This window comes from Phoenix dactylifera, chromosome 2, assembly GCF_051530095.1.
Source record: "Phoenix dactylifera cultivar Ajwa chromosome 2, Ajwa_hap1_PhDact_Kaust_v1.1, whole genome shotgun sequence".
In the NCBI taxonomy this organism is placed as follows: domain Eukaryota; kingdom Viridiplantae; phylum Streptophyta; class Magnoliopsida; order Arecales; family Arecaceae; genus Phoenix; species Phoenix dactylifera.
Window position 1 is genome coordinate 9,092,801 of NC_143191.1, and position 144,179 is coordinate 9,236,979.

At 38.0% G+C, this 144,179-nt stretch overlaps 7 protein-coding genes and 1 pseudogene across 16 annotated transcripts; 7 read left to right on the forward strand and 1 right to left on the reverse strand.

The window, feature by feature from the left end:
- Nucleotides 1-1,948: 1,948 nt before the first annotated feature.
- On the forward strand, nucleotides 1,949-10,449 carry LOC103710954 (sugar transporter ERD6-like 16). The gene is made up of 18 exons (XM_008796890.5): nucleotides 1,949-2,264; nucleotides 2,706-2,768; nucleotides 5,453-5,542; nucleotides 5,625-5,684; nucleotides 5,777-5,842; nucleotides 6,463-6,528; nucleotides 6,626-6,701; nucleotides 7,503-7,567; nucleotides 7,649-7,741; nucleotides 7,837-7,917; nucleotides 8,008-8,092; nucleotides 8,188-8,234; nucleotides 8,310-8,372; nucleotides 8,464-8,523; nucleotides 8,607-8,660; nucleotides 9,021-9,080; nucleotides 9,197-9,311; nucleotides 9,997-10,449. Exons 1-18 carry the CDS (start codon nucleotides 2,079-2,081, stop codon nucleotides 10,116-10,118), a joined length of 1,452 nt encoding a protein of 483 aa, XP_008795112.1. The 5' UTR covers nucleotides 1,949-2,078; the 3' UTR covers nucleotides 10,119-10,449.
- Nucleotides 10,450-11,497: 1,048 nt separating this feature from the next.
- LOC103710955 (sugar transporter ERD6-like 5) lies at nucleotides 11,498-43,436 on the forward strand. Of its 5 annotated transcripts, none has more exons than XM_088715245.1 (20): nucleotides 11,605-11,833; nucleotides 13,471-13,533; nucleotides 14,631-14,928; nucleotides 17,434-17,523; nucleotides 17,644-17,703; nucleotides 17,910-17,975; nucleotides 18,288-18,353; nucleotides 18,428-18,503; nucleotides 19,373-19,437; nucleotides 39,349-39,441; nucleotides 39,532-39,612; nucleotides 39,702-39,786; nucleotides 39,860-39,906; nucleotides 39,981-40,043; nucleotides 40,119-40,178; nucleotides 40,252-40,305; nucleotides 40,402-40,461; nucleotides 40,565-40,679; nucleotides 40,762-40,939; nucleotides 43,241-43,436. In XM_088715245.1, the coding sequence occupies exons 4-19, from the start codon at nucleotides 17,470-17,472 to the stop codon at nucleotides 40,893-40,895; spliced, it is 1,179 nt and encodes a 392-aa protein (XP_088571371.1). In that variant the 5' UTR covers nucleotides 11,605-11,833; nucleotides 13,471-13,533; nucleotides 14,631-14,928; nucleotides 17,434-17,469; the 3' UTR covers nucleotides 40,896-40,939; nucleotides 43,241-43,436. The 5 variants fall into 5 exon arrangements, 4 of the variants coding, with proteins under 4 accessions (XP_008795114.3, XP_088571369.1, XP_088571371.1 ...); XM_088715244.1 differs by having other exon boundaries at nucleotides 11,627-11,833; nucleotides 14,613-14,928; XM_008796892.5 differs by lacking the exon at nucleotides 14,631-14,928 and having other exon boundaries at nucleotides 11,498-11,833.
- A 1,919-nt stretch (nucleotides 43,437-45,355) lies between these two features.
- On the forward strand, nucleotides 45,356-46,095 carry LOC103710956 (uncharacterized). The gene has a single exon (XM_008796898.4). It carries the CDS (start codon nucleotides 45,506-45,508, stop codon nucleotides 45,941-45,943), a length of 438 nt encoding a protein of 145 aa, XP_008795120.2. The 5' UTR covers nucleotides 45,356-45,505; the 3' UTR covers nucleotides 45,944-46,095.
- Nucleotides 46,096-49,903: 3,808 nt separating this feature from the next.
- CYP721A1 (cytochrome P450, family 721, subfamily A, polypeptide 1) lies at nucleotides 49,904-62,044 on the forward strand. 2 transcript variants are annotated; one of them, XM_088715242.1, is made up of 5 exons: nucleotides 49,904-50,491; nucleotides 55,585-55,829; nucleotides 57,096-57,283; nucleotides 57,353-57,453; nucleotides 61,439-62,044. In XM_088715242.1, exons 1-5 carry the CDS (start codon nucleotides 50,000-50,002, stop codon nucleotides 61,853-61,855), a joined length of 1,443 nt encoding a protein of 480 aa, XP_088571368.1. In that variant the 5' UTR covers nucleotides 49,904-49,999; the 3' UTR covers nucleotides 61,856-62,044. The 2 variants fall into 2 exon arrangements, with proteins under 2 accessions (XP_088571368.1, XP_008795121.2); XM_008796899.5 differs by having other exon boundaries at nucleotides 49,906-50,491; nucleotides 57,096-57,453.
- Nucleotides 62,045-63,363: 1,319 nt separating this feature from the next.
- On the forward strand, nucleotides 63,364-64,276 carry LOC103710958 (protein DMP2 pseudogene; annotated as a pseudogene).
- A 3,755-nt stretch (nucleotides 64,277-68,031) lies between these two features.
- LOC103710960 (serine/threonine-protein phosphatase BSL1 homolog) lies at nucleotides 68,032-111,465 on the forward strand. 3 transcript variants are annotated; one of them, XM_039132547.2, is made up of 21 exons: nucleotides 68,032-68,411; nucleotides 68,512-68,572; nucleotides 68,719-68,797; nucleotides 68,932-69,011; nucleotides 69,113-69,207; nucleotides 75,280-75,379; nucleotides 76,546-76,615; nucleotides 82,847-82,948; nucleotides 83,244-83,325; nucleotides 83,424-83,594; nucleotides 90,505-90,673; nucleotides 90,779-91,007; nucleotides 91,091-91,258; nucleotides 91,676-91,914; nucleotides 99,968-100,052; nucleotides 100,152-100,250; nucleotides 100,316-100,515; nucleotides 100,601-100,676; nucleotides 110,215-110,350; nucleotides 110,438-110,577; nucleotides 110,959-111,465. In XM_039132547.2, exons 1-21 carry the CDS (start codon nucleotides 68,213-68,215, stop codon nucleotides 111,040-111,042), a joined length of 2,664 nt encoding a protein of 887 aa, XP_038988475.1. In that variant the 5' UTR covers nucleotides 68,032-68,212; the 3' UTR covers nucleotides 111,043-111,465. The 3 variants fall into 3 exon arrangements, 2 of the variants coding, with proteins under 2 accessions (XP_038988475.1, XP_038988470.1); XM_039132542.2 differs by having other exon boundaries at nucleotides 68,054-68,411; nucleotides 90,776-91,007; XR_015975056.1 differs by lacking the exon at nucleotides 110,215-110,350 and having other exon boundaries at nucleotides 68,054-68,411; nucleotides 90,776-91,007; nucleotides 110,959-111,273.
- A 3,510-nt stretch (nucleotides 111,466-114,975) lies between these two features.
- Nucleotides 114,976-119,723, reverse strand: LOC103710961 (uncharacterized). 2 transcript variants are annotated; one of them, XM_008796903.5, is made up of 8 exons: nucleotides 119,085-119,723; nucleotides 118,886-118,980; nucleotides 118,640-118,743; nucleotides 118,266-118,366; nucleotides 118,030-118,133; nucleotides 117,460-117,897; nucleotides 117,226-117,357; nucleotides 114,976-115,436 (listed from the first exon to the last, which is right to left on the reverse strand). In XM_008796903.5, exons 1-8 carry the CDS (start codon nucleotides 119,346-119,348, stop codon nucleotides 115,277-115,279), a joined length of 1,398 nt encoding a protein of 465 aa, XP_008795125.1. In that variant the 5' UTR covers nucleotides 119,349-119,723; the 3' UTR covers nucleotides 114,976-115,276. The 2 variants fall into 2 exon arrangements, with proteins under 2 accessions (XP_008795125.1, XP_026661988.1); XM_026806187.3 differs by having other exon boundaries at nucleotides 119,081-119,251.
- Nucleotides 119,724-126,316: 6,593 nt separating this feature from the next.
- Nucleotides 126,317-136,340, forward strand: LOC103710962 (putative GPI-anchored protein At5g19250). Of its 2 annotated transcripts, none has more exons than XM_008796906.4 (2): nucleotides 126,317-126,495; nucleotides 135,685-136,340. In XM_008796906.4, exons 1-2 carry the CDS (start codon nucleotides 126,426-126,428, stop codon nucleotides 136,191-136,193), a joined length of 579 nt encoding a protein of 192 aa, XP_008795128.1. In that variant the 5' UTR covers nucleotides 126,317-126,425; the 3' UTR covers nucleotides 136,194-136,340. The 2 variants fall into 2 exon arrangements, with proteins under 2 accessions (XP_008795128.1, XP_008795129.1); XM_008796907.6 differs by lacking the exon at nucleotides 126,317-126,495 and adding an exon at nucleotides 132,220-132,961.
- Nucleotides 136,341-144,179: the final 7,839 nt, after the last annotated feature.

Below are 144,179 nucleotides of genomic sequence, written 5' to 3' on the forward strand. Positions count from 1 at the left end.
TATCGCAAAACTCTCAACCTCTTGCAGAAGCACATTGACCGCAAATTAAATTTGTCGGTCTATTTGGTTAGAATGAAACCAACACCAAAAAAGTTTAGGAGAAATTTTCGGCAGTTCAAAGTGTGTTTAGCTCCATCATTTGTGTTGGTCGATGACTTGATCAGCTAGGATCCTCCTTTGAACTCTATACTTTTTTTTGCCTCTCTATGTTCTTGTTACCATTTTTTCTCTCTCTCTTTACTTTGATGTCTTTTATAAGCTTTTAGGCGAACCTAATCTCTACTTAAAAAAGGGAAAAAAAAATCTAGATGACAATTCAATCAAGGATTTGCGATTCAAATGTTTTGATATTTTGGTTCATATGCATTGGCAGAGATCTTAATTTAACTTGACTAATGCCTTCCAAAACAATCATCTATCTTGACCATGATGTATTCAGATATTTGTTTATCTTGATGATGACGGCGATATTGAAGTTTAAAAGCCTCAATGGCAGTCAGCAAAGACTGAAGGCAAAACCCAGAGCTCTTGGTTAAGTCCTTATTAGATTGGAGAGAGCAATCTAGGGGAAGTGGTTCCCTAGACAAGCATGCAACGACAAAGGCCAAGTCATTGGTGAATAGGATTGCCACCCAAGCCTACAACGGAGTCAGATTCCATGGTTTTGATTAGATGGAGACAAAAAAAAAGAAAAAAAGGAATGGCTTATAGAAGTCGAGAAACCTAGATGCTGCCTCTTTTGATTGTTCGATATTGTCCAAGTTGGATATTTTCTTTAAGGAGACGAAGCAAAGTTTTGCGTCTCACCAGTGTTGTTGTGGGCAAAATATAACATTGTTAAAAATCTACTGTAAGGATTCACTGCCCAGGATGTAGATAGGCCTATCAGGATACATTGGGTAGTTCAGTTGTTTTCTTTTTCTTTTTTTTTTCTTTTGTTTGTGTGGTTAACTAGCGGTTGGGCTTGAGGTGGTCTGGTGTACATCAACAAAAAATGGGGGTAAGGGGATAAAAGGAAAATGGAAAACAAAAGAAAGGCAAAGTTGGTAGATAGGCATGTTGAGGTCTTTATATGATGCAGGAATTTGAACTTTGGACTCTGTTATGCATCAAGAGTCTTATGCATGATGCATGAGTTTTGGTGAAATTGTCTCCTAATAATGAGAGCTTGAAAGTTTTTATAGAGATTTGCATTACTGGTACTTACCATCCCGAATTGGATCCTTGAATTGGATGCACTATATTGGACCAATATCTAACCAATGCCCGGTACAAATGGTGAACCAAGCATTGGTATGCCCAACGAATCTCCATACCATGCATACTAATACTATACCGATATGGTATCATTCTCGATTGGGTACGTATAGAGACTGTGCACCTTAAATTCTATAATAATTATCCCTTTTCAATAATTATACCGCTTTATGCCAATATATTTCTTTACGCCCGGGTATCGCTTTCCTTGAGAATGATGCGATAAAATGATAAAAGATGCATCATGAGAGCAACACAAGTAGGAATAAGTTTCAAAAACCTCTACAATGCAGTAATTGTCACTACATAGATGAGATAAGGCTTGCAAGTTGAGGTTAAAGTTGACTGCATAGCTCTATGAAGCTGACTCGCATATTAAGTTCCGTGATGCTAGAAACAACTCAAGATGGTTGTTTCCTTGAAGGTCAGAATCCAAGGCAATCACCTCTAATCCAATATCTAAATGTATCTCTTCCCACTGCTTCCAATCTCATTCAAGAGGCCTCCTTCCAATTTTTTATACCTCATGAGCTGACCCATCCACCTTGATATTTTTGGAGATGACCCCATTCTGATCCAAGGTTGCGTTGGCCTCGGGCCCATTGACAGCTACTGACCCACATGACCCCTCTTTGTCGTGAACCGCCCCATTCGCCCTATAAATGGAGCTAAGTTGAGAAATGGCTCTACCGAAGGGAACTGTTCCTTCTCTTTCATTACGTTGCTTGGATCCCATTCCATTTCCTTTCCCCTCTTCATCCTTCCCTCTCTTACTTCGGCCATTTAATCTCTCTCCATAGTTAGAGGAGAGAGAGGAAGATATGGCCATCATGGAAGATGTGGAGAGAGGGTTGAACGCCAAGCAAAATGAGGTCAGGGAGCCTCTCATCCAGCACAAGGAGGTGCCCAAATGCGAGGAGTCCTGCAATGAGAACCAAGGGTGCATAGGGGTGGTCTTGTTTAGCACCGCCGTGGCGGTTTGCGGTTCCTTCGAGTTCGGATCATGCGTAAGTCTCTTCTTTTTAGCCAAGAATTGATGATCTTGAGAAAGACTCCTCTAATTTTGGTGGCCAACCTATCGAAATGATGTTTCAAGTTGAGATTTTGGACCTAGATGAAACTTAATTTTTGGACTTTATTAGTTTTAATAATATTCTTTTGATGATAAGTTCTTTTGGGCTAGAACAAGACAGTTTTGTATAATGAGCTCAAAATACTACAATCATTGCTTGGGTTTCAACACACATGTTCACATTCTTGGGCACTCTGTTATAAAGATATTCAAGAATTTCCTGGAGTTGCCTAATAAAAAAATGAACACATGGCCATCTTTACAGGATCATAATGTGCCAAACCGACTCGTCTAATAGTCCAACAACTAGCTCAATCCCACTTTTTTTTTCCTTTAAATTTATTTTGTTTGTAATGTGAATGAGATTTCTATGCAGGTTGGCTATTCTGCACCAACTCAGTCAGGGATCATAAATGACATTGGCCTTACTCTATCTCAGGTTAATTTCTTATTTCTTTAATTTTCTAGGAAATAATTACTTCACTTGAGTCTATTAATGAGCTGCATCTTTCTATATAATTCCATGTACTACTCCATCCATGCTCAATAACCATTTCAATTCCACTTAGAAAAATAATGAGCCATTTTGGTGCTCATATGCAAATATATCCATAAGATACAAAAAACTTGATGTGAAAACAATTTATAGGATGGTCCAATAACTCAGGCTTTTGACGCATGATAAATCTTAAATGGGACCTAATATGTCGAAAGAGGAAGAATTAGGGAACTTTTATGTGGGACATGTCTCGCAAGGTGGGTCGAACTTTTTATTTTTTTTTTATTGCTGGTCTGCTAAGAGTGAGGAAGTTTTTGGTCGACCTAGCTTGATAGTGAATAAAAAATAATCCAATGTGTCAATAATTATGACTCCATTATTTCGCATAAGAGTTTGGAGGGGACGAGGGGTGCCCTAAAAATATCAAAACCATGCCAAGGCTCCATGTGCTTGATACTAATCGGACAATTTCCAGCTGAAGATCGTTTTTTTTTTGTCTTAGAAGATCATGCTCGCATGTTAGTACTTGCAGATATTTTGATAAGAGGATATGAACGGGAACGGCACAAGAATTATGCCTGCAATGTAGGAAAAGAAGACATCTCAACCACGATTTTGACAAAGCCATCGTTTTGTTATAGAATAGGGATTCCATTACAACTATTATTAATTGTTATGGTTATTATAAAATTTATAATTATCCAAACTCACATTAATTAAGATCATCATGGATTAAAATAATGATAGTTATTCATTATATTAATGAAATTTAGATGGGCCTACTAGTTTTTGTTTATGAGAGACAGCTTGCCACCACTTTCACTTAGAAAAATAAGTTAAAAAGAAAGATACTACCATTATAGCAACATATGTAACTGTCTAAATAAAAAAAATGACAACATCTTGCATTCAAATCACAATTGATTGAACAAAAAATTATTGTTAACTGTTGATTGAATGAGTAGTTACTCTTTCAAAGCTGATACAATGATCTAATTTCAAAACTATTTTTTAAAATTTCATTAGAAAGTATAAATTTTGAAAAAAACAGTTATTACTCTCATATTGTGTAATACTCATTACAATTAAATAATAAAACCAAATAAAATCTACTATTTAAATATAATGTGATAGAGCACTTTCAAAACCTTTGTGATATTAAGTATATTAAGGGCTATAAGGTCCTTGACATCATTGGGAATTTATAGGTGCTCTTGGGCTAGAGATTACAAGAGTCTGTGTCATGGGCCATGGTGGTGCACTGGTGGTACCACATGAAGCTCATGGTCCCCTCGCAGCCACAGCTGGTTCCAATTTCCAACCAAAATGGCACCTAGACAACACCAAAACCTAGGACCCACCATTTTTGGGTGTTTGTGCACCCTGGTGGAAACAGATCTATAGCAGCTGTAGCCTGTAAGGCATGAATTATTATTATCACTGCCCAAATGTCGGCTAGAACTCAATGATGAGGTATATAAATTGAAATTCCATAATTTTATTTGTATAAATCTAGTGGCACTATCGGGTCGGGTCCACATTTTAATAAATTCAAACCCAGACTGATTAGGGTTTCTTATTTAAATTTTGCTCCTTAGCCAGTCCGATAGAGGATGGGGTCATGTGATTGTATCCGGATTTGGGTAACAAAAATATATTGTATCCTCAAGTCGGGTCCGAGTATGTTAGGACGCGTATTGTACTTAGTGCGCATCAAATTCGGGCTGATGCGGATTGGATCAGATTTTCCATCGAATATTGAAAAATTATAATTTAAACAATTAATTACATTTAAACTGTCCATGCTTTGAGAAGGTTATCAATGAAGCATCTGATTAAGTGATCTGAAAATTAAATAATGAACAATAAATGCTCAATAGTTAGTTGTATAACGATCATTGACTAAAAATTGAAAAGATAAATTTAGTTTAAAGTCAAGTATGAATGTCTAAACGTATGTGATCGTTTTTATTCTTTCTACCTCCTTAAATTATAGAACAAAATTCTATATATCGAGTTTAGAAATTGAAGTGTATACAAATGAAATTATTATTACACAATTTATAAATAAATTGTGTAATTAATCGGGACCATGTCCGCTTGGGTCTAAAAATCTAAAGCTGGTCCAAAATTTTCAATGTAAATGATTTTGGAACCATACTCAGCCTATGCATTGAGGGGTTCCAGATCAGATATCACCTTTGCAGATTGAAATGACATGCTCTATATAATGGAGAAAAATTAAAAAGAAAAAGAACAAGAAAAAGAAGTTATACAAGCTGCATCAATTACTAAACAAGTTCCAAATCCCATATTATGCTTGATGTGCTGCACCAACCACCTAAAATCATACCAACTCACTTGTGCCACCTCAGATATCACAAACACCCACACACACACATACATGTGTGCACGCACGCGCGCGCACACACACACAGAGAGAGAGAGAGAGATTACTAAAAGAATTATATTGGCATCAGTAATTAACTTGGTGTTCTTCGATTGACTTTTAGCATGGTCGTTGCATTTAGCAAGATAAGCACAAAGAGTTCTAGGTCTGGTTAAAATTAATTAGCATCCACTACAACTTGACTTTCTAATTGTGGTTTCAATCTAAATTGCAGTACTCAGTTTTTGGTTCAATATTAACCATTGGTGCAATGATTGGTGCGATTACAAGTGGACGTATTGCTGATCTTATTGGTCGTAAAGGAGTAAGAACCATAATACTATGGTCTTGAATTGCAATAACACTTGTAATCTTCAGTTTTCACTTGGCTTATTTCATGGAAGCAGGCTATGAGAACATCAGCTCTTATCTGCATCATTGGATGGCTTGCCATTTACTTTGCAGAAGTTAGTTCCCTAAAGTATAATAGATTTCTTTTCGGTATCTTTATTTTGAAATTATTTCTAAACATGATGCGAATCTCTTCACCGTACAAAAGGATGCTCTCATGCTCTACTTCGGAAGATTTTCCTCCGGCTATGGAATTGGAGTTCTTTCTTATGTGGTATGTTCTGTTCTCTTGACTGGCAAAGTAAATCAAATAACTTCAAGAGTAACAATTAATAATTCAAAATATTTTTCCCTTGATCTCACTTATCAATAAAAGGTTCAAAATCTTTTATCAATAATTAATCTTATCTCTCTCAAAAAACAAACAAAATTAAGAGAAGGAAAGAAAGAAGAAGAATGATCCATTAGTCTTACTTGAGTAGCAGGGTTAAAACATTCAAAGCTTTCCAGAAAAAAATCATGCATTATCTATAACACAAGAAGTCAAATATGTTAGCAACAAAACTAGTAAAGTAACATGATGGCACTCACTTTAGATAGGGAAAAGGCTCAGAAAAGATAGATAAACTGACAACATATCCATAGTAATCAATAAGAAACAAGTTCCATTTATATCCATTACTGAAAGACTGATCCATTAATCTTACTTCAACTAGTAGAACAAGAAAAACTTAGGGATGTACAGAAAGTAATGCTTATAACTCTAAAACATTTGATATTAGGAACCTTATGTTCTTGTGAAACATGATGGCAGTTCTACTATAAGTAATGGAATTTGTTAGCACGGGCACATTAACATGCTTATACTCTGATGGTGAGGTTACTGTATGATAGGTACCTGTGTTCATAGCTGAAATAGCACCGAAGAATCTACGAGGTGGCCTTACAACCCTGAACCAGGTTCAAAAACTTTCTAGCACATACAGCGCATGCCCAATAAAATAGAAAGAAAGAGAATGTCTGTTGATCACTTACAGTTTACTTGCTAACTCTACAGCTATTGATCTGTAGTGGGGGTTCAGTTGCCTTCATCGTTGGTACATTTGTTACCTGGCGCACACTGGTGCTCATTGGTAATTTCTAGTTGTGTTTAATATGTGCATGATTTAAAAATTTAACCCAGAATTTTGGAACTGAAACCAAAATGTCCAGTTTCAACTGGAACCATTCCCAGAAACTGGTGTTGGTTTCATAGTTTCGACAAACAAATGTGTGGTGCCAAATTAAGTATATCTCTAATTCTGAACCCTTTTCTTTTTGATTCTTTAAATATCAAGAAGCACTTCCTTGGGATCAAACTTAGGTTATATGAGTTTTACTTGAGAAAGGAAAGTAAATTTATCAACATAAGCTTGGGTGTCCTGAAAGTCAAATCTCATGAGTATTTAGATTATTAAACAAAAAATAAATGATAATACTACATTAGCAACATAAATTTTAACAATTTATATTTTGAAAAGTAAATTTTAATTGTTTCAATGTGAAAACATTTAAAAGACACAATCTAAGATACTTTAAACAATAATCAGTATCTTCTCTAGAATTGTTTTAATTTGCTTTTCCAGTATGTCTTCTCTTAATAATTGGCACTCTTTTTGTTCTTTATAATTGCCAACTGAAACTAGAGTTGATACCAAAACAACTGCTGAATCTGGCAAAGCTTAAACTCATTTGGCTGGCCAAAATCAAACCCAAAGCTGTATTTCAGGATGCTTGATGTATTCATTTTTAATTGAGAAACAAACCATGGCTACATATGCTTCCAGACTATGGAATGCCAGAAAGTACAGCAACAAAAATGGAAAGAAAGACAGAGAGTGCTGTACCTCTGCCAAAATGATACTAAGGAGCTGATCAATGTTTGTTTCATGCAGGACTGATTCCATGCGTTGTTCTACTTGCTGGTCTCTTTTTTATTCCAGAATCCCCAAGATGGCTGGTAAGATAGTGTTTGTGACAATCAACAACTACCATCTGAAACATGGGAATATCTCACACTCCATGCACATAAAATTGTCAGGCAAAGGTGGGACGCCAGAAAGATTTTGAAGTTGCATTGCAAAGGCTTCGTGGAAAGGATGCTGATATTTCCCAAGAAGCTGCAGAGATTCAAGTTAGTTTCATACCCGAAAAATTACAGTCTAATAAAATAAAGCATTTAAAGTAGAATAAATGAAGGTTGATTATCAATTAATTTTTTGTTCACAGGAAAACATTGAAACTCTTCAAATCCTTCCCAAGGCTAGGTTTCAAGACCTATTTCAGAGTAAATATGTTCGATCTGTCATTGTAAGAAACCATTTTGATCTTTTGAGATTATGAAACATAGTAGCTATTTTTAGAGTCAGTCCTCTTGATCAAGTAAATTGGGATGTTCAGATTGGTGTTGGCCTAATGATGTTTCAACAACTTGGAGGGATCAATGGGATCGGATTTTATGCAAGTGAAACATTTGTATCTGCAGGTAGACAAAAAGATTTTTAAGTACTGTGGATGAGGTCACTAATCTTGATATTTCACCTCAAAGATATAGGCTTACTCTTCATGCTGCAATCACAGGATTTTCTTCGGGAACCCTTGGAACCATTTTGTTTGGCTCTATTCAGGTTTCAATTCTTTCAACTCCCTCAGGTTGCATAAATAATTCTTTGAAATGGTTACTAATAAACTTTTTACTACAGGTACCCATCACAATATTGGGTGCTATTTTAATGGATAGGAGTGGAAGAAAACCTCTTATCATGGTATGTGAAGTGGACTTTTTTTTTTTCCTTTTCCTTTTTATATTAAATATTATTGAAGGTAAAGCTTAGAATGAGCGCTTCTGCAATTCAGGTCTCTGCAACAGGGACGTTGATAGGCTGCTTTGTAACCGGGGTATCATTCTACTTGAAGGTGAGCATCAAGTAGTCAATGCTTTAATAAACTCCGTACATTTACATTCTTCTCAGTCTAATACTACAATACCTCTTAAACAGGGACAGGGAATGCATGCTGAATGGGTTCCAATACTAGCTCTTGCTGGCATTATTGTAAGAGTCAACATTATTAAGAAGCACTCTTTATTTCATATTTGAAATAAATGTTCATGCAATAAGCATAATTACAGTGATACCAAAAAAAAATGAGCATAATTACAGAACGATTATATGATATTTCAAGTTCATTGAAACCATGGTGTTTACTTAAAAATCCTTCTCATATTCAATCATGCTTATCAACTTTTCGAATATGCTTTAGAAAAGAACTGGGGACATTTTATTGTTTTTTGATGATGAAGACATCACAACCCATATACGTCCATTACATGAGCACTAGACATAAAAGTGATGAGACTACCTGTAACCTACCCAGTACTCTAAATCTTCCTCTTCTGTTACTTCCTAAAACAGGTTTATATTGGAGCATTCTCAATAGGAATGGGAGCTGTTCCTTGGGTTATTATGTCAGAGGTATGAAGATTGGAAAGATCAAAAGTTCTTTATTGATAAGATTGTTCTTTTAATTTTCCTTAAAAGTTCAGAAAAGAAACAAATTCAGTATTTTAGCAAAAATTCTTTGGGTGCAGATATTCCCCATCAATATTAAAGGAATTGGTGGAGGCTTAGTGACCCTAGTGAACTGGTTTGGTTCCTGGGCAATTTCTTACAGTTTCAACTTTCTCATGAGCTGGAGTTCTGCAGGTAGCAACTCAAGCATTTTAATATCTATAGTTTACAACTGGTTCTCGGATATATTTGACATCAGACCGTGAATTGCCATACCGCAATATGGTTCAAGAACCGTTAAACTATAAGGAAACAATGGACTTAGAAACATGGACATGCTGAATCTTGAAAGTTGTCAATCTCCTCAGAGCAGTTCTACTGTACAAAGATATTCTCACACAAAAAAGATATACAGCTGATGTGCAAGTCTCCTATTGATCCCTTCCAACTGGGACCATAGATGCTGTCAAATTGGAAAGGAATAAGATAGCTACATAGAACTGTGCCACTTCTTTGCATGAGATTTATGTGTTATTAAAGCATAAATCGCCTCCATATACAGAATATGCATTCGTGACCTTCTGTATCACAAGAAAAGAGAAAAGAAAAGAAATAGGACACCCGAAAAGATTTTATATCCTATCCACCAGTACTGAAAAATAAAAAGGCTCTACTACATCTTCTCATTGTCGCTTGGTTTTACTAGAGTTTCTTGAATAAATTTTTGGCATGTTTTTAAAAACAATCAAAATAAACGAAAAAGTAAATAAGATAAACTAAGATTCTAGTGAAACCACGGAAAAAATATATATATCAAAATAATTCATGTTTTTTTTGGTGTCAGCCAGATAGTTACATGCTTTTTCTCCTCCCCTTTCAGGTACCTTTTTCATCTTTTCTGCAGCCAGTGCAGCAACTATTCTTTTTGTGGCAAGGGTAGTACCAGAAACAAAAGGTCGAACATTGGAAGAAATTCAGGCATCATTAAATTCCTACAAATGAAGATTAACAAAAAATGAGTAACTGTTGTTGGCAAAGCAGTTAAGATAGTGTAGGGTCACATAGGATTTAATATTAGATGTTAAAGATGAAGGGGGAAATTCATACTCGTCATGTGTGAGTCGCCGATGTACCAAAAAAAAAAAAAAGATGAAGGGGAAAAAGCAATCAGTCATATCACTGTCTCCTCGAGATTTCATGATGTTTATCGTTTCATTCTACTTTTTCATTGTCACTATATCCTATAAACTCTTACGCAAGGGCACCCATATTTGTTTAAATGGAGAATCTTTGTAATTTGTTGAAGGGGCTTCAAAATTTGCAAATTGAGTCATTGGGATTCTAGTAGAACAAATAAGTTGACATTTTGATATTTCCAAAATGGATGGTGTAATTGCAAGGTGCCAAAATGGATGGTGTAATTGCAAGGCAGCATAGACACAAATTTCTAAAATCCAGAACATAATGCTGACGAGCTACAGAAAGTAGGCAGAAAACCTCTATTCGGGGTTAAGTTCAATAGTATTTTCATTTCCACTTCATAAAGGATAATCTATTTAAGAGTTATTTCTTTAAGAAAAAAATGTCTTACATACAAATTCTTCAATAAAGACCAAGATATATCATATCGTACCAAATCGGACGATATGGGGTGTACCGTACCTGTTCGGTACCAGTATGTGGAATGAAAAATATACCGACATTCGGTACGCCAAATCGGCTCCATATCGGACGTACCGACATAGTAATAGTGTGGCATCAATACGGGCCAGTACCAAGATGGCTACCTGGGTAAGTCATTTATTTACCTTCTATTGGAGAGCCTACGATAGTTTAGAACACTTAGAACTCCATCTCAGCTTATGCAGCGATCGGGATGCTTTTCATTACCCGAGAGCCTCCATCCTGAGCTTACTCAATATAAACTTCGACGGTAGTGTGAGTGCTGGTGGTAGCACAAGGTTAACAAAGCGGCAGATTGTATTGCATATTTTATAGTTATGCATTTGATAAAAAGGGTGGTGTAGACTAACAGTGCGGCTATGCTTTCTCTTCTTGCTGATTTTATTGAATGTATCCATACGAGAGCGGCACGGTTCGTTTGATTTATGACGGAAAAAAAAAAATCAACTTCCATCTGCCCCTCCAGAGAATATAAAAGGATTGCAAAATGGCGATTGACATAATTAGCCGGAGTAAACCAGGCGTTACCCTAACTTACCCTCTACAAGTCACCATCTAGAGGGAAATAGCATCACACACTTGTAGTAGGTGGGAACAAAATATATTATATTTCGAAAACCATTACATATTCAGGATGTAATAACTGCTACCCGTCCAAAAAGTCTCCATATATATTATATTTCGAAATTTATTAATCTGACTAGGAAGAGAAATAAAAACAAGATCGATCGCTGTTGGCAGAAAATGACAAATTACGGAGGAAAAAAAAAACAATGGTAGCAGAAGCGGACGACAACGAAAGGCCATGCTCCTCAGATCTCTATATTGCTTTTACCTTCTTGCTGGCGCCCTATTTTTCATTCCATTAGAACAGAGAAGGCGGTGCGAGAGTAGCTATGGCAGCAGCAGGAGAGGAGGAGATAGCGAGGCCTCTGATGGAAGAGAGGGAGCACCCTCCGTCCTTCTCGTCGTTGGTGGTGGTGGTGGCGAGCACCGCCGTCGCCGTTTCCGGTTCCTTCGAATTTGGCTGCTCGGTATGTAAAATTTTTACGTCGGCTTCACCTTCCTCCCTTCTTCCCGCTGTTTCATTTTCCCCTTTTCCTCCGTTTTCTGGTTCTCTTGGAAACAATTGCTCTTCGTCACGTGCGGTGCACGTGAGGAGAGATGTAATTTATCCTTCGTGGGTGGTGGATATTTCTTACCCAACCGATAGATGCAGTCTTGGTTGACTTTCTTTCGTTTGATGTTCTTGTTCTTGGTGCAAGAACGGAAACTGAGGGTGTATTTATCCAAAAATGAAATAAAGAGTTGGGCTTGCAGAGGCCATAGTTAGACAAAAGTGCAGTAAGATGGTTAGTAATTTGCTGAAATTGTATTGGAAAATGCCACGTGGCACGCAAGTAAGATGGTTTTTTCCACTTCCATGCGGCACCGGTTGAACTTCTATTGGTTTAATTTCACCGAGAGAAGAATAACGTGAGAGAAGAATAGATTTCTAGTGACTCAGATATGTGACTTGTTCAGAACTTGAGGATCTGGATAGAACAGTTTATTGTTAGCGGACTTGGGATGCTTGTCAGGTTGCAAACTATGTGGCTAAATAGTGAGTTCAGGTATCCATCTTTACGTATACAGTACAAAGCCCTGCCCTTTGTCATGTCATGAAAACACTTGAAATTTATGGAAACCAAATCTCACAGGTTGCAGCCTCACAAACACACTCAGGCTAGTGAGCCTGTAAGAGGATTCATGATAGAATATCTTTCATGGTAACCTATGGACTCATTCAGGGCATTTCACTCTTCCTCTTATCTGTTTGTGGCGATGCAAAGAAGTTAAAGGTAGGAGTCTAGTAGTTCGAGAATTAAAACTTCTACTGCCATACATTTTCTTCATTCGATCGAGTTTGATCTCGCATGCCAGTAAAACTTGACTGAATGCGTGCAATTATCTTTTGAACTAAAAGTGATAGTTAATCCAGTAGACTGAACAACTTCCATGATACATTTCCGGTGCCATATTTTTCTTCTTGTCAGAGCCAAAATGAGAGGATACTGTGCTGAAAAACTGCCTTTTTCCTCTTTCTCTGCCAATTACACACATGCAACCTTAACAAAGGTTTGCCTAACTTTTTCATTCTTAAGTTGCATCCACTTTCTGCCCTACTGGTAATTGAAGAGACAAGCATGGAGAGATGGGGAAGGTTAGCAAGTAGGAACCTCTTATGGCAGCTCAGGTTCCTGATCATCAGTCATCATGCTATGTAAATTCCAAAGGAAGATATAACTGTGAATCTCCATCTGATACAGATTTTTCCTTCTATAAAAAGAAAGATATAACGAAACATGCTTGCGCCTCTTATTTTTAATGTGACTTTAGACATTTGATGTTACTTCTAATGGGCATCCACTACGTGCTTATATAAATATGACATACATGCTTATATAAATATGACTTTTTGTAGGCTATGTTGACTACTTTTTTTGGATTTTTTGTTGAATACGTGCTTATATAAATATGACATACATGCTTATATAAATATGACATTTTGTAGGCTATGTTGACTACTTTTTTTGGATTTTTTGCTTGAAATTTTACATTTGAAAGTGGCATCTTATTTTTTTCTGTGTTATTACCATATCGCTGCCATTTTTTCATCTTTTCCTTTTAGGTGGGATATTCTTCACCAGCAGAATCTGGAATTATGCAAGACCTTAACCTTTCTTTACCCGAGGTTTGTTTCCAATCTGCATCTCTGCGTAGCATCTTAAAAATGTTAGTCAACCACAATACCAAAATCCAGATGTGGTGTAATTTCTAATATCGGTCATGCATTCCATAACAGAAAAAGTTCAACAAAAAATGTTACAATAGTTAACTAGTCACTCTGTTGTTCGTAGTTCATGGTAATGTTAAGTAAGATCCTAGATTTGCCCAACCTTCTCAATGGTAACATGAAAAAAAAGACTGATTAGAGTAGCCGAAACATTGTTGTAGCAATAACCCCCAATTGGACAGACTAGAGTCTCACTTGGAAAGAGAAGTCCGTCAGGTGGAAAGAGTCCTTCCCTCATGAGAGCAAATGCATCTTCTTTGAATGGGGAGGAAGGCAAGGAAGTGAGTTTCTCCATCCCTCCTGGTAGGCCAGGTGAAGTGACAATCTAATCGAAGTGATGCATCCAAGACCATACCCTCATTAAACATGGAGCCTCTATTATGGCAGCACTGCAGACCATGCCAGCTTTACCAGGATGACGAAGTTAGTGAAGCTTTGGTGGAGATAGGGTGGAAAGCCTGATTGACCTCTGGCTTGCTGGGAGTCATCCTTGGAGGACTTTATAAACACAAGATGTTAGTGGCTTTGCATGTGTCTAAAACAGCACAGGAGAAGCGTATAAAACCATTCTCATAATTCATTTTGTAACGGTCCAAAATCCAAATCTTTTCACCTGAAGCCGAAGCCTTGGGAAGAAAAAAGATTTGGATAATTAAATGTGGGACCCACATGTTTAATTGAACAGGTCCAAGAGGAAACGTATTCTACTCTTTGAGTAGAATAACGTGATATATTCACATGCTCAAATTCGTTAAGTAATGAATTGGATAATTGGCTTCAAAGTATCAAATTGGTAATAGATTATTGATGGAAAAATATGGATCCTACATTGGGAGAACATATTTCAGTAAATGGTTTATATAGTGGCAGAACAGTTTTTAAAACCGTCAACTGTCAACAGTTGTGTCTATTCAAGGAATTTATTAACTTCCTATAACTGCTATTTGGTTGTAATATATAATTATCCTTCACTCCAGAAATCTGTATGTCTCCAGAAATCTGCAGGATCTTTTTCTGAAGTTGCAAACAGCTTTCCAGATTTGCTCTCTCTCTCTCTCTGCATTTGTTTCTTTATTCCTTCCAGCCCATTCCCCTAATTGAGTACTAAGCATTGAGTTTCAAACATGGCTTGAAGATTGTAGTACTTCATATTCAAGAGGTTTCATACCGTTTTATCCTGGGAGACAAACGTCTATACAAACCTTAAGCACCGAGAGGGAGACGAATTTGTCTTAGGGAAATTGTGTTAAACACAAGACTCGGTTATCAAGTTCAATTGACATTCGAATCATTGTAAGTGGTTTTATACAAATTATGTTTGCATTGTTTTTATTTATCTCAGAATTTTAATATTGTAGTATTGATAAATTTACCCCATAACATTAAAATAGTAAGTGCATTGGTGGTAACAATTCCAACCACCTTTACCATGAATATGTCCGCTAATTGCATCAGAACTTATAAAGGGGACCAGCTGTTAAGGGATTATCACCAACCATGCACATGTGGATAGTTGTCTTGGAAGAAGCTTATGCAGATAAGCATGATAACACTTTTTAAAATACATATTTAATGTAAAAAGTGTTAAAATATTTGCAGAAGAAGAAAAAAATAAGAGAAAAGAGAGAGAAAAATAGTTTTATTATTCTGTTCTATCATATTCGGTACATCTCAGGGGTTATATATACTTGTGTACAAACTCCATACAAGAAAAATAATATAAGCTGATATAGGGTCACATTAACAATGAAAAATATTACCGATTGATACAAGTTGTTATGTGATCCCTAAAATCACTCTAACAAGATCATACTAATAAAAAATAATAATATAGGTTGATACAGAACATGCTAATAAATAAAATATTAGAGGCGATTCAGGTTGTTATGTGTAAAATTATGCTAACATCCCCCCTCAAACTCAAGATGGTACTATAGGTGCCAACTTGAGTTTGAAAACTGGATCACGAATGTACCAAAAACTAACATACTAGATGAAGAGCTGGAGTAGTAGCTCAGAAGCTGACAGGATAAACTAGAAGCTGATATAGAAGCTCAAAAACTGATATGATGGTAGATCAAAAGCTGACGCGACAACATAGAGCCTGATGTGGCAGAACACGAGCTATTATAGTAGCTCAGAAGCTGATGTAGCAGATAAGGAGTTGACATGATAACTCAAAAACCGATATGGCAGACTGATGTGTCTGACTGACGTGACAAACTAACATATCTATCGATGTGACTGATTGATTTTTCTGATGATATGGCAGCAAGGAGACACCCAAAAGATGACAGTTGCAGCAAGGATAGAGCTTGGAGAAAAGGCAAGCGAAGGTCGATGATTCTCGTAGATGGAAGTACCATGGAAGAGGAGCAATTGGCTTTGAACTGGATAGTGAAGGAGCCGAAGGCAACAAATAAAATCGGAGATGGAGAGAATAGAGCCGAGTGACGGTGAGGAGAGACGACCGAAAATTTGAAATTGAAAAAAAAAAGCGGCGAAGAGAAGCTGTAGATCCATAGAAAACAAAAAATCTTCGGATATTAATCTACCAAAAATAGAGGATATGCAGATCTACTAATTAGATCAACATTGATTTATTAGAAAATAGAGGATCTGAGGAGAAACAGAAGATCTGCGGATCCACCAAAAAATAGAGTTTTTTTTGGGTGTTGTTTTACCCAAGAATAGAGATCGATAGATTGGCAATGGGGTCTTCAAAACTTTTAGACATGGCGACGACGACTACAACAAAGGCAGAAGAGATAATGGCAGCAGGTTATGCGATCAGTGACTCTGATACCATGTTAAAATATTTTGCAGAAAAAGAGAAAATAAGAGAAAAAGAGAAAAATAATTTTATTTCTCTATTCCATCATATTTGGTACATCTCAGGAGTTATATATATATTTGTATACAGATTTTATACAAAGAATATAATATAGCCTGATATAGGATCACACTAACAATGAAAAATATTACTGACTGATACAAGTTGTTATGTGATCCCTAAAATTACTCTAACAAGATCATGCTAATAAAGAAAAATAATATAGGTTGATTCAGAATCACGCTAATAAAAAAAATATTATGGGCAATGCAGGTTGTTATGTGATCCCTAAAATTATGCTAACATGGTCTCTCAAACTCAAGATGGTACTATAGTTGCCAATAATTTCAACATATTCCTATATTGTCCTATATCGTATATAATTTTTCTTACAAGTTCTTTAAAAAATAGATAATTCATGTTTCTTTTTATTCATTCTACAATTAAAGAGTAATAGTTGTATTCAATATCAATTTTTCAAGCCTTTATATTATATATTTCATTTAATAATTTTTAATTTTTAATATATTTTTAAAACAAAAAATGGTTGGATCAGTGATCCAAATCCCTTGTCAAATTCGCCTATGTGCAAGTTTAATAAGTACGTCTTAGACAACACCTGGTTATGGTGCATCATTTGCGATCTTAATTGTTGATTTCATTTCCAATCTTTATGATTATGTCATTAATTTTTTTTTCATTAATGAATTCCACTCAAAATCTGATTTGTATCTGAATAATATCTGACTGATGTCTGTATTCAGATAGAGAAAATATGTTTTATGTGCTTTTCCCTAACTAACCTTTTATCCTAGCTCTCTACATCCCCTTTCATTTCGAAGTTCATGCTTTCTTGTCACATCTACCAACACTATATAATTTGCCAATGATGTGCACCAAGGTATGTCTCTTGGATAATAGCTGGTAAAATATGTATACTCATTATGTAACAATTTGTTGTGCAGTACTCTCTTTTTGGCTCGATACTGACAATTGGAGCAATGGTAGGTGCCATTTCGAGTGGGCGCATTGCAGATCTAATTGGCAGAAAATGTGTAAGTAACATAAGCAATTTAGTTTCTTTCTTTGGATCAACAGAAGAACAATATCTGAGAAAAATCTTAACATAAATGTTGACTGATAAGATCCTTTACTTGGTTGGTATTGCAATGCAGACAATGGCAGTATCAGATCTTTTCTGCATTGTGGGATGGCTTTCTATATTCTTGACAAAGGTTTTTGTTCCCACATTCCAGATTGGTCTTCTAGAGTTCTAACACTTAGATTAAAATGAATAAAAAGGAGCATGTAGAACTTCTGTCAAAATGAGCTACATATATGTATTATATGTTGAAAGAACTCTATTTGTTCTCAGATTATGGTTTTACCAATTATGTTCTCTAAATTAACCACTGAATATACATTCATTTCCATGCTGAAGGAATTGTGGTGGCTTGATCTTGGAAGACTTTCAATCGGATTTGGTATTGGTCTCCTTTCTTATGTGGTGAGCATGATAAGATTATGACCAAAAGCAGATAGAAATCTCCAATCACATATTGACATATATATGCCACAACAAAGGTTTCTTTTTTTAGCTATTCAGTGATGCAGCTACAAACTTTGGCTAAAAACTGTAGAATCTGTATTGTGTAACATTACGAACATGCACGAATAGAACAAAGAATTTAGTCATGAGATTAAAATATCACAAGCTGTAGAAAGTTGTGACATTTCGCTAACAAGTGCGACAGAATTATCTTTATACTTTATTTATTTGTGTTAAAAAAGGAATAATTCAAGTCAAATGGCTAAACAGGTTCCTGTGTACATAGCAGAGATAACACCAAAGAATCTCAGAGGAGGATTTGCATCTGTCAATCAGGTAAGAGCAAAAAAAAAAGCAGATTGTGTTCAGTGATATTACTTCTATACCAATGATTTCTACTTATCCCGTAGCTTATGATATGTTGTGGAGTATCCCTTGCATACTTGCTGGGAGCAGCTTTGACTTGGCGTTCTCTGGCAGTAATAGGTACAATATTTTTTTCTTTTTGCACTTAAAGATCTGTTTTTGGTTGTAGACATAGATATGTTACAATTCACAATATTATGCACATAATTTTTTCTACTCTTGCAGATGATTTGGTTGTACAACAAGGAATAGTATCCAACACAACAGTCCTTGAACCTTACCATTACAAATTTTGGCAGCATAAAAGTTTGTCAGATTCTTTGTAAGAAGAATAAAATGAACATGTTAAAATTCAGTGTTTTTGAGATGTCAGAATGAACTCTTAATAGAAAAATTGGAACCAGTTTTTGCATACAGCTAATCTACCAAACATAATAACCGGTGGTTCAGATACCTACAGACCTATGATTGACTTTATCACCATACAATTTTCAATCTTTATCTTGATATGGTCTTTGGATCACTAATATCAGCACAGAAGTGAGCAGATCTGTTTGAAGGAGCAACATGAATACGTATATATGTATGTATGCAATGGTCCCACCAAGGATATTGTTGTTTTCCTTTTTTCTTGGTAAACAACGGTAACATTTTATATTAAGAAAGCTATAACTTCAACTAAGGTTCGTTGTACTTGTCGGTATCGTACCGTACCATCCTGTATCGGTCAGTACCATACCATATTGGATGTTCCGCTATCGAACCAGTATGCAATCTCATACCGTACCAACACTTGATATGCCTTGTTGTCTCATACCATACCATGTACCGACATTATAATAGGATGGTACCAAGATGGGGTCCGGTACCGAGATGGCGAATCTTGCTCCAACATAATTTTAAAGCATAAAATTTTCAATTTTAAAGCCATTTCCTTGGTATTTCTACTGTATATGACAAAGGAGCATGCTTGATGTTTTCTTTTACAGGAATTATTCCATGTTTACTTCAACTACTGGGCCTTCTCTTCATTCCAGAATCCCCTAGATGGCTGGTTAGTCACTTAAATCCTTAAATCATCATCATAGATTCTAAGTTACGGTTTGTTATGTGCATGCGCCTATAGAGTACTTAATTGGTCATAATGTAAATTAAACATTACATTGATCATCATTTGGGAAACTTTCATGTCTTCATTGTAATTAGATACCTTTTAAACCAAGCATTTTCAAGAACTTATCTCTAGGATAAAAGAAGTCAAAACTTGCTTAGTTGTTGGCACACACCTGTTGGGAAGTAGCTTGGTTCTGTCCTTGCAAATTGTATGAAAGGGCAAAAAGTCCATTCTTTTGGGTTTGACCCCCTTTATGAGGAGAAGAGCCCATGTCATAGTAGGTTGTGTTCGGAATGGAAAAGCCCATAACAAAACCCATTCAAGGTCACCTCTCATATAAAAAGGAAAAGAGGAAGAAATTAGAGCTTAGAGGGATTGAGAGAAGAAAAGGTATTAGGGGAGATCTCTTCTGTTTCTGTTTGGGAAAGCCTCTTCCTACTTAGAAGAAACCTTTGCAAAAGAAACCTTAGAAGCCCTATAGCTTTAGTAGGAGAAGAAGGCAACAAGGAGGAGGCAGCATTGGGTTTGTGAAGCCTATCTGCAAATTCGTAGCCATTATTCTTAATGTCCCAAATCAGTGTTCTACAAAGTGTTTTGAGAGATCTGTGTTGTTGAGTTCATTCACTTCATTCTAATACTTTGTATATTCAAATCAATATTTGTCTAGTTAAAAATGCCTTCTGTACACCAAGAGTTGCTATCTCTTGATCCGTGTTAGGCTCTAGTTTGTCTTGGAGAGGTTGTGTTCCAAGGGATGTTGTTCTTTTGATGTTGTGATCCTTGGCTTGGTCAAGAATAGAAACAAATTTGTAATCCTATTACCTCTTGGAGATGGTGGATGTTAACCTGGACTCAGTCCCATGATATATCCTCGATGTGGTCTTCCATGTAAAATCTTGGCCTCTTGCTTCTTGGTGATTACTAATTATTTGTGTGCTTTATTTTGAATTTCCATTGTTCACACATGAAAAGGAAAGAAAGATATTTTTGTTGCTGTCACTCTAGGTCCATGTGCACTACTTTTAGAGTTGTGCATTGATACCCTCTTTAGTGTGCACTAAGTTCTTTCTTTGTAAGCACTGGCTTTGAACTTGGACAAAATTTTCTCAAACTTATTTGGCCTTCTTTTCTCAACCCAACAAGCTGGTATCGGAGCCTAGCACCGCTAGCAATTATGGACTCTTATTGGGATGTGAAAATCATGAAACAAGCTGTTGCTTTTGAAATTAATAAATTTGGCAGTAGTTTACTCTCATGTGAAATCGGGTTGGAATAACATGAGGTGGGCTATGACTGGAGGGGGGGGGGGGGGGTGCAAGAGATCAAGAGTCTAGAGACTTGATGTGATGGCTGCGGGCTAAGATGAGGGAGGGAAAGGCAAAGGTAGTGAAGGCAGAGGCATCAATGCATATTAGGCGAAGGCAGCTACCATGGCATAGGTTTCCAAAGGTGCCATGGTTGGCATGGTAGGTGCCACTGTCAGGGCTGTGCCCCAAAACTCGATGGAGGTCTGGTGGCCAGTTGTGCAGCTGCACACTGAATAGATCTTGGGTATATATACAGGGCCAAGAAACTTTAATACACCTTTCGGCTAGTCTTTTTTGGGCGAGGTCTTAGGTCGTTACAAACTCATATGGATTAGGGGACACTGCAACATGGACCCATTTAGATTAATCACAGGTTGATCGTAGTTTTTGCTATTGGATATGTATTACTTGTAATTAGAGTTGAATGGATATGGGCCCTAACCTAGCGAGAATGTCAGGACTTAAAACGGGAGGACTATGTAAGGATCTGTATGGGCATGTATTTAGTCGCACATCAGCTATACACTAAGTAGATATTGGATACTTCTATAGGGCTAAAGAACCCAAGTAATACATTCTTGTTAACCTTTTTGGGTGAGTTCCTAGGCATTTATAGCAATGGATGACATTGGGGTAAATTGAGGCCTTGAGAACTTTAAGGAAAGGGATGAGTTGAATTATGCATGATTCAATCTTGCAATGGGTAAGAATGTGATGGCATCTTTGATTAATTCTGAATAGATGTGGAAGCTGGGTGGTGTGTCATACATGGATGGTGTGTCATACATGGAGAAAGGGTACTCACAGGGAGCTTTTTTTCCATTGGCACTGGGGCTTTAAAAAGTGCACCTATAAGGGACAATTTAACTCTAGCTACAGAATGTTGGATCCCATTTAATTAAACCCCGATCTCGTTTAATTAGAACCCACATCTTGACAAGTGTCACTTGTAGATCCTGATAATCACAAGGGCATTGAGGTAATTTTACAGCAGTGAAGGATTATCTTAATGGGGGGTGACTCTTCACGGGTGTAGCCACCTGCAGCGTTTGGTCCCTGGAGAGGGCTATAAATAGCCTGTTAGACCCCTTCTCTAATACACGCATTAAGAGCTCTCTCCAGAATATCTCTCGCTAATCTCTGTCCAGATCAGAGTTATTTTCGGTTGATCACATGGATCAGATTGCACGCATCTCAGAGGTCAAGATGGATTTAGCGAGTCAAGGTATGATTTATGATTGATTAAGATTAATCATTCCATCAATGGTATCAGAGCGGGTGGATTCCAAAATAAATCATACTCGTTTGGTTTGTTGGTTGCAATGAATCAAGAGCCGATGTTATTTAAGCATATGAAAGATTTTTGTCTGGCCGATGTGGGACTAAACTCGTAACTGGGGATGAAAGGTTTTTGCCCATATTACTTAAAGCAGTGAATAACTTTCGTTTGGGCGATGTGGGACTAAAACCTTCATCTCTTTTCCTCCACTTCCACCTTTGTTTGAGAAAATGAGGAAGGGAGAGCCGCTGCCATGGCCACCGCTGCGGCGAATCTCGGTCACGGCCCTCTCCATCCTAACCGGTGGCCAACAGGGCCATCATCCAGCCACCGCGTCCCCGGCCGCCGCTGCGGCCCGCCCCCCGGCGAGCCAGCAGCGGCTGCGACCCGCCATGGCCACCGCGAGCAAAGAATTAAAAAAAAAAGGAAGGACAGCGGCGCTCCGGCTTCTGCCACCGTACCCTTCTCCAATGAGGTGGCCGGGGAAGCCACCGGTGGCTGCATGGGCTGGCTAGCGGTCGCGCCGCCGTGCAAAGGGGGGGTTCTTTCCGTGGGTTTTCAAGGAGAAAGGGGATGGGTCTTCATGTCGTCGTTTCCCCTCCTCCCATGTGGCCGGAGAGGCCAACGGCAAGGGGCACCGGCGTCGTTTGGGCGGTCGGAGGCGTGAGCAACCGGCGGCCGCTGGCGTCGTTTGGGAGAGGATGGGCTGTCGGATTTGGCCCTCCCTTTTTTCCCATCATGATTTGGGGAAGAACATGAAAAGAGATGGGTTTCGGGTTTCGGGCATGGAATCCAACCCAAAACTCGAATCCATTTGGCCTGAACTCTGCGTTTTGCTGTGAAACCCCTGACAATATGTTATTCGGAAAAAGGGGCTTCAGAAATTCATATATGGCCCCCAGATGAAAGTTAAATTATAGAAAGATCCTCTAAATATATTTATGTGGCCCGTACTCAAGTTTCATTACATTAATTTGTATACAGTCCCCAGAAGAAAGTTGAGTTACAGAAAGGTCCTAAAATATATTTATTTGATCCCTATACTTAGGATTTATGACAAAACAGTGCACCGATTATTACATATTGGTCCCTGTAATGAATTTATTACATAAATGATCAATTTAGATGCTTTTTTATGATGATATATGATTGTTTAAATTATTCATATCTTTCATGATAAAAGGTTGATATATGATTGAGACGAACCAAAACATCTTATGTAGGATAAGACATAAAAATGATTAAATTTTTTGCATATTTGTGGTGATGAGCCAAAGCATCTCATAAATTTTGGAATGCTTTAATTTAATCAATAAAGAGTCTTTTATCACCATCTCATAAAATTGAATACTTGCATCATGTATAATGAGCCGGCCCCAAGGGAAAGTCGTTATATAAAGTTAATGATGGGATGAAATAATGTTATTAGTATGATATTTATGATAAAATCTTGTTGCCCAAAGGCCTTGAATTCTTTATTAATATTGAACAATATCTAGTGAAATTTATTTATTGAATAACGGTGTCTAAGAAAAGTTTGTCAAAAAGGCATACGTGTCTAAGAAAGGCTGGTATTTAAGTAAGCCTGGAGCTGATCTGGCTGTTATTTTTTGAATTGTTTCAACCAGACATAGAAAGTTCATTAAATATCATACTTAATGCATTAGTTTTATCGTAAAGGGGTAAATCATGTAAAGTTAATTTTGATTTACTCACTAAATTGCTAATATGGGTCAGTAATTTAGATAAGGTTGTAGCGTAATTATAGCATGCATATTGATAGTAAGCATATGTTTTGCAGCTTTATTTCCAACAGTTTTTTCACAATCCACATCATGCATCCCAATACTTAATGGTTCAAATTTTTCGGAATGAAAAGAAAGACTGACATTTACTTTAGGGTGCATGGATATTGATCTGGCACTTCGTGAGGATATGCCACCTGTCCCCACGGAGGAAACTACGCTGGAGGAGAAAAAATTGTATGAGAGGTGGGAGGGGTCCATAATGGAGATAAGATTTTACTCATACAAAATCTTATCTCCAGAAAGATAAGGGGCTCAATTTCTTATTGCAAAACTGTAAAAGAATTCTTAACAACAGTAGAGGATCAATTTGTGAATTCAAAGAAAGCCCTTACCAGCACCTTAATTTCAATGATTGCTTTCTTAAAGAATAATGATAATTGTGGTATACGCGAGCACATTATGGAATTACGTAACATCGCTTCGTAATTAAAATCATTGAAAGTAGACATGTCAGAGGCTTTTCTTTCCTTAGTATGTTATTAATCAAATTTTGTTGATGTACCTCATAACACATGGTGGATTGACTCTGGTGCTACTATCCATATATGTAAAACTTTGCAGGGATTGTTGAACAAAAGAATTCCAACGGAAAGTGAATGGAGCATCATTTTGGGAAATAAGATGTGTTCACATGTGGAAGCTGTTGGAACGTTCAAATTGACCTTAAAGACTAGCCATAGTTTATACCTAGGAAATATCTTTTATGTGCCTGAATTTTCTAGAACTTGATATCTGTTTCCAAACTTGTTTCTTTTGGGTACACTATTTCCTTTGGACCATCATTTGTAAACCTTTGCTTGAATAATATTGTTGTTGGTAATTGCTCATTAGAGGATGGTTTATTCAAATTAGACCTTGATACATCCTTTGAGCTATCCCTTTTATCCCTGCAAAATAAAGAACATTATGGATTAAAGCGTAACATGATAAACGAAAATTTCTCTATGTTATGGCACCGAAGATTAGGTTATATCTCCATAAAAAAAATCAAGAGATTAGTAAATGATGAAATTCTACCAACTCTTGACTATGGTGATTTTGAAACTTGTTTAGACTGCATCAAGGAAAAGCAGACTAATAAGTTTAAGAAAGGTGCCATAAGAAGCACAAATTTATTGGATCTCATATATACAGATATATGTGGGCCCTTTTCGACCCCATGTTTTACTGGACATAAGTATTTTATCACATTTATTGATGATTACTCACGCTATGGGTTTCTCTACTTGTTGTATGACAAGGCTGAGGCATTAAATGCCTTTAAGCTTTTCAAAACAGAGGTAGAGTTACAACTTGATAAAAAGATTAAAGTTGTGAGATCAGATAGAGGTGGTGAAGACTATGGTAGGTATACTGAAACTGAACAACATTTAGGTCCATTTGCTCGATTTCTTCAAGAGCAAGGTATAGTTGTACAATACACTATGCCTGGTACTCCTGATCAAAATGGAGTTGCAGAAAGAAGAAACCGAACATTAATGGAGATGGTAAGAAGTATAATTAGTCACTCAACTCTTCCAATTTCTCTGTGGGGTGATGCCTTAAAAACTGCTGCGTATATTCTAAATAGGGTTCCTACTAAAGTTGTCCCAAAAACACCCTATGAAGTTTGGACTGGTAAGAAACCTAGTTTAAGACATCTATACATTTGGGGGTGTCAAGCTGAGGCAAGGGTGTACATCTCACAAGAGAAAAAGTTGGACTTTAGAATCCTTAGTTATTTTATTGGTTATCCAGAAAAGTTCAAGGAATACAGATTTTACTGTCCTAATCATACTTTGAGGATTGTGAAGACAAGAAATGCTAGATTTTTTGAAAATGGCCAAATTAGTGGGAGTATAAAACCTCAAGAAATTAATTTTGAGGAAAAGCAAACTCCGTATGATGTGCAAGATTCAAATTAGCAGCCAATGATTCCTCCACTTATCATTGATAATGATTTAAAGGAGGATGAGTCTACTATTAATGTTCCACTTGAATCTGTGCCAGTTATCATTGAGAATGTTGCTCCACCTATAGAACCAGTGGATCAAGAAGCAACTTTAAGAAGGTCATCAAGGGTAAGGAGATCTCCAATTCCACCATATTATATAGTATACCTTTAAGAATGCGATTATGACATTGGGAATATAGATGATCCAATAAATTTCTCATAAGCCATAAATTCAGCAAATTCCTCCAAATGACTAGATGCTATGAAAGATGAGATAGATTCTGTGGCTAAAAATAATGTTTGGAATCTAGTTGAACTACCTCCTGGGGCTACTGCAGTATGCTGCAAATGGGTTTTTAAAACTAAAAGAGACTCCAAGGGCAAGGTAGAGCGACATAAGGCTAAACTTGTTGCCGAAGGATTTACTCAAAAGGAGGACATTTATTATCATGAGGCCTTCTCTCCAGTTTCAATGAAGGACTTTTTAAGGATAATTATGGCTTTGGTAGCTCATTTTGCTTAGAGTTGCACCAAATGGATGTGAGAACTGCATTTCTTAATAAAAATTTAGAGGAAGAAGTTTACATGAAACAACCTGAAGGTTTTGTTTCAGAAGGACAGAGTCATAAGGTTTGCAAGCTAAATAAGTCTATATATGGACTCAAACAATCGTCCCGACAGTGGTATCTTAAGTTCAATAATGTCATTTCTACGTTTGGCTTTGTAGAAAATGTTGTTGATAGATGCATATATCTCAAGATCAGTGGGAGTCGATTTATTTTTCTAGTCCTATATGTAGATGATAGTTTGCTTGCTAGTAGTGATTTGGCATTGCTTAGGAAGACTAAGCAATTTCTCTCCAGTAATTTTGATATGAAGGATATGGATGAAGCCTCATATGTCATCGGCATTGAGGTTCATAGAGATAGATATAAGGAAAAAGTTTGTCTATCTCAAAAAGCCTACGTTAAGAAAATGTTGGAGAGATTTGGTATGAAAAATTTCAAACCAAGCCTAGTGCTTGTTACTAAAGGCGAAAAGTTGAGCAAATCACAATCTCCGAGAAATGAAATTGAAAGGGAGCATATGAAAGCATTTCCATATGCTTTACTAATTGGGACTTTAATGTATGCTCAAGTCTGTACCAGACCTGATATAGCATATGCTGTAGGATTACTGGGAAGATTTCAAGCTAATCCACGAATAGAACATTGGAGAACTGCAAAGAAAATATTAAGATATCTTCAAGGGACTCAAGATCTATGCTTACATACAACAAATCTGATTTTTTGGAGATAGTTGGATACTCAGACTTTGCGGGCTGTCCAGATAGTAGAAAGTCAACATCGGGTTATATCTTTCTACTAGCTGGTGGTGCAGTCTCGTGGAAGAGTTCGAAGCAAAAGATAGCAGCTGCTTCAACAATAGAGGCTAAGTTATTGGCATGCTATGATGCAGTTACACAGGCTATTTGGTTAAGAAACTTTATCACAGGCCTACAGGTTGACACTATTTCAAGGCCCATAAAGTTATTTTGTGATAATTCAGCAGCAGTTTCCTCAATAAAGAATGACAAGATATCCAATGGAAATAAGCACATGGAGGTGAAATATCTTGTTATAAAGAAAAAATGTAATGACCATAAAGTTTCAGTCCAATACTCAATGTTGTGCTTATGTTGGCAGATCCTTTGACCAAAGCAATAGCCCCAGGATTGCATAAGGAGCATGTTGGTCAAATGGGCCTTTCTGTATAAATTAATTGATGTATTAATGTGCACATTTCAGATGGTTGTAAATCACATTTGTTGTATTTTCTGCTTTAATGAATTCAGATGGTTTATGCATAATATGGTAGCGGAAATTATTGACCAAAGAATGGATTTCATGAGAAGTTCATTCATAAGAGTTTGGCTATACGGATTTAGTAATATAGTGATCATGGAAGGTTATACGCCAATCAAATAGGTGTTATTTCCGCCATGGTTCGTATTATTATTCTCAAAGTAGTCAAACATAAAGTTTGCCCAAATTGATATCAGAATAGAAAGAATACGCGTATAAAGATTATAAAATTCAAGTGCTAAGGATATTTCACTTGTCAATATGGTCCAAGTGGGAGAATGTTAGGATCCCGTCAAGTTATGGCCCACATTGATAAATGGCGTCAATATGGTCCAAGTGGGAGAATGTTGGATCCCGTTTAATTAGAACCCACATCTTGATAAGTGTCACTTGTAAATCCTGATAATCACAAGGGCATTGAGGTAATTTCATAGCAGTGAAGGGTTACCTTGATGGGGGTGACTCTTCACAGGTGTAACCACCTGCAACGTTTGGTCCATGGAGAAGGGTATAAATAGCCTGTTAGACCCCTTCTCTAATACACGCATTAAGAGCTCTCTCCAAAAGATTTCTCGCTAATCTCTGTCCAGATCAGAGTTATTTTCGGTTGATCGCGCGGATCAGATTGCACGCATCTCAGAGTTCAAGATGGATTTAGCGAGTCAAGGTATGATTTATGATTGATTAAGATTAATCATTCCATCACAGAATGCACTCATCTATAATTGAAGAAGTCCAATCGCATAGGCTTTTCTCATTAAACACTGAGATGCTGGGTTTTCTCCATTAACTGTTTTTATTACAATTTTTGCTACATTGGATTATGTCAACAAACTTTCAAGATTTATCTCCTTAGTTAGGCCCTTCTATAGCTCTGCTTTTTCTATCAGCCTCTTATTATGATTGAATCAATCATATGTAACATATATCTTGTTGAGCCTATAGGAAAGAAGAATATGTGGAAAGAAAAATATTGTGGAGAACTTTTTCTACCTATCGCAAGAGGTTGTCATCATATATAGTTGAGAATGTACAAGAGATTACAATTAGGATGATACAAAGATAGAAAGAAATAACAAATGGATTCCTAGGATCAATCCTAAATTTATGCTATTTGAAATTCAAAATTCAGAATTCAAAATTCGAAATTTCTAGAATCATGGATTCTTGATATGTGGCTTGATATAGGGTTGAGATGAAGATACTACCAATACCCCCCGCAAGCTAAGGTGGGTACTACTGAGAACTTGGAACGCAACTGTTGAAAGTGTCGAGAGGCAAGTCCTTTAGTGAATATATCTGCGAGTTGGTCATTGGAAGAGATGAATCGGACATGAAGCTGACGACAAGCCACTCGCTCTCGAACAAAATGAAAATCAATTTCAATATGCTTGGCACGAGCATAAAATATGGGATTGGTAGTAAGATATATGATAGAAAATTATCACACCAAAGTATAGAGGCTTGAGAGTGAGATACCTATTTTCTGTAGTAAAGATTGAATCCAAATTAATTCAGCAGTAACATTGGCAAGCCCTTTATATTTGGATTCAATACTTGAACGTGCCACAATATGTTGCTTTTTAACACTCCAAAATCTGAGATTACGACCAAAAAAATTTTGAAGCCACTTACAAAACGCCGGTCATTAGGATCACTGGCCTAATTGGCGTCGAAATAGGCATGAAGAGAAGAGGATGGGCCTTTGCTTAAATAAATACCATAGTCTATATTATACTTCAAGTAGTGAAGAATATGCTTGACTGCAAGCTAGTGTGTGGAAGTGGGCCTATTCATAAACCGACATACTTGGTTGACTGCAAAAGCAATGTCAGAACGTATAAGAGTAAGGTACTGAAGTGCACCCACTACACTCCGATATTGAGTCGGATCAGAAAGTGGCAAACTATCATAATGAGAAAGTTGAGACCCAGTAGATATAGGTGTTGAGACAGGCTTAGAACCATCCATGTTGGTTTTGAGAAGAAGATCAGAAATATATTTTGATTGGGTCCGATGAAGTCTAGAAGTAGTAGTCTTAGCCTCAATACCCAAAAGGTTTTGAAGAGGGCCTAGATCCTTCATGGTGAATTTAGTTTGTAAAGAAGCAAAGGGTCATCCAATGGAGCAATAAGAGTGCCAGTGAGAATTATATCAACATAAACCGGAAGAAGTGCCACATATTCTTTGGTGCACTTGATAAAAAGTGAGACATCAGCCTTAGACCCATGAAAGCTAAGAGCATGTAAGTAAGAGTTGAACCTTTAAAACCAAGCACGTGGTGCCTGTTTAAGACCATAAAGAGAACGTTGTAGCTTGGAAACATAAGTGAGATGGTCTGGGTCTGTGAAACTTGGAGGTTATTTTATATAAACATCTTCGGTGAGATGTCCGTGGAGGAACGCGTTTTTGACATCCAATTGTCAAATGGGCCAACCTTCGGAAACTGAAAGAGAAAGAATAGTGCAAATTGTGGTAGGCTTGATAACTGAGTTGAATGTCTCATCATAATCAACACACTCTTGTTGATTGAAGCTTTTAACAACCAGGCGGGCTTTATAGCACTCGATGGAGCCATTAGATCGCCTTTTAATTTTGAACACCCATTTGCAGGCAATAACATGTTGTGAAGCAAAGGGTGGAACTAAAAGCCAGATACTATTAGAGAGCAAGGCATTGTACTCATTTGCCATCGCTTCACACCATTGAGATCACATTGAGCTTGAATGAAGCAGGTGGGCTTGGCAAGGATAGTGGAGCCACAAATGCCAAGGAATATTTTGTACTAAAGCAACGTGGCTTAAGCGTGCCATCCTTGGAGTGTGTGACATACGATGCCCACCGATGTGAGAAGAAGTCACCGATTCAAGAGCAACATGTTCAGCAGTGGCTGTAGAACATTGGCCACATGTTGTGTTGAATTATTGTCATGTGTTTGTAAAGAACTTGGCTAAGTTTGAGGACTTGGGGCTAAAGATATGGGAGGATCAATGTGGGTTGATGTTAATGGATCATTGGGCTTGGGTTTAAGCCATGGTAAAGAAGAGGCATTAGGAGGGCTACTGGTTGACTTAGGAGAGTCACTAGAAGAGTTCTGTGCATAAGAAAACGCTGTCTCATCAAAGGTAACATCATGAGATATGAAAATACGCCCAAAAAAAGGATGATAGCACCGGTACCCATGAAAACCTGTAGGATAACCAAGAAAGATACATAGAAGAGAACGATATTCTAATTTTTTTTATTATAGGAACGAAGATAGGAAAAACATAAGGAGCTAAAAACACGAAGAAAATTATAATCAGGCTTTTTATTAAACAATTTTTCCTAAGGTGAAGTAAAATGGAGTGCACATGTGAGTAAATGATTAATGAGAAAATTAGCTGTGTTAAAGGCAATATCCCAAAATTTAGAAGAAAGATTAGATTGGGCAAGAAGAGCAAGGCCTACTTCTACAAATGGCGATGTTTGTGCTTGCAGCCCCATTTTGTTGGGAGGTGTGCGGACATGGAGAGGTGTGACTAATTCTATGATCATTCAATTCTTATTGAAATGGTTGCAACTGAAACTCATGGGCATAATTAGTTTGGAGAAATTTAATTTTACATTGTAAAATATTTTCAACATGCAATCGAAAAATACGGAAGACATGATAAATATCAGAATGATTTTTCAATGGATAATATCAGGAGAAACGACTATAATCATCTAAAAAAATGTATATAGTACCGATACCCAAAATGTGACGTAACAAGAGAAGGTGCCCAAATATCAGTATACACAAGTTCAAGAGGAGAAGATCTAGAATGAGAGTGTGAAAAAGGTAAAAAGTGACTCTTACTTAATTGACATACAGAGCAAATTGAAACTTTATTATTGTTATGAAAATTCAAATATGATTTATTAAGAATTCTAGAAACAAGGGTATAGAAGCATGGCTAAGATCTTGATGTCAAAGAAATTGAGAAACACTAGTTAAAGAAGCATATACAGTAGAAGCCTTCTTGGTGACACTCCCGATTAAAATATAGTAAACTCCATCCTTAAGCGTGCCCTTGATGGTTTGAGCGGAGGTGAGGTCCTTCACACAAAAATGGTCATGGTGCAACTCAAAATAACAGGAATTATCATGTGTAAATTGAAATATAGATAAATTTTTTTGGTGATTTGAGAGACATTTCTTAAGTTGGAAAGGATGAGTAGAAGTATGTAAAAGAGAGTGATCAATAATTTTTATAGCCAAACTTGAACCATCTCCTATGGTAACCTGGTCAGGACCATTGCAGTCAGAGCTAAGATGAAGATTAGACAAATCTGAAGTCATGTGATGAGATTATGAGAGGCACATGTGTCTGTGTACCATGTTAAATCATTCATGACAGCAATATTTGCTTGTAGAGAAGTAGCTTCTGCTTGATAGGATTGATTGAAGCGATGGTAGCACTTCGAGCCGTATGCCCATATTTGTTGCAGACTTGACAATGTACCTTATTTTGAATTCGGCCATTGGTAGTATTTGGAGGTCTTAAATCATGGCCCTTCTAGTGGTAAGATTCCTGTGGAAAAAAGATAGATACTTCATCATTAGAGAAATTATGCGTTGGTTGCTGGGGTCGTTGTGGTGGCACTTGTTGGCTGCCTTTTTGCACATAATCTGCAGTGGGTGGAATCCCACCCATAGCCAAATGAGTTTTGAAATTTTGCGGTCTCAGTTGGGTATCATGTTGGAGAAGAATGCTATGTAGTTCTTCAAAAGTAGTAACAATCCTTGTGGTAGGGAGTGTAGAGACTGTGTTCATACTCTGGACCAAAGCCAAGCAAGATTTGATGGCGTAAATCAGCAAGTGATACCAGTTTATTAATGGCAACCAAGTTGTCAGATGCCTCTTGCAGATAATCCTGGATAGAGAGTGAACCCTTGTTAAGAGCATGGAAATCCGTCATAAGAGCACTATAATATGCTTCACTCTGGATGACATAAAGCCGTTCAAGAGCAAGCCAAACATCTCGTGCATGTGGCAATCCAATGACATGAACCATGATCACATCGGATATGTGTTAGAGATCAACCCTACGCTTGCGGAATATATAGAATAGTAGGAGAAAGAAGAACACAGCAAAGAACAATAGCAAATGCACAAGACACTCAAGTTTATGTGGTTCAGAGTCCCTTGCTCCTACGTCCACAGCCGCACAGATCAATATTTCACTATATGATCAAAGGAAGTTACAGAGATTCAAGAGAAGAGAACAAACTCTTTTTCATAGCAAATAATCTCTCTCAAGACGAGCAACACGTCGTCTTCCTGATGCACACCAAGGATCTCCTTTTGAAATCTCTCGTTAATGAGTTCTAGGGTTTCTCTAGGTTGCCACACACTTCTCGTGTCCCTCAAGAAGTCTATATATATCTCCCAATCTCTTACTTTGATTAGGGCACCAAAAAACCTTGGCTTGGACCCGGTTCATAACTCAGCCTTACGTAAAAAACGTGCTCGAGTCGACTCCTGTAAATCTGCGAGTCGACTCGGCAACAGTCCACAGAAAATGCCTCTCTGTCTACCTGTGGGAGTCGACTCCTGGAGTTCTCGAGTCGACTCCAACACTGGGGAGTCGACTCCTATGGATCTAGAGTCGACTCCAAAAAACTGTGCCAAGTCTGCCTGCGTGCCAGAGTCGACTCCAAGTCTGCTGGAGTCAACTCCGGACCTTGCTGAAGGTTTTTTCTTTGCTGATTCAACTCTGAATCTTCTCGAACTCTTTCTGGATTGTCTTCCCTTGATCCTCCACCACCATAGTGCACATAGGGGTCTTGAAAAAAGGGAATGGATCAGGCTCCACAACCCAACAACTCTCCCACTTGGAGACTGATACATCCAGTCATGCATCTATCTGAAAAATAAACAAACTTCCATATCTTGATCAGTATTCTCTGTACGGCACCTCCATTCAACTATCTTTGGAGGCCAATTGAGGCCATGCATCGCCTCAATTTCTCTGTAGTGACTGTCTTAGTCAACATATCAGCTGAATTCTTTGCTCCTTGAATCTTCTCAAGTAACAAACTGCCATCTTCTAGCAACTTCCTGATGAAGTGATATCTCAGCTGTATATGCTTCGTTCTCGCATGAAACATTGGGTTCTTAGCTAAGTGAATAGCACTCTGACTGTCGCAGAATAGTACACTACAGTTCTGCTCTCTACCTAGCTCTTTCAGAAGGTTCTGCAGCCAAATCATCTCCTTGCTGGCTTCTGTAATGGCAACATATTCTGCCTCAGTTGTCGAAAGAGCAACGATCTTTTGCAGCTGTGAGAACCAGCTCACTGTTGTCCCGCCTATGGTATAAACATACCCTGTGGTGCTTCTTCTAGTGTCAGTATCACCTCCTAGGTCTGCATCCACAAAACCTTGTAGTGTTTGACTGCCTTTTCTATAACACAAGCCTACATTTCTGGTACCTTTCAAATATCTTAGGATCCACTTGACAGCCTCCCAATGTTGTCTACCCGGATTGGCCATGTATCTGCTCACAGCTCCTACTGCATGTGCAATGTCGGGTCTCGTGCATATCATAGCATACATCAAGCTGCCTACGGCCGAAGCATATGGTACCCTTGACATCTTCTTCAGCTCCTCATCATCCTTGGGTGATTGCTCTTTTGAAAGTTTGAAGTGGCTCGCCAAAGGTGTCTTCACAGGATCTGCATTTGTCATATTGAATCTATTCAACACCTTATCAATGTAGTTAGCTTGAGAAAGCTTCAGTGTTCCATCCACCTTATCCTTTTCAATCCTCAGCCCAAGCATCTGTTTTGCTGCACCCATGTCTTTCATTGTAAACTCCTTTGATAGCTCTTTCTTCCATCCTTCAATCTCTTGTAGGTTCGGTCCGGCTATCAACATGTCGTCAACATACAAGAGTAAGATGATAAAACTGCCATCAAGTATCTTGAGATAACAGCAATGATCTTCTTGACATCTTGCAAAACCATTGTTGATCATGAATCCGTCGAACCTTTTGTACCACAATCTCGGGGCTTGTTTTAAACCATACAAACTTTTCTTCAGCTTGCATATAATGTTTTCCTTGCCAGGAACTGCAAAGCCGATAGGTTGCTGCATGTAGATGTCTTCATCAATCTCTCCATGGAGAAATACAGTTGTAACATCCAACTGTTCCAAATACAGATTTTCTGCTGCGACAATACTCAGAATCACTCTGATTGTTGAATATTTGACTACCGGAGAGAAAATCTCAGTGTAGTCGATACCTTCCTTCTGTTGGAAGCCTTTCACAACTAATCTTGCTTTGTACCTCTTGCTGCCATCATTTTCCTCTTTAACATTGTAGACCCACTTGTTCTGTAAAGCCTTCTTACCTTCTGGTAGTGAACTAAGCTCCCAAGTTTGATTTCTATCCAAGGACTTCATCTCGTCCTTCATGGCTAACTCCCACTTCACCGAATCTTCGCTTTTCATGGCTTTTTCATAACACTCGGGTTCACCTCCATCTGTCAATAGCAGATAATGTAAAGAGGATGAATATCTATCCGGTTGTCTGGAGATTCTTGTAGATCTTCTCAGCTGCGGTATACTTGGTTGAGGTTGTGCCACAATAGTTTCTGAATTTTCAGGATTTTTCTGAACTCTTTTGGCAACGTCTTCTTCTGTAATCTCTTGCAACTCAACTTGCTGATTTTTTTTGCTTTGCTCCCCTGCACTCTCAAGATCTGAAGTATTCTTGCCCTTATAGAGAACTCGCTCATTGAATATTACATCCTTGCTTCTGATGACCTTCTTGTTCTGCGCATCCCAGAACTTGTAACCAAAATCATCTGACCATATCCAATGAAAAAATACTTTTTGGACTTTGCATCTAGCTTGTCTCTTTTCTCTGCATTGATGTGCACAAATGAGACACACCCAAAGACCCTCAAGTGTGACAAATTTACTACTTTTCCTGTCCACTCTTCTTCAGGCAATTTGCAATCTAGGGGAACCGACGGGCCTCTGTTTATCAGATACGCTGCGGTGTTGACTGCCTCAGCCCAAAACATCTTGGACAAACCAGCATGGATCCTCATACTATTGGCTCTCTCGTTCAGGGTTCTGTTCATTCGCTCAGCCACCCCATTTTGCTGCGGTGTGCTCGGTATTGTCTTCTCCATTCGGATTCCATTCACTGCGCAGAATTTCTTGAACTCACTACTGTCATACTCACCGCCATTGTCAGACCTTAGTCGTTTTATCTTTGCATCAGATTCATTCTCCACCAGACTTTTCCATTTCTTAAAGGTGACAAATACCTCTAATTTGTGCTTCATGAAATAAATCCAAACCTTTCTGGTAGAGTCATCGATGAACGTGACATAATAGTATGAGCCTCCAAGAGATGCAACCGGCGAAGGCCCCCACACGTCTGTGTGTACAAGCTCTAGCTTTTCTGTCTTCGGTGTTCTTCCACCATTTGAGAAACTGACCCTTTTCTGCTTCCCAAATATACAATCTTCATAGAGACCTACATCAATAGTTTTTAGATCTGCTAGCTTGTTCTTCTTCACCATCATCTTCATACCTTTCTCACTCATATGTCCGAGTCTGCGATGTCAAAGAGAACTATCTGCACCTGTCTCTGCTAATGCCACCGTATCCTTGGTGTCATTGGTCATGCAGAGTGTCCCCAACTTGTTCCCACATGCTATCACCATAGCTCCTTTGGTGATTTTCCATGAACCACCTACGAAGGTAGTAACATACCCTTCGCTGTCAAGCTGCCCAATAGAAATCAAGTTTCTCTTCAAGCCTGGAACATGCCTCACATTCTTCAATTTCCACACTGACTGATTCAACATCCTGATATGAACTTCACCTTTCCCCACAATATTTAAAGACTTATCATCAGCGAGATAAACCTTTCCGAAGTCTCCTGCAGTGTAATTCAGCATACACTCCTTCCATGAGGTAGAATGAAACGAAGCTCCAGAGTCTAGTATCCACGATTCCATAGGACTGTCCACGCTGAGAATCAAAGCATCGTTGGCTTCATCTGTGGTTGCATTCACGGACTCCTCGTTTTGCACCTTGCTTGGATTCTTCTTTCTGAGCCAACAATTCTTCCTCGTGTGGCCCTTCTTGCCACAATGCCAGCAGCCATCACCTTTCGATCTAGACTTGCTCCTCCTCTTAGACTTCGATCTGCCACGATTTTCACTGCGCTGCACAGTTCTTCCTCTGCCTTCAGATGTGTTCAGGACCGAACCAGAGTTCACACCAGACTCTCTCCTTCTGATATCTTCGCTGAGTATCAGATTTCGGACCTCCTCAAACTTTAGTTTGTTTGAGCCGCAGGAACTGGTTACAGCTGTCACCGTTGCACCCCAACTTTCTGGCAAGGAGGATAGAAGAATTAGAGCACGAACTTCATCCTCAAAACTGATTTCTACCGAGCTCAATTGGATTGAACTCATTGATGTGATCCGTAACTGAAAAACCTTCACTCATCTTCAGATTGAATAAACGGCGCATTAGGTACACCTTGTTGGAGGCCGAGGGTTTTTCGTACATATTCGACAGTGCTTTCAGCAAACCTGCTGATGTCTTCTCTTCCAAAACGTTGAACGCAACGTTTCTAGCCAACATCAAGCGAACAACTCCCAGAGCCTGACGATCCATTAAATCCCAGTCGGCATGTGACATGTCTTTCGGTTTCACACCTTCAAGAGGTAGATGAAGGTTCTTTTGATATAAATAATCTTCGATCTACATCTTCCAGAAACCAAAATCTTTGCCGTCAAATCTGTCAATCTTGACCTTGCCTTCTTCAGCCGCCATTGCTCCCACTTTTTCCTTTGAACCAGAAAGCTCTGATACCAGTTGTTAGAGATCAACCCTACGCTTGCGGAATATATAGAATAGTAGGAGAAAGAAGAACACAGCAAAGAACAATAGCAAATGCACAAGACACTCAAGTTTATGTGGTTTGGAGTCCCTTGCTCCTACGTCCACAGCCGCACAGATCAATATTTCACTATATGATCAAAGGAAGTTACAGAGATTCAAGAGAAGAGAACAAACTCTTTTTCACAGCAAATAATCTCTCTCAAGACGAGCAACACGTCATCTTCCTGATGCACACCAAGGATCTCCTTTTGAAATCTCTCGTTAATGAGTTCTAGGGTTTCTCTAGATTGCCAAACACTTCTTGTGTCCCTCAAGAAGTCTATATATACCTCCCAATCTCTTACTTTGATTAGGGCACCAAAAAACCTTGGCTTGGACCCGGTTCATAACTCAGCCTTACGTAAAAAACGTGCTCGAGTCGACTCCCGCAATTCTGCGAGTCGACTCGGCAACAGTCCACAGAAAATACCTCTCTGTCTACCTGTGGGAGTCGACTCCTGGAGTTCTCGAGTCGACTCCAGCACTGGGGAGTCGACTCCTATGGATCTGGAGTCGACTCCAAAAAACTGTGCCAAGTCTGCCTGCGTGCCCGAGTCGACTCCAAGTCTGCTGGAGTCGACTCCGGACCTTGCTGAAGGTTTTTTCTTTGTTGATTCAACTCTGAATCTTCTCGAACTCTTTCCGAATTGTCTTCCCTTGATCCTCCACCACCATAGTGCATATAGGGTCTTGAAAAAAGGAAATGGATCAGGCTCCACAACCCAACAATATGTTGTTGAGGAGCCATGCCAGAGCGATTTGATCATAGAGAAGCCATGACTCATAGGCCGGATTAGAGATTGGCTTCTCTATTCTTCCATCATCTGAAGTTATGACAATCATTGAAGGTGGAGGTATAGGCATCTACAAGATCCCATAGTCGGTTGGCTATTAAGAGAGTTTGAATACGTGCCTTCCAGGTAAAAAAAGTATCCCTGTTAAGTTGAACAGCAACTAAAAGCAGAGTGGTAGGTATCGACATGGAGTTGGAGGAGGATGCCATAGAGATAGCTAAGGTTGAAAACTCTGATACCATATAGAAAAGAAGAATATGTGAGAAAAAAAAATATTATGGAGAACTTTTTCTACCTACCTCATGAGATAGTCATCATGTATATTTATAGTTGAGAATGTACAAGCGATTATAACTAGGATGATACAAAGATAGAAAGAAATAACAAATGGATCCCAAGGATTAATCCTAAATTTATGCTATTCGAAATTCAAAATTCAGAATTCAGAATTCAAAATTCGAAATACAAAATTCAAAATTCCTATAATCATGATCCTTGATATAGGGCTGAGATGAAGATACTGCCAATATCTATAATGTGAATATTCTAGATTTTATAGATCAATGGACCTTGACTCCTTTTTTTAAAATGAATAAAGATATGTACCTTCAGTTTAGTGACACTAATATGCAAAACAATCAAACGATTTCAAAACATTGAACTTCCAACATTTGTTTCAAAGCATGTGATCAATATTCATTCACATATGCCAAAATGCTCCTGCATCCATCAACACATCTTCAAGAATCTCCGGTTAGACGGATAATTCAGTATAACATTTTGTCAGTGTTAATCCCATTAATAATCTGATTCAAAAACTAACCCCATTAGAAGGATTTCTGAATCAGCATGCTTGACCATATGTTAAAGAAAGGAGATTGATTCAAAGTGAATCTTTTGAATAAACATTAAATAAAGTTGAATCTAATTTTTATTCATCATGCAGGTTAAGGTTGGTCATCATAATAAGTTTGAAGCAGCACTACAGAGTCTCAGGGGGAAGTATACTGATATTTCTCAAGAAGCAGAGGAGATCAGAGTACTGAATGCTCATCCCCAGGAATAAATTGATTAATTATGAAGACAATAGTTTATATACGATATGACTGACCTCACATAATTTACACAGGAGTTCACAAAAAGCCTTCAATCCCTTCCACAGGCCAATATGCTGGACTTGTTTCAGAAGAAATACCTTTACTCTGTCACTGTAAGCATCCCTAAGCTTCAATATGCCAGTGATTACTTTTCAACTTCTTGTATCTAACCTCTCCAGAAATAATTTTGTTTGGGCACCAGGTTGGAGTTGGATTGATGGTATTTCAGCAGTTCGGGGGAGTTAATGCGATTTGCTTTTATGCCAGTGAAATATTTGTTTCTGCAGGTAGTGGCATATATATTTTCCCGAATTTTTCCAAACTATTCATGGAAATCTCAATTATTGTTCTTTATATCAGGTTTCTCATCAGGGAATACTGGAACTATAGCAATGGTCATTGTTCAGGTCATTGCTTTCAATGCATAATTGAATTTTGTTTCTTCAAAAAATACCAGTACAAAACGTATGCTGTCCTGCAGATTCCTATGACTACATTAGGCGTTCTCCTTTTGGATAAATCTGGAAGAAGACCAATTCTAATGGTATGAAAATTATAAGTTACGTTTTTTAAGTATTTAACAATTTAAGTTACTGTTGGTAACTGCTATTGATTCCAGGTTTCTGCAGCGGGAACGTGTGTTGGTTGTTTCCTTGTTGCAATGTCGTTCTTATTACAGGTAGATGGATATTATTCATGGACAGTTGTTACGAAGACCTTAACCAACTTATGCTAATTTCTTTGTGGTAAAGGAACATGAATGGCCGAAGGAGATAAATACTGCACTGGCTTTGACAGGCATACTGGTATTACTGTAGTAGGATTATCATTAGTTCATAAACTTTTTCAATCATGCACGCATCTAAAGTGCTGATCTTAGTTTGTATTATATCTGAGATCAGGTATTCGCGGGATCTTTCTCTTTGGGTATGGGGGGAATACCATGGGTTATAATGTCTGAGGTAAGTGATCATAATAAAAAAATGAAAAGATAACTGTATAAAGAAGTAACCCAAAAAAAACCCTCTAATTATGTGGTTAATAATCAAATGATTTTGGATTCAGATATTTCCGATCAATATGAAAGGCTCTGCAGGAAGCCTTGTGACCTTAGTTAATTGGCTTGGTTCCGGGATTGTCTCATACACTTTCAACTTTCTCATAACTTGGAGCTCAGCAGGTGATGACAGCCTATTACTTGCTAGCTAAATAACATCTTTTGGCTCCAAATTATTTTTGATAGGAAATTTTAACTTGTACAGGTACTTTCTTCATTTTTGCAAGCATTTGTGGCCTTACTGTTCTGTTTGTGGAAAGGCTAGTACCAGAGACTAAAGGGAGGACATTAGAAGAGATACAGGCCTCAATGAATTCCTTCTCATCAGATAAGATCTGACTTCAGCATTGTCCAAGACAAGAATAAAGCAAAATGAAACAAAGGTACAAAGAAAAAAACAGTTCAACTGTCCTGTAATATTTCATTATTTCTAGACAAATTCACCTTTCGCATGATACTTTTGTTGTGAAAAGAAATATAGCAAGGAACAGAAGCATATGCCCAATCAGCTGAGACATAAAGCTTAGTATCAGAATCTAACACACATAGCGAGTTCAAATAATGTAAATCTTGGCCTATATGGAAATGATAACTGGAAGAATGTTAGATTGAAGCTGGTTATGTAAAGGGCCAGAGAGAAATCAAAATGATTGTTGCCAAAAGAAGAGCACCATCTAGTATAAGCATAGCAAGAGCAATCAAACATAGATGGATCCTAAATTAGGCTGAGAATCATTATAAGGGGAGCACCGAGGAAGTCAGTTCCCCTTGACTAGTTGGTTTATATCTTTTTGCGTATCGGTTTGACTCATGAAACATATGCTGAAAGCCTTTAGTTCCCTATATTTTTTTCTTGTTTTCAAGTTGCAAACATTCTCTGAATTCCATTCCCTCTTTATCATTCTCCTCTATTAATTTAGGTCACTGGAAGCCTCTCCCACAGTTCAATTATATTGTTTTGTTAATTTCCTTAAGATCCAGACATGAAAAATTTCGTAATCTTATTTTTGGCATTTGACATTCAAAGATTTACAGTTTCATTTTTTAAAAAAAAATTGTATAAGAATATGTACTTGTATCTGAAAATGGACTGTTCAAGAAGGATTATAGGGTCCACCAAATAATTGGAATGACACCTGATGGTTATGGCAATAGTTATCTGCATCAGGATGAAGAGTATGGTAAACCCCATAATTTAGTTTCTCTACTTTAGATAGTTATATTCTCATATGGCTTGTGACATACAATAAGAGGCTTCAAGCTGTTTAGTGTCGTGGAAATGCTACTGCCTAACCTATATGTTTGGTTAAAGTGCATATATTTTCCAATTTCAAACTTTTATATGTTTGGTTAAACTTTGAATAGATATAGATCTAAAGAAAATGAGGAAAAAAGAAAGTATCTTCTGATCTTAGAATTTTAGACTCTAGGATTTGTCCTTTTGGTTTTATATTATAAGCTAGTCATTCTCAAGTTTAAACATCAATCAGATTCCTAAACCCATCCTAAGGTCCTTTTGAAAACTTATGGCTTCGATAGCATGTAATTCTCACATGCTTTCTAAAACCATGTTTTTCTCTGGAAACTTATGTTCAATATCAAATTCATAGCAATCTGAAGTCCTAAGGTTATAGTCATTTCAAAGTTTGTCTTCCGAAATTGACATTATATAGTACCAATCAAAGTTCTTGTAAATCTTATAGTAAATTGTGCAACCTTTTAAGAAATCTAGACCAAAGTCAGTTCTGTATTTACTTTTCACTTCTATTTGAGAATCATGAAATCATGTGAATACTGGACTTGCTATTCTAAAATAGAATTTCTTCTATTTTGAAATTCACACCAATGGAATCTTCTGAGCATCAATCTTGAAATGAAGTGGTTTATTTTGATTGGAGCATCTAGTACTCATTCTCTTTAGAATTTGTAAAGTTATGTTCCACCTAAGAACAATATTATGGTTCTAAATTATAAGTAGATCCCTACGTAGATGGTGTATGAGTGGCCTCACCCAATTTTCAATAAGGAGCCTCTGGTTGTGTGAATCATGGCCTCATATTGATTACCAATGACGATATAAGAAACCCCAGCCAGGTGGTATATGAGTGCCCTTACTTGATATTGATAAGGAACTTCTAGTTATTCAGTATAAGCGGATCTCGAGGAGAATCAGTGGTGTTGTTTGAATAAAGAAATAAAATAACAAGAGATTTTATTCAAATTATTGATAGGATTTATATTCTCAATGAGGATATGAGTGGACTTGAGAGGGAACCAGTGAAACTTATAAGAAAATATGAAATTATGTGAAACTCGGAATTTAATTACAATGTCTTTTGATTTCTTATCATATTATTCCTTAAGAGAATTTTGATTTCCATAATTTTCATTATTGAAGTATTTCAGCGGACCATCACCCAAACTTCTAGAAAATTGTTCAACATATGATCTAATGTAGAATTATCTAATAACTCTTCTTGAGAATCATGTGTTTTGGCCCTTTAAGCATAGTTGTGCTTATTAAAACTTCTGATTTCATTTTATTTCAATGAACCGACACTTGGAGTTTCAGTGGTAATTTGAATTACGTTATGGTTTAAGAGACGTGTTTCTCAGCAAAAACTTGAGTTTTTGAATATGGTAAAACTCTACTTACTGAATTTTGTTGCTTATTTTATCTACAGTGGGCCTTTTGAAGCAGACTTGTCGATGAGAAGCTGCCTTTTAGATTTTGACTGTTGAAGCAACAACAAAAACATAGTTTTTCATGTTATATTGATACAATTCGATGGCCATAACATGGCCAAATTTGGAACATAACATAGCCATGCTACCAAGGGGTGCAACCCACAATAACACGAAGCCAACATCTATAATCAATCCATAAATCCATCTTAAATACAATGTAAAAAAAGAGTCCAATTCCATCATCTATTGAGTAATAAAACAAATATTGATTCAGAACATCAAAAGTAAAATATAAATACTAGAATCTATAATTTTCAAAATCCAGAAAGTCATTAACTACAAACTCCTAATTAATTAAAGAACTAAAATTCTACTATAAAATCGCTATGCTTACTGATGCAAACTCCAAGCCTGGACCATCTTTCGCTTTGAGTAATCCTATTCATCTTAAAAAAAAAATAAAAAGAGGTATGAGCTGCACACTTCAGTAAATAAAACTTGTGCTATCTTACCGGATCAAGTATAAATTTGACAATGTATCATCTCAGAAAAATAATATTGGAGCCCAAACCACATGCTTTTAACCCATATTATTATTCTATAGGCATTCACTCCCAATGCCTGACTGGACTCGTAGAAACTCTAAACCCAGAGCAAAAATTTTGGTTTCTCACACTCTATTCCAATAACCAGTTCCTAAGCTTGAGAAATGTCTAGGTGAGACACCCTAGGAACCAACCTAATTGGTGCAGCACTGTTAACATGACCTAATAACACATGTATGGAGAAGCTAAATTAGTTGATCATTTCTTAGAACAAATGTGGACTCAATAACCACCTCCAAATTAAAGACTTATAGGTCAATGGATCCCGAATTAAGGCCTTGCTTCTACCAGGTGCGAGTGTATTTCTATAGTATCTGATTAAACACATGAAACCTCATTCAATATTGCATAGGTTAATTCACAAATCCAAGTCGAGCCCATCCACTCACACGAGTTCTTAGTTGATTCGAGGCACCAATTGATGGATCTTATTTGTGTCTAGTTGGAGATTCCAAGCCAACTCGAACCATGTTGAAGTTGAATACAAACCCAATGCAACCTATTGCAATCCTAGTTTGATCCAAGGTTAAAACAATGCTACATCACCACAATGTATAAACAACCTTGAAATCCTTTAGTTGCATTAGAATAAAGAAATAATTTTCAAGTTAACAATGCTAAACCAACTAAAAGTTTAAGGAAAATGCTTTGGGGTGCGCATATGCTAACTAAAATTCCAGGAAATTGCTTTAGGGTGTCCACTGTTTGCATCCAAAAAGTTCATTAAATACATAATTGCTAATTTGGCAACCAACTTCACAATTAACCAATTCCTATGTTTGTCAACAAACCTCATGAGCTGCACCCATCCTCTCTTGCCATCAAAGTCGGGCTAACTTTTAGATGACTGAGGCAGTCGCCTAAAGCTCCGGCCTAAAGAAGGCCCACCGCAGAAAAAGCCTCAAAGACAAGATGGAAAGAAAAAAAGATCCTCCTGTGAGTTCACCTTAGGCCGGCCTACCGCAGGAAAAGCCTCAAATATATTGGGCCGCTTCTATTTGCCACGTTATTCAAAGTTCAGTAGATAATACATCAAAACCTGCCGAAGCTTGGATTTGAATCTAAATCTTTTGGTATAATAAACGTCGCCAGTTTGGTCAATTGGTGCTTTTCCACAAAATATTTTTTTGCTCCCATTACAGTGACATGAGCAAGAAAAGTCGTTACCTCTCTCTAACTACTGTTATTAACTGCCACTTGTGTGGAACGCTCAAGCTAGACTGGGTCGTTAACATACGTCGCCGTTAAAATAGCCAAAACCAGGATCAACCTCCGCCGCGTACTTCCCGGGTGCAAGCACAGGAACGACGTCAAGGATAACAGCCGCCCCAGAGGCGGGGAACGACCTCTTCCACGCCATCAACGTGTCTTATAATTAGTGAAGCAGGTGGATCCCCGTAGACCCTCAGACAACCCTCCTCGCACTCCCCGCCATGAATAAATAAATCATGAGAAGCATCCGCTGCTCCCCCAAGAGAGGAAGAAAAAAAGTAGGAGAGAAAAAAAAATCCTCCCCTTTCGGAGGAGGAAGAAGAAGAGAAGGGGAAAGTGGAACAGAAAGATCTCCTACCATTTCCCCGATCCCCTTCTCTCTCCAAATTTAGTCATCATTTCTTTTAATCCTTGAAAAGATCCGGTCTTTCCGACAGCGCCGCCATGGGAACCGAGATCCTCCGCCCACAGGACTGCCTCAACCGCCGCTCTCCGACTCTCTTCCCCCGCCGGAAACCCAATCCCCGCCCCTTCTCGAAGTCGGCACCGAAACGCCGAGAGGGCTCTCCGAAGCCGGCGAAGACCGCTGGCGGTGAGGCGAAGAAGAAAGGTGGGGCTGTGGAGCTCTTCGCGGTGGCCGCTGGAGGGTGGGATCCGGCGGTGCTCGGGACGGGGAGGTTGGGGCCGGACCCGGACATGATCCCCAGAGAGGTTCGGCTGAGGGTGGCGGAGGTGTACGCGGGCGCGGGGTTCGCTATCTCGCCATCGCCAACGTCGCTGCCGCTGCCGAGCTTTTCGGGAAGGTCATTGTCGTCGCCGGCGATTGTCCCCGTCGACGACTCGGCCACGAGAGATCTCAGGCGACTGCTCCGACTGGAATGATATGCATGTAATACATACTTGGTGGGGGGCAATTCATGTAAAAAAATGAAGGAAATTTAGAGATCGGGTTAACTTTCTTTTCGAGAATTCCGTGAGATATATCTTTTAGAAAAATGGAGAAAAATCGTCTATAATTTGAAGGGGAAAAAAGATAAGCTAGATTGAATAATACATGCTTATCAGTGTGGGCGTTTGTATATTAAAATTAAATTTGAAACTCTACCATGTTTTTTATATAAATAAATAGACTAGTAACTTGGTAGCTAAGACCTTAATAGAGATGCCTCCTCGTTTTTCTAATCTATGATGTATTTGTGGGATGTTAATTATTCTAATCTAATGAATTGTGGCTTACGCATGGATATAGGCAGAAGTAGAAGGTGCGGTTGAAGAGATGGGAGTGGATTTCGTTTATGATGGTTCATTTGAAAATAATGGTTGCTTTTTAAGTAGTTGATCCCCAACAAAACTTGTGGACAGATGGTTACTTTTTCTTAAACTAATCATTGAGATTGCTTGTGTTTGTGGTTTAGCATCTTAGCTTCAATTTGAAGATTCCTGAAGCCTATAATGGAGGACCCTATATCGAGGATGCCTTTTTTTAATTAAAAGATCATACTTTGAAGTCGTGGAATTCAGGGCAACATCTTCCAACAATTGATTCGAAAGGAAATAAAGAATGTTGCTGCTAGAATTTGAGTGCAGGTCGGTCTCCGCCTGAGGTACGTTGAGGTTAGCCGGAATCGAGGTGGAAAGCAGGTTAGCTAAGAGAATGCTAAGGATTCTGCGTTGCGGATCCGAAGGGTAAGTATAACCTGCAAAGAAATACTCTTGTCAAAAAGTTTTTCATGAAAAACCCTCTGATACTTAAGTCGGTAGAGATCTAGAGCAGCAGTGGGAGAAATAGAGAGAGCTAGGGTGAGAGATTGCTCGAGAGAGAATGTGGGAGCTAGAGAATATTTATCTGAGGGTCCCTCGATCACCCCTATATATAAGAAGGGGTGAATGTTCGTTACTTTATCCGTCGGGAGGCACAATAATTGCATGGTACCGGTTTCACGTGATATATCCACGATGTTAATTACATTGATTGTGCATTTATGGCCGAGCTGGATCGACTATTGTCGAGACTATAAATGTGGCTCCGATGATTTATGGCATTACTTTTGGACTCAACCAACCAAAATGGCACGTCGGCCAATACTAAGGTCATTCACCTCGGTCAAGGTTGAGGTCAAGGAGATCGGAGTAATCTGAGGTTAGAATGATCCATATTCTCTCCATCAGTTATCCCCTACTTTCTAGGTTAAATTGAATTTTAGTTCCAGCAATGAAAATTATACTATCATTCAGACCGAGGATGAAGCATCTAGAAGTAGGTATTAATGTGCTAGTTGATTTGTTCAAAGCGTCACCATTTTGGCACGAATTTTTGGGCAATAATGGGTTTTTTAAAGCCATTTAAAGTAGCGATCTGTATGAGTTGCTTGTGCCATATCTCGAGCTGACACGTGGTTGAATCAGCTCAGGCAACTGAACTGTAGCTTTAATTTGAGTCATTCTTAAATCTATAAAAGGTGCGATCTGGATGAGTTGCTTGTGCCATATCTCAAGCTGACATGTGGTTGAATCAGCTCGAGCCTGAGCACTTCGGCTCAAGCCAGTTCGAGCTCGTCAGCTCAAGTCGAATTGAGCTCTTCAGCTTAAGCCACTATGACTTCCACATCAAGTTCCTTAGCCCAGACTCTTCCAACCTCCGCTCCTGAGGTCCACATTCTAAGGTGGTCTGTTAAGGCTTCCGACTCAGCCTTGAAGACTCCTTGGGCTGCCAAGGGCATGGTTTGCACCATGCAGCTCCACATCGACAAGACTATGCTACAAGCGCTCCATGTGCCTCTTGACGGATAAGGCAACAGACATTCACCCCAACCTATATATAGGGGTGAGTAGAGGACCCTTAGGTAAGTATTGTCTAGCTCCCACTTTCTCTCTCAAGCACTCTCCTGCTCTAGCTCTTTCTCTCTCTTTTTCTGTTGTTGCTCTAGATCTTTGCTGACTAAGCATTGGAGGGTCCCTTGCCAGAAACCTTGCGGCAAGAGAACTTCTTTGCAAGTCGTACTTACTCTCTGGATTTGCAGCGCAGAATCCCTAGCATTTTCTCTACCGACTTGCTTTCCACCTCAGTTCCAGCTGACCTCAATATACCTTGGCCAGAGACCAACCTGAACTCAAATTCTAGCATCAACAAGAGTCATTCTCCAATCAAATGGATCTACAATCAATCAAGCATTTGTATCTAAGAAATGCGCGCCTCGACTCCTTTCTTGCTTCCCATGAGGCACATGAGCAAGATCACAACTCTTGAAAATTCTTCAAGCCAGTTTTGTAACTTCATAATTACTCCAATATTGAAGAAATCTGCTTCTTTTGCAATAGCAGTCAAACTATATTAGTGATACCCAAGTCTAGTACAAACTGAAGGCCCTTGCTTGTAGCTAATGCTTCAATGTGTTCAAAAGATCTCGCAATATCATTCTCTGACAACCCTGTACTGAATTCTTGAGTAACTCCTGACAACAATCCTGTTCTCGCGAATGCTTCATTTGTAAATATTGAACCATCAACATTGACTTTGTAGTAGTTAGAACAAGATTTTCAATGAGTTGGCAGAGTACTCTATTGGACTACTTCAAAATCTTGAGTTCTCAGAAAGTTACTCAATAAATTCTCAGCCATGGTTGATATGTACAATGAATCCTCATACTTTCCTCTGAAAATTGTCATTTTGACCTTCCAAATTGCCCTAGTTGTTATCCTGAAAATGTCAATCCTCTCTATCAACCTGTTCGTACATCTCTGGAAAATTGTAGTCTCTATTTGGCAGCCACACGTCACAATGTTCTTTACATTTAATTTCCTCTTCACCAGATTATCTCTTGTAGGTACGATATCTCTAAAAGCTTTCCAAAAGAAATAATTTTACTTTATTTGAGACATCAAGTTTCCCAATGAGTTGCCAAATTATAATGACAGCTTCCATGCCCACCTGAACTTGATGATTTATTAGCTGAACCCTTTTCCAAATTCCATACGACATGATTAGCACTTTTAACTGTAAATTGCCCAGATCAAGTGAAATGCCATGGAATATGATCTTCAGGCAGCCAAGTGCCGAAAGGAATTTTTGTAACTAATTTAGATTAATGAGGTAAGAAAACATTGTGAATCAATCATCATTCATCCAATTGCTTCGAGTCTTATCAACTTTGCATTCTGTACCAGGAGTTTTCTGAGGTGACAATGAATATGTTGAGTGGAAGATGAATTTGGCTTCTGTTGAAAAACATTCACAATGGTTATCCATTAGCTATCATCTTTGGGTCCCACCCTATGACTATGAAAAATATTTGAAGTGAATATATTTGTTTAATTTTTTACAAGTGCCCAAAGGAATTTTTGTAACTAATTTAGATTAATGAGGTAAGAAATCATTGTGAATCAATCATCATTCATCCAATTGCTTCGAGTCTTATCAACTTTGCATCTGTACCAGGAGTTTTCTGAGGTGAGACCACTTTAAAAGTAAGAAGTGTAGGCTGCCGCTTATCTCTCCATATCATAAATTGACTCGCTATTTTCTGCTTACCAACAAATCCATTCCTCCAAAAGCACTTTTTGCCTTCCCGAAATGCCTATCCATGAGCATGAAGGATTACGACTAAGAGGAAGTTGAAAGAGAATAATTTGGAAAGTGTTTTAGCTCATAGACTCTGAAAACAATGAATTATGATTTTGGAGAAGTCTCCAAGGGAGGATTCGTTTCCTTTTTGGCATTTGAACCCGCTTAAGCTGTTTTACTTTGGTCCGACCAAGATGTCAAGCCAACATGACGCCCCTACCTTCTAAATATTGTCGCATCTTTTTAAGATACGTTAGTCTCTAAATTTGGTCTCTGCTGCTCGTGTGTTATAAAAAAAAGCCCCTCCACGAATCCTCTTTAATCTCCGTCCTTTGTTCCCACCCATCATCTCAAACCCACTCCCGTTTCGTCCAAAAATGCCTCCTTTCGCCTTTTTCACCTTTCCTCCACTCCTTTACCTCCTCTACCGCTCCTTCTATTCCCTCCTGTGGATCCCTTACCGCACCCAGCTCCACTTCCGCCGCCAGGGCGTCCGCGGCCCACCCCGCCGCCTCCTCTCCGGCAACGCCGCCGACGTCCGCGACCTCATCGCGAGGGCCCAGGCGGCGCCGCTGCCGGCGTTCCGCCACCACGACGTCGCCGGCCGGGTCGTGCCTCATTACCGCGAGTGGTCGGCCCGGTTCGGCCGGACCTTGGTATTCTGGTTCGGGCCGCAGCCGAGGCTGGCGATCGCGGAGCCGGAGCTGGTCCGGGCGGTCCTGACGGACTCGACCGGGCGGTTCGAGAAGGTGGGGTTCAACCCGGTGGCGAAGCAGCTGTTCGGGGACGGGCTGCCGGGGCTGAAGGGGAGGAAGTGGGCCCGCCACCGGAGAGTCATCGCCCCGGCGTTCAACATGGAGCGAGTCAAGGTTGGTGCGTCGATCCCTGTCTTCCTCCAGCTCTTTCTTCTTCTTCTTCTTTTTCTCGAATATTATACACAAGTTAGAGACAGCCAGGCAGATGCTGACATTGGTGTCGTTTTCTGGCCCATGGTCGTGCTGCGGACTGTGGGCGGGGCTACAAGGTGAAGTTCACCAAAAGTCACACTGATGTTGAAATCATGAATATGTTAAGAAGGGGTGGAAACAACTCAATCTTGATGGAATCAGGTTCAAGCTTGATTTGGTTAAGTTTGAATTGAGCTTGGTTCAAGCTTGTTGTGATGTCCATTGTTTTACAAGAAACAAGGCATTGGATTGTCCATTTGATGGTGATCTTCGAGGAATTGAGCACACCAATAGGGAAACTCTGTTCCCATCTTCTTCTTGATCTTTCTCACATGGCTAAAACGAAACTCTGTTCCCATCTTCTTTCACAAACATCTCCAAAAAGTGACTCATGAATTTTATGTTCTGGCTGGAAGAAAAAAGACCCTGAGAGGTCCTTTTCTTTTAAAATCCCATGGGGGATGGACCTCGTGAATCCTTTGCACTCCTCCCTCTCTCACCCTTCCCTTCCTTCCCCCATTGCTTTCTCTCTAGGTAATCCTTCTCGATTTTCGCAGGAAATTCCCAAGACAGGCCTTGAGTGGATTAAGGCTGAAATATGATGGGATCTATAGACAATTGCAACGTTGGTGCTACTTTGGACATTGTTCAAACACTTCGAAGAACATCTTTCCTAAGCACTAAGTGCAGCACCAGTATCTAGCTTATAGACAACACATGGCGTCACTACCTTGTGGCTCACATGTCATTAACAGGATGTGAGTATTGGTGCCATTTGACATGGGTGTGTTTAGTATTGCTTATTGAATATTGAGTTATTTTGCCAAGTAGAGTGGACTATGACTTTGATATTGGAAATTTTCCCCTAAGCTTTCTATTTTTAAACTAGCTGCACCTATTTCAAAATTGCGGCTTATCTCCAAAATACATAACTTAAATCCATTATATAGTTAATTTGTCTGGTCTGGTAACAAGGATAGGTATTAAAACAAGCAATCTCATGAAAATAATATTATAATGATTAAGTAATTATATAGACTCCTATTTGGTTTTAACTTTTGAAGTTTGAGAAGAAGAGACATTTTTTGTAACTCCACTAATGTTGTCTAAGAAATGTGAAATTTGCTAATTGTTTTTCTTCAATTTAATGACTGATAATTTGTTGTAACAAAAGAATTGCTTCTTGTTTAGGGGATCTGTACAATTATTACTGATGTAGAAACTGAAAAGGATGTATCAAAGCTAAGATCAAGGTAAAAATATCTGTACACACATATACACATATTTGGGATGAGATCTCAGTCCAAGTTTTGATGTGCATAATGAGTTGGCTCAAAAATGATGAGAATCTGAGCTCTAAAGGCATTTCTTTTTAATGTCAAAGAGTTAAGTCTTCATGGTTTGATCCATGGTTCTGACTGTATATAAATAGGTCATTATTAGGAATGTTGGGGGGCTGAACCATGGGATTGATTTTGTATTGCTTTAACCTTGGTTCTGTAGTTTGGTCTATTTAAATGTTGGATATGCCTAATGCAAATTAGGCTTCTTAATGCCCCTAATTTTAGATACTTGCATATATTAGGTATTCTGATTACCAGTTAGGATAAGTTGCATCATGTGTTTGCAAGCAAATAAGCTGGAATGAAGGTATGAATTTTGACAATAACCATCTAAGATTATAACTAAGATCTACAAATTCCTGAGGTATTAAACAAGTTTAAATGCTAAGTTTCCGTAAAAGAACTTAACAACAAGGCATTAACTTTGTTTTCTCATACAATTCAATAGCCATGATTCCTAAACTGCATACCTAGTCTGATTATTCTTCTAGTCTCCGCTAACCGATTAGCTGCACATTCATTTATTACTTTGGAAGATAACAAAAAATATATATATATATATTTTGTTTTTAAAAAATCTTTGATAATCTGTGTGTCTCAATTGAAGCTTTTTTTTCTTCACCGTTTAGTATTACTTCTCTATGGAACTTGAGAACATTGTGGCTTTTATAAAATTGACTCTCTTAAAGAACTTGACAATCTCTTGCACCATCAAAACTTTCGTACCATCTCGCAACAAAGATGTACTTCTTGTTGCTTTTTGTCAAAAGCTACAAATGCAACTGCAGACTATAATCACAGGACTATTATAATGATGTCTTTGCTAGCATTTCTTGTGACTTTATTAAGATATGTATCTTCATTAGGCTTGTGAGCTAATTATATGCAAGTGATTATCAACTAAAGAACTATTGTTATGAACTTATGAATATCCTTGCATTTCCTCTGCCCTAGCAGTTTTGTATGTTGGTATACAGGACCACAAATATTTCTTTTAAAATACCTATCTGAATTTTTTGAAAAATTATAAAATAGCTTTTGATCTTTCTGTAACATAATATGTTGCCACAACTACATCAAAAAATTATTTAAAATTTAAATGCAATTAAACTGGATGCATCACAACTTGGGTAATAGTGCAGTTTAAACTTTAACAATCTATCATTCATCAGCATCCTATCTTTTACTTCTTTCCATAGAGCTTTGATGAATCCTTCATTGGCTCTTTCCATTTCTTTTTACCTCCAAACCTCATGTATATTTAGCTAGTTTAATATCACATCCGTCTGAATCTTTTGTCGTTCTTGCTAATTGAGGGAAAACTCCATAATCTGAAATCCATAATAGAAGTATCATAAGGTCTACCAAAATGGAGGTAAACCCTTTTGCCATAACCTTTCTTGGTATTAGTAATGCTACTAAGAGAGACTTGATGAAGCTAAAAATTTATGAAAGTAGCTAAGTCTACTACCCTACCAGAATCAATTTAGAGGGAGTATTTTAGATGTCTTATTGGATGTCCTAAATAAGTCCAAGTTTGATGGTTTGATGTACCAAGATATTATATACAATTTTTGGTATATAAGTTAATATCTTAATATCATAATGCATGTAAAGGTTGAATTTTTGATAGCTAATTCTAGAAATTTATAAGAAATAACTATGGGGTGAGCACATTCAATGAAAAAAATATGACTAAACATTTTGAAGTCATTCAAGAGTAGAAATTGGATTATGATGAATTTTGGAATTTAGCAAGAAATCATCAACTCAGTGTATGGGTAAATATGTTGAAATTCAAACCTTCTAAGTTCTGACATTGAATTGTTTATTTTTTAGAGAATATCTATGTCGTAGATCCTGAGATGACTTAAAAGTTATGTGGGGGCCATGGATGAGCAGTATACAACTAAAAATTGTGATACATGCATGACCCTATTCAACCATATATCATGGAAACAAAAAAGTGAAGAATATATCAGCTGAAAGGATACTTTACCACTTCATACACATTTTCCTATTTCAGCTTTAATTAAAATTTATGATTTTCTTTCTGTCATTAGTCTTATATGCCTTATTTCTCCTTCTCCATTTTACTTTTGAGAACACCTCAAGAAGATCTATCTTATGAGAAGATGATGTCAAGATTGATTTTTCCAATTTATAGCTTAAGCCATAAATTTAGGATTTTGCATTTCCATCTCTATACCCTTACGCTCATTGCTAAGGTTGACGGTCAAGTCTTCAAGTTTGTTCAATCGTTACAGATTCCAGTCCACTTAATGGTAGTTATTAGTTCTTATGTTTGTTAAGTTTAATGCATGTCTGAGCCTAGTGATTTAACTGCTCAGATAAAGAAGAGATTAGTAAATTCATCTTCATGTGTATGGTTTAAATGAAGATTAACGGCATGTTGATATGGTAGATATATATGAATGGTGCATAATTGCCATGTTGAATCATGGGTGTTTGTATGACGATATGTTTACACTATTTTCATTGTTGTAAACTTTTATTTCAATGAAAATCTAGGATATGAGTAATTTGATTCCAAAATAAGTTTCGATGAAATCATGGTTTCAGAAATTGTTGAAATGGGCTGGCATCATAGTATGCCATACCGGCCCAAACCGAACAAGACGGAGCATACCATATTGTACCAGTTTGGTACCGATATCTGGTGCGGGTGGCGTGCCGACACTCGGTAAGCCAAAAAAATTTCGTACCATACCGTACCAACACTATGCTAGTGCGGCATCGGTACGAGATCCAGTACCGAGATGGTGAACCTTGGCTGGCATGATTGGTACGATATATTCTTGCGCAAAATCGAAATTGTTACAAATGTTGGAAAATTGAAATAGCTGTACCGATATGTACCAGCCGTGCCAGTGTGTATTGGTCCATACCAGAGCATACTAGCGGTGCTTACCGGCCAAACCGTCCGTATCGGTTGGTGCTGCTAGTTTTTCATGTTTTGGAATATATTACTTTCAGTATGTACTGTCGGTACCAGTATCGTACCATTACAAGGGTAAAATGGTAGGGGGTTTGGTACTGGTATTTAAAATCTTGGATGAGATCGAAGTAGTGAAGGTGGTTGGCATAGAAGAATTCCATAATTTCAGATATCCTAAATTATTTACCTTTCCATAGGCAAAAATGATGGATTCATGTTGTTAAAGTTATGTGATTATATAATAGATATTTAACTTTGTGATTGTTATGAGTTTCCTATTTCATAAAGTTCCAACACCTATGTCACATTTGATTTATATGATTTCTTTAAAATCTTTAATTTGCATAAGAAAAGCTATAGTTTATTCTAATATTAACAAAGCTTATATAAGTTTATGTAGAAAAAGACCTTTATTTATCTTTGGCTTCATGCACTTGACCTGTATGTGGAGTTGAGGCATCTGTATGAAGAAGTTTTGAATTTTAATGCATAGTTAGTCCCTCGAATTTATGTTTTTTAGCCTTTCTTATTACCTAAGTTGACTAGGTCTGCTTTCTGTTTAGCAATAGATTACTTATGTCCATATGAACTCCTGTGAACTTGATTACTATAATCAATAGGAACATTGAATCTATTTTTAATTCCATATTTTTCTGAAAGTTGAATGTTAAGGCATTTTAACTTGAGAATTTAATAATTCTTTTTTTTTTTAGTCTTGGATACCTGCAATTGCCTCTAGCACATCAACTATGTTAGAGAAATGGGAGGTGCAAGGTGGCAGTAGCTCTGAATTTGAGGTAGAAGTGAATAAAGAATTCCACACTTTTACAGCAGATGTCATATCTCAAGTTGCTTTTGGAAGTAGCTACAAGGAGGGAAAGCGAATATTCCAATTGCAAGAAGAACAAATGCTTCTCGTTTCTCTTGCATTAAGAACTGTCTACATTCCAGGGTTCAGGTGCTTTATCTTTAACTAGCTATATCTATTTTGTTTTATTTAGAAAGCATAACAGGATTTACTTTCCTCAATTTTTGTCTGTCCAAACAAAAAATATTTTGGTGCTTTATTTGGATGAGACCAGGAAAGTAGCAAATGGATTTGACTAAACTTTGTCCTTAACAAATTTGAAGTTACAACTTTGGCTAGAGAGGAACCAATATTTGTAGTGCCATGTTTTAGTCATTGGTCACTTATATTAAATCAACATAAAATAAGTTTCTTTTATCGATTTTAACAATTCTAGAGCAAATATAGGATACCAGAAGTGTATGTAGACTAGCCATTAAGACTGTAGCTTTTTCTTTTTTTCTTTTTTCCTGATAAAAGGCTGTAGAAATGTTTTAAAAATAGTCATTAAGATTTAGCTCAAAATTTAGATCATCATTGATGACCAGAGGGTTTCAGCTAAGGTTTTGGAACTCGGTTCCAGTAAAGTTCTGGTTCTGGTTTTGAGTTATCTAGGATCATATGTAGTTAGGGTAGTTCTAGGATTAAATGGAATTGTATTAATTATTGAAGCTCAATGCTTTAAATAGGTCACAGGAATGTACCACCTTTTAAGTCTAAGTACCAAACATCACTCGGTCAAGCATAAACTAACAAGTCCAATACATAAAAGTATTAAATTAAGGAATTTTTGTATACATACCTGTGTAAAAGTGACTAATTGCGTATTTATCCTTGCTAAGGTCTGCCGAACCAGGCCGAACCACGCAGTTCGGGCAATAGCAAGCTGCTTTGGTGCGAAACTGGGTCGATTTGCCCTGTAATTTCGATTCCGGCCACAAACTGACATCATTTAATTAGGATATTTCTAATTACTGTTTTGTGTATAAGTTGACAATTGGTGTTTGTTTGATCAATTTGTTTCTATAGATGTTAAAGGAATGGGTATTAACTCTTGAGTGCTTGGATTATTTCCTATGTGAGCTAGATTTTGTATGGAAATTTTCGTGTGTTTATTAACATTGTTCTTTATGAGTATGGTTTATACATGCAAGTAACCACTTTCAATAATGCTAGAATAACATTTATAGAATTTTTTCAAAAATCTTTTTATTATTGCTTTCTATTAAAATTTGATGGATTATGTTAATGAAAGCCATGAATGATGGCATTATTTAAAAAAGAATCGACAGTAAAGCAACATTGTGTAACTATATTGGAAGCAAGTCTTTTAACTTTCTGATTTGACAAGAAGATGACATTTTCCTTTTATCACAGGTTCATTCCTACAAAAAAGAACAGAAAAAGATGGGGCTTAAATAAGGAAATTCGGAAATCATTACAGAAACTGATTCAGGCCAATTGGAATGAGTGTGAGAATTCTAAAAACTTACTTGGTCTGATGATTTCAGCTCATAAGAATGATGGAGAAGAGAAAATGGAACTTGAAGAAATCATAGATGAGTGTAAGGCATTTTACTTTGCTGGGAAGGAAACAACTGCTAACTTTTTGACATGGGTGATACTTCTTCTAGCATTGCATCAAGATTGGCAAAAGAAGGTGCGAGACGAGGTCATTTGTGTTTGTAGCAACCATAAATATCCAAATGCGGATGATCTGGTGAATCTAAAAATTGTAAGTTCTGTCACTTTCTGTAGATAGAAATAGAATAATAATTTATAACATCTAAATTGATAAGTCATATTATACGATAGCAATCATGGGTCCTACTATCAATTTTCACCCAAGTGAAAGATGCTGGCATTATTCTCAACTCAAAATTGCATCTTTGTCCTAAATTAGAACTTTGCTTTCCATTATAAGCGACTAATTTTATATTAAGGTCTTGACATGGTTTAAAAGTACATATGAGTGTTAAAAATTTCAAATGGCTAAGGCATGATTTTAGTAGAAGAATTAGCAGAACAAGCAAATGCAGATGAATATGAACTCAACCTTAGGCTAACTGAGGTTTTAGTTGGATTTCTTATAAGAATAAATTTTATATGTTATATATGATAGTTGCTATAATACTTAATTAATCTTAAGTTCCTACTTTAAGCCAAGTCATCCAAAAAGATTAAATGTATCTAAATTTCTAAACCTTGTCATGGACATTACTTCTAGTCTATGCTTCACAATGTTTATGAAAAGCATCTAATTAATCTCCACATATCCTCTATTCATGCTTCTACTAAGCATTCTACAAATTACTAAGGCCCCGTTTGGGGAGCTGTTGGTAGTAGAGCTTTTAGAAGTAGAGCTTTCTGAAGTAAAGCTTTTATAAAAAATTGTTTGATATTTGGTAACTACATTTCTAAAGTGTTGTGGCACTTTAACATGTGTTTGGTAAACAAACTGAGAAAGGACTTTTGGTATGACAAAATGACCATAAAGGACATTGCATAGTATTACACAACAGAGCATAATAAAATATAATATATATTAATACATAAATATATAATATAGTATAATATTACTATAATGTAATATAATATTATTATAATATAGTAATATAATATTGTACACTATAGCATAATAATTTAATATAATATTAAATTATATAACATAACATATTAATGTATTATGATATAATGTAATATAATATTATATTTGTATTATAATACAATAACAAAGGTATAAAATATTATAATTATTGGCATAAATTAATTTTTCATAATATAACAAATATTAAATTATTTAACATAACATATTAATGTATTATGATATAATGTAATATAATATTATATTTATAGTATAATACAATAATAAAGGTATAAAATATTATAATTATTAGTGTAAATTAATTTTTCACCATCCTGCAGATTTTTAGGATTATAAAGGAATATTTTATGTAATTATTATATTTTATCACGGGTATTTTGGTCAAAAAAAGCTTTCCGACAGGCCTAAAAGTGTTTTTCCGAAAAGCTTCAAAATGGAGCTTCTCACAAAAAGCTATTTTTAGTTTCTTGAAAAAGCTAAAACAGCTTTCCGAAAATTTTACCAAACACCCCTATTTCATCCAAAAGTGTTTTGGGGCTTTTTGGCCCTCCAAAAGCTGTCCCAAACGGGGCCAAAGAGCCTTTTTTTTTTCCACCATGATTTATACGCTCTCTTCATAATCGTGATGTCTTGTATCTATACTTTAATCTAATGTATTATTATGGTGATATCAATCAAGTATGTATCGACTTCTAAAATGATAATGTCAAACATCACTAAAACTAACGAGGATGTTTTAAAATACTGCAATAATGCTGGCTTTAAATCATTGAGCAATAAAGAGGCCATATGAGCATGACATGAGCATGATGGAGAAGATTTCTGAAAAAATAGCAAGGAAAACCAAAAGAAATGAAAATAAGGTGCAACCTTAATATAAAACAAAGTGAAAAAGCTCTAAGATAACTTATCAATGTACGATACAGGCTAGAGACATCCACAGCAAGGAAAAAAAAATCTTGGACATTGGTTGACATCAAGAAGGTGCATAAAATTTTAAAGAAACACTTTGAACTTGAAGTAATGATAAGGTATTTGATGAAGCTCATTGTCTCTTCCAACATGGCTTTGAAAGAGTCCAATAAAAAAATTGCAATCTTGTGGCTAGCTTCAAACAACGCAGTGTGGCTTATTTTGTTATATGCAAGTGAAAGTTAAAATATGAGTTTGAGATGATTGAATAAAAGTTGGATTTTAAGTATTTGACATGGATTGGACTCTACTAAAAATTCCATTTAAAGTAATTCCATTGATTATGCATTTTCTTATATGCTCATAAATATTTCTTAAAATACATATGTCTTTGCTTTCTTCAATGCAATCTCATTTTAATGTCTTTTGTTTTTATGAAATAAAATCGAATAGATGACTTATATGAACGATATCCTAGTTGAGATTATGGAAAGGGTTATAGTGTTTTGGCTTAGGGTTTTTGGGAAAATAGCACCCTTGGCAAGTAAAGACCACTTGGAATAGAACTACCCTATAGTTACGAACAAGATTTATGTTGACGGGGGTTTGTAGCCAACATGGATAAAACCCATGATTATAGAAGGGTGTGAGAGATAAAACAAAATCATGATTCAAATGTTGAATAGATCCTGGGTCTTGTAAACCAGTTGCTCACTGTAGAGGCAATAAAATATTGAAATTTAAGATTATAATTGAATCCAGTAATGGAACATGATGAAGAGCAACAAATCACTAACAACTTATACTATCATAGTATAAGAGGATATTGAAGATAAATAGGTGATCGTTCACTTTGCATTTGATAAATTGAGCAAATACAAACAAACTTCTTAACTGGAAGACCCAAAATCTACCATCCTTGGCTTTGAAATCTCTCATGCACTCTTTCCTTCTTCAAATATCTCTACTTGATGAAAGTTCTTCAGCTTTTGAGATGATTGCTATCTCTCTCTTTCTCTCAATGTGTATGCTGAAATATCCTAATAAGCTAGGGGAATGTAGATTTTTATGGAGATGCACAGCTCTACTATAGGAATTCCTTTAGGCAGTCTACTATGTGTCCAGTACAAATTTTATCTTTGGTGAACTTTCGTAGAGAAACAGATTGCTGATGCAAGCATGTCCCATGAGGTTTGCCATCAGTGTTAATTAATTGAGCACATAGAATTACTGTTTTAAAAACCATAAGATCGGGTAATCATTCAAATTAAGAACAAAAGCTGATTGCTTTTTATTTCACCAGAATTAGAGCCATACGGCTCTATCCATTTATTCACCAGACTTGACTGTAAATGTGAGTTTTTTTTTTTCACTTCCAAAAAGGAAAAAAGTCAGTCGGGGTGACATGTCCTACCCATTACTTGTTACTGGTTGGATCAGGTCAAGACCTAGATTTCTGAAAACTTGTTAATAACCATTGAACTGAATGGTTCAACTGATCAATTGTTCAAACCTTCCGCTTCAATGAATCAGAGCTAGTCGATCATTTGAATACCAAATAGAAACAAATTCCGTCTCTCACTTCTCAAAGCCCCAACGAGGCTTTGTGGAGTTCAAAAAATGCCCTCTCCATCTCTCTCTGTCCCACTTGACAACAATCAATTATAACGAAGCAAGGTAGTTTATTGAAATAATCTTCTAATGTGCTTTAAATTAATGAATCCTTCATTTTCATAACTATAACAATTGAAAAATGTTTTTGTGGCTAAATCTTTTTTTGCAAATTTTGAATATTTAATTAGTTGTTCAATTCTGATATAAAAAATAAAGAATAACCATTACTTGTAACACTTCAAGATTTTTAACCTTTTATAAAATATCTTAATTTCAATAATAAGGAAAATGTTTTTGGGGTGCTCATTAGTTCATAACAGAAAGTCCCTTAAAGCCCATGTAATGCTGGCTTGGCAACTCGGTGCCAATCCCCTCATGTCGTGTAGCTGAGGATATTTTTCTGTGCACTAAATTGGTGATCCTGCCATTACTCTGATATCAATCTATATAGAAAAAATTCTGTTAATCAATTAACCCAAAGGAAGTTCCCTGTCTCATGGGAACATCAGTAAATGTTTTTATTATTAAATTATTAAGCTACAAGCTTTCTTCAAGTGGAAAGGTTCTTGCAATCTTATTATTTCAACAGGTGAGCATGGTGCTTAAGGAAACTCTCCGGCTGTATCCTCCGGCGGTAGCACTTCGTAGGCTAACCACCAAAGACACCAAGCTTGGGACTCTCGACATACCGGCAGGTACACAACTCTATATGCCTATAATCGCTATTCATCATGATGCTGCAGTCTGGGGTGCCGACGCCGATGAGTTCAACCCATTAAGATTTGCAGGGGGTGAAGGGCATCATCTTGGTTCCTTCATTCCATTTGGCCTTGGGCCTACCATATGTGTTGGCCAAAATCTGGCTATTGTTGAGGCTAAAGTAGCTCTTGCAATGATTCTCCAACGGTTTGAGTTTGTTGTTTCCCCTTCTTATGTTCACGCCCCCATGTTGCTGCTCACTGTTCAGCCTCAATATGGTGCTCAAGTTTTATTCAGGAAGATTTGAGTGATTATGTGCTCTTGGATGTGACTACGGAATTGAATTGGTATGTAAATAGTCCAAGTGCAAAAGAATGGCTAACTGCTTTGTTGAATGGCTTCAGCAGGGCCCACAGGTTTGTGACCATGTTGTTGTATATATCCCATGGCTTAGTCTCGGGACAAAAGCAAAAAAAAAAAAAAAACATTATAGCCAGCCTCATTGTACAAAATCTCTTCATTTTTTTTAAAAAAAAAATTACTCAATAACTTAATAAATACATGTTTATTATTATTATTATCATTTGATATAATAATAGGTACAATGTGCCTAAAAGAATTTTACTAAAGAAGGTTTAAGATGCAAGGGAGAACAGCAAAAGATATGGATGTAACCAACCATATAATTTGGATGTAACAAGATAATCTTTTGGTCAGTCACAATATCTTCATTGTATTTTTGGTGCAGAATTTACATTTTTTTTCTGTATGCAGTTTCTCAATTGTCCGCTCTGTCTTTGTTTTTTTTTTTTGTTCTAAACTGGCAATTGGCATGATATCTTTTATCCAAATATTTTCTCATATAAAGATTGAAAACATGCTTGAATTCCTTTCGATTGCTCGCAATATCTTCGTCGTATCATTGTGGCAGAACAATGCATTGGTGCGACTAAATAATAGACAACAGGAGGCATAGGGATGACCAAATCAAGGTCGGATTTATTAGGCAAACAAGCAGAATGGCTACTGAGTGGCTGGCTAAATTTAAAAATTTGACTACTACATTTTTCTAAGTTTTATATCAGAAGATTGAAAATTCCTTTTTTTTTTTTGGATTGCAGGTTCCAGAATTCAATATTACATTTTTTTCATTTTGACAATTTATTGAATCAATCTTATTAATCTTCATTGTGTCTTGCAAGCTAATCCAAGCTAATGCACTCTAATTGGAAGGAATCTTCCGCAAGTGTAGTTTCCAGGGTATTAAATATTTGGCATAACTTGTACATTTGATGTCACTATCCAACTTTGGACTTCTAAATCTTGTTACGGCAAATAACTTAAGGTCACCCTTGTTTTCTGGGTACCAGAACAGCCATGCAACTAGCTTGCCAATTGCAGAAAAGCAGTTGGAAACGTGGGAGTATGGAGTTCATCTGTGTTCCATAATGGATTCCAAGCCAAGGCTATGCTTGATGGAATAAGACTTTAGAATTATGGTGCCGTGTCTCTATCAATTGGCCTTGCTTCCCCCCATCATCTATTTCTGTGCCTTTGCTATCTCATTTTACCCAGTTACCATATTTCTTTGTTGATATTAGCTGGTATAAATGCTCCAATCACCTTTGTGCTCCTTTTTTTTTTCTTCTTTTTGTTGAGGAAATAAAAAAATAACAGGGTTCTCTTCTTGGCAGAATAGAATGAGAATCCTATTCTCATTATGAATATTCCTTTGAAGAAAAACTCAGGTGGGGCCTAAGGGCTAAAGGGTGAGCTCACATACCCAAGAGTGCAAGCCAAAAAAATTGTTGCCAAACCCACTATACTTGCAAGCAACCTTCTCCTCTCTTCCTCTACTATTGGTAGCCCATACTCCTATAAATATGAAGAGAAGAAGACTCTTTTTAGATAGCCAGGGATTCAGACTATAGATCACTCCAAGATAGCAAACAACATGGCAGGAGATTCCCAACAATCCTCTGAGAAAATGATTTCAGAATCCAAGTCCCCTAGAAGCAATGCAGGAACTACAGGGGATAGGGCCTTCAAAGGGATGGCCGACCTCATAAGACTCCTCCCAACTGGGACTGTCTTCCTCTTCCAATTCCTCAATCCTCTGTTAACCAACACTGGTCATTGCCACACCATCAACAAGTACTCGAGCGGCGCGCTCCTCGCCATCTGTGGCTTCTTTTGTTGCTTCTCCTCCTTCACTGATAGCTACATTGGTATCGATGGAAGGGTCTACTATGGCCTCGTGACAAAGGATGGGCTGTGGTCCTTCTCGGACCGAAATGCTAGCTCGAAGGACCTATCGAAGTACAAGCTAAGGTTTGGAGATTTTGTTCATGCATTCCTCTCACTGATCGTGTTTGCAGTGATTGCACTATTGGATGACAACACCGTATTATGCTTCTATCCATCTTTCGAGTCGGAGGGGAAGACATTGCTCATGGCCTTGCCTACTGTGGTGGGTGGCCTGGCTAGTTTTGTGTTCATGGTTTTCCCCAACAATAGACATGGAATAGGGTATGCTCCAACGGGGAACATGGAGAGTTCTGATTGAATTTAGCCAAACTAAAAAGCCATGCTTCGGCGTGACGTTCATGTAGAAAAGTTACTATCTTTTGTATGAAGAGTAGGAAAGCGGGGTCCCGCTTTCCTCTTGCATGTACTAGTCCAATGTGAGCAATTCAAGAATCATGATTAATTTAATTAATTTGAAAAATGAGTGCATTTTTGTAGTATTTTCTTCTACGTATTAATGCGCAATGCTTGTTCGCTTATGTTCGCAATTGTATTTATCTGCACTGTTTAGTTTGTTGCCAACTTTTTAGCTCATCATAAGATTGGGGATGAGCTGAAGGTGTCGATTACAATATGAATTCAAATACAAGAATCCTCATAAGGTACCTCATCAAGCTGGTGCCATTGTAGGCTGACTTGAGAAGTAGAATATTTTCTCACAAGATTTCCAGAAACAAGTAATCTGATATCTTTACAAAAAAGAAAAAGAAAAGGAAATGAAGCTTTACAAAAGAGCTTATTTTAACTTGCTTAATAGTTACTGTAACAGCCTGTTCATTGACCGGCCCGCACATAATTTGGGCTGTAAGCGCATAGGAGCAAGGGCTCACACAGCCTGTGCAAGTGGGAGAGGAAGAGGTCGGACTCCGAATAGGAGTCCTCTTCTTTCTCCGATCCCACTGGGAGATTGAAGGGCCCCAGTCCTTTCAAATTAAGCCCGAATTTTATATACAAAAGAGTTTCCTTCCTCTTCTTTGGCATTTACCTTGGGAGTTCTTCCATTAGAAGTATAAAACTCTAGGTTTTCTATAGGAACTACTCAAGGTTTTCACCATCGATTTGGCAAGTAGAGCTCGACGGAGGTAAGTCTTTGTTGTTGGTTCCTCTCTTCTCCTCCTGTTGGCTGTCATTGAATTGATGGTGAACAAGGTCTCCCCTATTTCAGTGCTCCTTTCTTTTATTTTGGCCTATCGTTGCCAAGCGTGGCATGCCACCGACACCGCCATAGGCCATCGACTGCTAGGGGTTACTGATCACGAGCGACTATTGTCGCCAAGCACCTTCCACCATTCGAGAAGAAGAAGAGAGAGAGACTCACAGTTCTTTCTTCTCTTATTTTTTCTCTCCTCTCTTTCTACCTTCTCTCTCTTCTCCCTCTTTCTCTCTCTAGAAGACCTATGGATTTCAATGTAGGGTCCTGTTGACCTGGTTTACAAACTTAAGTTGACCTTTGGGAAGAGAAATTGTCTTGGTGCTTGGGGCGCTTATTGGACCGATCACCCGGCTATGTTAAGTGTCCTTAGAACCCGTTGATGATGAACCCTATCGAACAATCTTGGGCCTGATCGAGTCCATGTCCCATGATTTGTTGACTGAGTTGCTTAAACCTAACCTACTCGGAGCCATCGTACTCTGTCACCTGACTAACCGTCCCCTTTACTTATTATTTTAATTGAGGGTATGCCATACCAACGTACCGATGGGCGCCAGTACCGGTTCAGACCGATACCAAATCGGTATCGCTAGTTAGGCTTGTTTCACGCATCCAAAAGCTCCTAAAAAATTTGAAATCGGTACAGGCCGTTACCGACCAGTACGGGCCAGTACCGATTTTTAATACCGAACCGGACCGGTTAGGTTGGTACCAGTTCGATACGAAATTAATTTTGCTTTTAATATTTTTTTAAATAGGGTTAATTGATTTGCCTAGTTTGGCAGTCTAAGGCGAAAGAAGTAGATCTTGCATACCTTATTGTTTTCAAATTATCATATTTTTTATGCATATGATATTGCCAATAAAGAAGTCATTTTTTAAAAAAAAATTATGGATCGAGATATGTGTTATGAAAATCATGCTTTATTATGAAAAATAGTTTTATAAATATTTTAATAAAAATAGCTTTGTTTATGAAATATCAATATGATCATGCTATTTAGTATTTTTTTATCTTTTTGTGAAATGCTATTTAATAAAAAAAGATATAAGTGTTCTAAAAGCTCCCAAATAGCTATATATGATCTCATTGAAAAAATCGATACTCAGAGCTAGCATCCATACGAACACAGGCCCTGCTAGCGGGTAAAAAGTTGACATACGAAATATGAATCTATGTTGATTACGAAAACGGGCCTGTCATGGGTATAAAGTGATAGTAGCACAAATATCTATGAGTAATATTTTGAACTACGATATAGTTAAATGACAGAGGGATAATTTAAGAATCGATTTTTTGCATGTATACATTACTTAATATATCAAATTACAAGAATACCCTTGTAAAATTACTATTGTATATATATCCTTTTTTTGCATATATACCCATACCGTCTAATGTCGTTAAAAAATAAACTTCTTAAAACTAAAATGATTGAAATACCCTTATAGGTAGATATGCAAAAAAAAGTTATAAGAATATATATGCAAATAGAAACTTTACGAGGGTATTAATATAATTTCCATATTTCAAAGGGTATATATTCAAAAATTTTATAAAAAAAGATTAAAACTCGGCTGGAACTTGCTAAGTCTTTTATGATTCGATTTTATCGACAAGTCAAAAAAAATTGAGCCACATTGTCAATTTTTTTCTTAAAATCATAACTCGGTCAAGTTAGAATATTAGGTGATCATTTTGGTAATGCTATTCTCCATTTGATTTTGATATAATTATCATTATTAAATCAATGACATCTATATATTCTTCATTATTTTTTTAAAATATTAAAGCATATCAAATTTAAATTAATTATAGATGCTTAGATTAATAAAATATTTTTTAGTGATTTGTAAATGTTGAATTGTCGTTTGTTTTTTAGGCGAGAATTTTGCAAAAGCAATATGATTCATTCTATATGAACATGAGATCATGTGACATGATAATATTAATCTCTTTAGCTACTTTTTTTATTAAGAACTACTGAATTATCTTTACTGAATTTTGATCATTTTTTGTTAGATTTTTGTAAGTGTATACCGTCCTAATTATGCGTATTTGCATGAATATTCTTGTAGAATTGCTATTTGCATATGTATTCTTATAAAGTTTTTTTCTTATGTACCTGCAAGGATATTTTTGGTCATTTCAAATTTAAATCGTTTATTTTTTAACGACGTTAGATGGTATAAGCATATATATAAAAAAGGAAGAAAAAAGGGTATACATACAAAATAAATATTTTATAAGGGTATTAATGCAAATAGCAATTTTACGAGTGTATTCATACAATTTTGTATATTTTGGAGGGTATACATGCAAAAAATACTTTATGAATTTATTCTTGGAACCATGTTGATGAAATATGAATGATTTATGCTTGCATAATTGACTTTATAACTTGTTTTAATATATTGTCCTATGAAATACTTTATTTTATAATATCTGTTATTTTTCTTAAATGATGATATGTAAAAACTTATGTTTGATCCGGTAAGGTAGAGTAAGATTAATTATTGAACCATATCAATCATATATCTCTATTTTTAGTTTTCTCTCTCTGAACAAATAGGATCAATAGGGATGAAAGATGATTCAAGCTTGAAATTTGTGTTAGCAAGCTTGACAATTTATATAGCAAAATTCTATTTCTTCAATCGATTATTAATTTGTAGCTTAATAATTTTTTAAATTTTGAGAATTTTAAGTTTGGTATTTTTGTTTGAACTTAGATGCTTTGAATTAATATTAGTTGATAGATAATAAAACTAGATTTTTATTTATTATATTTTATTTGAAATAAATTTGGAAGTTAAATTAAATTTAAAAGTTAATTGAAATGTTATTGTTGGTCGTACTATGGCCGTTTTATGACTTGAATTTAAAGTGTGATATTTTATAATATTAGAGCAACAGGTCAATCATGGACAAAATTTAAAATTTAACACTAGATATTTGGCTTTTTTAGTTAGGTTCCGTATAGTTGAATAAGAATTGATAGATATTTTTAACCTTTTTTGGTACCCAGCTCGCACAGAGTCCTCGGACCAAACACGTAATTGACGAAAGAGACGAAGGAGGCGAAAGTAGACGAGGAAAACGCCAGCGCCCAATCGCCTCTCTCCGGGCGTCTTTGCTTCCTCTTGTCGTTTCTTTTCTTTTCCCACCTCGCCCCGGAGTGAGCCGAGAGTACCAGCGGAAGGATGGGTTCGAGGACGCGGCTGGTCCCGGCCCCGAGCTACCGGCCGGTGGAGGCGAGCTGGGAAGCCGCCGGGGACGCCCCGGGGCCCCGCTACGCCCACACCCTCACCGCCGTGCCCGCCACCGGCTCCCACGGCCCCCGCCTCATCCTCTTCGGTGGCGGCACCGCCATCGAGGGCTCCCCCTGCGGCCCCGGCATCAGTTCCTCTCTTTCTCTCTCTCCAGTCTTTGTCTTGTTTCCATGGGAGTTCGGTTGGGATTTTCTCTAACATGTCTGAAAATTTGTTGTTTTGATGGGAAGGGTTGGCGGGAGTGACGAATTGGGTTCATTCTTTTGATGTTCGGACGAGGAAGTGGACCAGGCATTGCTGCTCCACCATTTCTCTGCTCTCCTTTTAGTTTTTAGCCATGTTTTTAAAGTTTTTTCGTAGTCTCTTGACTTTTGAGTCAAATTTAGGATTTGTTATTTGGTAGGGTGAGTTGAGTGACATTTTATAAATTTGGTCAGGGCTCAACCGGCCGGACAGCCGCCGTCACCTCGGGCTGCGCATGCCGCAGCAGCGGTTGGCACCATGGTGGTTTTCCAGGTGATGAGAATTTCTTCCCGGATTATGTGTCTTTTTTGTGTTTTTGTAGTTGCTTTCCATCTTTGCTTTTCTTTTTTTTTCCTCTCCTGTGTCTTTTTAGATGAATTACGAATTGTATGATGATATCTTGGTAGGGCGGCATAGGACCTGCAGGGCACTCCTCTGATGATCTTTATGTACTTGACCTGACAAACGACAAGTTCAAATGGCACAGGTCAGAGCATTGCGTATTTACTTGAATTTTTCTCTTTTCGTGATCTATAATTTGGATGCTGATGGTTGTTAATCATTGTTATTGGCATTGTTCTTCTATAGAGTTGTGGTGCAAGGGCCTGGTCCAGGGCCTCGTTATGGGCATGTCATGGACTTAGTCGCGCATCGCTATCTAGTTATAGTGAGCGGATATGATGGTGAGTTTATGCTCTTGGACATTAATGAATGCTTATGTTATGAGTTCAGTCAGGGAATTCATTCATATTAGCAAATGTTTGATTGGAATCATAAGGAATTTCTTTCTCTTTGAACCAAAAATGATTTTAAAGTGACCAGAAAATGACTATTCGTAAATCGCAAACTAGCACCATATGCCCTATTGATCAATAAAAGTGTAAATCTTCAAGTGTTAACACTCCACAAAATATGCTCTTCTAAACCTTCATAAATTGTTTTTTAGATGCCATTGTACTTACAAACTTGACTGAAAATTCTTTATCATGTCAACTGTACATCAAGAATTTAAATGCCCGTTGCATGGGATTTTCTGCTTAGTGGCTGGAGTAGGCACATGCCATCCCATTCCATGTAGCCCCTTGTTGAAAAAGATAGAGAATATAATCCTTGTGTGGTCAAAAATATTAAAAAACATATAATACGTAACATGAGGTGCGGTTGCTAGTGCAGCATGGACAAGCATGGGCTGGCACTTGAGATCTTTTTGTACATTCGAGTGCTTTATAGATTGGATTTTAACTTGAAGTCAGTTCTTGTGGAATTGTGCCAGATTATTACCTAAGGTGACATGAGGTGAGTAAGCAGTCTGCTGTGAATCTTGGAAGATAATTATCTGAAGGAGAAATCTTTCATAATGCTTGCATAATCTTAAGCTCATACAAGGTAAGCAAGGAGGAACCATCCAGAATTTCTCTTAGGGATGGGAACAAGGGGAGGGCTTGTGTGTGTGTGTGTGCGCGCGCGTGTGCGGTAGTGTAACCATTGGTCTAAATTTTGTGGCATCTTATCCTTTCCCCCACCAAGATCTTGGCCTTAGAGGTCTCGTAAGCATAGGCACTAACTCCCTAGAATCTAGGCACGATTGTCCTTGTGTAAGATGTTCTAGAAATATAACTTTTATTTTCGTATAATCTTGGCACCATGCATGGTCACGTCACTAAAATCATGGTGCGACAACAATTTAATAAACAAAAAAGTCGCATAGAAATTTGTGGGTTCCTGCCATCCAGCCTACTATATTCTATGCTATAAGAATTCCCTATTCATCTAATTCTTATTTCTACTAATATGATACAAAAAGAAAAAATGTGTTAAGAAAAGATGTAGTGTAACTTAGGATCCCATGTCTCTGTCCTTGCTCTCTAATCTGAGTGGCAAGTTCTGTGATCCAATTCTTGGTTCTTCCATCCTTCTATTTCTATCTATGCTCGTCTACTAATCTATATTACCAATTGTTTAATCCTAGCTATTGGGATGTTGAAAGCAAGGTGCCTAAATTGGTGATTGGAGTTCTGAGATCACCTTCCAAGATACAATAACTTAAAGCTAAGTAAATGCTCAAGCTCTTATCGTGCATTCTTCCTCTTATTTGTTTTAAACTATGTCATAATGATTTTCTTCTTTGAGGAAGAAGCCTGGAAGTTATTAACAATAATTTTATTTTAAAATATAAATATGTTATATATATAAATCTAAATTACTGAATGGATTATGCACATTGTGTAACCTAGTTTATTAATTGATTATCTTTATAGGGGTAAATCATAGGTAAACAATTGAATATGTTTTTCTTTTTCTTTTCCTTTTTTCAAAACACATGATTGTAGGATGCATGTTCTTATATGTAGTATATTTTTTCTCAGTCTCATTTATTTATTTTATATTTTTGATTCCACTCTCTAATTTTTATTTTGGTTGTCAGAGCATTTTTGGCAGGTAATTGCCCAAAATTAAATTACAATGCATCTTATTTGTATTCGGGACCATAATGGATAAATTATTATAGTTAGAATTTGTATTTTTAATAAATAAAATTGTTGGCCTCCTTAAAAAAAAATTCCTGGTTCCATCCTTAATTTCTTCAAACTTGGGGAACAATTTGGATAAGGGAGGAAGACAGGTTTGATATGGAGAACCATGTTGGAGTACCAAGGTTCGCCGTACCAGTACCGAACCCCGTACCGGTGCCGCACTAGGATAGGCATACCGAGTGTTGGTACGGTACGGTATGCGGTACGCCAGACGTACCGACATTGGCGTACCGATACCGGTACCCATCGGTACGGGTACGGTACGCCCGGTACCGACTGGTACCGACCGGTACAGCATACCATGTGTTGGACTATGATGGTAATCTAATAAATCCACTAGAAACACTTTTCTAATGCCAAGAGTTCTGTGGAACTGTTTAATATTGAGGTCATAATTTGTATTAATAGGAGATAACATAGTTATCTTTAGATGACTTAAGCTTATTAACATTGTTTGCATCACCTACTTGAAGCATATCAACTATATTACACCAAATCCTTAAACAGCTGGAAGAATTATATTGTAACACATGCACAAGTATGGTTGGTGATTGAAAATATGGTCACAATTGTAAGAATCATTGAATTGTGAGGAAAGTACTGAAAAATTGGTGTTTGAAATTTTCTTTCTTTTTGATAGTTCGAACATATCCTTATAGAGTGGCCATAATTCATAAATTGGCTGACTACAGCTGTAGGTAACAAAGTCTAAGGCAAGGTTCGCTGTACCGGTCGGTACCAGTCGGTACCGAGCGTACCGTACCCGTACCGATGGGTACCGGTATCGGTACACCAATGTCGGTACGGTCGGTACCGAGCGTACGGTACCGTACCGACACTCGGTACGCCTATACTGGTGCGGCACCGGTACGGGGTTCGGTACCGGTACGGCGAACCTTGGTCTAAGGTGTCTAGTGGGTTGTGGTTGTAAGGTAATACTAGTTCTTTAAAGGAGGGGCCTGAGTGGTAGAGGTGTCATTCTAAATCAGATTTGGAGAATGGGAGGCTATGCAAGTGAGGAGACATGTCTCTAGCTTTCTATTGATTATAAGTTGTGCTTTACATGGTAGAGAGGTAGCAAGACATGAAGAAAAAGGAGTTGAATCATTATATGCAAATTTAGTGTCTTAAGACTATTAAGATTGAGAAAGATGCTATCTTTAATAAAGGATGGAAGAAGAGCATTTTATTGTTTTTTTTTTTTTGTGTTTTGGTAACTGTGAATGAAGCCATGCACAGAAAGATAAAAACCATAACAAAAAGAGAAGAAGTAACAAAAGAAGACTGACGATTAGAAGTGAGATCCATGCTGATAGGGGAGACCGATAGAATCTTTCTGTGCCAACATAGACAACTCTGCCGGTAACATATCATCACGGTAGAAGTTCATGTTGGAAGAAGTAGATGCTAGCCAATCTGTGGCGAAGTTAGCATCCCTGAAGACATGAACAGCGCCGAAGAATTCCAATGATAGTTTAAAATGCTGGATGTCTTTGAGTAGGGGATCAACTGCCTTGGAAGAAGAGAGGGCATTAATCCAACCGATGACGGTGATTGAGTCGCCCTCCAGAATCAATTTCCTACAATTGAGAACAGACACAGGAGCTGATGGCCCTTCCTAGGCAGCTCTGACTTTTGTCACTCGTACAGAGTTCGATCTGACCTGGCACCAGCTAGGATGACTCGGCCTGGACGATCTCTGATTATATATCCAGCACTGCCCTGTTTGTTATTGAAGGAGCCATCAAAATTGATTTTCAATAGTCCAAGGGCAGGGCACACCCCATGCACTCGGAAAGAGGGAGTCATAGGGAGCTCGAAGAGCTGCAGATGTTCTAGTGCCTCGAACTATTGTCCATTGACATTGCCTCCTGAAACTGAATAGCTAGGTTAACAGATTGGTCAGCAATAACCACCGTGTGGGATCACTCACTTTAAAAACTCTACTGTTCCTGGAATTCCATAACATCCACAATATCCTACAATAGATTGTTGTAATGGAGTACACCTGTTGGCAAGGAAGGCTAGAAGAGACTGCACATTATGAAAGACAAAGTGCGAAGAACTTTGTACTGAAATTAAACCCCAGGTGTGCGCTGCAACTGGGTATTTGCATAAGAAACATTCTATTGTGTTCTTCAGCGCCACAAAGGTCACACTGTATGCTACCTGAATCCAAGAGACCACAACTCACAATGAGGGTTTTTTTTATTGTGTTAAAAAATGTGCGACAATGCTAGATATGCTTCTTGCATTCTTTGGAAGGAGGAATCATGTGTGTAAAAAAAATATAAATGAGAACAAAGTGATTTAATTTTCTGGTAAGGAGTGCGATCAAGGTTAATAGTGGAAGCCATGGTGGTTGATGAAATACGCTACTATTAGAGCAGCCTTGGACCAAAATTAGCTGAGGATGAGACACATAAGAGAGAAGATTAGCCTTTACATTATTTTGATGCTTCTACTAAGAAACCTTTTTATCTTTTATTTTTGTTCTTAATGATTGTTTAGGATCTCTTTCTTATTTAATTTATAATTTTTTTGTTCATCATATGATTGATAAATTGTGTCTCATTTAAATTTATTGTTATTTTTTTTTTATTTTTTCAATTCACTGGTATCTGTACTGATATTGACACCATAAACCCGGATTTTGTTAAGATTGCAATCATATTATAAATCATAGAAGGGGTCGAGTTGAATTAGATCATGGATAGAATCGCAAATAGTAAGATTCTTGCCAATTTCTTTTAAACACATGTAGGGTGAAGCAACATGAAAGGTGCCACCAAGGTGGTAGCCTGGTGGTAAGGGGGCGATAATTCCGTCCGAGTTGCCTGGGTTCGAAACGCGCGGGCGTCGATTAAATTCGGGGACCGGATGCCCCACGCTCGATTAGCTCGTTGGCGGTTATGCTTTTCTTCCACCTGTAGCTTGGTGGTGCCAGGTGTGACGTACTCACCTTCGGGTGGGGAGGGTGTGAGTAAAACGGTGTCCACCTGTATCGAACATTCTCCTGGCGGGGCGGGGGCCCAGTGGGGGCTGCTACGCGGGGGTGGGCTGGTCCCTTCCTCCTCCCTACCCCTTTTTTTTAAGCAAAAAAAAAAAAAAAAAAACATGAAAGGTAAAATGCAGACTTATTGGATTTGCATGAATAATGTGTAAGAAACCATTATATAAGGACACAAGAAATTTCACTTCTTGACAACTGTAGGTTCATAAGTATCATGTCTAAGAAATAAACATTAAACACTATGTTTAATCAATCATATTGATTTATTTACATATAAGTTAATAAACTCATTACAATATCTCAGTTTTGAGCTGTTTGGACCAAAAGAAATATCTAGACATGGACTTATCGAACTCGATTCTCCATTAAGATAAGAGATTCTAGAAGGAACTAGATTTTTTAAAAATGGTAGAAGGGATGACTCTAGGTCTCAGCTCCAAAACAATTGAATCTATTTTTATTTATTCTTAAAAGTTGTAATTTATAGGAGATTGTTGATTTGATATTTAAGAAGCTGATCAATGATGTCACTGACATGGTGAGAATAGGAAAAGGAAAAACGGTCTAATATAAAGTAATATGCATACACTTTTGTATCCACAAAGCACAGCAAGACTTCTACCATCCATGAGGGTTTAGCTGCGTGTATCTACGTTTGTCCACTTAAGGTTGAGAATTTCAGATGGAGGAGGGGTTTGAAACCCAGTTGGTAAGAGACTTCTTTTATTACTTTCTAACAGTTTAAACTTGTGCAATTAGGAGACAGTCTTCCAAGTTTTCCTAGACCTGGAAAGAATCTAGGCGAAGAGGGGAGAAAGCGTGGCGTGATATAAAAAGCTGCATTAAATTGTGAGACACTTGTTATAATTCAGAGAGCTCTACTGAATGTATGACAAGCACATATGGATGTCATTTGGCATGTAAGCTGTAGCTGGAAGGCTGTTTCTGGCTAACCTGTTCATGTTTGAGCAACCTTCTTATTAATAGGGAGTTGTGGCATTACTTTTGCTATGCAGTTATATCTATGCCGGTATGGCCAGAAAATATTTATTTAATAAATGTTACCTCATGGAATTTCAACTTGATTTAAACGTGACTTTTCATGGTCTTTTTCTTCATAGATTCTAGTTGCATCATCATTTTCTATTATTGTGGTTATGGTTTATTATTTGTTTTATGTGGTACAATAACACATGCATTTGGTGTAGGAAAGAGGTGTCTGTCTGACGAATGGGCTCTGGATACTGCACAGAAACCCTACAGATGGCAGAGGCTCGAGCCTATAGGCGACAAACCGTCCGCTAGAGTGTGAGATATGCATTATAGATTAATGTTGTGTTACTTGCATATGATCTGTACATATCACTGTCATATTTGTTATCTGATAACATGCAGTTGGACTGAAAAGAAGAAATTGGCCAAGTCTGATATGGGTTAAATTCATAAGATTCCTGGGTGTAGGTTCAAAGATAATAATGTTGGATTCAAGAGAAGCAAAGAAATCCTACTCTGAAGCATGATAACCTCCTCTACGCTGAACAAACATTATTGAATTATTTTTGGAAAATGATGAGAAATTAAAAAAGATGTGCTTAGGAGTTAGCCAGGGCTTTTTTGGTGAGCCTCATGAAGGGAACGACAGAGAGAGAGGATAAGTGAATAGCTGAAAATCTATTTGCCTTTTTTTAGTCTAGATGGTTCATTAAGCATGGAATCTTTGCCCCAGTCACTGTATATTATGTTAGTATCATCGACTTCAAAGTATTAACAGAAATCCAAGTGTGTAGTTGGTTCCAGATATTGCGACAACTGGTCAAAAGGTGTGAATGATGAAGGAAGCATGTAGTTCACAATGAAATCTGCCAAGATCACTCATTGCTAGCTAGTAAATTTAGTAAAATGAGACGCAAGCAAAGAATTGATAATGTAGTAAAGTTGCCAAACATTGTATAGGAGCAGTGGACTCCATAATTTTTGCTGATGTAGAATAGAAACTGGTGATGGTGACTGGCAACAATGACCTGTTGATTTGGTACCACAGATTATTAACAACTGTTAATATGATAAGTCACATACAACAAATTCATATATTACTACACTCAATATTTAGAGCACGGATATATATTGTCCATGTTATGTATAATGAGTTCTAATAATGTTCTGAGGGAACAAGGGAGATTGTTACTTTAAGTACATAATGAGTGAAGTTTGTCTTTACTCAACCAAAAAGAGTGAAGTTTCTTTTTTCCGATGTATATATCACCACAACCATCTTCTATTTCTTAATTTTATCATGTGTGACTTCTTTCCCATAATGAAACCATTCTGGTAGAGTAATGTGTTTGTGTGATATATCTAATGTAGTTATTCTCTGTTCCTACCCTCCCTAAAATTGCTTGCTGGATGTTTATCTATTCCAGCAATACTAGTTTAATTTTATATGTAGAAGGTAAATTTCTTGATATTCTCTACAGATATGCTACTGCTAGTTCACGATCAGATGGCTTGCTCTTGCTTTGTGGTGGAAGAGATTCTTCTGGAATGGTAAACCCATATATTTTCTTTATTTAATGTTTATTTATCAGTTAAATTATTCATCAGTTAAAGGATGTTAGCTTTAAAGAATTAAGAAAGATGAAATTACTTTCAGTTTCTTGTCTCCCACAAGGAACACCATTGGAGGAGGCTAATTTGGAGATTCCTCTAATATATTTGAATCATATAAGTCAGTTCATGAAAGGAAAAAAAATTGATATAATCCCTTGGGTTGTCAAGTCAATGTTGGCGGAGTCTATGATGATAAAATGCTTTTGGGGGTTTAAATATATTGGTAATAACTTAAAATCTATGTTTAAGTCAATATTTATTTGTTTCTTCTTAATTGTTAAACTTCCATTGTTGAAGTCGTTCTGTCTGCCAAAACCACAGAAGATCATGTTTGCAGTCAATCTAGTGAATATATAATTAGGTTTGCTTCTAGGATTATCATCTGAACTTCCTTCTATAGTCTAGACTCTAGAGAGTAATTTGACAAACATTATGAATGGTATCTTTTCTAATTTCATTGGCAGGTGGACTGGGCCATCCAGAGTGTATGTAGTAAACACTGTATCTCTTTATCATTTGACTGGAATAAAGTTCCTAGTACAAAATATTACTTGCACTCTGTGTGTCTCTAAGTGTGTGTTTGTGCATGTGTGCATATGCAAATGTTTTTTTGTCGTGATACACTATTGTTGTACTCATGCAAATTTTTATATGCAAAAAATATCTTGCATCTTTTTTGCTATCCATTTTGTCCTTTGCGACTTTTTTATGTAAGATTAAATTGAGGTAGTATGATTTAATAAAAATTTGGAAGGTATTTCTTTCAAGTCTAATTATTTTGATGAATTGATGAAATGAATTTAATCTTGCTGGATTAATAATTTTTTGGTTATACTTCTAAGCATGGTATGCCATACCATACCGAACCGGACGGTATGGGGCGTATCGTATTATACCGGTTTGGTACTAGTACATGGTACGGGCGGCGTACCGACACTAGGTATACCGAATCAAATCTCATATCGACAGTGACAAGGTGGTACCGGTATGAGGCTTGGTATTGAGACGACGTACCTTGCTTTTAAGTTTATCTCTAAGATATGTTCGAAAGATATGTAATAGTAGAATAATTCAGTTTAATGCCTCCATCAAATTCTAGAGCGTGATATCATGCACAATTTTGTAAATACTATGGTGTGACATGATACGACAGTGAGACCCTTTTCTGTACACATCTATTATAATTTAAAATGTAGAAAAGAGATACATGTAAAAGAAAGACAAAGGTCCTAGAGGACTACTAGGGACTAATATACAAAAAGAAAGTTTCCAGATGACTGATAGAGAGACCAAATTAAGAGTCATCCTGTGTAAGTATCAAATCCGCTTCCTCCATCATGTGCAGTAGAGTCAAGAGAAGTATTTCTTTATCTATATCGTGAACTCAATCAAGAGTAATAGCAAGCTTCCTAAATCCTAACCATCTTTTCATCTTGAGCACAAGTGATAAAATTAACTGTCCCTTTTCTGAAACTAATGTTGTCAAGGAGGAGTCCTCTAGCATTGTTTAAGGTTTCAGCTAGGGCTTTTGCCTCCTTGCATTAAGAATTGGATATCACCTAGAGATTGTGACTTTTATACTTTTGAATCACCTCTTCAAGTCTCGAAGAACCCGTTTTCTGGAATGTTTACCATCAAAGTAGGCCTTCAATCTTTTCCAAGATGGACAATTTGTGAGAAAAATGAAGCAAATGAATCCAACACCTCTGCAACTAAGTTTCTTAACTATGTTAGAATGCTCATCTACATGGAGATGCCAAGAATCAAAGCATGCTGTTTCTTTTGATGCTAACACTAGGTTAGTCAATTGAAGAGATTCTAACTTTGGGAAAAGCTTCAACTTCTGTCTTTCCATAGATCTACAGCACTTCTTGTGAGTTCAGTTTTTAGGGTCCAACCTTTGGTAGAGCTTGATTTGCCTCCATATGTCAAGGAAGCAACATGCATAAGATCACCTTCATACAAGAAGATGGGAACAAAATCTTCAACCCACCTCTCAATATTTTATTTTTATTTTTTGGTTTCACTATACTTTGATGATTTGATCCCTTGGGGAAATTTTTGAATTTGGCAACTTAGAGGACTTGCATTTTTTGGTAAAAATAACATGAATCTAGTCTAGAGCGAAAGGCGGATCTTGCCATTCTAAGCCAATGTACAGGGTTTACTGGCTACTTCATGATGGAAGGCAAGTTGAGGAGGTTTTCAGAGGATAAACATTTGATGTTCCATAGCCCATGCTGGTGGTTGCAACTGAATTCTAACTCAATGCTCGAAAATCCTTGATTTAACTTTCTCGCATTTGGTGTATCCAAATGATAACAAGTGTTTAGGATTATGATACTATGTTCTGAACATCCAGCATATCGAAGGCTCTCGAGAATTACTTTAAATAGGAATATAAGATTTTTCTTTGGACACCAACAATTTTATTTTCTTTTTATGTCCAAACAACAATCACTATTTTCATGATATGCCACATCGTATTGAACTGGATGGTACGGGGTGTATCATACCATATCAGTTCGGTATCGATACGCGGTATGGAGGGTGTACCGATACTCAGTACGTCGAACCAGTTTTTATGCTGAGCGTACCAACCAAGATCCACCGGATTGGGTCCGGTACGCGTACTGGTCGCCAACCGGACCGGTATGGTTCCGGTTCGTACTAGAACCGGACGGTACGAACCGGCCAGCTCTTCTCCGCCGGAGCCGGGGAAGAAGAAGAGAACGAGAAAGAGCTCGGGGAAGACAGGGAGGGAGGAGACCTGTGGTTGCCATCGGAGAGCCACGGAGGGGCGGCGGAGCTCGGCGGGAGGCGGGGGAACTCGCGGGGGCGCGGCCTCGGCTGCGTCCCCTGTTTCGAAAAATTTGAAAATTTTTAAGTAAAGTTGGCAACCGATTTGCCGACTGTACTTAAAACCCCCAAAATAAAAACCCGCGGCCTCTGCCGCGCCCCTGCGGGTTCCCCCGCCACTTGCCGGGCTCCGCCGCCCTGCCCCCCCAGCCTCCACCGCCCCGCCCCCCCAGCCTCTGCCGCCCCCCTGCCGGCCTTCTTCCTCCCTCTCTTCCCCGCGCTCGCTCTCCTTCTCTTCGTCTCCAGCACAGAACTAGCCCGTACCGGTTTCCACGGCTCCGGCGTACTGGTAGCGGGCCGGATCGGTTCGTACCGGCCCATACCGGCCGGTACGGACCGATTCGGCATACCATGGTACCAACATTAGTAACAAGGTAGCACTAGCATGAGGCCCAATATCGAGACGGCATACCTTGATTGTTTATTTGTACACATTCTACCAAGTTTAGCACCTCTTTCAGAGTAAATGCCCCCAGGAAGTTAGTATATTGATATTGAAAAGTCGAGTAAAAATATTATTAGAATTTCTTGAATCCTCTTGATTATATCTTACATTTGCTTAGAAAGCGTTTACACCTTCCTACATAGACTCCAATGCATAATTACCAATATGAATACATGCATGCATGTATATATGTATTCTTTGTTGAGAAAAACTCATATATATATATATATATATAAATGAAAAACATTTATTTGTTGATTATATTTTGCTGGAAATCAAAAATTTTGAGGAGAAAGGCAGATCACAAAAGATCCCCTACAAAAAGTTAAAAGGTATTTAACATGAGCCTCTTGGTAAAATTCACTTGAGCTGATGAGAAGTGATTTTGGTTAGTTTTAAATGGAGTTAGGTAACTTTTTTTGCTCTTTAAGTTGAGGACAACTTCTCAACCCTTCTAACAGGTTGAAATAGATGAGTAGCTACTTTCTTCAATACTTTATTTGTGTTGATAAGGTTTTGTTTATTCAAATGAATCTCATGGAGGTTTTAGCATTAGTGGTGGAAACTAGCAAAATACTTTCTTATTCAACTCCCTATAATTTCTTATTCAACTCCCTATCTACTATGCTGATCAGTTAACAAAGTTTTAGATGTATGTTGGCTGAAACAAAAATTCATTATGATCTTTGCATGCTGCTATCTTTTGTTCTATGGATAAGTGTTTTTTTTTATTTTTTTGGACTGTTGGTGGACTATGATATGCAAATCAAGTTCATGCTGTCTATATTGATGTGAATGAATCGAATGGTCTGGGATTCGATGGAATTGGTGTGCTGGTTTATACTTTATAGTGCTGAAATCGTATTGCTGGCCTGATAGTTCTTTAAAACTTAAATGATCTTCATAATATGAACAGATGGTGGTACTATAATTTAGAAATCATTTTTGTATACAAAAGAAACTGAGAGAGTTTGAAAGAGTGGAAATCAGGTATCAGGTGTACTCAAGAGGGACAATCAGGACACTTGCAAGTGAATTGTTGGAAAAGTAGTCTTAATGCTAAATTACTAACTAAAATCTTACTTGTTTGTTGGTGACTTTCCATGATTGTGATGCCAGTTTTCGCACTATTTTCTAGTACCTAGATTTTTGTCTGGATTAACTAATCCTTTATGCAATAAAAGATGATGCTTTTCTATGCCACGGAAGTTTTTAATTGTCTAGATGTAAATGCCTAGATATGGTCTGTGTTACTTAGGCGTTCTAGTTTTTGCGAGTTCTAAAGCATTGACATGCTTAGACTTGAACCTCTCACAATATAGCTTGTTACTCTGGAACGGAGCATTCTGCTCATATCAACTAGAACTATTGTCTTTGTTGTCATCATCTTTTCTTTTCTTTTCTTTTCTTTTTTTCGTGTCTTGTCCAAAATTAACTTATAACAATTGATGGCATTTGAACTCTTAATCTTAACCAAGGTCCGCAGTACTAGAACCAGCACTCATGCTGGAAGTCAGCGGTATAGTATTGGTATGCCCCTGTGCTGTGCCGTTTTGGCGTGAACCGACAGGAAAACTGGCAAGGGAGGGGAGAGAAAGAAAGAGAAGAAAAGAGAGAGAGGGAGGTAGAGAGTGAGGGAGTGCGTTGGAGAGAGAGGTGGAGGGAGAGGGAGAGGGGGAAGGAAAGAGTGGAAAAGAGAGAGAGGGAGAGGGAGGCAGGGAGAGAGAGGGAGAGGGCGGCAGTGAGCCGTGTGGCCTGTGGAACAGGGTCGAGGGAGGGGGAGAGAGGGCTTCGGCGAGTCAAAAGCCCTCTCTCCTCCATGCGTCGGAATAGGGGTGGAGCCTTTGTTTCGAAAGAAAACAGGGGCTTCGACCCCTTTTTATATATATATATATATTTTATTTTTTAAAGTGAAGTCCGCAGCCATGCGGTCGATTTCACTTAAAAATTTCAGAAAAGAGAAAATAACAAGTGAGTCAGCAGTGGTTGCCGACTTCACTTAAAAAAAAGAAAAAACAATATAAAAAGGGGACGAAGCCCCTGTTTCGACACATGGAGGAGAGAGGGCTTTCGAAGCCTTCTGTCCCCTCTCCCTCGGCCCTATTCTAGCGGCCACAGCTCACCGCCGCCCTCTCCTTCTCTCTCCCTCCCTTCCTCCCTTTCTATCTCTCCCTCTTTTTTTCGATTTTGTTGCTGGAAACCTTGCAGTCCGCTGTTGGTATGGGTCGACACGCCCTAAACTGGATGGTTTGGGACAGTTCCACCTTTCTTAGTCTTAACTATATAACCCATAGGCAATATTTTATAAAGTGTTTGGACTCTTCTCGTGAAGTGTCACCTTAGTTTTTTCTCTCTATTTTTTACCATGGCAAGTGTCTAACACTTTGGAATACCAGGACACTTGGCACACTAGGCAACAATGATTTGCCCTATATTTTTTACAGAGAGTTGGTGATTAGTTGGAAGTGACAAATATGAACAAAGTAAGTGTGCCCACTATAGAGAATGACAAGGCTAGTTGCAGTCATCTATGTTAAGTTCAATAAATGCTTCTACATGGGATGTGATATGGCACGGGCCATACGTAAGGGTAGATAATAGAATAGAATGAGGACAAGGCACCAATGGAATCTGATTTGATGGCAAATTGAGTGCCCTATGTTGATACCTAGAATTCATATATGAATTATTGTTTGCTGTTTTTTCTTTCACTGAGAGTGTTTTTTTTTTCCTATTTTACTGATTCATTCAAGTTGTAACTAATTGAAGAGATACCCTATCAGTGGTATGTTATGGATATGTTAAGGTTTTTCATTGTGTATACGAAATATTGATTGCATGTGCTCTGTTGGATGCACTTACAGCCACAATCAGATGCTTATGGCCTACTTATGCATACAAGCGGCCAGTGGGAGTGGACTCGGGCTCCTGGTGTGTCTCCTTCCCCAAGGTACCAACATTCTGCGGTAAGTGTTTCACCATATCTGTCAGTTCATCATCAAATACTTGTTTCACAAAAATGTTTTTAAAGGAAGAAATTTTATAGATCTTCTATTATACCACGGTACCATATACGTAAAAGTGGCATGACAGAGAACATGCCACTATAACTTTATTGATATATTATCATGCATCTCTCTCTTTCTGTCTTTTTTTTTTCCCTTTTTTCTTCTATATGCACATTTTATGTAGAGAAGATAGTCCTGTGCTGGGAATTTTAAGAACCAAGATATGTAACTCAGATATTCTGCAAATTAACAGGCCTTCATTGGTGCACGATTGCATGTAACTGGAGGTGCTCTTAGGGGAGGACGAACTGTCGAAGGTGAACCTGCTATTGTAGGTAATTTTTGCCATTCCTTTTTCTCCATTTAATTTTCTTCTACATATCCTATTGCTAAACTAATGTTTTTCCTTGTAATTGCTTTCTTCTTTTGGAAGTTCTGGACACTGCTGCTGGGGTGTGGTTAGACAGGAATGGTATTGTTACCTCTTCAAGAATGCGAAGGTCTTCAAATGATTCAGATACATCTTTGGAGCGTTTGAGCTGTTGCCGACATGCATCTGCTTCCATTGGGTTTCAAATATATGTCTATGGCGGTCTTAGGGGAGGTGAGTAACACTTAGCAGAGTGATGTTAATTAGATGGTATTGTCATGACTTAACATCAGGTAACTTCACATGAAATGATAATGGTAGAAGGAAGCACACCCACTTAGACCGAGGGGTGCAACATGGGTTGGGCTCAGGTTGAACTTGACCCACCCAACCTGTTCTGCATTGAGGTTTCATAAGCCTAGGCTGGGCTTTGCTCAAAAACTCCAGCTTGACCTTAAGTTGGGTTTGTCTAGGTTGAGCTTACACCCGACCTGGACCCAACTATAACCCAACCTGAACTTGGCTCATCCTGAGTCATCTTGACCTAACTCGATCAATTAAGGGCCTATTTGGTGGCTGATCATACTGGAACTACATTATGGGTATCTTCCTGGTCCATTGTTTAATATCTTGTTTGCCGATTCTCACCGATGTATTTACACTCGATTGGTTTAATTTATCCAATTTACCAAAAAAAGCAATAAATCTTTGCTATCAAAAGCTCTATAGATTTCACAAACAATTTAAAAAACAATTACAAACAATTTAAAAAACAAAGGGGCTTCATCATACTTGTTTAGTCTAGCTCATTGTTCTTCGTGGGTATTTAAGAACAAAAACAGAAAACAAAGCAATTAAAGTGGGCCCTAAATAAATAACCAACTCATATTACTCATATGTTTTACATAACCATATCTTTGGTCCTGTTAAATTGTAAAATTGCAAGGTGTACCATCAAATTAATGAATGGTTAAGGCCTCAACCCATCAGATATTAATCAAATGAATAACATTCCCAAACTTCTCTTATCTTAAAGGTTTCTATCATAGTCTACTGTGCTGATACTGGGCCCCGGACCAGTTATCCGGCGGCATTGGTCGATACGGGCGGGCGTTGTGCCGAGCCTGTACCGATATAGTAGAGGAGGTGAGGGAGAGGGCGAACGGGAGAGAGAAAAACAGAAACAGGAGGGGAAAGAGGGAGGGAGAGAGAAAGACAGTGGCGGAGTCCGACAGAAGGCCGTCGGAGGTCGGCGACCCGGGTAGGAGGCAGAGAAAGGCTCCACGACCCCTTTTTAATTTTGCGATTCTTAAGTGAAGTTGGCAAGCGATTTGCTGACTTCACTTAAAAATCGTGAAAAAAAAGGGGCCAGACCCTTGTTCCGAACGAGATAGGGGATCCAGCCTGTTTTGTAGCTACGGAGCCTGGAGGAGCATCCTCCACCCATCTCGCCGGCCTCCGCCGGCCGGCTGACACCTCCTTTTCTCTTTCTTCCTCTCCCTCCCTTCCCTGCTTGCTCTCTCTTTTCTTCTCTTTCCTTCTCCTTCTCCCCCTTCGGCAACAGATTTCGTTTCCGTTGCCGGAACCATTCCGGTCCACCGCCAAGACGGCTTGGTACAACCGGAGCCATCCGGTTTGGGACGGTTCCGCCGACCTTGGTTTCTATGCAACCCTGATTTAACTTAATCTAAATTACATTGTCTCACGTACATTTTCACTTCCATTATGTATTCATATATTTGGAACTTGATATTTCATATACCATGCTTATGTTGTGATTGTTAAGGGTAAAAAATACTTAATTTTTTTACATTCTTTCTTCCAGATTGCTTTTTTAGGAATTCTTCTTCTCTGCTTCTGTTGTTGAATATGCATCTGTCTACTCCTTTTCTTATTATCTGAAACAGAATTGAGTCCACTTGTTTCAACATAAACTGAACTATTGGTTAGCATAAAAATACAGCACATCATGTACCTTGCTTGTGCATTGTATATGTGCAACATGGCAGGGTATTTGTCTGCATACAAGCACATGCCAAGTGTGCCCAGCAATGACATTAGCAGTTTAGCGTAACTGAGCTTGGTACTTACATCCTAGTTCCAATCTGGTATGCCACTAGCATTTGATATCTCCATTCTTGTTTTGCACAAAGTTCTCTCATCCATTTTCTGATCTTTATTTTTTTTTCTATTGTGATCAACAAATTCAACAGAGCATGCCGTCAGTGGTTTTTTTGTCACTTGGAAAAGGGCTTGAGGCTTTGTGAAAAACATATTAAATGTAATCATTTTTCTCCTTGTAAAATACTACAGTATATCAATTTTCTGAAATTAGATCTCTGTCGCCAATAAAATTGGTCCTAAAATATATTACACTAAATTGGGGTAGCTTGGAAGAGACAGAAAGTAACATGGCAAGGTTTTGTTTTTTTTGTTTTTTGTTTTTTTTGGTTTATTCCACTAAGTTCAGCCACTGTGTTTTCTTGAGGTATTATGATTGATGAGTTGTGTTTATAATTTTTATTATACATATTAAAGTCATAAAAATGAAATAAGTTACTGGTTGACAAAGAAAGCAATGCGTGGGAAGACCAACAAGCTTAGGGAGCCTAAAGCACTAGCTGGCTGAAAGTACAGTAACCTTGACAGTTTATAAACTGAAATAGAAAGATTAATGCTGTGTGCTGAAAGTATACATACACTGGCATATGAACTTGACTAGTAGCTATGGTATTTTGGTTAGCAAAATCTATCAGCAGCAATGAAACTGCTTGATATAAAAATGCGAGATTGATGGCAAATGATGCCATAGATTTGAGGTAGTATTAGAAAAATGGGCCTCCCAATGGATACCAAACAGAAAAAAGTATGTAGTTATATATATCTAAGGGTGCAATGTTGAAGGGAGGAGAGCCACTAATGGATGCATAGCTCCATAAAGAAGGTAACTGTGTCTTACTCTAGGAGTCTTGTAATCAAGGTACGCTGAACCGGTTTCGGTAGACGTACCGGTCACCTACCGAACCGGTTCGAGACCGGTTCGTACCGGAACCGGTCCAGTACGAACCGGTCTCCTGGCCTTTTTTTTTTCGGTTCACGTCTACGCGCGGATAAAAGGCTGGCTGTGGCATTTATGACCAGCACGGGGCAGCGCGCGGGCGTGCAGGCCCGTGCGCTGCCCCGCACAGATGAATTGGCCTGCACCTGCGCGGGCGCGCTGCCCCGTGCGTGGGGCGGTTCCCAACACGGAGAATCGCGCCCGCGCACGTTGGAACCGCGCGCGAAAACATACAGGCGGGGAACCGCACACGGGCGCGCGGGCCACGCACTCTGCCCCGAGGGCGGGCTGCGCGCTCTGACACCACAGTGCGCGTATGCTGTGGTTTAAAATCCACAACGCGTTCGTTGTGATTAAAAAAAAAATCGGTACAAGTGCGAACCACCGGTACGGGCCGGTACAAGACTGGTATGCAGCTGGTACGCATGCGTACCGATCGGTACCGGCCCAAAAATAGCTGAAACCGGTTTTTACGCTGTCCGGGTACTGGGTACCAGGTACTAGGCCGAACAGGCCGGACCATGCTTGTAATTATAATGCAGATACGAATATGGCCTTGGTTTAAGAAAGGTTCAGAAATTTGGTTTCGGTTTTTGTTCCAGCTAGACCACAAGTTTCACTTCTGAAAATTGTAATGGTGACAATAATTTGGCTTTGAGTTTTAGAGTTCCTATCAAGAAAATAAAAGAATTTTAAAATAAGGATGAAAAAGTAGTCAGACATCTATTTTGAGCATTGTTTAAGAGCTGTGTATTATTTATAGTTTCTATGGAACTTAGACTATTAAAAGATTGAAAAACATTATACAAATAGAAATATCTAATAATTTAAAAAATAAAAATAGAAAAATAATATAAAGATATAGGTTTGACATTTTTGAAATTATAATATTTTACTTGATGATATATCTCATATACCAGATATATGTATCCATGCCGAGATAGGAGATTTTTTTTTTGTAATTTTTTGGGGAAAATGTTAATTCTGGCTAAAGCCACTAAAATTGGTTGAAACTGGACCAAACTCATTGATTTTGGTCGAATCTGACTAGAACTGCTGGAATTCAGGTGATTTTGACTGATTTTGATTAAAACTTAAAACTCTTCTGTTTTTGCTATATTTTCTGTTGAAACATCAAATCTTGGGTGCAAGAGGCCGATATGTCAGTAATTCAATTAGTTACTAGCTTAGTGCATTGGTGGACCTAGGGAAGAGAATACAGCAGGGTTCGAGCAACAAATCACCTTTGAAGTCATGCTACAGAAAATGGGGATGAAACAATGTTTTTGGTGAATGTACAGTTCAAATGGTCAAAGGTTTCTGTTTTAGGTCTTTGGAAGGAGGTATAGGTCCAAAGAACCAGTTTATGAAGAAAACTTGTCATATGGTGGTCTGGAGCAGAAATATTAATAGGGAAGACGAGAGTAAAGTTTTTTTTTTTTTTTTTTTTTAATGTATAGTGAAATTTAGAAGAGAAAATACATGATGATGTTAGTAGTGATTGAAGATAATAGAAAATAGATCAAGAAGAGAGAGAAGGCATTAGGGCTAAACCTGGCCAGAAATCCTTTCTTTCTTTCAAAACCAATTCCCCGCGCTCGCGCAAGGTTCCCCGGCGCAGGGCGGCGAGCCCACGCGGCACCGCGCACGAGCCCATGCGGCCCCACGCGGGCATTTAATGCTAGGCTAAAAAGCGTGCGCGCGCATCCGCGCGCGCTTCGTGAATTTTTTTTTCTTTTCCTAATTGGCCGGTTCGGTACCGGTTCCAACCGATACCGAACCAGTATCGAACCGGTACCGGCCCCCACCGGTACATCGGTTCGGTCGGTTCCGCGTACCTTGTATAAAACCATTCTATAGATTTTACATCACTTGTCTTACAAGTAAGCTGAGACTCTTGAGAGCCTGATAATGATCTCCAAAATCTTTTTTGAAAAAAAAAAATGGAATCCCACATTGCCTTGTGTAGAATAACATATATAACAACCAAAAATTCAGATCTTAATGATTGTATGACACATGCAACCTAATCAAAATAGAATTGTAACACCTTCTCTAAAATTTCCTAAATAAAAATTTCAAAAATACAATATTTCTGAACTAAACTTTAATATTTGCCATCATCAATGGTCATGAAGGCTATAACCTAATGGACTAATACACACCTAGAAACTAGAGCAAAGCAATATCATAAAATGATTATACTTTTGAAGATTGAAATAGCAGCAAGGAACTCATTTCAAGAAAATTAAACAAAATTATGAAGATACTTGAGCTCGGGAGTCAAACCACTAGGTTGGACAAAATTACAAGATTAAGATGAACCAACACATCAAATAAATCCTGATCTAGGGATGACCATAACAATGAAGAATAAAATGGATGATGAAATCTATGGCTTGGCAGATTATCAAGGCGGTAGGGCTTTTAGACAACACATGATTAATGGCTAAAGGAAACTCTTAACTAATACTTGATGCAGGGAAACAAATGTGACATGTGGCAAGGTTTCAAATACCATTGGAATGGGATGGTATAACCAGTACCATACCACCCTGGTAGGATTTAAGAACCAGGATGCCCCCAGTTTTGCTGAAACACATAAATCGGAGCATTGCAGGCAGGTCGGTTGGTAACCACCGGTGTAGGATCAGGATGCTTCCATGTATCACATGTAGATGCGGGACAAACTGATACTGTATTAGTATTATTAAATATTTTTGCTATCTAGAAAATCTTCTGTTGGGGAAGATGAAACATGTTTTAACCTCTGCTGAAAGATGTAAAGAAATAGATGATATAGTTAAACTATTGAGTGAATTAACTATTAAAAAATTGGACTTCTGGGTTTCCTAATGCAGGACCTAAATGCTGCCCCATAACATGTGGCGGTACAAGACGAACCTGTACCATCCCATTCTGGCAAAATACTAGTACCACGTCCTGTATCGGTTATTAAAACCTTGCATGTGCCAATAAGGATCAAAAAATGGGACGATAGTAGATGCATTTAACATTATTTAGACCACATACAATCTAAAAAATCCAAGGGTAGGGGTGTAAATGATCTGAACTCGAGCCAGCTCATTTAAATTCTAAGCCAAAATTGAGTAGCTCATGAACGGCATTTTTGAAAGGTCTGGTGAGAGCGCAATATCTTTCAAGACTTTAATTTATATAGTTCAAACTAGGCTTCTATTATATTTTAAATTTATTAAAATATTTCACACTTCACAAATTATATTAGTTTTTAATAAATAAATATAAAAATAATTTTATGTTGATAATAATAATTACAGATATATATTATATATAAATATTATTTATATACTTATATTGTGAGCTAAATTGAGTTGAGCTCGAGCAAACTAAGCATGATTCTAGCTCTACTCACTTGCTAACTGGACGAGCCGAACTCAAACTAAATTTTGAGCTCACAAACAGCTTGGTAATTGCCATCCCTACTCGGAGGACATATCGAATCCAACAGACCATGGTATATAAGTAGGAAAGAAGTCAGTCCAATATATGATCAAGAAATACCCATGACTAGAGGACGATCATTGAAAGAGTGGATGTTGCAGGTTGATGAAATGATGAGAACCCTGGACAAGCAAAGATATGGTCTCATGAAATTACTAGAGGGATAATGCGGACCCCTACAAACCTAATTATTTCTTTCTCCATCTTTCTCGCACTTTTATTTTGCTTTCTTCTTTCCTTTTTTTTCCATAATTTAGATCTGATCCCATTAACATCTAATTTGAGAACAACAGTATAATAAACAATTAACCATTTATAAGCAATTCAAGATCCATTATGACCCCTTGACTTGAACAAAAGGAACCTGTGTTTGAGATGGGTTGCTACAATTATATTTGTTATGTATTCCCACAAAAACCAGAGATTAATGGACATTTTGTGCATCATGCTTTTATCTTGCTTTATTGCTGTGATGATAGCTATCAGTAATTTGCAATTTTGAGACCTGTGGTTTACAGTGATTTCTATGTCATGGTTGTGTTTTTCATTTCAGATTTCGTTTGAATATTTGATTAATTTATCTCAATGTGCTTACTTTTGCAGACATGCTGCTTGATGATCTTATCATTGCAGAAGACACATCTTTTCAGTCTGCATTCAGTTCTGTATCTATGGAAAACCAAAATCGTAATCAGTACATGGATTCGGAGTACCTACCTATGTTATCATCTTCAGATAAAAGACAAGAGGCAGCTTGTTATTCTAGTCTGAGGTATTTTATTTCTATAGCACGTTTCTTTTTGTTTGGTCATAGAAATTATTGATGTTTCTTAGTTGATATTCTCATAATTTGACCGATAGTGTTGATTACTAGCAGTATGGACCAGAAATCAGTAGAAAAATTAGCTGAGGCTTCTGCTGCTGAAGCCGAGGCTGTTACTGCTATCTGGCAGGCTGCAAAGGAAGCATCTACAGTCCACACTGAAGGTGTTTTAAGTGAAAATAACTCTGTTTCTAAGGTTAATGACAAGATATCAATTTCTAAATCCTCAGATTGTAGCTCCACTGATGGCCTTGAACCGGATGTGCATCTTCACCCTCGAGCGGTACACTACCAATAATTCTATTTCATTTTTTTTCTTTTCTTCACATTTCACTTCAGTTATTAATAACTATAATAATGCGCCAGGTAGTAGTTGCTAAAGAGGCTGTTGGTGATCTAGCTGGGCTGGTAAGGCAGCTTTCTTTGGAACACTTTCAAAATGAGGGTCGAAGAATGTACCCTTCAAATAGTGACCCAGCATATCCTACAAAGTTCCTGAATAGACAGAGGTCCCCACAAGGCTTACATAAAAAGGTATGTTTTCTCCAAGATAGTTCTCTAATGGACCGAGAGATAAGTAATTCGACTCATTCGCATATAGATCTTGAATGTTTGGAATCCATATTATGTAAGGAGACATTGCTTTTGCTAATTCGAATTGAAGGATGATATCAAACCAGTCTATTTTCGGCGTCATATACATAGTTAGCACATTCGTCATGGTTAGCAGCTCCATATCAGGGTCATCATCAATATCGTCACTATGATTAATATCGATATCGATATCGTCACTATCTTCAATATCGATATCGTCACTATCATCAATATCGATAATTCGAAATCATCAATAATATAACCTTTGGGCCTGCCATCCAGGAATGGACAGTACCATCTGACTATTAGTAAACAAATATGATGATAAAATTTTTGTTCTCTCTTTTCTGGTTGCAGATTATCTCCTTGCTTCTCAGGCCAAGAAACTGGAAAGCTCCTGCTAATAGAAGCTTTTTCCTTGACTGTTCTGAAGTTGGTGAACTTTGCCATGCTGCCGAGCAGATATTTAGGAAGGAACCTGCTGTCCTGCAGTTGAAGGCTCCAGTTAAAGTATTTGGTGATCTTCATGGGCAATTTGGTGACCTTATGCGTCTATTTGACGAGTATGGCTTTCCTTCAACTGCTGGAGACATAACGTAAGTTTGAAACTTAATCCTGAATCCAATTTGTGCAAGTTAAAGGAACTACTTGGTCAAATGAGGAAGATGTTTCATTTAAAAGTAGATTATTTGTGGAAGGGCATTTTTAATGGGTGATTGTATAACCAATATTTCTTAAGTTGGAGATGGGCATTAGGTAGCAGTACAACTGTTTCATGAAGACTTGATAATGAAGAAAATTAAATGAGTAAATGAGTAATTTTAAGTACACATACAGTGGTAACCTTGAATTTGTCTTGCATGAAGAGAGTTCATTTCCCATAAATCCATATTCCTGAGTGGCAGGATCTTCTATGAGTACAATGATATTTGTGTAGTCTGTTGTTCAAAAGCAGCTTTATAGAAACGTTTACCAGAAAACCTCAAAATTATGGTGATTGATTCATTTTGTTAGGTTTTGCTAGATGATAACAAATTCAGGGACTTCAGTAGAAAGTTATGATATGGAAGCAACTGATGATAAGGTTTCTATACTCTCCTCTGATGGTGATGCAAAACTTTGAGCTCTGAATTACAACCAATAACATTAATAAATATATATATAGTTTCTCTTGCCTGCATAATTTACTGCTATGCTATCAAACTGAATTTGTTCCCCAAAGTGAATTTACTGTGTCTTCTTTGTTCTTCATTCTTAAGTTTATGAAATTGAAATGACATGACGACATGGCATAATTTTACAGATTGCAGCAATTAAGTTAAAAAAAGATATTGATTTCTGGCCAGATCCTCTTCGTAGTTGGAGGAGAGGGAATTGGCTTATGCTCCTCCACCTTCATTCTTTGAAAATATTCTAACACAGAAGGAAATATAGAAGATACAAACTTATTTTGTTATTGATTGAGCCCCTACTTGGAATTGCTATAGGTAGTATAGCTTTTGGCAGTAGAGCTTTCACTAGTAGAACTTTTAATAAAGAAGTGTTTGCTGTTTGGTAACTACATTTCTGAAGTGTTGTAAAATTTTAATATTTGTTTGGTAACCGCACTAAAAAAGTATATTAGGAAATAATAGTAAAGGACACTGCATAGTGCTTTTAACTATGTGTTATTAAAACCTCTTAAGTTTTAAATTATTTATTTTGATATTTTAATCTAAATAAAATAATGAATAAATTTTATATTTACTATTAAATATAATAATATGATATTGTTATTTTAATATAATATTACAATGGTATCATATTATATTAATATATTATGATTATTATGATATATTAATGATGATGATAGTATAATATAATGTAATATTATTATTACATTATATTATATTGTTATTATATTATATTATTAAACATGTTATTATAAAGTTTGGTAGTCTATAAAATATTTTTATATTTAGTCCAAATAATATAGTTAATAATATAATTATTTTTTATGGATGATTACCAAGTAACAAAAAATATCATAACAGCAAACTAGGTAGTTTTTAATTCTATAGCAAAATAAATATTTGTTTTGGTTCATCTAGATATAAAATAGCAACAATAGCAACATTATTGTTCAACATTTCTCAGTATCAAATTAAAAACACAATATCCTAAATATGGTACACTATACTGTACCAAACCGGACAGTACGGAATGTACCATATTGTATTGGTTCGGTACTGGTACACAGTACGGAGGCGTATCGATACTTTTACGCCGAACCGGCCCCCGTACCGGGCTTACCAACATAGTGATAGGGTGGCATCGGTACGGGGCTGGTATCGAGACGGTGTATCTTGATCCTAAATAAACATGTCAACGATATATATAGAGAGTTACAATAAGATCATGCAAGACATCCATCTCACAGTTATTCAATAGCAATAAAATTATTTTAAAATATATTTTTTAAAAAAAAAATCACTGTTGGGACTCGAAACCTGGTTTTTCAGATGAGCTTTTTGCCCAAAAAGCAGCTTTCCAATGTGTCTCTAGTAAAGCTTTGGCCTAGAAGCTCCTAATTAGAACTTTTTTCTGGTAAACTTTTTCAGCTTTTGGAGGAGCCAGAAAGCTGTTTTAGAATTTTTACCAAACACCTCAACATCATCCAAAAAAGCTTCTAGCCCTCCAAGAAATGCTTTTTGGCCCTCCAAAAGCAATGCCGAATGGTGCCTTAGTATAGGATTGCCTCAATGATAATGATAAACTCAAAGCTATATCTAATAGAAGATCATTCAAGATCTTGAGAAATCATGCGATCCAAAAAGAAATTTAAAGACACATGATGGATGCTGGTAAGTTGTCTTCAACATTCTAGAATAAGGTTTCTTCTCGTCATGAAGCAGCCATTGATGATACACCCATCTTAGAAGTCTAAGTCTTGCAGATTAGTCAGATTAAAATTTATCCAATCAGCATGTTTTTTTAATGTAATCTATGAGGACCCTTTTCTCAAAGGTATTGTCCATAATTTATATGCATCCTTTGAGTGTATTCTTCTAATGCTTTTGGTTTATCAAAGCATTAAAAAAATAGTAGATATGAAAAGCTAAGAGTGCACATGATTTGGTTAGGGGGAAGCCTAGAACCAAAGAAATGCCAACTGATTCTTATTTTTAGAATCAAAAACGAAACAAGGAATGATTGAAATTTGAAAAAAACTGAATCAATCCAATAATGACCAGGTTGGTTCAGGTTACCTGAGGAAAAAAAGAGAAACTCAGCAAAACAATATATTGATTCTATTAAGGGAAACCCATGAAGAATAAGTACCAGACAACATAAACTAGTAAGTTATCAATTTAACAATGTCAGACAATTAGAAAACCAAATATTCTATTATCAAAAAACAAAAGTGAACATAGACCATGAGTTATGATGCAATAAATTGTTAACTGATAGATATTATATAGCAATCTTGTATGTGTGAGGTTATATATGCACATAGAATGTATATCAGTTTGATTCAGGTTAGATCAGGTTAGCTGAAACCTTGACTCTGAATTGGACTTCTCCAAATAAGGTTTTTAAAATGAGAACCAAAGCAAACTAATATATGTTATTTGCGGCTAAGACTGCACTAACGAGTTTGGTTCATTTTGGTACTTGGGTTGATCCGAAACTGTATGTGTCCTATAAGCCGCTGAAACTTAATGAAGCCATCATGATGATATTCGTGGTACAAGGGCAACAAAGGCAGAATGTGGTAGAGATATAATGGGGTTTATCTCATTATCCTTTGTTGTGTCATGGGAGTATTTTGCAACTAATTAGGTTTAGAATTTCATTTATTTGGAATCAAGTAATTTTCTGGTATCAAATCACAGTTTTGCTAGAGGTCAGTTCAAATCCCCCCATTTCAGTTATTTATTTGATTATCTCCAGTCATTCCTAGTTATATGTTTACTCTGATTCTTGTCTGTCTCTGACGCAGTTATCCCTCCATATGCATGTCCTGGACAGCACGTGCTTAGTGATGTTTAGCCTGATATACATTATTGACCTTTTCCCTAACAGATGAAGCTGCTGGGATAAACTGGCCAGTTAACAGGAAAATCATTGGATATAATGTTTGCTTTGACAAATATGGACACCAATAGTAGCAGTTGAACAATCTGTCCTAAAACAGCAGTAGATGAAGAAAAGTTTCACAAAAATCAAACCATGTGAGATTAAGGCTGAGACTCAAAGTGTTGAATAGTCAAAAAATTTGCCAAATTGGAACTCAGATGGAGTTATTTATCTTTCAATAAAGAGGTATTGGAATTGACAAAAGTTTTGCCACCAAAATATGATTTGTGTATGAAACAACTTTTCATATCTTGTTTTGGTATTTTTGAATCATAATCAATCTCTAGGCTTTATTATTGAATTTAAGATTGTTTTTTGTGATTTGGGGGATTAAAAGAAGTCCTATAATCAATGCTTGAATTTGGTTTTCTTAGGTTAGAATTTTGCTTGTTTTCTTTTATAAAAATATTTCTACATAGTATTTTTGTGGGTAGCGTTGAACGTTGAGTATCTAAGTTTGATATCTTAAAGTTTTGTAGCTGTTTTTTCTGAGTTTTTTTTTCACATTGTCTATTTCCTCTTAGGGCCTGTTTGTTACCTTACTTCTGTAACGAGGCATGATGTAGTTCCAAATCTTGTAATTGGGCCTTTTCTAGTGTTTGGTTGTATGTAAGACCTATGGGGCCCAGGTGACTGCACCATCACCAAGGGGTACAATAACTCATCCTATGGGCAAATCAGGCACAGAGCGATTTACTGCAGTTGGCTGAGTGATTCAGGTGTTGATTAAGTCTACCTAACATGGTGATTTGAAGTTAAGCCACAATTTTGTTCACTAATGTTATGGAATTGGTTTATTAGTGTTATAATCAGGATTTATGCACTTACTGCAAGTCTCAGTCTCAGATAAACATACAAGATTTTTGTTGCTATCGCAACTAAGACTGCAGCTTACAAAACTAGCAACATATAAACGGAAATGCAGTAATTATGCCCACATATAAGGTCACTTAAACTGTAAGTTGAAGTTACAGGTAGCCAAATGGTCTCTTATTCTCTTATGCCTCTCTTCCTCAAACTTTCCTTCTTTTATTCTAGGCTAGTACTCTACTGATCAATAATACACATCTGCATAATCCTTTGTTACATGGAACCTCTTGAAGTGATAATATTTTCTCCTTTCAATTCAAACTAAAGTACCATTATAGTCTTACTTTGGCTTTGGCACTGCAAATTGGGCCAAACTGTTTCTTTTTCTATTTATATGTCATTGTAGTTTGATTACTATAGTGCTAAACTGACAACACATAATTCAATTCTTTATGATAAGATTGAGCACATTGATATTTATTTTTACTTTGTTCGCCACTTATATTTATTTTACCACTTCTATCTTGTAAATAAATGAGTCCTGGAAGTCTGGAACTTTCTAATAAACATTTATTTCAACACAATTTTTTTAGTTTTGGGAACATACTTGGTCCGTTGGTATTTAGTAAGCATATGACTTATGAGGACATGGTAAACACAATAGTTTTCTGTCTCCAAAGTATACAAGTTTGAGTCTCTCAAGTAGTGGACATCTTGTGCCATTGCAATGAAAGCTTATGCCTGAAATCATGATGAAATTTGTGAGCAGAACTATGCACCCTGGATAAGTGGAGGCCCATTAAAGAAATAAGAAAAAATAAAGTTATATTATTGTCATTTATTCTTTTGGGCCTGTCTTGATAGTTTTTGGTTTTAGAAAGTATACGGTAAGTTTTATGTGCTTTTAGTCAAACCGTTGAGACTTGAGAGTGGATACAAATTGTTGTTCTTTTTTATTGTATTTAATCCACAAAACCAGAAATTATATTTATCTTCCATATATATGGCTTTTCTTGTCGCTATTTGGAAGCTGTGTTTGCTATTTGGTATAGAGCAGGAGGAAGAAGCGGAGAACGGGAGGGAAAAGGTGAGACAAGGAACAAGAAAAATAGAAAATTGTAAAGAAATGAAAATAAGGATTAAAAAGCATGAAAAGATAAGAAAATAAAAAAGAAACATAGATTGCTAATGTAGAATTATTGTCCTGTTCCTAGGATATCGGTTCATGGACATCATCAAGATAGGGTCCTTTTCGACCGATCAAAATAAAGCTTATCACTAATGGCTTCTTGATCGCCAACACTTTGTTACTAGTAATAGAGGGAATTGGAGAGAGAATATTGGAAGTAGTAAAGAGACCTAGTGACCTACTGTTTTGGGATTTTAAAAGGGGTGGTTTTTTTCCCCCTCTTTCCCATGGACATATATCCAACTAGTAACTACTGTGAACATGTGCTCGCAGCTCCTTCCCCTGCTCTAAGCAAGTAACGTTTTACACCTTTGCTTATGAGTGCTTGTGCCTTGATTGTTAAATTCTGTTGGAAGAAGGGATGTGGAATATAGAAGAAATTTAAAAGAAGAGGTAGAAGCAGACATATGCATTTTGGCTTTCGGAAGCACATCTTGTCACACCCCAAGATTCGTCGTTGTTTAGTCATTGAGTTGTGAATTCTAACCCACATAACCGATCCAAATTAGCATTCAAATAATTTTTTTTACAAATTCAAACATTTCCTATTGTACTCAATAATATACTTTCAAAGAAAACAACATTATCTACTATGATTCTGATGTGGCTTCAATATTGTGCAAAAAAAAAAATTCAATACCTCAAGTACACTTCTTCAAAAGGCTCATTATAACTCCTTATCTATTCCTTTAAAAAATTGTATAATAGATAAAATGAGCTAAATTGCCAAGCAAGTTAACTCTACTGTGGCCAAAGAATTTAAGTGTCTATCAGAAAATAGATTAGTTTAAAATGCAAAAAAATAATTAAACTATCATTGGAGAACTTAAGTGTAGAGATCCATTGATTAATCTATTTTATGCAAAAAAAATAAATTAGTTAGAAAATGCCATGTGATGGAAGTGATGGAACCATCCTGATTTTTTTCCGTCGAATGGTATGCCTAATGTACTGACATTCAAGATAGCGAATGTCCCATCCTGTCCTAGTCTATTTTCCAACTTGTCTCATCTTGACACTCGGGATGGTAGGATGCCCTTGATGCCCTACTGTTTTTTTATTTTTTTTGGTGGAAATGTTCTACTGGTATTTAAAACCTTGTTTTACAATGAAATTCCGAATGCGAAGTTCCAAAACATAAGTTTAGAAAATGGTTCAAATAATTTATATAAAATCATGTCAAATAGTTGTTCAAAGTCAAATAGCCAAAGCATAGTGTATTTTTCAAAAGTTCTATGCTCACATGGTTTAACATTTTGTTATAAGATTTTATTTATATCTTTAGCCATAAATCTTTGATATAATCGAGGCCATATAAAATCCTTCCTAGTAAACTAATTAAGGCTACATAAATCCTCCTTGCTCATGCAGATTAGACCACATAAATTCTTTGAGGTCCACATATACCACATTGCCAAGGGTCCAAATAAATCCCTATCAATGATCTAAATAAGGTCATGCATACCACCTAGGTAGAGGTCCAAAGCAACTCCCATCAATAATTCAAATAAGGCCAAATATACCACTTGGCTACAGGTCCACATATGCCTTTTATGGTTGTTATGTTTTCAGTTTATAAAAGATTGCAAATACCTCATAAAGCACATAATGTGTTCCCAAAAAGACAAATTGATAGAAGAGTTAAATAATGGAATGAGATTTCATCATAAGACATATACAAATTCCAAGAAATATCAATTCAAAATCTCATACATTCAGAGTTTCCATGTTAAAACCAAAACATTGCTTTAACTTATTACAATATCAAATTTCCTGGGAAGGAATAAGTGTGAAGCAAGGTTTGCAATCTTGTTCTGGTCCCACACTGGTACTTAGTCAATACACCTTGTACTGAGTGTTGGTACGATAAAACATTATTTAGGTTTGAATTTAACTTATGCAATGCTCCGAGTTAAAATTTCAGATTTCAAATGCTAAGCAGCTAAGGTACTTCGCAACTTAAAGATTCATAAGTTCTATGAGACCTGAACATTACTAAAACATAAATATCTAGTAAGAAAAGTCCTGTCTGCTATTGTCTAAGATATATCATCTGCTATGGCACTAAACAACTTAGCGCCTCAGCAGGCAGATTCATTTTCAAGGTTTACATGGACATATACATATAACTTTTTCTAGTTATAGGTTGGGTTATTGTACATCTCAACCTCGGCACAAATTGAAGGTATAACACACACAACTGAAACTTTTTATTTATACTTAAGGTATAAAATGGATTTTGGAACTTTGTAAGTGCTCTATAGATGTAGGTCATTTTATGAGGTCTCTTGGAACTTAGGAGTCTCAAGCTTTAATGTTGGGCATAACAAGCTAGAAAAACTTTATAAGTGTACTTTAGGCATAAATAAATCAGAATTTCATATTAGTTTATTTTGGACAAGCTGAGACATACAAGTATACTTTTTGCTGAAATAAGCTAAAGCCTTGTAAGTGCATTTTGGGTGTAAAGTGAAAGCTTTCTCATGGAAGAAATATTGGCACTTTTATACAGTTAGGATTTTACTTTTCAGGTATATTGACTATTTGTTTTTGGGAGATTATGTTGACCGAGGGCAACATAGCTTGGAAACTATATCTTTGCTTCTCGCTCTTAAGGCAAGTTTTGTGCTTAACAAACCCAACTTAATAATAGTTAATTTTGTGCTGGTTGTTTCTTCTGTTTTTTGCTGTTGATTTGTTATGATTTATATACAGATCGAGTATCCAGAGAATATTCACTTGATCCGGGGAAATCATGAGGCTGCTGACATTAATGCACTCTTTGGTTTTCGTATGGAATGCGTTGAGAGAATGGTAGGAAAGGAAAATGCATGCCTTTCTGCATATAATGTTAGAAATACTGATCATAAAATATGTAGGGGGAAAGTGATGGGATATGGGCATGGACACGATTCAATCAACTTTTCAACTTCCTCCCACTTGCTGCTCTCATAGAAAAGAAAATTATCTGCATGCATGGTGGCATTGGGAGGTCCATAAATTTTGTTGAACAAATTGAGAAACTGGAAAGGCCAATAACAATGGATGCTGGATCTATCGTTCTAATGGACCTTCTATGGTACATTTTTTCCCATTTCTGCCCCGTACTACCAGTCATTCTATCAATATTTGAATTTTTTTTTTGCTTGTATTTGAATTTGCAGGTCGGATCCCACTGAGAATGACAGCATAGAGGGATTAAGACCAAATGCAAGAGGACCTGGTCTAGTTACTTTTGGGGTATGATGATACATAAATTGTATCTGGAAGTTTATTATGTTTTTTTTTCTTTCTTTAATTTTTTCTCTGTGCCTTCACTTTATTGTTTTTGCTGATACATATTCTTTTTTCTGATACATAATCTGAGCAATCACATTTCCTATGATAAGTTACTCGATAACCTAGCAATAGGCAGGATGGCTTGTATGTTGAAAGGTCATACTTGTGGTGGTTGTTACTCCAGTATTTGGTTTCATTTCTGAAAAATCAAAAGAGATGATTTCATCTACTGAGACATGTCGGGAAGTTGATAGAGTATATAGCCTAGTTAAATGGGTTATATGTGATTGTCTTTTTCTTGTGAGTGCATATTGTTATCTGATGGAAGTAACCTGTGATTTCATAAGTAGGGAAGTTGACCGTAATAAGCCGATCATTTCATATATTTTTTTTGCTTGAACGTGTACTTATTATGTTTTATAAAATCAAGGCAACATGTAATGTTCTTATTTTCCTATAACTTGGAGCCATGCTGTGTGATAGACAATCATCTATTGCTATCACAACCCCTTTGAGCAGGCATTTAAATTAAACCAACATTGGTAGAACATATAAGGGCGGCTTAGTGCACGAGGCTTACTTCATTGCAGGGTCGGGGGAGGGCCAAATGTACATAGTATGATATACCGAACTGGGCCGAACTGCTCGGTTCATCTAGTGTCGAACCAAACCGGGGCGGAACTGGGACGGTTTGACCATATTCTCCGAGAAATCCCCCCAAACCGCCTCGAATTGTGCTCCGAACTGTCCACCCAAAGAGGGCATTTCGGAGTGGAATCGGTGCAAACTACTCGGTTCGCACTAGTTTGAACCTATTCAGGCCCCCTCTTTTGATTTCAATTAGGGACTACTAAATCGAGCTGAACTGGCTGGTTCCGCCTAAACCGAGCTGACCTGGTCCGACCAGGTCAGTTTGCCATTAGAAAACGGTTCGGGCCACACAGGGTCTGGAACCTGATTGGATCTACTGGAATCGGACGGAACCCGGTTCTGTCCGGTTCAACTCAGATTCGGTGCGAACTGCTCGGTTCGCATTGAATCCGAGACCTCCTTTGGCAACCCGCTGTGGCGTGGCGTCGATTTTAAAAGCCGAATGCCCTTGAAGGGGAAGGCCAAAGAAAGCTTTCCCAACGCCACGCGAGTGGATTCAGGACCTATTTTTTTCCAAAAAATGTTCAAATTTTTTGATTTGGGCTTGAGTTTTTTATATGTTATAGATCTATAGACTAAGTATATGTTAACATAAAAATTTTAATTTTTGGATTATATATAATATTTAAAAATTTTAAATATATTTTTGGATAAAAAAATTATTTTTTTAAAATAAAAATTAAAAAAGAATCTGTAAAATCCGAAACGTATTTAAAAACATGCAAGGTACTTTATATAAAAATTTGTTGTCCATTCATTCAAGTTTTGATGCTATCATGCGCACAGTAGCCTAGGACTAACTTTGAAAAAAATTGAAAAATAAGTAACCTTCCATGCATGCCTAAGGGCCTAGAAAAATATATATAGCATCCATTATTGGGTTCTACATGGGTCTGAGATGAAATTAATTTTTTCAAATATTATTATTTAAAAATTATTTTTAAATATAAAAAATAATTTAAAAAATATAATTAGTGCCAAAAATTATGAAAAATTAGTAGGATGTATTACATAATTCAGAAGTAATTTCTGAGGTGGAAATCATATTTTTCTGAATTTATAATATATAAATATTTTTTAAACTAGAAATTATTAAAAATATATAAATAAATAAAAATAAAAAATTAGGGTTATGTATTAGATAAATCAGATGTATTTTTTCAGGTAAAAAAAATATCGTTTTCAATAATAGAAGGGTTTGAGAAGGCTTCCCGAGTCTTCTCAAGCCATTCTTTTATCTTTTTTTTCAAACCTCTGCTTTGTTTGCCAAAAACTCCGTGATTTTGATGATTAAAGAAGGATCCAACCCAAAATAAGGTAAGATGGCTCTCCCCTACCTTATTTCTTTCCTCTTTTCTTTTGACGATGCTGAGAAAATTCCAAAATAAGAGGTTATGCCAAAATTTTCATTTTTTGCATGATTTCATGTTATGTTGTAGATCTATGGATGATCTACAGTTCTACACAATGAGACTAACAATTTTAATTTTTATTAAAACTATATTTTTTAAATTTAAAAATATATTCAGATTAAAAAAGTTAAAAATAAAATAATATCTAGAAAATAATTGTAAAACTAGAAGCTTTTTTAAGAGCATGCAATCTACTCTCGATCTAAACTTGCTATTCATATATTCTAGTTTGGTAGCGATCATGTGCATAGTGGCCTAGGCCTAAATTTGAAAAAAATTTAATAAATAAGTAGCTTTTGATGCATATCCACAAGCTTAGAAAAATATATGTAGCATTCATGGTAGGGTTCTATATGGATTAGAGCTCAAATTAATTTTCCAAAATATTTATATTTAAAAATTATTAAAAATATATAATCAATACAAAAAATATGAAAAATTACTACTATGTATTACATAATTCAGAAGTATTTTCTGAAGTAGAAAATACATTTTTTTGAATTTATGATATTTAAAATTATTTTAAATTTAAAAATTATTAAAAATATATAAGTAATACAGAAAATATGAAAACCTGCAAAAAATATCATAATAAAATTTTACTATTTTTAATAATTAATAAACTGACGTGCTCGATAAACTTGCAGGAATTGCTCCATTGACGAAAAAAGATCTAGAGCATGACATTGGTTGGGATAATGGACAAATTTTCTTGTGTTGGCACCATTGGAGGTATAACTGGTGCAATATAGGGTTAAGGAGGGGTAACCAAGTTAAAACAGCACCTGGTTGATGGTTATTTCGATGCATCTATGTACCGAAAATGCCCATAGAAGGTCTGGTAGTTGATGAAGAAGCACTTCGCTAATTTCGAGCCATCTTTCTATCACTCCAAGGAGTTAGAGGAGGCATCCGCTTTAGATGATGAGGAGGCACAAATTCGAGCTGCCATTCAGGCGAGCCTGGATGATCTGTGGCAGTAGGGTGAGGTGGCTAGGCATAGAGCTTGATTTGGGCCCTTACACTACAAATCGGTCTCTAGTTCTGCGATCAACAAGGCAATCCAGAGTTCAAAAGGACATTCTCAGTTAGAAAGATTGTCAGTAGAAGCAGTGGTCGTATTGTATCTATATTGGAGGCTTTTGAAAGTAGAAGTCCTCTAGAGATATTCCACCAGGAGCCACCATCCATGATTTAGATCCACGTGCCTTTTCTAACAAAGATTCGAAGCAATAGAGGGTTGATACCATGCTAAAGAAGGATATATGATGAGCTATTGGGTCATGATTCCACTTCAGCCACATCCCAGCAATTGTGATAGGCAACATGTACTATAGGTGTCATTTTCTCCATACAGGTGCCGATCCGGGTGTAGATCCTCCAGGATCGAAGAATATCTATGGTAAGCTTTTTGACAATGAGATGCTACAGAAGTAGATTGCCGCATACAAGAGCAAGTGACATACATATGGACTAATAGTAATGTGTGATGGTTGGACTGATCCTACCAGCCGGAGCATCAAATTCTTGACATACTATAACATGAAGACTTTCTTCCAAAAGTTAGTTGATTCTTCCAATCATGTGCATGACGCCATGTAGATCCTCAGATTGATGGAGGAGGTGATTGATCAGGTAGGAGAGAAGAATGTTATGCAGGTCATCACTGATAACGGGCCACAAATAAGGCTGTCAGGGTAATCTTGATAGAGCGGCGGCCAAATATTTTTTGGACCATATGTGCTGCATATTGCGTCGATTTGATATTGATGGAGATCGGAAAGATTCATAGGGTGCAGCAGATAGTGGAGACAACCTAAACCATCACCAAATTTATTTATAACCACACATGCATCCTATCACTGATGAAGAGGTATGCAGAGGAGAAATCTTGAGACTAGGTGAGATATAGTTTGCTACTAACTATATTGCACTAGATAGCCTCCTTGAGAGAAAAGCAAGGTTGCATCCAATGTTTGTTAGTACCGAGTGGCAGGAGAGCAGATTTGCGAGGGTTGGCACTAAGGGGAGCAATGTGGAGAACTTGGTGATGAGGCAAATAGTTTGGTAGCGGATCAAGAATATAGTGAAGACTATCAAGCCATTATACGAAGTGCTTTAGGCCATGGACAGTGAGAGGTATCCCCAGATAGACTTTCTATATCATATGATAGAGAAGGCAAAGAATCAGATCAGGTAGGCAAATCTGAAGCATGCCCAAGAGTACATCAACATCATTAAGTAGTGGTGGGACAACCAGATGGGTAGAAACTTACATCTAACGGGTAAGCAAGAATATTGAAAATTGACTGCTCCTGTATTGGTACAATTTTACGAAAACAATTACGAATACTATTTGCAGTTTACTACCCGAACTTGAGGTTCCAGTACAATGTACTTGGGATCAAGGTTCTACGGTACAACATACTATGCCTGGGATCAATATGGATGAGGGACTTCTAGCCGTCTTGCATAATGTGATCTACAAGATGGAGTCTAATCCAAAAGTTGCAACCCTTTGTCTATAAGTGGTAAGTTAACTTAAGTGGTATAAGTTCACTCATGTCTTCAATCATTCATGTATTATAACGTATCTTTTTCGCATATAAAAATATTTAGGGAGGGTACTGATAGTTTTGGAGTCTTGGCAGTTGTCATAAGAAAAGTATGAATCAGGTATATTAGATATCAACGATAACTATTACTTGATATTAGATAGTTACTAATATAATACTATTTTATATGTAATTTTTTTTTCAATATCTTACATGTAATTTTTTCAATATTTTTCACTACAATCCAAGGTTGAGGCTGAAGTACATTAGAAGAAAGTGGAGCTGAAGTATCTAGATCTGATTGACAATGCTTTTATTTAGAATGTGGATAATCCAATGATCGGATGGCTTGTGGGCCGGCAACAGAAGCTGGAGCTCGATGAACCAGGATCGCCTCCACGATTGGCCAATTTCGTGACCAACGACGCTAGGGTGGATGCAGAGCAATGGGCAGATTGCAACATTTCACGCATGCTTCCAGTTGATTAGCAACAGCATGGAGGTCACTAGAAAGCCTATTATCACATGACTTTATGTTTGAGGCATCCTTCCAGCGATATGATCGAGAGTTGATTAGACGAGACTACTATGCTACTCAGTCGACTCAGTCAGAAGGGCGGCGTCCATTCTTCCAGCATATCTAGGCAGAGAAGGGCACGAAGAAAAAGCAGGCAGCTGCTCAGTGCAGCATAAAAGAAAAAGAAAAGGCAGTTGCATCTTCGATGGAGAGTGGAGTCAGTTTACTCAGATTTAGAGACGAGAGAGAGCAACGATGACAGTTTCGGTGGGGAATGGAGGATATGAGACCATCGTTTATGAGACAGCTACAGGATAACCTTCGATTCACTGATGAGTTGTAGTTCATGTTTACCACACAAGATAGGAACCACGATGCACGAGTTAGTAGAGTCCATGAGGATATGATTGCATATGTGAGAGGGTTCGAGGTTGTTCAGGAGAACACAATGCAGCTATAGATGACCTTGCATGTGGAGTATCTACATATATATTAGTTCCGAGTCGTATGTTGGATCCTATTATCCATAGCCATGGGTAACCTATCATTCATACGGATACGGATATGGATATGGTGTATTTGAGGCATCGTCTTCTAGTGGCTACTGTCCTTCGCAGTCTGGAGCACCTTACAAACTGAATTTTGCTGCCAGGATATTCGGATGAGCTTTTCCATAGCTGTATTATCATCAGAGAACAACTCTCAAAACTAGAGCTTCAGTGAGAAATCTAATACCGGTTATAACGCAAAGCACGTTCTTTATAGGATAAGCATACAAAACTATAATGTCGCTTAGTTAAAGGGGTGGGCTGATGTGCCTTCTGGTTATGCTAATGATTTGAATATCTATGAGAGACATCGCCGCTCAATGAGATTCTAGATGTTGGTATATATGTTATACTTTAAATACATGTAATTGATTGTATTATTTTATGTTTTGTATCTCATTAATTGATTTTAGGATGTTTCATGTTACTTCTCCTAGCATGCAAAGCTAGGATTGTTGGTTTTTTCTTTATATTTTGAATTTGGCCTGACGTTAACGCAAAAGCCTAGGTGTAGCAAATCCAATGACACAAATTTGCCATATTTTTGTCCCTCCAAGGTAGCATTGTTTTAGAGGAATGCCACGGTGACACAGAAAAATCACTCCAAAATATTAAGAAGCATCATTTAGGATGTATCGGGGTGATAGAAATATCAGAAAATATTAAGAAACATCAAATTGCACTTAAAATCATTTCAAAAATTCCAAAAAAATTTGATCACTAAACATTGAAGCTTAAAGAAAATGAAGCAAAATGGTGTGTGTGGAAAGCAGTTTAGCCAAGAGAATGTTTGGGGGTTTTGCGTTGCGAATCCGGAAGGCAAGTACGAAATGCAAAGAAGTCCACTTGCTAGAAGGTTTTTGGCGGACCCTCCGATGCTTAAGTTAGTGGAGACCTAGAGAAATACTGGAGAAAGAGAGAGAACTAGAATGGGAGAGTGTTCAAGAGAGAGAGCTTAGGAATGCTTATCTGAGGGTCCCCCGGTCACCCCTTTATATACGATTTGGTGAATTTTCGTTACCTTATCCATCGGGAGACACAATAATTGCATGGTAACGGCTCGTTGTGATATATCCATGACGTTAATTACATTGATTGTGTATTTATGGCTAAGCTGGATCGACCATTGTCAAGACCATAATTACGGCTCCTCCAATGATTTTTGGCGTTACTTCTGGACTAGATTGAGCAGAATGGCATGTCAGCCAATATCGAGGTCATTCACCTCGGTCAAGGAGATCTGAGATCAGGATGACTATTATTCTTTGGAACTGGCACGCTATGCTGTACCATATGTCGGTATGGCACCGAACCAGTTGCCGACCGGTACAGATCCCGGTACCGGTCTGGCAAACCTTGGTACATAGATTTACTCCTGTATGCTGAGCGGCTGTTTTCGTGTTTCGAGCATGTGACCTCTAAGTCAAAATGGATCAACCTTACCATTGTATCAAGGCTCACCCTCACACATACACATATATATACATATTTGGCTAGGTAGTTAGAGCAATTTGGTCAACCCATGCATTTAGAGGAGTATAATAATGATTGCTTTATATAAGATGAGATCATGAAGATCTGTGAGCTTTGATTATACAAGCATGAGATCAATTGAAAATTAATCATATGTCATGACATTGATGGAGCCCTCAGCACCACTCATGAAGTCCCAGTTTGTGTCCTTGTAATATCGGTCGAATTAAGCCCAGAAAGTTTAATTACTCAATTCTCTAATCCAACTTAGAAAAATTAGCAGACATTGACACTCTTCTGCTATTGATGAGAATATTAAGGCCAGGAGCCACAATGCCTTTTCTAAATTCAGCAATTAATGGATCAATTATTAACTCTTTCTTCTTTCAAACGCTTAATATCAGCAGCTCAAGACACTTTATTGTGATACTGTTTCAAGACTGCCTTTGGTACATATGGTCAAAGAAACTTGATTATCTAGTTTGAATACTCTATAAGCTTTATCATGATAGGTTGTCATTGGCATTTCTTTGGATCAACTGCTTACTTATAAGCTACTTCAATTGCCTATTTCTTATGCTTATTATCATGTTAGGCACTCATTAAGCGTTGTCATGAAAGCTTTGCATCTGTATCTTCTTGATCATCCTCGTGCTTGGGAGCTACATCACTGGTTGGTGCTTATGCTTTCTCCTGGCTCGGGGTACAAGTTCTTGCTCCAGTACTCTGTCAGTTCCTGATCTTTCTTAGGAATCTTCTCTAGTCAACTTTTTCAAGCCTTCCATAGCTTAGCTTATTATGCAATCCTGTAGATGTTATAGGATATTTTGACTCTGAAAGCTATGCAGCTAAAAAATTCTTATTTGCCATGTTTGTGAGCCTAGTTCTTTTGCCTTTTCAAAGTTCCTTCACTCCATGGATACCCATTGTTATGTATGTAAGGACATAGGACCTCACCCAAAGATTTGCTGGAAGTTATCAATTGGGCTCCTTGGTTCTGCTTAAATACCTAAGACCTCCCTAGTGCACACACTGTGTGGAACTAAACACAAACCTGCACGGTTCCTCAGAATATACATCTGATATTTCTACTCTTATGACATGCTCAATTGATTTTTTTTATCCTTTACCCTTTAATTGTGCCATCCTCATATCATAGGGCTCTGCATTTCGGGATGTTCTTTGTGTATCACAAGTTCACAATTTCAATGGGCTTAACTTTTGCTAGTCTCACTAACTGATGCTCTAATTTTGTCCTTGACCTGTGTAGGACCCTCCTGTAGGTGATAGAAGATGGGGAAAAGAGGGCTATATTATCTTGAACATTTATATGTTCAACAATATCTTTTTTTTTTTTCCTTTGCCTTCTGTTCAACTTATGCCTACTGTTGATGTGTTGTATAGTTATTATAAGCATCTCTCTTGATCTAAGCTTAGCACCTTTGCTAAATTCAGAGTTGTGGATGATGTAACTTATTCCAATTTATTGAACTATAGAAGTTGTAGTTTTGCAAAGAACACACTTCTTTTTTCCACTAGTATAGCAATGTTGACCACCCAGATTAATTTTAGTTATTTGGATATCTGGAGACATTTCATCCTTGTCTCTTTATAGCTTGTTTAGACATCCTTCAGAAGTTGCTATACTTCTATCTTGTTTGTCCAATCTCTTGTGAATTGAGCATCAACCGTGAAAGAGCAGAAATGGAAGATGATATTACCAATGGTCAAATCTTGGTACAATTTTTTTTTCAGCGATATGTTAATTCATTTTAACTCTCAGATATGGGAAAGGCAAGTTTCTTGTCTCTCTTGGATGTGAGCAGTCACAATGGTTCATTATTTGGTTAGCCATCCATTCTGTGATGCTACTGTCTTCCCCTTCACTCACTGCTTCATGTAATCATGGCTTCTAAGGGTATTCTCTGAACTGAGTGGTTAAAGTAATACTTCCCAAATTTCTCCAACCCCTTATTTTCCTTAATGCCGTAGCAGCACCACCACAGTTATTTGGTGTTTCATGTTTCATTGTATACCATAACACAGGTATGCCGTCAGCATTTTTCCTGAAATAGAAGCCTTGTTGTGTTTTCAGCTAAAATTTTCACTCTGTTCCAGTGTCATCTAACGAGAACCTAGACTTGGCCTTTATCTATAGGATCATACTGTAGGATGATGCACTTCTCACACTTCTTTTAAAAAAAAGTTTTTAAAACTAAAACCAACAATGCAAAGTGGTTACATTAGAATCCCATTGGCAGCTTTAGATAAACTATACATTCTAAGCTTAAATCCTTCCTTTTAAGCTGCAGCTTCTCTGTATTGAATATCATGAACTTGCAGCCTGACAGAGTTGCTGATTTCTGTACGAAGAACAAACTGCAACTCATTATAAGGGCTCATGAATGTGTAATGGATGGTTTTGAACGGTTTGCTCAGGGGCAACTGATCACTGTGTTTTCAGCAACTAACTATTGTGGTAATTTTAAGGACTTGCTCAATTTTTGCTGTTAACATTCAAGAAATTGTACATAGCAATGACCAGATATTGTTTTGTTTGAATCAGGTACAGCAAACAATGCCGGTGCAATACTTGTGGTTGGTAGGGGGTTGGTTGTTGTTCCAAAATTGATTCATCCACTTCCACCTCCTCCGCAATCACCTGAGTCATCACCAGAGCATGTATTAGAAGATACATGGATGCAGGTGAGACGCAGGCTACGTGCATCTTTTTCTGGAAGGGTATTAGATTAGTTTACATCATAATCCAGGATCTCCATAAAAACTCATCTGTTCTCTCTCTCTCTCTCTCTCTCTCTCTCTAAAATTTTGGTGTGTATGCCTTTTCATAAACATCTTCATCTTGCCATGGATGTGGTTGTTAGAACTGTATCAACAGAATTGCTTTCTTCATTAAAAAAAAAAAAGAAGATAGAAATTAGACATCACACTATTCTATTATTGAGATAATTTGTATATTCTCCAATATTTTTTCAATGGAATCCAATATCAAACATAGAGAAGAATGTTTGGTTAGTGTGAGTGTTTGCGTTCTGATTCACTTTACCTGTTCATGGGATCCTGCAGGAGCTTAACATTCAGAGACCACCAACTCCAACACGAGGCAGGCCACAATCTGCCAATGACCGGAATTCACTTGCTTATATATGAACATTAGCCTGTGGATCCTGATTCACAGGAGAATTAACAGTTTCTGCACCAGTGGACCTTCACCACATCCCAGAGAATTGTCCCCCCTCTTGTGCTATTCTGAAGCCAAGTTCAGTGACATGAGTAATATATCCATCAGACTGTATACTCTTTATCTGTCTGGCTCTGCACTAACAAAATAGCAAAGTGACATTTGCATATCCAAATATATCTGTCGTAATTTATTGAGTTCGCGATATTGTGAAATCTGTAGAGTAGATATAAGGTTTATTTTTGTTAAAATTCCAGTGTAAATGGCAAACCTGCCTATAAGAACCCATCTTAGTACTCTTCATCCTTAACACGTCACATATTGCTCTCTTCTTGAAAGCAATAATTGATTGAAATTATTCAATATAGATGTTTTGATGTCGTTGTGAAGAATGATGGTGTTTACCTGTCAGAGATTACCAGGTCGCTGAACCAGCTTGTGTTTAAATGCATTTTATAGTTTATTGTTCTAAAAAGAAATCACTCAACTTATTCACGAAAGCTTTATTCAAGAAGATGGCACATTTTTTCCATGAGGATATCTGCAATCTCAAGGTATTCGAATTGAACTGATAATGCTGAAAAGATCAGAAAGCTTATATTGAAAAGTGTTGTTACTAGGCTCACCCTGGTAGTTTCCATGGTTAAAATCTTCTTTTAAACTGGTTTCAAGATTGCTTTCTTGTCATGCTGGTGTTGAAGTCAGGCTTGAAGTCATGGATAGTGATCACTTCTAGTATTTGTGCACTTTGAAGTGCATTTATTTTATGGTTTTCACTTTGTAAAACAAAGTTTTCTGGATAATCCTAAGTCCAATGTCCAGATGATTCAAGAACTTAAGCTGGTTTCAAGATTGTTATGCTTGTATCAGGGGTTTGAAGTCTGCAATCATCTCTAGTATTTGTGCACTTGGAAATGCATGCATTTCATGGTGCTGGTTTTTGTCTCATCCTTGGTAAGTGTAGTCCGATGCTTCGATGATTCAAGAACTTAGCCTCACTGTTTCTTCAATTGTCTGCATTAAGAAGTCAAGTGCAATGTCACTTAATGAAAAACGCTGCACTAATCATCGAAAGTTAAGGGTGAGAAGAGTTCCCATTCGTCATTTGCTCTCCACTATAGTCGTGTTTGTTATTCTAAAATTATATTGTCATTGGGCATGTTTTCTTTGTATGGCATCCTCAGTATGTATTACTTGAGACTTTTTTGTTGATAGATTGGCTTGAAAGTCTCTTAAGGAAAGCCATGTATGGTCTCTAAGAACGGAGTACGTTCGGATTTTGCTGCTGCCCGGGCCCGGCCTGGAACAATTCTTTAGGTTGGGCTGGGCCCGGGCCTGAACAGTTCACCCAAACTCCGGCCGGAACTCGAGTTTGGCCTAAAGCTTGGACCGGTCAGACCCGACCAAGCTCTGTAGGTATATTGATAGCCTCAATGATGACAAATTCCTTGTTATCATATAATGTGCATGGCAGGTACGCCGCAGTTTCACGTATGAAAATAATTGTAATGCTTAAGTCTTAAAGGACCAGGGATTTATTTGTGGATGGCAAAATAATATTCATATTTTAACATAGAAGAAGAGAACAAAAATGCTAGCGAAGTGGGCAACTTTTTGTGGTACATCCATATGCAAATCATGAATGTAATACCCCAACTTTGAAACATAATATTTGTGACTAATTGCATGGATGACTGAGATATGTTTAGAAATTTAGCAATGTGCCTGCATGCATATTATTCATTTAAATGTAAATATTATTTTTGCAGGGTTTTCTTGAGAACTTCTTAAAAGATAGTAAGGAATAAATGGAAATTGTTTATGAGCTCCCCAGTATAAGTTAGAAAAAATGCAAGGACTATACTGCAAATACTAAAGAATTAGGCTAGACATTTCTTGTTGCCACCTCATGCTTAAGTACACATTGTACTTAGTAGTAAACAAACATCTCTTGCTCGTGCCCCCTCAAGTTTCTTTAATAGAACTATCACCTCATTTGTTATAGTTTAGGTATGTCCTCATGCTTGAATCTCACCTTATGCTTTTCTAGAACAGCACCTCATGCTTTCAAGGGAGTTATAAATCGGAGAGTGCTACCCTCAGTCTATTTGGTCTTTAGAAGAGCATACGATTAAAACTTGCGTTTATTTCGAGTTCATTAGGGGGCGAATCGGGTCAAACAGGTTGATCAGTAACGCAGTTTGAGGTTCACATTGATCAATTCAACAAATGGATACTTGGAACTCAAGCCAAAATTGATCAAATAGATTCTAGAAGGCATGATCATGGTTAGAGGGCTGGTTGACTAGGATTGACATGGAAGTGTTGGATGCTTTTAGATATTTTTAGATATTTTTAGATATTTCAGGATAGTGGGTAGGGGTATATGGTTGACCATTTGGATAACTAATGTAGCTCCTAGAAAGGGCCCTAGGGGTGTGGTAGGCAGTGATGAAGATTAAGATCTTAAGAGTTTGTATGTGAGTTTCTTCAGCTAATAGATAAGAAATGGCTTCATGTAAAATGGGTAGGAACTCTATATGCTGAGAGGAATCTCTAGCATGCTTGAATTTTGGTTGGAATTCAATCACAAATTAAAATAATCGAACATGATTGCGGAGTTTGCATGAGTATTTCGCTTCTATTATTGTCATTTTACTCTATAATGATGTCATGCTAGCATAAAATTCCTGAATAGTTTGGTCTCCTTGAATCATTTGGGACAATTTTTGCTCCAATTGATAAAGCCAAGTATGATTATTTTGTTGAAATATCTTCTTAAGACAATCCATTATCTCATATGCTGTAGAGAATTGGGTATATGATTAATTTTAATTTACGTTGAGGGAATCTGACATCCATGTGATGATTTTTGGTTCACCGTCCTGTGGATCACTTGATTGTTGAATGTTGACCCATCATTCATACCCCAAAATCTTCTCCTAAAGCAATTTCTGAAAATGGAATTCCTGGGAGACCATAATTTTGACCATCCAACTTAAATTGAAGGAGAAGAATATTGAAATGAGGACGAAGTCATATTTTCAATCCAAGCCTAATCCAAATAATTTTGGTTTGTATTGGACTGGATTATTCTTAGTCTGGTTATAAATGGACAACCATTTACAGCCCTAGCTAGAGGGAAAAGCCATTCTCACTTTTTAATTTCTCCACGTCCCTTGAGAACTCTGATTCCTCCCTTGGTCTATGGCACAGTTCTTTTTTGTCTATGAGAGTTGGTGTTCATCTGAAGGGTACTTGTCAAAGCCTGCATCTGTTTTCTTGATAGACTTCCCAATCTGTAGATGCATACAGAGCTTTTCAGGGACCTTCGGCTCCACCATTTTAGTTCGGTACATGTAGTGAGTTTCCTTCAATAAAAAGGGAGATATATCTAATGCTTGCTCTTGTCTGCTTGTCATTGTCCATTTTTCTTTTCTTTTTTCTCAAACAAGGATTGCAAGAGAGAAAATCATGGTACACCACACCGTACCGAATTAAATGGTACACCACACCGTACCATACTAGTGCACGGTATGGAGGACATACGAACGCTCGGTATACTGAACCGGCTCCTATACTAGCCTGAGATGGCATACCTCGGAGAAAATATTAGATGTCTCCCCCTGATACTCCAATCGCAGCCTTCAGAGAGTGGTATCCACCTTGAAAGCTCCATTGATGCTCTCATTTTCTTAACTGCTTTACAATGAGCGATGCACAAGAGTTACTGCTCTTTTTTGATGCAAAGTTACAGTTTTGATGGCTCTGTTGTGATCTCTCATATGATACTATTAGGGTTTTGACCGACTCAAAATATGTTTCTGACTAGCTGCCAACTGCACATGCTATGCCAGATGCCTTTAATATGAGAACATTTACCTTTCTTGCTAGGCAGTTACTGATATCTACTTGGCATCTTTGATGAATCAAAAATTATGTACACAGATCTTCATATTCTTTAAATTCTACTTTCAACAGCCTAACAAAGGGGAAGAAAAGAATCAGAATCTACTTTGATGATAAGATGAGTTCTTTTGTGGTTCATGTATAACTCTAGCTCTCTTATGAAGCTCAGTTTAATTTGATATTGGCAAACAAATCAGTTAACACAGACCTGGGAAGGTAAATTAAGAACACCCATAGGCCAGCTTCTTTCTCTTGCTTCCTGATGTTCTGTGCGAGTGATTGCAAAGCATGGGGCTATTGGTAGCTTTCATTGGGTACTATTGGTGGACTGGTCCTAAATGCATGCTTTCTGCAGCGCTGGAAGATGCCGTCATATAAAAGGTCGAACTGTACTCCAGCTCTTTCTCGATTCACAATAAAAAGAATGTGATCGGCTTCTATTATCTTGTAATACCTATGAGAATTCATAAATGCCATTCAGCTAAATATGACCATAGCGTAGTAAAATTAAGCTCACAAGAAATGCTGAAAATTATGAAGTTTATGATGATAATGAAATCATTGCTGCTGATTCATGATTAGTAATCGCCCTGATGCAGTAACTGGAGAAAATTAGCTGTACAGCCAGAATTCTTAGCAAAATGCTCATGCACCTACAACTGAGTTTGAACCAGTTAAAAGGCAAAAACTCCAAAACATTATCAGTCTGAGCCAAGAGGTACAATATATTCTGCTTTCATTATTGAACCTGTAAGAGTTCTGATAAACCTAAATAAAAGCATTGAGCTGTTATTTCTCACCAAGAACATTAAGAAACTTTTATCCTTTCATTCCAATCCATATTAATTGATATGGCACAACTCTCATGTGTGGTAACTTGTTCGGTTGTTGGATTTCTGAAGATTACTTCTGCAGAACATAATTTTTATAAGAACAGGTTATCAGAGTGATGTATCTAAAGCTTCTCCTGTTCAACTTGTTTGTTGGGAAAAGGGTTCTAGGGGGCTTTTGGGGTAAAAAAATAAGGGAGACACAGGAGGAAGATGAGGTGACAGATGGAGGAGTTACAGAGAGGTGGGAGAAAGAAATAGGAGGGGGCGACAGATGGAGGAGAACAGGAGGTGAGGTGGGAGTAGGCTATTTCTTGAGATGGAAATATGTGATTGAGTTAGAGTATTTAGGTTTCAATAAGGTCAGATATAAGAATGAGTGTACAAAACATGAGTTACTGGTACCTAATATCTGATTTTATTTGATTTGGCTTTATGAGATAATTGTCTTACCTAATATCTGTCAGGCATCTCACTATACATATGGATAAGCAAAATCTATTATAGTCGGGATTTACAAAATCTCGAGTACTCGGAACCTAGTATGCAAAGTATGAAATCAGAAGATAAGTGCTTAAACTGGACCATGAAATTTTCTTTTTTTCTCTTTTAGGAGAACTGGACAATGAAAAGTTAATCTGCTTTTCTCTTAAAAAAAAAAAGAAAGTTACTTGGTTTTCTATTAGGCCATTGCAATTCAAAGCTCTTTGACACAATATAACACAACATTTACGACATAATACTAAATGATAAATTTGGTGAAGAGGCAGTTGCTAAACAGAAGTTTGAGAATACATGATATGAAAACATTATTTCTAGTTTGATTGAATTTGGGTTTTATGAGAGGCAGCTGAAGAGAATTTCATCAACTGATGATGTATGGTCAATGTTCTTTTGCTTGAACAGTCATGAGCAATATTGGTTCTCAACAAATCATTACGTAATTACCGAAAAACTTTGACTGTGAAACTGGAGTAACAATGGAACTTGTAAAACAGCATGTTACATGATCTATGAGTTTGCGCAAGTTCTGAATTCTGAATATATAATTGGTGAATCTAGGATCCATGATACGATCAATGTATGAAATTTTGAGAAGATGAAGAAGAACAAGGGCATCGAATTGCTAAAAAAAATACAAAGCTTCTAAAACAGGAATTCACATATCAGACACAGTTAAAAAGGGAAAAGAAAACCAATGTTCAAACAATACTTGCAAAAACTGAAGGTGCAGTAAGATTTGAAAAGTTTTTCTTTATTTGGGAAAAAAAAAGGAAAGAAGTATTCAAATACTATAACTAGTTGTGAAAAATAAAAGCTTTGTACAGGTTTTTTACATCAAGGTGTGTTCACATGACACAACTGTAGTGTTTATCATAAGTGTGGTGAAAGCAATGAGAATAGGATACAAACCAGATTCCTGGTCGCAAAGGCTGGCATTCTGAGTCATCCTCGACAAAATGGCTCAGGTGTTCGATAGGTAGGCGAGGGTGGGTCATGGATATTGTGTTGAGGGCTCCATCATTGTCTTCCCAGTCTTCATCCCTATGGTAACAGCACAAAAAAGTGCATACATCATATCACCCGGCAGAGAAGATTTGAAAGAGAGCTTCATATCACAAGGTTTCAGTTCAGCCTTGTACCCACCTGTATCCTTTATAAGGTGGAGGCATATTGGAAGGGTGACGCCATTGGCTCATTTGCAAGACTCTAATGAAGAGCATTGGGTGGATTCCGAGAATGCTAGAAGGTAATGTAAGTCCCATGAATTTTCTTGTTCTTTTAGTTGCATAGCTGAAGTAGAATGTGTTGGGGAAGGTGCGGAGACTAGAATTTAGCTTGATGGAACCTTGAATTGTGAGGTCAGGAAGGATCCAATCTCCAGAAGCAAAAGGTCCAGCATTCCCCAAGAGTAAATCAATAAGACCAGTAATACCAGTCTTCCTCCATCCCATCTCGAAGTGATCGAATCCAAAATTGTAGTAGTTCTTGAGCCATGAAAAGTTGAGCCAGTCATAGAATATGACTCCTAATCGACAGAGCTGCAGCAGGGATATGGATTTCATAGACCTTCCATCCTCTGGCCTGGGACATAAATTATGAAAATTTTCTGAAAATACTCAAGATTCGAATTGGCAAAAAATCTGAATTGTCTTGAGAAAAATTCAGAAAAAAATAATATTCTGAAGGCATAATTTCTCAAATAAACTCACTTACTGCATTCCATCATAGTAGGTCCTAGTGGTTCCATTTAATGCACCAGATAAGGAAGTGATGCTCAATACCCAGTCCTCGGAAGTATTCTTATAGCCACTGAAGGCCTGATAAATGTCTATCATCAGTTAAAAGAATGATGCTTATAGAGGTGTCGATCCTTCTAGCCTTACTAACATAGTTTTTAGACTTTGAGAGGGAATTCAAATGACAAGGAATTAAAATAACTGTTGGAATACCTTGTCAGCAAGCATCTGCTGCAACACGCGGACGACTTGCACGCCTGCTGAGTGACCGACAAAATGAATTGGATGGTTTTCATCCCACTCAGGATAGTGTCCTGCATCCAATCAAATAGGATGTAAGTGTCACAATCCAAGACTTCATCCAAGAAAAATTAGCCAAAAGGTATTTTTTTGGTTCTTTAGTCCTGTATAAATATTCAAGTTTTTCTTGGTGAATAACCAATGTGGGACTAAACACAAGCCCGCACGGGTCCTCACAGTAAGACCAGTTTAAAATTTCCCTGCATTCCTCTGCTCTGGTCTTTGCCATGGTTTTTCCTTCAAACCTCCTAAATGAGTACTAATTTTAACATAAGATAATGGTTTACCTTGCCCATAGGTCTTCCCAAATTGTGAATGGCCATATATCCTGCTGTGCTCCTCTCCATAGTCCACCTGCCCTCCCTTCAAATAGTAGAACAATTCGCGCGCTCTGAAGCCATAAAAATCATCACAAGACTACTTTCACATTTCACATACCATTTGCAGCAACAAAACAGAGAACGAACAGAGATGCTTTCCAGCCAAATGCATACAATACAATTAAAATACAAAAACAGAGATAAGAAGACTACCTATCATGTATACTGGTCAAGGACCCTAAATCAGGCACCAGAACACGCTCATCCTTCTTCTCGGCCCCGGCAAAATACGACAACCCGCCAAGCCTCTGCAACCCAAAACATCAAACAGAAGTAATCAAATATTTCATCAACAAAAGTTGTGCCGTTTATAACATGGACGAAATCCACATCCACAAGCGCACAGACCGACCCCTTTGCCAAAACCAAAAATCCCATGCACGAGCACGATAGGCGGCGGCGACCCTTTCAAGACCACCACCTTTCCCTTGCTCTCCTCCTCCTCCTCCTCCTTTGCAACCAAGTTAAATGTGTTGGGCTTGAAGCAATCCGTTACGGCCTGCGAGAGGTCCGACGCCACCGCGGTGCTAAACACATAGAATCCGAATAGCAGATGCACCGCCGCGCTTACGAATAGCTCTGCTAGGCCGAGGATCCCCACCGACAGCCTGCCCATCACCTTTAGCAAAATTCAACAGGTAGCCTCCTCAGCCGCCACCACCTTCTCCTCCTCCTCCTCCTCCTCCTCTCAAATGAGAAGATGGGAGAGAGAGAGAGAGAGAGAGAGAGAGAGCGAGAGAGAGGAGGAGAAGGGAAATGAAAGAAGGCTTGTGAACCTTCTTCTTGGGATTTCTCTATCTTTGATTACATGGAAGGCCGTTTTCTTTCATTTAAGGAGAGGAAGGGGGGCTGGAAGAGGTCTTTTCCTTCTATTTATAATATACTCCAAAGGAGGAAAGGTGGGAAAACGCAGAGTCAGCGGCGCACCCCATGTTTCTGGGTTGCTTCTCGTTTCTCTTGCGGATTCATTGGCTAGTTTCCTTGGGACAACGGTGCCGGGGTGGGCAGCCATGTGTCCTTGGTGCCCACCACGCTCCATCTATTGCATGCAGGGGAAAAAGTTGCTGGTGCCCAACGATCTAAATTTTAATGAGCCGGTTGGCGTTTCGACAGGAGAGGAGCCCAGATTTGGTCGAGTGTCTTGTCTATCCAGCTCAGCAACGGGGGACAAAATCTAAAAGTGGGAGCCTTCTTTGTTAGGGAGCAGATGGGTCCAGCCCACATGGAATCCACGTGGTAAAAAAAAAAAAAAAAAAAAAAAAATCTGGTTAGGAAGGAAGTCGCCTTCTAGTCATAAAAAAGCCATCTTTCTTTTCCTTCTTTTTTTCTTTTTTTTTTTTGACTCTTCTACTTCTTCCCTCAATTATTCTAGAGTGCTTTTGTCTGAATTTCTTTGGCTTACCATCGGTTGTTATCTTCTTAGCAGTAGCATCGAAAGGAATCTAGCCTTCATCCTATCTAATGTAGCTGTTGCCCTGACGAGCCGTTCTATTGGATAGGCAATTACAAGAGCCATATGTTGAGATACTAATAAGGTAAAATTATATGTGTCTCCAATCAATATATGCCTCAAATTTTTTGGAGTTGTCATATAATTTTTCTGTCTATGAAAAGAGAATTTTTTATATTTGCTTTCTTACTTAATTTTTTATTTATTTATTTTGTGAATTTGGGCCTTTTACTCTTCTATTAGAGTTTTTCGGTGCGGGGCTTTCAATCTCTCTTGTACCTCTTTTGGTAGCAGGAGGATATAAGCTGTTTTTTTTTTCTTATATAGGATAGTTTGAGAATAAAATTAGTGTTATAGGTTAGTTTATTTAGCTAAGCAAACAAAGCCCCAACTCCAAATGTTCTTATCCATAACAGCTAGCAGTTGCTTTATCCTAAGAGTTTGGGGTGTATCTTTCGCATGAAAGAAGAATCCACCTTCATGCAGATCCACTGTTGGATCATCCAATGAGCACTTTAAGATATATATAAATAGATGAATAATAGAGTCTTGAGATTTTATGTGGTGAGTGATCCAATAATGGATTTGTGCAGAGGAAGACGAATCCTTCTTTCGTGTGCAAGATACACTGCTGATCAATGTGGTGGATGCCATGTGCTGGCTGGCTAGTGTTATGCTTATGTCATTGTGGGGATTATGTTATACGAGGAACATTACATAGCCTTCAGTTCAGCACTGCGTGAAAATTGATGTCCCTAGCACCGTAATCTTGGTTATAAAATATTTTTATATTGTATTTTTTTTTCTTTTTTGAAATGTGCATCAGAGTCCAATCCTGCCATCCAACAAGTTCCATTGCTCTGTTTCTATTATTCTTTTCTTTAAGAATATCCACTGCCATATGTTTATATTATCAGTGACCATGTGAACCACACTGATCACCTCATGCAACTAATGACATAAGCTTATTTATTTATTTATTTTATTTTTTGGTACCATGATTGAGCTTGGTGGGAGGAATTTTAGGTCTGTAATATTTTTAGATTGGGTTGGATGATGGATCTCAAAATATAGAAGTGTAATCTTCTTCAATGGATAATGGATATAACAACCTTTCCTTAGTTTGAGCAACATTTATCCTTAAATAGCAACATTTATCCAATTTAAAGATAAAAAGATAAGTTGTGAAGTCATTTTGAACTATTCATCATTTAGGGATAAAAGTGAATCACATAATATCTATTCATATTCGTATCCGAATCTATCCGGATATAGATAGAAATTTGAATATCTGACTAATATACATATTTGCATGCATATCCGTCGAAAAAACTATTTGTCCAATAAGGACTTGTTTCATTCATGGGAAAAGAAGAAAAAATGTGTGGTCAATGGGAAAATAAAAAAATACCTTTTATTTGGTTGAAGTTTTTAGAGGAGAGAGATTGAAAATTAAGATTTCTATAGAATAAGATTTTCATGTTTTATGGGAAAGAAAAAGTCATTGAGAATATGGAAAAGCCACTTTCCCACTGGTTAGGAATTGGGGCTTTTTTTCCTACCAAAAGTATTCTTAAGCCATTAAAACCTATAGATAACGTTTTTTCTTTATTAAGGGTATGATCGGTATTTCATACAATTTTTTTGAAAAGTAGATGCTCAACCAAATATAAGCTACTTTGGAATATGCTCAGGCATTATATTCCCAGAAATCATCTTTTCAGAAAAAATATTCCAGTAAAAAAAATTCTTCCACTAACCAAGCGAATTCTAAGATAAATATATATATATATATATATATATATATATATATATATATATATATATATATATATATATATATATATATATATATCAGTATCTGATCCGATTTCAACTCTACCATTACTGATAATCACTGTAATCGAAAAAAGTCAGTAGGATTGGTGGTGTCAGTCTAGCCCTGCCTGTTCTTAGCTAATTACAAGCTGCTACATTCATGCATGCATTGAGAGATGATAATCACTATAGCTTTTTCCTTTTGTATCAAAAAATTCGAAAAATCTTTTGGACATGTTTTTAGGCTTTATATTTAGAATTGCTGCAAAGTTTAAAGGTTAAATTTTGAGAATTTCAAATTAATTATTATGTGATGAGCATGCTGCCTTATACCATGTGTTTGACTAGTCAAACTAAAGTCGCAATGCAGTCTCTAGAATTCCCCAGCACCAGCCTACCAATGAGGAGTAGATTGTTTTCACCATTTGAATTCCACGCCACAAGTGGCACCAGTTACGTTTTATATTCTTATTCTTTTAATATATGTAGGTAGTCAAAAGGTTGAAGATGCCAGTGAGCTCACTCAATCGTATCTTCTTTATAGTTTAATCATCGACATCATCCGCCATTAAATATTCCAATCTTTGAGTCCCAGTCCAAAACCTCGGGCCATGTAGCTTCTCTCATTTCATCCAGATCCGAAAAGCAACCAAAGGAACAGAGAACAGGGAAATAAAATTAGAACGCCATGCAACCAAGCTGTACTTGGGTTGCGTTTTTGGAGGTATCATATGGATGTTTAAGGCATTTCTAGGTTTGATTAACAGGAAGGTCTCGAATCTCTGGTTGGCATAATTATTTTCTGGTGGAAAAAAAAAAAGAAAAGGGAAGTATCTGAAGGATAGTGTATTTTTTTATTGAGTTGGCAATTGAATGATTTTTTTGATGTGAAAAAAAAAATGTGTACCATGCTACCATGACTCATAAACACTCTTTTGGACAATCTTGGACCTCTCCTTAGAGCAAGTCCAAAGCTATTAGCTATCATGCTAATAAACTTGTATTGCATTTTGTGATCTTTTTGATTCACATGTCTACTTGTGAGAATGAATGAGCTATTAATTCTTTGAACACCATTCATTGTAAAACATCCACTACATATATTTTAGAAATAAATCATCTGCCACATAGAATTAGTAGGTTATTTAGTTTCATAATTACATAAATTTCTACCTTTTGTAATCTAATTAAGATTTTTTTCCCATTCTTCTCAAAAATAGGCATATTTTTTCCAAATGGTCGAAAGTTTCATTATGATAAAGGATATTAATTGAATTTTCCACAACTAATTATGTTCTGAATTATCAATTCAAGAGTAAAATTTGGTGTGTTTCTCTTGACAAGGACATAGTTAAATACATGGCAATGCTGTTATGAGAGTGGGGTCATGATTGTAACATTATATTGCTCTAGTTCAACCATGAAGTGGAGAGGATAGCAATTCATCAATTAGTCAATGTCCAACATTACATCTCCTTTTAAAAATTAAATGATTTGATTCTTTTTATTCCCACATAACTTCAAAGCACCAAGATGTACCAAATTAACTTTGTTGATAATTTATAAGTTATGCAAATTGTGCTATAGCTCAGTGGTTGCATTCTTGCTCGTATTTATAGGGGTTATATGAGATTGAGTCAGGTCCAGGTTTTACTCTAAACATTCATGTACCCATTGAGGATCTGGGTCTAAGGCCTTATTCCGTACCTGATCAGTTGAAAGATCAGGTCAGGTATGGGTTTGGGTAATAAGATATAAATTGGGCTTGGATTGGATAGAGATCAAGTCCGGGTACCCATCAAGTATCAAATATTATATCTTAATGAGTTAATCAAGCTCAACAATTCATTTTCTAAAAAGTTTGTCGATAAGATATCAAATACATTCTACAAAAATCAAAACATGAACAACAAGCACTTTATGGTTAATTATATAACAATAACAGACTAAAAATTGAATAGATAACTAATGAAAGTTAACTATAAATACCTAAATATATCCTCACATGTCATTAATTTTTATTTTCAATTCAAGGATACAAAAGTAAAACTAATATTATATATTAATGTAAATATGCATGCATATGTTTGTATCTAGTATAATGCATGTATGTGTGCAATAAACTAGGTAACGTTTGCAGGTTTAGGTTGGTTGGGTATGAAAACCTCAAACATATACTTAACTCAAAAGTTTCAACGGGTTTCACCTTGTTTCCACACTGAACCCATTCATTATCAGGTTTGGGTCGAGTTTGAGTTAGATTCAGACCAGATTCAGGTTAGGTAATGAGTTTCTAGGTTGAAGTGATAATATTCAAGAAGCAGTTGAGAAGTGATAATATTCAAGAAGCAGTTGATTTGGAGTCTTAGTATTGTCTTTTTATATAATGGACCCAAATAATCCTAATTTGTTAGAAAAGAAATGTTAACATATGATTTTGATAAGAAAATATAAGCAATCAAGAAGAGGTGAAATGGGTGCATTCACAATGAGATTATTAAATGGTGTATGCCTACAAGGTTTTTAAGTCAGCCTCATACAGTGAGCTCCAAAACATGAAGCTGAGCCCCACCTCAAAAAAACCCCTAAAATTCCTAGCTCCCACATACCCCTTCATCATCATGAATTATCTGGGCCCCTCACGATATATAGGAGGAACAAGAGAAAACAAGAGAAACTATAACAACCCTTCCATCTCCTCTCCCCAATTCTAACTGGAGACCATTGGGTTAAACCACAATTCACTGGAAAACTAAGTATTCAATGTACTCTCTAAGTTCATAGATAATTGTTGACCCACTAGTAGCACGTCTCAATGTGCCCGAGATGATTTTAAGGGAACTTCTAGGATGGCTCATCAAAGTAATTTGATATGTATATGTCAAGATTGGTGTTTCTTTTTGTCACGCCCTAAATCCGAAACATGATATGGCCGTGCTACCGAGGGGTACAACCTACGAGAATACGAAGCTAACATTACTTTTAATTTTCAAATCCATCGTAACAAAATATAACAATTAAATATCTAATTTCATCATCCATTAAATAAAGCCAATATTGGTCGCAACGTCTAAATAAATACCAAACTCACCATCCTCAATATTCAGAAAATTATTAGCTACAAATTTATAGTCAATACGAAAATTCTTCTACAAAATCGTTAAGCTTGCTAGCGCAAACTCCAACTGTGGACCAACCTTCGTCCCTACTGATCCTATTTGCTTGGAGAAAGAAAAATAAAAATATAAGTATATGAGCGATGCAACTTAGTAAGTAAACATTTTACAATTTTATTGAATCAAGCATAAGTTTTTCATGTCAATGCATCATTTAAGAAAAATAATAGATATTCCATTACATAAAATACAGTATATTAAAAATAGGTCATAAAGCAAAACAGGCATGAACAGATCATCCATCATCATTCATAAACATAGTACCAAGTTTATATTGCAAATAAATTCGTAAATCATTGTTCATGTCATGTAATCCTATCATAGATCAAAACATTGCTCACAGATATTTGTGCTACGGTTACTATAATCCATATCAGGACCGTCTTCGTAATCAACAAAATTTCATAGTTCATATTTGTTACCAATTTCAACCCATTGACAGAGAGTCGTTTTCGTTAGATGCTAGCTCCAAGCTGTTGATTGGCCTCTATTTTTAGTGGCAGTCATAGCTATCTGGGTTCGGAACATCATGAGACAATTTGGTCCATATCCAGTGTGGGCGTTGGAGTATTGAGAGGATCTTTCTCTCGTATGAGAGAACCCAGAAGGACACACCTCTACCAGTTAAATGCTGGGCAGCCAAATGGTAATTGTTGAAGGCATCTATGTAATAAGCCAATCCCAGGCCATCTAACAATTACTATATTAATTATTTATGTATATCATTAATGCAAGTTCTTCAAAACAAAGCACATAAGCACCCATTATATAATGATCAACACCTGCTTCTCATGCCATGCAATATTTTTTATTAATTTCTTTCCACAGATACAATAACATTATTAGATTTAGATCATATTTCTGTGCAAAGACTTCAAAATATTTCGTGCCAGGCAATTCAGGCCAGTCTGTCCTGATCCGGTTCATCCCATTGGGGCACTCGGGCTCGCGTTTAGGCTCCGGTCGGCCTTGGGCCGTTGCTTAGAAAAGCTTTCGGGCCTCTTTTAAATGTTTTCAGGGCCATCAAAGCGAAGGGGCGTCCGCCGTAGACGACACGCCTCCACCAAACAAGATTCGGCCCTCGCCGAGCAACCGACAAAGGACGAGAAAAATAGAGTAATTCATGAGTAAAATAGAAGAAAAGAAGTTGGTGTGACAGCTATGGAAATCCTTCCCTTCCCACCCTCCTCATTTTCTCCTCCTCCTCCCTACTTTCTGAGGAAAAGAAGAAGGAAAGAAAGGGTGAGGAATGGGTCTTGGTCTCTCCATCTTCTCCTTCTTCCCCCTCGCCTTTCTTCTTCATTTCGCCAGATGTGATGGTAATTCAATACCCCCTCGCTCACTCTAAATAAATACCTTCAATGTAGGTTGTTTTATTTATTTGAATTGCTATGAATTTAGATTGTTTTATAATCCCAATGTCATGGCATTGGCATAAGTTTGTACTCTGCTTTTTGGTTGCAGCCCAAGTTTGTCATTGATTGATTGTTTTCTAATTTCGCCAGATATTGCTTTTCTGCTCGTTTTTATTTAAGAAGTTTTCATGTACTTTGGGCTGGATGTATGGACTATAGGTTCGATTTCGCCAAACTAGGAAAAAATGAATCCTAGACTTAAAAAACTCTGACATTGGGAATGAAAAAGAAAAGGAAAACCCCAATTGGGAAATTTATGGAAGATGAAATGGATATTTTTGACCTTTTCTGATGAAATGGAATGATGTTGTTCCATATTTGATGGAGAAGTTGGTTTCTTTTCTGCATTTTTGAATGTGTACTGGCTGGAAGGAATGATGACTCTTGGGACTCATTATGTCAGATATATTATCTTCTTGCTTGCAATTCTTTGATTTATGATATTGGACATTGATGGGGGAGAGTTTTATATGGATGTGGTCGCTTCTGTACATGTGATCCTTAATGTTTTCTAATCTTAATGTTTATTATTTGATAATATGTTTTACTTTACATGCCAGTAACTAATACTTATAAATGCATTAACCTTTTCTAAATGATTCTTCTCTTATTTATCTCTCTAGGCATGTTCTATAGATATACTGACATAGGGCCTGCTTGGTCTCCTCCTGTTAAACAAAATATGGGATGGGTAATGCTATTGAGATTAATTTTGAGGATTTTTTTCTGAAAAATTGAGGAAGAAAGAGCATGGAAGAGAGAAGGCTGCAGAGAGAACATTGGGGGCAATGACTAGGATGGCAGACAGCTCTTCCTGCTAGCTGATTTTAGGTTACCGCTAATTTGGATGTTGAGCCCACACCTTTATCTTTTAGAAATCATCTGACTACCTGCTCATAATGTGGCAGAAATCCGCGGGGCTAATGAACTATCGAGTACCAAAGTTGTACTAAAGAGTATCCGAACCCACCCCATCCTTTATAAGCCGTCAGCCAAGCATAGATTATTATACCATGAAAAAATAGTAGAGCAGAATATTTGAATAACAAAATGGACAATACTTTCAGGAAATGAAGACAGGAAGCTATAACATTATGACCAATACTTTCTCCAATTAAAAATTTCGGGTCTTTTATATTATCATCGACGATTATAACATTTGATCCAAACTTATCCATCAAATAAAGAATAATAACAAGAGATAAATAAAATACAAGAATAATAGGTTTGGCTTTTAAGATGTAACCTCCACTAGGGATTAGAGTCTCACCATAGACCCTATAAAACATAGCATGTGCACGAAGCACGATGTCTCAACTTTAGTTTGACACTTCACCATTTCATTTGTGATATGAAATGAGAAAGCATCCTCAAGAACAAAATCAAAGAGGAACTTTGGAGATTGTATTGTATGATGGTATACTGAAAGCCTCAACCCCATCCAATGAATTTACATAGCCAACAAATTGTTTACTTATGGAAAGTCAGATATGAGAATCTAAGCATAAATTTTCAAGACTTACTAAAATAACTAGTCATGAACCAAAATCAAAAAATAAATACTTGGTTCTTCATCTCAGAGTAAAATTAAATTATATAAAAATATGATTAGTCTACATAACTTAACTTTTATTAAAATATATTATCAATGTAATTTGATCCATTGTAAAGTCCTTTTAGTCTTTATCCAATCCTTCAATTCAAAGTCCAAATGATTTAGTCCAAAAATTGTTCTCTTCAATGACCAATCAAGTCCTGTTCTTCCTATCATGGTAAAATCTAGATCTAGGGATATATGGTCAGGAAATACCTCTTCTCTTGCATTAATATATATATATTTTTAAAAAATATGATCCATTGTATAGCTTTTGTAATCTTCATCTAATTCCTTGACTAAAAATCCAATCTTTCAAAGGATTAACTCAATTTAATTCTTACTTGTCAGTTAAAATTTTAGGAAAATTCTGAAATATTCTAGTTATAAGAGGTCAGAATTTGAATGTTACTTGTCATGCTTCTGACGATCCCTTCTGCCTCTTCCAACAACCCAGATCGAATCAACAAATCAACTATGCAACCATAATGCTTCATCTCAGGCTGAATCCCATAAACTTTTGACATATTCACAAAGTACATGCACCCTTCATCCACCAACCCATTGTGAGTACATGCCATTGTCTCAATGTAGAGAATAGGACAGGATGTGGATCCTTTAAGATTGAAGGATATTTGTGGTGAGTTTCTTGAGAACAACAAACAAGAGCTCAAGAACTGGATAACTTCATATAGAGCAAGTGGGGCATCTATGGACTGACAGTAAATGTGTAATGGGTGGATGGATCCTAGCAAGTGAAGCATCAACTTTCTGACTTATTGTGACATGAAGATCTTCCACAAGTCAATTGATACTTTAGATAAGGTGCACAACACAGTATATTCTGAAATTGATGGAGGATGTAATAGATCACATGGGAGAGCAGAATGTCGTGCAGATAGTCATTGATAATGTGTTGCAATATAAGGCTGCTGTTGAGTTGTTGAAGGAGAGACAACCCCACATTTTTTGGACACCATGTGTTGCACACTGCATCGACCTCATGCTGATGGGCATCAAAAAGATTTGCAAGATCAGACAAGTTGTGGAGACAACCCAGTCTATCACCAAATTTATCTTGCACACATGGGTGAGGAAGTTCATGGTGGGAGAAATATTGAAGCCAGGTGTTACATAATTTGTCACTAATTATATTGCACTTGATAGCCTTCTTGAGTGGAAGGCAGGTTTGCGCCAGATTTTTGTCTGTATTGAGTTGTAGGAGAGAAGATACGCGAGGGCCGGTACTGAGGGGAGCCACGAAGAGGGCATGATGACGAGCCAGCTGTTTTGGATGTCGACAAAGAGGGTTGTGAAAGGCTATCAAGCCTTTATATGCTCTGCTTCGAGCTGTAGATCATGAGAGGTACCCACAGATGAGCTTCCTTTATCACATGTTGATGGTTGCTAAGGAACAAATTAGTAGATGGGCTTGCTATTCAGATCCTCTCATGAAGCTGTGAGCGCAGCTGGCTACATTCGTCTTGATCCATAGCAAACATTGGAACCGTCTCACGTAGAAATGCCTTAACGATTTTGTCTATGTGCACTATAATCTAAAGTTGAGGCTTCAGTGCATTGAGGAGGAAGTAAAGCCGAACTATAATGATTCGCTCCACAATAATTTTGTATAAGATGATGAGGATCTAATGATTGGTTAGCTTGAAGGCTAGCGGTGGGAGTCAGAGCTCGATGAGCCAGGATCACCCCCCACATTCTGCTAGCATCATAGCCAGCGAGGCTAGGGTGGATGGGAGCAATGGGTAGAACATAACATCCCATGCTCCCATTCAACAAATCAGGTAGAGGGGCCAATGGGGACCAGATTGTTAGATGATTCCATGTTCAAGACATCCTCCCAATAATTTGATCGAGAGATGCTCGGACGAGGCTGCTATGCTACCCTATCTAGTCAGTCAGGCAGAAGGGCATGGTTGATCATTGCAGTAGAGTTGTCAGAGCAGGGTAGGATAGGAAAGAAAGTACTTGGGAGAAAAGGCAAAGAAAAAGGCAAGACCTTATAGGAGAAAGTGGAGGAGTCAGATCTAGATACCAAGGAGACCTCATAATCACATAGGAGTAGCAGTGATGATGCATCTGGTGGTTAGGAAGGTGGTCAGAACACGATGTATGGCTCACAGCCTTAAGGTGGGATTTGATTCACCGGAATCCTAGTTCACTCATGCTTTGTAGGATAGGGACCACAATGCAGAATCAAGAGACTGCAAGGATACGATTGGATATAGGAGACAGGGTCCTCGAGATCATGGTTGATACAAGGCTGCTGTAGATGACATAGCACGTATAGTAGAATCTCTCAATATATCAGGTCTGGAATCCTATGGATATGGTGGGGGTTACTTTTCTTATGATGAGGTGGTTTAGACATGTCATCTTTGAGTGGCTATTATCCTACGCAGCCTAAAGCATTTTGTGGATCGGAATTTGTTGCTGGTATATTCAGATGGGTCGATCCACAGTCGCAGTATCTAGCAGATGACTCCTTCCAGAGTGACTTCATTATCCACAATACGTACAAGGACAATCTAGACTACATACCATATGGTAGCCTGACGAACTTATAGGATTTAGGGGCTGTGGATAGAAAATTGGGCTGAAGCTCCTGCATACAAAGATGACCCCGGCATCTATGAGAGACATCGCCACTCTACGAGATTTTAGATGTCGATATGTATTTAAATTAGCCTTCTGTTATGTATTTTATTGTTTTTCTTTATGAATGTAATGATTTATATATTTTAATTATATTTATTATTAAAGTTATAGTCATTTTATAAACAAAAAAATATGCAAAAAAGAAACAATGCATTGAAGAACATCAAAACATCTCAAAAAACATCAAATTAACGTTTAAATCACTCAAAATCTTCATAAAACCTCATTAAATATCACAAAGCTTCATAACGCATCATTATTTTTCAAAAAATTGAAAAACAAAAAAATAAAAAAAGGCGTGCTGTTTCGGAATCGGCACGCCAGCCCATACCGTGTGTCAATATGGTGCCGAACTGGTATCTTACTGAACCGGTGGCTGAGTGGTATAGGGCATGGTACCGATTCAGCCTACCTTGCTAATAAGGAACCATGCTTGTAAAATTCTCTCAGGAGCAATCAGGTCAGTCTTTGCTTAGGTAGTTGGCTTATTATGTAGTTGCAATGTTATTGGTTAATTAACCCTTTTTTAATTTGCATGAATTTTGCTGAATTCGGTAAAAATTTTGACCAAACAAGTATATCAATAACAATTTTTTTCAGTAAAATTTTTTGAAGTTTAGTAAAGCTTGGACAAGAAAAGAAAATCTTTGTTATATTATGGACCTTTCAATTTATGAATTCGATTTGTATATTTAACTGCTTTATGCTTACTTTTGACCTAAAGAAAACATGTATCAGGAGATTTGGATCTCTAGAGGTATTGGATTCTTGCATTTTCAACAGTTTAAAATGGATTAGTGCATCAAGATTATGGGTTTTGCGCATGAAATACATGTGCAAAATACTAGTATTTATTAGAAAACATTTAGGATAATAAAATAAGGCTCACATGTTGATATTATATGGGCTGATATCTTTCGATATATTGGCTTGTATAATCTGGGATAGCGAGGGCCAGTATTTCAAATACATCATATTCACATGTGCCTCGTGTCGATGAAAATCAATATCTTGATGCAATAAAACCCTTGTTTGCATTGTCTGCTGAACACCCATTTCAAAGCCTGTTGTGCATCATATCCCAATCCAGGAATGACTATAGTAACATGTTCATCTAGACATCTAGAGATAAGGTTTCAGATCTGAGAAAAATCCAGAAAATTTGCCAAAAGGTCAGAAAGAGTTCGAAGGACAAATGATTGGGAATGAAATGATAAAAGTAAAGAACTTAAGCTTTCTAAAATATTTACATATTTATTTACATAAGAGGTAAATATGGCAGAGGCAATAATAGTAAGCGATAGCAGAACCATCACCAACAGCAATATATAGTTTCATTAGTTTGTGAGATCTAAAGCTTTTGTAGACTATCTGTGTACAACTCACGAATAAACTATAAAATTTGCATATAATTGATGAACAATTTAATAGTTCTGAACTAATTCATCTTGGAGAATATTTGCCTGAATTGATCTCACCAACAAAAAAATAAATTCAAAAACTTATATTTTTTAAAATTTTATAATTTGGAAAATATTGTTATCATGCAAGAGGTGGCTTTTGACTGCCCCTGCCTCAGAGGACATCTTACCCAAGGGTATCTTCATCAAACTTTTTTCTTAGAAAGGAAAAAGTTACTTGAATCAAGCTTTAGATGTGTACCGGGTATTGCAGACAATTCCTTGTGGAGACACATTAGTGTGGTTTGCCGTGTCGCTTTGCTAAGGGGAAGGAAAATAAAAGGAAGGTAGGTTACTACCGCCCTTTCTTCTTTCTTGGGAAAGAGTGCTATGCTTTACCACCCTCGAGTAAGTAGCTACTGTGAAGAGACACAGAGCACCGACCTTGTCCTGCTCAGTGAGGTTGATAAAAGAAAAGCTAAAAGGAAGCGACAAAAATAAGTAATAGAGTAAAAGAAAAGAGGTGGGTGTGAAAGCGGTGAAGATCCACCCTTTCCCATCCTTCACATTTTCCTCCTTCCTCAACTCCTTTCGATTTTCTCAAGAAAAAGAAGATAAGCGCAGTCAGAAATGGGTCTTTGTCTGTCTATCCCCTCCTTCTTCCTCCTCGCCTTCCTTCTTTATTTTGCCAGATCTGATGGTAACTCAATCCTCTTTTGCTCTCTCTTGAGTATATGCCTCTGAAGTTAGAGAATGTGGATTGTTACATGTAATTGGCTAGTTTCGAAGTTGAACTTGTTTATAATTTCAAGGTAACAGCATTAGCATAACTTTGATGGAAAAAATGTTGGTTAATCGTAAATTTGAGATAGATGAGAAATTAAAAATTCCCCCTTTTAGTGCACAATATATGAATGGAGATTTCCGTAGATTTTTTTTTGTCTGCTCATCTTTCTGTTAGACATATTAGATATGCCTGTTTTTCATGTACTTAAGCTGGATTTATGGATCCATTTTGGCAAAGAATGATGCATCTTAGATTTGGAAAGTCTAATATTGGGAAGAAAAGAAAGAGGAAAATCCTAATTTGGAAATTTATGAAAGACGAAATAAATATTTTTGACTTTTATCTCTCTTTGATGTTTAATGTTTATGACTGGGTGATCAATGTCCATTTTAAATCAGATAAATGAAATGATGCCTTGAGATATTTGATGGAAATGTTGCTTTTTTTTTTCTGTGATAGTGGATGTGTTTTGGCTGGCAATTGATTGGTGACTGTTAGGACTTGAGACTCGATGTTCTCTTGGCTATATTTCTTTTTATGATTAAGACATTAACATGCAAAAAGCTTTTATTCGTACATCAGGAAAGCTGCATCAAAGTTGTGGCTGCAACTTTCTCTAAATATAAAGCCGCAAGAATAATCCCCAACCCCTTTGTACTACTTGGAAAACTCTTTCCAAATAAAACTACATTATTGGAGACTCTTGACCAAGCCAAGCCAACTTTACAACATTGCTAACTTTTGACCATCATAATAACCAAGCCAATTGAAGGCATAAAACTTCATATCACAGATATAGAAAGGGTGATAAATTGTACTCAGACATGGACAGACACAGATATAGAAAAGTGTACATGCAGAGTAAGCGTACGCTGCTTTAGAGAGCATTTGCTGGCAAATGCTTCTCAGTTTTTAGCCATCAGATTTGTGGGTGTCACTTAAGATGCAGGCCATATTCGAGCTTGGATGTAACGTAACCTATAGCTAGAAGAGAAGAAAAAACAGGAAAAAAGGAAAACAATTAAGAAACAAGAGAAACTGTCAAGCCCTATCCCATGCAGATCAAGATCTCTTCTCCTCCTTCCTTCCCATCCCACCCTTTCCATATACCTTTTCTCTATCATAACAGCTACGAACCCTTCTGTGTTAAAAGGCATGCCTGTGGGTCACAGGCAGCCTTTGTTGATTAGGTAGCACCACCATACCAACTTTGGTCCTGCCCAACAGTTCCATCTCCGGCCCTGCCTATTACAGAATGTGGTTGACGTTGACCCCCACTCGTGCCCCAGCCTATTGAGTACACTAGCAACCTCAACTCCCACACATCTCTGTGCGTGTGGAGGCATGGGTGGGGTGGTGGTGCAGGTGTTTTTCAGGTGTTTTTTTTTTGGTGGGGGGGGGGGGGGGGGGGGGGGGGGGGGCGGCATTGGGATGGAGCAGGGAGAAGGGTGCTACCCTGAAGTGTAGCTCCCTTTGTACCCCATTTAGGCAACCCTGCATTTCACATCCACTTTTAGAAGGTTTTTGAGATTGTTTTCTTTGTTTCATATTTGCTGATTTGCTTAAAGGATTGGATAATATAAATATGAATCCAGTTACCTTAACTATTGTTGTTTTGAGTTGTGCAAAGCTGGAAGAATGAATTTTGTAATGTTCAGTGGAAGGGGTTAAATTCAAACTAATTCTACCTGTGCTTTATGTATATCCATGTGACATATTGGTGTCTAGAAACTGATTGCTTGTTATTTAATGAAATGCTTCAGATGGATCTGATCTATTGGATGGATGAATCTGCACTTGATGTTTGAAAGAGCAGACATGGCAGCCTTTCCTAATCTAGATTTTGTTGTTCCAAGTTTATAGTGTAATTGTGGTTTGTGATCATTAATGAGATGTTGATTTTAGGAATTATTATTGATATGTATTAAAAGATTGGTAATGAGATGCTGAAAGAGTAACTAGCTCTTGGATTTCCATGATTACTGGTGATCCATTACATAACTATTAATTGCAAAATGTTGAGTGGAGGGACAGGGGAAGGTTGGGGTTGGTGGGAACATATAATGGAAGTAAGTTGGGGGCGGGGCAGGGGAAGAAGTGAGTGGAAGAGGGAAGAAGTGAGGTCGGGCATCATGAGAAGTTAAGGAAGAAGAGAAGTAGGTTGGTGGGAGTCGTATGTTTGGGTTTACAAGAAGGATAACACAAGGTTGGCAGGGGTTCAAGAGAGGGAGGAAGATGTGTGTGAAGTGTTGAGAGGAAGGATGAGAATGAGGGATATCATTAACTCCTCTTTTTATATCTTTTTCCTATTTTATTTAACTGATGGAAGCTCCATGGAACTGTTAGTTACATCTTTGACCCACATATGAAAGCCACAACTGAACACTGATGATTAAAGACTGAGAAGCATTGTCCTTCGAAAGCTCTTTTAGCTACCCAGCCTTTCTGTGTGTGTGTGTGTGTGTGTGTATGTAGAGATAGATAGATAGATCATTTTTAGCACAAGTATGACCTTTGAAGAACTTGGTCTTCTATTATTTCTGTATATTTATCAGAAAAACTTTCATACTTTTAAGAGGCTCAAAATTGCCATCATTTCATATGGATGAAGTGCCTCATGAACTCTTTCTTTGCAGATACAAGCAGCGAACTTCTTAAAGGTATCAACAGTTACAGAGCTTCCCTCAACCTTTCAGCACTAACAGGGAATCAAAATGCAGAGTGCTTGGCAGAACAACTTGCCAAACAGTTTAAGGGCCAACAATGCAGCAACACTACAGGCTCCAATACTGTTCCTGGGACCGAGCAACAGTTCCCAAACTATCCAGACTTTCTGAACCACTGTCATCTCAATGCAACGGTCACTCAAGATGCTGCTGTAATGCCAGCTTGCATACCTGGTCTAACTCCAGATCTTGTCCTGTCCAACTTCACAAAATCTCAGTACTCTCAGAATCTGAATGATAGTCATTTTGTTGGAGCTGGAATCGCCGATGAAGATGACTGGGTGGTGGTTGTTTTGAGCACAAACACGCCCAGTGGTAGTTTTGCACCGGCAACAGGAGTTGCTTCAGTTGTCAAGGTTGCTATTCGCCTCCAATTGGTGCTGTTCCTGCTGGGTTTCGTCATTGTCATGATGAGCTGATGAGTGTTACAATGGTCAAAACTCTTTCCTGTGCTGTCCATTTAAATTTGTCTCTAGTTTTTGAATCTGCCATGCCAAAAACTATATTTTCATGGAGAAAAATGGTACTTTGAAATGTGAACCGACAACAAGGATTTTATCTTTGCAGTTCTGTGTTGATTAGGAAAATTCTACTGTGCCATAGCCGTTTCTGGCATTATTTTTTATCTCACGTTTCTGATGACCTATCAAGAGTTTGTTCATGACCCAAGTCTATGTCCAACTTCTTGCTGAATGGAGTATTCCGCTGCATATTTTTTTTTCAAAAAAATTTTCAGGCTCATCGAAGTAGCAAATGACATAAGCTAAAGATTTGCCCAACTGGCTTGTGTTCATCTCAATTAAGCTCGAAATGTAAATAAATAGAAATATCTTTTACAAGAGAAATCTATTGTGACACCAATTGAGCTTGAGTTATTTTGTCCTGCTCATGTCTTTAGATGGAAAATATTGTATCTGCAGCACTTGAACTAAGTATTCAGTGTTTTTGTGTCTCCATCTAATTGGTGTTTTATTGATCGCCATGCCCAAACTGCTTCCCAATCGTGGCATCAAAGTACGATACTAGCCTAATAACTAGGCTTATTAATTAAGATATCTGGTATTAGATAAATTTGGGTCTTGACCACTGATTAATTTTCTTGTATCATTAAGCACTTCTTTTGTTTTAGGTACCATCGACTGGGTTAAGTTAACCAGCTTCACCACCACCATCCATCTCTTTTTGCCTGTGCCTGTTCGCGTTTGCTCCTTTGTCCATGGACAGCCTAGGAGTACAAATTTGTATGTCTTGGAAAACCATAATCAAAGTTTTTGCTCTTGCTTCATGCAACAACAGAACAATCTCTTCATCAAAAATTCTGCACGCATGCATGCATGCATACACACATACACCCACGTGCATACACTCACGTACACAACCAGTCCTAGACAAATACACCACAGCTAACATGTAACATCTTGAATTACCATCAAGAATGCACCCAAGAACACCATTTCTGGTAACTATCTACCTTGATAATACAATTTATAGATTCTTTAAGCAAAAAATATAAAATGGAGAGGATGGGAAGAGGAGTAGAGGCTGTGGTGTGGCTGGCGGGCAGCGGGGGTAGAACAGCGGAAGAAGCCTTCGATGAAGCAGAGGAAGAGAGCTTCGATGGAGTAGAGGAAGAGGTCTTCGGCAATGATTGTTCAGCGTCATGTGGGCGAGGGGGGTGGAGCAGCCGAAAAGGCCGCTGCTGAAGCAGGGGAAGAGTCTTTTAGTGATGATTGTTTGTCTTTGGCGGGAAAAGGCGAGGGAGGCGGAGCAGCCGAGGAGGCCTTCGATGATGATCGTTCATCTTTGGTGCAGGCGAGGGATGCGTAGTGGAGTAGGCCTTCAGCGATGATCGTTTGGCTTTGGCGCGGGCAAGGGAGGTGGTTAGAGAGAGGAAGGAGGAGGACAGGAAGAGGGGAAAGAGAAGGGAGAGGGAGAGGGAGGGAGGCAATGAGAGAGAAGGAGGTGGAGGAAAGAGAGGGGGATTGGATTATTATTTTGATTAATCCTAAAGAAGTCTATTTACAGGCTTTATCGAAAAGACTAAAGAGATGTGATGGTTCCGAAAAAATGTAATATTTGGAAAACATCGAAGAGTCACAACTTTTCCGAAAGAGATGTCTCACAAAATAATATTTTAAAGCATTTAAAACAACTAAAGTTTAGGAGATAAAAAAAAATAGTTTTTTTTTAAATTTAAAACTCCAACAATCCCCCACAAAAGATTTAAATTTTTTAAAAATCATAAAGTAGAATATTTGGGCAACTTATACTATCCAATAAGTGAGGTGTCCTATAGTCTTGAACCTCACTTAGTGTTGATAGTATCAATCTGAAGGAATCATAGTAGATTAGATCTTGAACTAGGTTCTTTGACTCGGACTTCTAGTTATCACACACACATAATATTTATCAATTGGGTCGTTATGCGGTTAGTGCCATTTAAAGGCCTTATACTTAGTACCTTGATTTTTCATGAGAAATTTATTAGGGTTAGCCCAAACCCCTAGTCACGGCCTATATGATAACTCTCACATAAGTAAGTCCTCCAAGAATATTTATAACCTAATATCATGCAGATTTCTAATCTTAGACTCATTAAGAGTATAACTCAACCTTTCTAATATATTTTTGTCATTAATAAAAGGACTAATCATAAGGATGGAAGGAGATATACTTATGTTGCTGGAAATTGGACCCGGGGGTGACCACTGGCCGAGAAGGAGGAACTCCGGTGCTTGTGGTACGTCGGCGGGCTGCGTCCTCCGAGGGACTTGCAAAAAGCCGGTGGCCGGGGCCTCCGGCGCCGGCTCTCCGATGCTTAAGTCAGAGGGGGGCTTAATTTAGGGAAGGAGATGAGATGTATATCGAAGTCTAAAAGTTCGAATCAAGAAGAAGAATCCTCCTTTAAAGAGGAAGAAGTTTTCCTTTTATAGGAGGGATACAGGGTTACCTGTGATGTGACCGGACGAATTAAATGAATTACCGTCATGATTGAGTGTGGTCATCTGAATTAATGCGTTGTCGTGGAGGACGGGACTAAAACTAATGAGTTGTTGTGGGTGACCGGACGTAGTTGAGTGAGTCCATGAGTTACCGTGGATGGCCTGAGATTTTGAGTAAGCCGGAGATCCGTGGAGACCATGCGCATTAATTGTTGACAGTCGTAGTAGGGTATGGTCCCTGGTTGATGTGTCGTGGTGTGGCCGGCAAGCAAAGTATGGTATGGTGAGACTGCTGCAGGGTGTGGCCGCAGCATGTGGACGACGAGCTCGATCTTCTGAGCTCGGCCTTCTAGGCTCGGCCTGCATGAGCTCGGCCTTCTAGGCTCGGCCTGCATGAGCTCGGCCTTCTGAGCTCGGTCTGCATGAGCTCGGCCTGCGTGAGCTCGGCCTGCATGAGCTCGGCCTTCTGAGCTCAGCCCGCATGAGCTCGGTCTGCATGAGCTCGATCTCCTGGGCTCGGCCTGCATGAGCTCGGCCTATATGAGCTCGTCCTTCTGAGCTCGGCCTGCATGAGTTCGGTCTTCTAAGCTCGATCTTCTGGGCTCGGCCTGCGTGAGCTCGGCCTGTATGAGCTCGGCCTACTGAGCTTGGCCCGCATGAGCTCGGTCTGCATGAGCTCGGTCTTCTGGGCTCGGCCTGCATGAGCTCGTCCTTCTGAGCTCGGCCTGCATGAGCTCGATCTTCTGGGCTCGGCCTGCATAAGCTCGGTTTGCATGATCTCGGTCTGCATGATCTCGGTCTGCATGAGCTCGGCCTTCTGAGCTCGGTCTGCATGAGCTCGGCCTGCGTGAGATCGGCCTGCATGAGCTCGGCCCGAATGAGCTCGGTCTGCATGAGCTCGGTCTCCTGGGCTCGGCCTACATGAGCTCGATCTTCTGAGCTTGGTCTTCTGGGCTCGGCCTGAGCTCGGCCTTCTGAGTTCGGTCTGCATGAGCTCGGTTTGCGTGAGCTCGGCCTGCATGAGCTCGGTCTTCTGGGCTCGGTTTGCATGAGCTCGGCCTGCATGAGCTCGGCCTTCTGAGCTCGGCCTGCATGAGCTTGGTCTTCTAAGCTCGGTCTACATGAGGTCAGGCTTGCTGTCGGATTTGGATGCTTTAATTATACTTGTGGGGTGGTCCATTTTTTCCTCTAACACTACCCTCCGACTTTCGAGTTCAAGCTGCTTTTTGGCTCGGGCGAAGGAAGTAGTCCAGTCGTCGATCGTCCTGTAATATAGCCAAATGACTATGGAGATGTATGTGCTAAGTAGGGTATACCTCTCGTGCAGTCGGAGCTAACGGCTTTAATCCGAGCTGTCCAAGTCGAGCCAAGCGATTTTGCTCTGAGATCGACTTTAGCAGCCTTCTTTAGCTTGTGGTCGACTCAGCAGGGTGCACCCCCTCAGATCGGGGCGTGTTGTCGTAGGAGGCATCGAATGGCGTCAAATGTCGTTGAAATGGCGTCGGATGTTGTCGAAGTGGCATCGGATGTCATCGAAGTGGCATCGGATGGTGTCGAATGTCGTTGAAGGACATCGAATGTCGTCGAAGGGCGTCGAATGTCGTCAAAGGCATTGAATGGCGTCGAATGTCGTCGAGTGGCATTGAATGGCGTCGAATATCGTCGAAAGTCATCGAAGGGCGTCGAATATCGTCGAATGGCATTGAATGGCGTCGAATATCGTCGAAAGTCGTCGAAGGGCGTCGAATATCGTCGAATGGCGTCGAATGTCGTCGAAGGGCGTCGAATGTCGTCGAAGGGCGTCGAATATCGTCGAAGGGCGTCGAATGTCGTCGAATGGCGTCGAATGTCGTCGAATGGCGTCGAATGTCGTCGAATGTCCTCGAAGGATGTCGAATGTCGTCGAATGGAGTCAAAGGTCGTCGAAGGTCATCAAATGGCGTCAAAGGTCGTCGAATGGCGTCAAAGGTCGTCGAATGGCGTCAAAGGTCGTCGAAGGTCGTCGAATGGCGTCGAAGATCATCGAAGGGTATTGAATGGCGTCGAATATCGTCGAATAGCGTCGAAGGTTGTCGAAGGTCGTCGAATGTTGTCGAATGGCATCAAAGGGCGTCGAATGGCGTCGAAGGGCGTCGAATGGCGTCGAATGTCGTCGAATGACGTCGAATGTCGTCGAAGGGCGTCGAAATGGCGTCCCGAGCTTGGTCGGGGCATCATTGGAGACACATACAGAAGACGGACTTCGTCCGTTGGCGATCGTGCGTCCTTATTCGGAGCGGGGCGACATTGGAGATAAATATACCCGTAGGTCATTTTTTGGATTCTCCGATATGCAAATAGGTAAAATATTGAAATGATTTGAAGCCAAAGTGGCATCCTGTACTTTTTGGAGATATCTTGATGGCTCTTGAGCTTCGAAGTCCCTCAGGACTTGGCTCAGCACTGGCCTTCTGAGGTTGGCCTTTGGAGCTCGTTCTGCACAAGCTCGGTCTTCTGAGCTCGGCCTGTATGAGCTCGGTTTGCATGAGCTCGGCCTGCATGATCTCGGTCTTCTGAGCTCGGTCTGCATGAGCTCATTCTTCTGAGCTCGGTCTGGATGAGACTGCTGCAGGTCGTGGCCGCAGCATGTGGACGACGAGCTCGGCCTTCTGAGCTCAGCCTTCTGGGCTCGGCATGCATGAGCTCGGCCTTCTGAGCTCGGCCTGGATGAGCTCGGTGGGAGCTTCGGTGATGGCGACGCTCTGCAGGAGAGCGACGTCGTGAGTGCCGTCCTGAGGACTTACACCCATGAGGAGGGAGTACGTACTGGTCTCTTACTTGCTGCAGGCTTTGATGATCCGAACGAGGGAAGTGGGGACACGTAGCCTTCGTCCTGATCGCGGAGTAAGAGAGAAGAGTTTGAAGGGCAATGGAATTTAATGGGACTGTACCCTTTGCCACAGAGGCTTACAATCCCATTTTAAAACTTCATAACTCTCCTTCTTCAGACATCAGCTTTTATTTCTCTTCCCCTCCAACTCGTTGACGTGAGACTCGGGCTACTACTTCTCACTGGTTGCCCCCACGTCCCACGTCGTTGCAGCGGGAGCCGTGCCTGATTCGAGATGGCTCGAGAGAAAGTTTCTTCCTCTGCTTAACGTGAACCCGTGGAGGCGGCACAGGTGGGGCCTCCACTTATTGCAGGCCTTGGACTGCGGCAGCCAAGGCTTGAACTTGCTGCACCAGGGTGTTAAACTGCTTCGATTGGACATGAGGGACTGGATCCGCCGGAGGCCTTTGTGGTGAGTTCTGGACTGAGTGTCCAGGATTTGGGACGCGATGTCGGAAGGCGTTAGAAGCTCCCTTGCTCCTTAGCTTCATGGCCACAACTCGGTCCCTTCCTCTAGCGCCAACTGTTGCTAAAAATTGGACCCGGGGGTGACCACTGGCCGAGAAGAAGGAGCTCCGGTGCTTATGATACGTCGGCGGGCTGCATCCTCTGGGGACCTGCAAAAAGCTGGTGGCCGGGGCTTCCAGCGTCGGCCCTCCGATGCTTAAGTCAGAGGGGGCTTAATTTGGAGAAGAAAATGAGCTGTATATCGGAGTTTAAAAGTCCGAATCAAGAAGAAGGATCCCCTTTTAAAGAGGAAGAAGTTCTCCTTTTATAGAAGGGATACAAGGTTACCTGTGATGTGACCAGATGAATTAAATGAGTTACCGTCATGATTGAGTATGGTCATCTGAATTAATGCGTTGCCGTGGAGGACGGAACTAAAGTCAATGAGTTGTTATGGATGACTGGACGTAGTTAAGTGAGTCGATGAGTTGCTGTGGATGGCCTGAGATTTTGAGTAAGCCGGAGATTCGTGGAGTCCATGCGCATTAATTGTTGACAGTCGTAGCAGGGTATGGTCCCTGGTTGATGTGTCGTGGCGTGGTCGACAAGCAAAGCATGGATGGTGAGGCTGCTGCAGGGCGTGGCCGCAGCATGTGGACGATGAGCTCGATCTTCTGAGCTCGGCCTTCTGGGCTTGGCCTGCATGAGCTTGGCCTTCTGGGCTCGGTCTGCATGAGCTCGGCCTTCTGAGCTCGGCCTGCATGAGCTCGGCCTATATCAGCTCGTCCTGCATGAGTTCGGCCTATATAAGCTCGTCCTTCTGAGTTCGGCCTGCATGAGCTCGGCCTATATAAGCTCGTCCTTCTGAGCTCGGCCTATATGAGTTCGATTTTCTGGGCTCGGCCTTCTGAGCTCGGCCTGCATGAGCTCGGCCTATATAAGCTCGTCCTTCTGAGTTCGGCCTGCATGAGCTCGGCCTATATAAGCTCGTCCTTCTGAGCTCGGCCTATATGAGTTCGATTTTCTGGGCTCGGCCTGCATGAGCTCGGTCTGCATGAGCTCGGCCTTCTGAGCTCGGTCTGCATGAGCTCAGCCTGCGTGAGCTTGGCCTGCATGAGCTCAGCCTTCTGAGCTCGGCCCGCATGAGCTCGGTCTGCATGAGCTCGGTCTCCTGGGATCGGCCTGCATGAGCTCGGCCTGTATGAACTCGTCCTTCTGAGCTCGACCTCTGAGGTCGGTCTGCATGAGCTCGGCCTGCGTGAGCTCGGCCTGCATGAGCTCGGCCTGCATGGGCTCGGGCTGCGTGAGCTCGGCCTGCATGAGCTCGGTCTGCGTGAGCTCGACCTGCATGAGCTCGGTCTTCTGAGCTCGGCCTGCATGAGGTCAGGCTTGCTGTCGGATTTGGGTGCTTTAATTGCACTTGTGGGATGGTCCGTTTTTTCCCCCCAACAACCCCGAAAAATATGCTTTGACACGATCACTTAATTAACTTCGTCTCTATCATATTGAACCTCCTTCATGAGATCTCTAATCACAGAGGTTGAGTATCTACTGTCAGTGACCAAATAGTGGGCACAAGCCCTATCCCCCTTGATGAATCTAGGACTTCACTCCTAGACAATCCTTGGTTAAATAATCTGCCAAGTTTTTCTCAGACTTGACAAATTTCAAGAAAATGATATTACTCTTTTTGAGTTGTCTTACAAATTTATGATGAATTCGGATATGCCAGTTCATCTTGTTGTTAGTAATTTTTTAATTCGTAAGATTTTGAGTTAGATTCTACGTTTTGAAATAAATACAATAAAGAGAAATAATATTAATAAAATTAAATAACCATATTAAGAAATATAACAACTAATGCAACTTTATAATTTTTGCAATTTTTTTAAAACATCAGTATATATTTTGAGAATAGCTAATAATATGCATAGTTTTTAAAAGCAACCGTAATTTATGCGGAGTTTTCTGCACAAATTTTAAAGATATAGAAAATTATGCACAAAACTTAGAGATTGTAGAAAATCTTTATGGATTTTAAAGCTACAGCAATTTTTTACACAGATTTTTAATCTCTAGAAAAATTTTATATAATTTTTAAAGTTGCAAAATATCTGTTTGCACAATTTTTCAGAGCAATATGACTT

Coding starts and splice junctions, on each gene's coding strand:
- CYP721A1 (XM_008796899.5), top strand. CDS start 50,000: ATGCCTCCTTTCGCCTTTTTCACCTTTCCTCCACTCCTTTACCTCCTC. Junction 50,492..55,584: donor TCAACATGGAGCGAGTCAAG/GTTGGTGCGTCG, acceptor TTTTTTTTTTAG/TCTTGGATACCTGCAATTGC. Junction 57,454..61,438: donor ATCTGGTGAATCTAAAAATT/GTAAGTTCTGTC, acceptor TTATTTCAACAG/GTGAGCATGGTGCTTAAGGA.
- LOC103710954 (XM_008796890.5), top strand. CDS start 2,079: ATGGCCATCATGGAAGATGTGGAGAGAGGGTTGAACGCCAAGCAAAAT. Junction 6,529..6,625: donor GCCTTACAACCCTGAACCAG/GTTCAAAAACTT, acceptor CTAACTCTACAG/CTATTGATCTGTAGTGGGGG. Junction 7,742..7,836: donor AAGAAGCTGCAGAGATTCAA/GTTAGTTTCATA, acceptor TTTTGTTCACAG/GAAAACATTGAAACTCTTCA.
- LOC103710962 (XM_008796906.4), top strand. CDS start 126,426: ATGGGTCTTGGTCTCTCCATCTTCTCCTTCTTCCCCCTCGCCTTTCTT. Junction 126,496..135,684: donor TCATTTCGCCAGATGTGATG/GTAATTCAATAC, acceptor CTTTCTTTGCAG/ATACAAGCAGCGAACTTCTT.
- LOC103710960 (XM_039132542.2), top strand. CDS start 68,213: ATGGGTTCGAGGACGCGGCTGGTCCCGGCCCCGAGCTACCGGCCGGTG. Junction 69,208..75,279: donor TATAGTGAGCGGATATGATG/GTGAGTTTATGC, acceptor CATTTGGTGTAG/GAAAGAGGTGTCTGTCTGAC. Junction 100,053..100,151: donor CTTTGCTTCTCGCTCTTAAG/GCAAGTTTTGTG, acceptor ATTTATATACAG/ATCGAGTATCCAGAGAATAT.
- LOC103710956 (XM_008796898.4), top strand. CDS start 45,506: ATGGGAACCGAGATCCTCCGCCCACAGGACTGCCTCAACCGCCGCTCT.
- LOC103710955 (XM_008796892.5), top strand. CDS start 11,696: ATGGCAGCAGCAGGAGAGGAGGAGATAGCGAGGCCTCTGATGGAAGAG. Junction 40,179..40,251: donor CAATGTCGTTCTTATTACAG/GTAGATGGATAT, acceptor TTTGTGGTAAAG/GAACATGAATGGCCGAAGGA. Junction 40,680..40,761: donor CATAACTTGGAGCTCAGCAG/GTGATGACAGCC, acceptor TAACTTGTACAG/GTACTTTCTTCATTTTTGCA.
- LOC103710961 (XM_008796903.5), bottom strand. CDS start 119,348: ATGGGCAGGCTGTCGGTGGGGATCCTCGGCCTAGCAGAGCTATTCGTA. Junction 118,134..118,265: donor AGCAGATGCTTGCTGACAAG/GTATTCCAACAG, acceptor GACATTTATCAG/GCCTTCAGTGGCTATAAGAA. Junction 115,437..117,225: donor CCTTTGCGACCAGGAATCTG/GTTTGTATCCTA, acceptor GAATTCTCATAG/GTATTACAAGATAATAGAAG.